The sequence below is a fragment of the Mixophyes fleayi genome, chromosome 8, assembly GCF_038048845.1.
Source record: "Mixophyes fleayi isolate aMixFle1 chromosome 8, aMixFle1.hap1, whole genome shotgun sequence".
Classification (NCBI taxonomy): domain Eukaryota; kingdom Metazoa; phylum Chordata; class Amphibia; order Anura; family Limnodynastidae; genus Mixophyes; species Mixophyes fleayi.
The window spans coordinates 35789978-35934156 of record NC_134409.1 but is presented as its reverse complement, the minus strand read 5'-3'; positions in this window follow the sequence as shown (position 1 = coordinate 35934156).

Below are 144179 nucleotides of genomic sequence, written 5' to 3'. Positions count from 1 at the left end.
AGTGGCACAAATATTTTAAAGTTCATCCAAGCTGTTCCAGTAGTTTGACATTTGGTGTAGAATTATCAATCACGAAAAACATAAAGACATTAAAAGAGTTAGCACATGGAAAGACAAGATCGGTTAAGTTTTCCACACAGTTCGTTTGGTCGATTCAGATACACCGGTAAAAAACATTGTATGTGTTGTCTGAAAACTAGAAAAAATAGAAATGGGTCTTTTAGTTATTCCCATGTGAAAAAAACAAGGACTGCACTATTATGTGTGCAGTCATCAGCAGTAATGTAGTCAAATAAAACTTAACCTGACTGCTGATTGACTGGAATTTTCCAATTTGGCTACCCTAGAGTGTGACCTAAAGAGAAACAGATCCATATAGACTGAAAGACATGGAGGGAAATCTACTAACCTGCAGTTTGGAAGCTGAAAACTCAAATTGCATCCAGTTTAGGCCAAACTGCATTGTAAAACTGGATGTCTAATATCTGGTTTTATTATCTATATTCCCTACTACCACTACCTACTGAGCATTGTGACACATCCTGAAAAAATGACCTAACACCTGCACCTCGAGAACACTGGCTCAAAGCTGACTAGCACTGGGACCGTCCTGGTATACCTGTCTGTTGGGTACCATGGGAAAACTGACAAAATATAGTACAAGCTCATGTACCTACAAGTGTCATCATGCAGTGACAGTCCATGAGTGTATTTGCAAGTTAGTACATGTTGAACTACAAGTACCAGCATCCACACTATTAATGGTGTCCCTTTAATGAAATTATAAATGTTGCCCCCATGAGAAATAAATAGTGACCCATTTTAAAGAAACAATTTAGCAGTGTCCTCGTTATTGTCACACTTACCTTCAAGGGTCTAGTGATGCTCTCCTCATTTTAAATCTAGTTTCATTTATATTTTACATGTATTGTATTCATTTCTTGTAGTGGTATAATGATTGCTGTTTAGCCTATTGAATGCCTTTTAATGAATAAAAACATTTGTTATTTAGTGTTTGATTTTTTACAGCTTTTTTTCTTCATTCTGTTACTCAACAAGTTACATAATTTTATTTGGGCAGCAACGGTGGCTTTGTAGTTAGCACTTCTGCCTCACAGCACTGGGTTCATGAGTTCGATTCCCGACCATGACCTTATCTGTGTGGAGTTTGTATGTTCTCCCCATGTTTGCGTGGGTTTCTTCCGGGTGCTCCAGTTTCCTCCCACACTCCAAAAACATACTGGTAGGTTAATTGGCTGCTATTGAAAATTGCCCTTAGTCTCTCTTGGTCTGTGTGTGTGTGTGTGTGTGTGTGTGTGTGTGTGTGTGTGTGTAAGTTAGGGAATTTAAATTGTAAGCTCCAATGGGGCAGGTACTGATGTGAATGAGTTCTCTGTACAGCGCTTCAGAATTATTAGGTGCTATATAAATAGATGATGATGAATTTTAGAATCTCCTGAACCATTCAATATAATACACCATGAACATGCTATTGATTGATTATTAGATTATATGAGATTATTCTCTCACGTGCCTTCATATGTCATCATAGTTCCTGATAAGCCACCAGAGACCCAGGCTGTGGTGTTCAAATGTTGTTCAGCTCTCTCCTACACTGCTACTACAGAGCAAGTCTTGTCATTGGTTACAGCTTAACTCTCCCTAGACTGTCCTGTCTATAAGAGTATAATATACATACACAATAAGTTCTATGACCTGTTTATACGCACATCATGAACAGCTTTGTAACCTTCAAGTTATAATAAGGTTGATTTCCATGAAGAAAATATGCATAAATCACTAATGAAAAGATTAATTATAGCACATTAATCTGTGTTCAGTAAAATAATATTGCTGTGATTATAAAACCCAAAATAAGAAAACTGTATTTTTTCCTGCCAATTTGCTGTGAGCTAGGTCCTGTGAGTTTCAAAATATAATGTAGTATTAATTTACTCTGTGTGAACCTAGCTCTACATTACAGTAATCCAGTGGTTTCCAAAACTAATGCTAAATAATTCCTTTCGCCATTCAAAGGGCTCATTGTCAGTCTCCCGGAGTGCAGAACAGATGCTGAGTTTTCTTGGCCTCTGAGATTGGAACTTTTTGGTGTGACTTCATGTTTGACCACATCTTTCATTGATAGAGTCACAAGTAGTTTTATGGAATGACTTTACCACAAGTCATACCAAATGTTTACATGTTCTGGAGAAACATACAAGTTCTGTTCCTGATTTAGACAGACTCGTGGTAAACCACATGCAGCATTCTCACCATTGGGATTACACATTGTGGTCCCTCCTTGTGGATTTTACAGATCATAAGACATGAAATAATATGTGTAAGTCAAATTCATCAGTGTGTTTCCTTGATTTTAGCGACCATGGCTGAATCACTTCTGCTCACACTGTACAAGTTGTCCAGAGTCACTGTAAGAAGCAGGTGTGTGAATCATGTTTCCTAAGAAAATGGGCTCATACTTGGAACAGGGCTTGATAGACTGAAAACTAGACCTCAGATATGGTGGCACCATAATTTTTCACATAATTGGTTTATTTTGTCACTAAGGGTGAACTGGATAAATCCCTACAGATTAGCATTTTCCTACAGTAAATCACTTTCCTGTCCTTAATATATTCCTTATGGCCTTCCTTCATCTACCCTCCCCGTAGACACTTCTTGCAGAGTCTGCTTTTCTTTATCTCTTTGTCTTTTCAGTTGGGATATTTGAAAACCCTCTAAGTGATTGGGTAAAGCATCACATTCTGGCCCAGTAGCACCTTTCCCCCCCAAACAATCTTTTTCTTTCCAGTTGCACAGATGTCAATGGGAATTATTGTTAATATTGACTTTTGCACTTTTAACTTGCAATTCTATCAATTCACGGTGGCTCAGTGCTTAGCACTTCTGCCTCACAGCGCTGGGAGGTCTATTCCTGACCATGGCCTTATCTGTGTGGAGTTTGTATGTTCTCTCTGTGTTTGTGTGGGTTTCCTTTGAGTGCTCTGGTTTCATCCCACACTCCAAAAACATACTAGTAAGTTAATTGGCTGCTATCAAAAATTGACCCAAGTCTCCCTCTCTGTCTGTGTATGTTAGGGAATTTGACTGTAAGCTCCAATGGGGCAGGGACCGATGTGAATGAGTTCTCTATACAGCGCTGCGGAATCAGTGGCCCTATATAAATAAATAGTGATGATGATATATTTAAATACTTCTAATCAGGGGTCAAAGGCTGGAACAAAGCTAAAAGAGGTACAGACTGATAGAGTGCTAAGGAAAAATGCAGTGGCTAGTATAGAGGGCTAATGGGGGGGCACAGGCTGGTCAGAGTACTGAAGCAGGGTACAAGGTCCTGAGTCCTGAGTGTTAAGGGGTCACAGGGTAGTACATGTGGTTATTGGGGGCACTGCTTGGTACACATTATACTGTTTAAGTGCATTGACACACACTCACAAAAAAGTGTGGTTTGTCAATTGTTCATTGCAAAGTTGCTTTTTAAATTTTTCCCCTGTCTCCTAGCTTTTGGCTAAATTTATTTTGGTCTGCAATATTCGGGTCTGCACACAAATTGTGCTCCAAAACTAGGTGTAAATATTCTGTTGCCCAAAAACTCACGTGTGTATGTTGAGTCGCACGTATCACCAGGTACATCCTACTCCAAATATTACATTAGTCGAATGTCAGGTGTATAAATGTATGTACTTACAGCTAACTGTAGTTTAGAGATAAATACGTAAGTCGCATTGCTTTGTTTGTACACAATATAATATAATAGCTAATGAAGTGTCATATACACAACAGAGACTAGCGTCCTGATGAATTTTACTGATGCAAGTTACATATTCCACATAAAATGTAATTAAATACAAACCTGTTATTTTAAAAATTTAATGGGAAACCATCCTGCAGTAGTCAAAATTAAAATGACAAATAAGTAATCTGAATAGACAGCTGTGACTTTATATAATAGAGCTGCAACACTAATGAGTTAAGTATAATCATCTCAAACAGCCAATCAGAAGTGGCTAGCTAGTGGCTAGATAATGCAGGTAGTGTCGTTATGATCATTATCACGTATCTTTACACCAGCCCTCCAGTACCCGCAAGAGAAATGCCCCCCGAGCAGTGTATCTGGGTATGCGCCCACATCTTACTATGATACGTCCCCAGGGAAGTCCTACACTTACATGAACATGACTGTCACGGCGTACATTTTGATGAGCCTTAACAGTAAGGAATGCATATATTTACAGCACAAAAAAATTACATACGTCCAACTTTGAATCTGGCTGATATACTGTGAAACTGACAACCAGCAGATATCAGACACCAACAACTTCTTGCTGAATAAACAGTGTTTTTATTGTTCACATCACAGATAAACAGCACACTGTCCATCAGGATGACACCAGGTTACCTAACTCTGACTAGACACAATCCTTCTGTGTAGACACCAGCCACTATCTGGCATCAGTAGCCCTGCACACATGCACAATACAAGTTTATATACACAAAACCCCTTCCTTTGATCTAGTTACCTCATTAGATCACCTGTGTGTGTGCAGTCTAAGAGTTTTATTATGCAAGGGCTTAACCCTGTCTACAGCCTTCTCCTTTAGACTCCTTGAGTCTCTAATTATCCCCAAACAGAAGAGGTGTGGCAAATATGCCTCTTTGCTAGATACTCCTCCCCTTAGCATTGCCAACCACCATCATGCATACACCATGGAGAGCGCATCTCTGCAAAGGAGTGCTTTCATTACTATTTTAAGTATTCTCTTAACCATGCCCACCAGCGTACAAATGGGATCAACCAAGGGCTTATTCTGTCTCACCTCCACTTGGGAACATCACTCTGAAATAACCTGTTCTCTCTCTCTACTCATGGCCTCCCACATTTGCAAAAGGTTGCCTACGAGCCCTTACCAACAGTGGCTGTACTGTAACAGTGGGATGAGTTTTCTGGCACACAGCACAAACCCTACAGAACCTTTTTACAGCTAAGTAGACTCCAGGGGTAAAAGTATCAAATAGCAATTTTTGCAAATCGACGATATCTGGTGATTTTGCAGGGTAAATTTAAAGCGGCAATAACTTTAAAGACAAGGTTTGCCTTTAAAGCCATTGTCACTTGAAATGTACCATACAAAGTCACCTGATATCAGCGATTTGCAAAAATCACTATTTGATACAGTTGTCCCCAGGCCAGTAAAACCTGCATAGAACTTGTTCCTTAGTTCTGCCTTCCCCTAAGTGTCCACAACTGTTATGTTTGCATTGTCGCTATCAATAAGTATTGTCCACTGCAATCAATGTAGTTGCAACGCACAAAAGAGATTTAATGGCAAGATGTAACTAATTACAATAAAATAAAATAAAGTAAAGCCGAAACATACGCAGCGCACTGGATCCAGCAATCTCAGACCTGAAGTCTGTGGTCAAAGTCGACTGAATGATTGTCACAGTGCCTGGTTTATATACAATTTGTGGTACATAAAAAACAGTGGTGATGTCATAAAGTAAACAAGACAATTCTAAAAGCATTCTCCATTGGTTCAGGATTTAGGACAGTCCAGTAAAATGCAACTGTTGTCTATATGTCTTCTCTCAGGAGCCCACTGAAATACTGATTCAAACCAGCCTATTTGCATTCCAAACACAATATCATTTTGAGCATTAATCCTTTATCATCCATAACTAGCATATGCAGGGTGCAATTGCTTAGCCGATAATAGAGGATTTCTGATGGTAAAAGGGTGGATTAGTATAACATTAAACATGATACATTTCCTATATCCTGAGCCTTAGATGTCAAGAAAGTGATTTTAACATTATTATATTAAACTATTAAATCTATTACATTTGTATATAAAAGACTATGTGCTGGAACTTTATTAAAGTGAACTATTTACAAATTTATATGTGAGTGTAAATGTATTTATAAGTGTTCGCTAGTGTAATTGCGTAATTATTCCTTCCACACCGTAGTGTACTATTCGCGTATTTTCACATAAAACCATTTAAATCAATGTTTATTCAATTGAAATGACTTAATCCAATTATTTGACTTTCACACAACCTACCTGGGTGTGTGCAGCTTTTAACCCTAAGCGTACATGAACCTGTGGAACTACCAATTGTTCTACCTTTCTCCCCTTCACTACATTATTTTTGATAACAGAGGATGGCATACAGCCTGCATAGTTCCTCTGTACGATCACCAGTGATTGTGTCTATTGAATGCTCCGGCATGGGCAACCAGCATGGGCAAGATGGCTTGACCTTTTTTTCTCATCCTTTTCGAAGGCAGAACTCTATTCTTCTGAACAACACTCTGGTCCAGGTTCTGTGGCAGAGCAGGACACATTTTCTGTCACCTATCCTCAAGCTTGTCCTTCAAGGCTAGACCTTCGGCCAGTGATTCAACTGCAGAAGTGTCCGGCTGGACTCTCTCCTAGAGGACTTGAACTTCACATTTTTGGACATTCTCATCCTTGGTGTTTACCAAGTTCCTCAGAGAGGATGCCAAGGTAAGAGTTTGGTCATGTTCATTGGTACATTGTTTAAGGCAAAGTCTTTACCGACTCTCTTAAGGTGTGTATCTCTTGCTGAAACATGACAATTTTTTGCTTCAACACAGTAATTTCTTAGTCTTTCTTTAATGCATTCTCTGGTTGAACCATAATACATTTTTGTCTCAAAACAGCAATTTCTTGGTCTTTTTCTACTACAATCTCTTTAACAGCCTCCTTAAGAGCTTCAACTTATTTTCTCTTTCTGCATATGATTTTTACAATTCATGCCACTCATCTCTCAAGGAATCAAAAATCATGATTTCCTGCTCTCTCTGCTGCAGTGTCTCTCCAGTTTCTTTAAGAGCCTCCATTTCTTGTTCACTTTTATCATATGACTCTTGCGACTCATACAACTCATCTTACAAGGATTCAGAAACCACTTCATTGATTTTTATAATTTCAAAACACTGTTGTTTTATATCCACATTTCTTCTACAAGACAGTGGTTTCTTCTCTAAACGGTTTCTCCATATGATCAAACTCTTTCCTGGCACATTATCTGCTCCAGGTAATAACAGGTTTGCACAGAGAGCAAGAGGTTTTTTAACTTTTTCTCCCTCCTGCGAACTCCAGGGCTGGTTTTCCAAAACATCCTGCTATAACTGAGCTTCAAACAGCTTTACTGTTTGTAAACTTTCTTTTTGGCGCACTTTACACTTTTTCCTGCTCATCTTGGCTGAAGCAAAGGCAGTTTGTACTGGCAACAATTACTCTTTGTTCTATTGCAGTCTTTAAACAACAATCTTGATTTTTACATATATCCAGCACTTTCCACAGTCAATTAGCAAAACTTCTATGAACAGGCATTTTTTGGTTCACACCCAACACACAAATTAGTGAATCACCAGGTGCAGCACTGCAATAACAGAATCCCACACAGGCCAATAATAAATTTAGTTGGATCACACCCAACTCACAGCGTAATGAATGAACAGGTGTGGTACTACAATAATCAGCAGTTTTTCAAACATATGTTTTGTTTGCAAAAGAAAAACAGGTGCTGAACAGTTCACAGTTATATTGCTTCTTTCTTGGTCGCTTGACAGACAGACAATAATGTGGTTTCTCTGCAACACAGCAATCTCCCCAGTGTGGCAGACAACTTTATAGCAGTTTGGTGCTTAACAGTGGTATTGAACACATATCACTCAACACCATTGGCACTGGTTGGTCGGTGGACAGCCGTGCTTGGCTGACCTTTACAATCCCACAATGACACCACTATGACACAGACACCTGGCAGATATTAGACATCAACAACTTCATGCTGAATAAACTGTGATTTTATTGTTCTCTTCACAGATAAACAGCACACTTTCCATCAGGATGACACCAGACAACCTAACTATGACTAGACACAGTCCTTCTGTGTAGACACCAGCCACTATCTGGCATTGTTCACACTGTACACATGCACAATACAAGTTTATATACACAAAACCACTTCCATTGATCTAATTACCTCATTTGACCACCTGTGTGTGTTCAGCCTAGGTGTTTTACTATGCGTGGGCTTAACCCTGTCTACAGCCTTCTCCTGCAGACATTCTGTCTGCTTTACATGACATTTACATAGATTTACAGGACATTTTATACATCCCGCTGTGGTATCAGGCTAGAACCTCTGTGTAAATGCCTTTATGACTTTCAAGCACCTTTCAAGTCAGGGTTTCCTTACAGTGGCCTACCTTCTTACTAGAATGTCCCACTAAGATAATATGACCTCCATACAACAGGTCATAAGTTTCCCTTTATTTACATACCAGACATAACTCCTGTAAGTATGATATTTGAGAAAACTCTATATTACTGATTTATATTTTACTATTACTATCAGCTGTTATATGCTTCATAATAGGAGTTTGCCTACTTTTAAATCAAAGAAAATATAATAGGTAAATTCAACTTTGTGACTTTTAATTATACATGTAATTTATATATACACTATACGTTTTTATATCAGGACTAGAGGTTCAGTAAGCATTGATCTTCCTCCTATGCAAGGCTTCTCATTAGTCAGCTTGTTTGGAGAGATTGCAGCTACGGACATACAATAGCATCAATGTCACCTTGACCCTGTATGTGTGTGAGGACCTGTCACTTGCACAAACTTTAAAGAGAAGTTCCAAGAAGTTTTAGCTTTTACAACCCATGCATTAAATTTGCATTGGGCACTCATCTGTAGCTACACCTCTGGATATCACTATACATATATACCTCATCACTAGAGCAGAATAATTTAGAGACATTCAAAGAGATGACATACAATTTAGTCTCTCCCTCTCTGATATTAACCCATGATTGGAAACGGAGTTCCTGTATGCCGCACCAATACATTTTTATATGACTCTTAAGTAGCTTGAATATGACATCCAGTATGTATTTAGTGAAAAAATGAAAGTATAGGGGAGCTGAAAGACAAAATTGATGCTCAGAAAAACCTAATGTGAATAAAAAAAATATAATTCACTCAGCGCTCAAAGGAATGCAGCTTAGAAAACCAAAACAAGTGTCACTACACTCAAAACGAATAATACATTTCTGCTTAAAAAAATACCTATTGTAATTGAAATTTACACCTTCTAAGTCACTCACTGGGCCTGATTCATTAAGGAAAGGAAAGCAAAAAACTAAGTTACTTTGAAACTTTGAAAAACCTTGTTGTATTGGAAGGAAAGATAAATTAAAAAATGTGAGGACAGATTCATAATTGGGGTAGGGCATGTCCTAGATCAACTTTTAATGTCAGTGTAAAAATAAACCTATCAAGTATTTGCATCCTACATGAAAAAACAGCCAGTAGTTTCCTTATGTGCAAAATAATAAACACATTTTCACCCCTTGCATTGTAACATGGTTTTGCCAAGGTTAAAAGTTACTCATTTTTTTTGCTTTACTTTCCTTAATGAATCAAGCCCAATGTGTACATTGTGTAAAGGTATAATCTGTAATAACAGTGTTCTAGAATGTACCTATAGAACTGTGCACACAGTTGGGACTTCTCTGCACAGAAGCTATTTGTCCTTCTCTTTTCTTTTTTCCCACTTAATCTGTCATCTGTTCCATAACAATAACATTGAACCTGCTGTTCCATGCGCTGTGTAATAGTACTTACTGTGCTCACCTGTATTTATGAGAGACGCTTACATTTATTTGCATTTGGTAATTCTTGTGAAAAGCATTGCTGTACATTTATATACAAACTGTACATACATTATGTGCTGCAGCTCACCCCGGGCAAAAAGGCTTTCCTTGAATGTAGTGTCTATACTTGATGTAAAGGCATTATTCCACATGATTCTTCTTGTATAGTAAGGGTGTGCTTTCAGCTAGAAATATGTGGAGATTAGACGTCACCAAGTAGTTCCAGATAATCATGGTGACTTATAATATTCATAATAATTGACAGTAGGAAAGTATTATCCCTTATATCACACAAGATTATACAGATGTTTACAGAAGTTTTTGCATATATGAACGGCAACTCTTTTTATTATGAATATTCATCCACTCATGTATTATATTTTGTTTTATTGCTACAAATAAAACAATATTGCATCTCCAACATTGCTATATGTAACTATACAGAAAGAATATGTTTTCTGTGTGACAAACTAATCCCAACATTTGAAAAGGTACCTTTTCCATTTAAGAAATTCTGACAGGTCCTCATTGCTATTTCTTAACAATGAGGATATGGCGATGTGAGATAATTATGAAGCAAGAACAAATAAAAGGAGTTTCAGCGCTCTATTTGTTCTTGCTTCATATTTTTATGTTTTTTAAAATCTGGTGTGATTTCTAAAGGGAGGCTCGGCTGCAGTCGGTTGAATCGCTGGAGGAATTTATACACTTGTATTTTTATTAATGTAAGATATTTGGTAAGACTTTTAGTAGGTTTTACTGATTGAAGTACAGGGGCTAGATTTACTAAACAGCGGGTTTGCTAAAGTGGAGATGTTGCCTATGGCAACTAATCAGATTCTAGCTTTCATTTATTTGGTGCATTCTACAAAATGACAGCTAGAATCTGATTGGTTGCTATAAGCAACATCTCCACTTTTTCAAACCCGCAGTTTAGTAAATATACCCCCAGGTAATAAAATATTCACAACATGAGTGTACAACTGCAGTGATCATTTTAATTTAGTAATATTGTGACTGTGACCATGTTAGGAGAATAGGTACCATCTCCCAGGGTAGATGGCAGCAAACAGCAGCAATGAAGTCATCCCTTTATTTGCGGTGTAATTGACCTCAGACAGTTTTCTTAGCACATTCAAATAAAACAAAAACAAAAATATAAAAAAATAAATAATAATAAAAACTTTGCTTGTCTGGCACCCACTACACATTTCACATAGTCCCTCTCTCAAGGGTGAAGGGCCTTATGTCCCACACACAAATCAAGCATGTATTACTGCTCACCACAGCAGAGTCTCTCAAGAGGCAACTAACCTCCTCCCCAGGTCCGAGAGAGAGATTGAGTCAGAACTGCAGCCTTTTATAGAGAAGCTGCAGGGTGGCTGGTGGCTCTACCAGTGAAATACATCGGCAGATCCATGGGTCATCAAGTCTGGACAGCAAGGTGGCTGTAACTCCTTAAGCTAGTGGGGTAAGGGACAGATGATGTGGTAAAGCTGCCTGGCATGTATTTACTGTGTGTACATAATATAGTGTTGTTTTTATTACAATAAATGTACTTTGTACTTTTCTAACTGCACTTGCCTGACTGACTAATAAGAATCCTAGAAGGTACTGGGTAGGCTTCCCCTGGCCTATGAAGGCACCCATGGGTGGCCAGCCAGAGTGAAGTGTGTAGAATTGGGCCAGACACCCCAGTATACTTCACATTTTTACATTTCACAATTATTGTTAGTAGCTGGCATCCTATTCCCATTGTCAGCCATTTATCTACTTATCTCTGGCGATAAATATAGATTAATCCTGGTTTCAAGGATTGAAGAGTTTACCTCATTATATATGAATCATATATTACACTATTATTGTACATAGGAACTACTGAGTGTTGTTTACATTATCATTCTGCTATAATCTGTTGGACCTATAAGTCTTCATTGATTGAAAACAAATATTCTACGCACATAAAAATAACTACAATTAGTAAACCCAACTTGCCATTCCCAGAGATTGAAAGTCAGTCAGTAAACATGGAGCTGACACATTGAAATTTAGGTATAAGTCATCTCAGTAACTTGTAGTCAGATGAGCTTCAAGAAATAGCATAGAGTAGAGGAATGGAACATGCCTAAGTAGAGACCCGGCTTTGGGAGCAAGGACGCTAAATAAGGTAATGCTGCTGCAAGCAAATTATACAATATCCCTTTTCTTCCTGATGGACGCTGGGCTTCTTCTAAATGGTTTCAATGGAAAATGTAGATTTTTTTTATGAGCCAAAAACCAAGAACCATCCGGGACCACAGCCCTTCTGGATGACCAATTTAAATAATATTCCCCAAGAAGGTCAAACATTAGTTTAATATCAAATTCAAGTTTGAATTTGAACACTGGGAGCTTTGGAGAGGATATCTTGGAGGAAAAATGATTAGTTATTAATGATTTGAGAAGAGACATGGACAATATTAGCAATTTGTATGCAAAAGTTAATTAATTGAAATTAGACAGACTTGATATAATTCACAATTCTATATGGTGCAATGAATCAAAGTAGGATTTTTGAGAGGCATCTTGAGTTTAATATATTTATTGGAGAGCTATATTGATCATATATGAGATGCTGACCAGAAATGCCTATCAGCATGTGTTTTGTGGTGTGTTGAGATTTCAGGTTTTTTTTCCAGATGCAGCAAAAACAATTATAAAATCCAACTCCTCACTTAGTTTGTTAATTATACAAAAATAGTTCCTCTATCTAACACTAGACAATCTTCAGCTCTTGAGACAAGGGTACTGGTTCCTTAAAACAACACTTCACTAATTGCAAACAAAAAGAAATACCAAGAATATTAAAAAACAGTGTCATTTTTTTGCAATTTATTAAAACCTATAAAATCATCTATAAACGAAATATGGTATCTCCGACAATAATCCTGTGTTTCACTAATTCCTGTAATATCATCACAGCTTTAATCAAAGATCACTATATTCGTTATCTCTAATATTACCAAAGCTCCTACACAACAGCTTTATAAAACTTTCCAAGTGCCAGTACTAGATTTTCAAACTGGCGTCTTTTGTTCTTATTTAGATGTTTCCAAACTTTTTTATATAACTATGAAACTTGAAAAAATCCAAAACATAAGCTGTTTACATAAACTGTTTAAATGGCTAATGGTGCATTTGTTATCATAAGCTTAGTAGAACAGCTGTTACAAGCTTAGATAAGTATAATTACAATTAAAATAAAATTGTCCAAACAAAGGTCATTTGATCGGGCTCAACAGTATACTTAGCTGAAGATGTTCTCCAAATATAAAGGAAGTTGGTCTTGACCACACTCCGATGTCAATTAGCAGCAATCGATTCAGATCAGCAAATGCTACATGTGGATCTGAATTGTTCAGATGCAGACTTATTAGTTATCCAAATTGTATATGCATCCGCACAGCTAGCATAGACTGCAGATCAGCATGTAAACCAATCCAGAAATATGTCAGCATGTCACATCCTGATGCGTTTCTCCAACCCACCCTATATAGCAGTTTCATCAGAGTAAATGAAATGACTTGTAATGATGGAGGGATGTATAGGATTGACACCTGAAAATATAAGAAAAATAGAGTCCTAATAGTAGATTCATAGATGCAATTATTATGTGCAAATCTGCCCAGTTGAAGATCTGAACGACCCTGTCTGTCCATATGACTGGGAATTATATGCAGAAGAGAAGTCCAGTTTGATATGTTATTGCTTGCAGAATGCTTTCCAAAACTTTAACACAAATTGCACCCTCTGACAGAAATGATACATTTTGGCAAACCTGGAACATGGAAGATTTCCTTTATAAAGAACTTTGGTCGAGGGGGTGGAGATGGTAAAGCCTTGAGACAGAAAGAATGAGACATTTTAGAAGATCCCTTAAGCCCTAGATAATGGTTTGAGTGTTGGAGGGTGGGAGAGTAGGCAATAAATTCTATAGAAATATAAACGCATGATTGTTCTGGAATAAGAAGAGGACCAACCAGAGCTTGTTAGAAGCTTTATTTTGGGCACACTTCGGACAAGTGGAAATTAAATTTGAGACCTCCTTGCTTAAATTGGGCCACCAATAAGTTCTGGTGTTTAATCCTAATGTGCTCTTTACGACTATAAAACTTGGAGTTATGAGTCTAAGAAGTAGAGATGGGTGGGCTCGGTTCCCCGAGATCCGAATCCATCCGAATTTCGCCTATCTGAGTACCGAGCCGAGCAGGCTGGGTACTCTCCCGCCCATTCGGAATCGAAATCGAGGCAAAACGTCATCGTGACGTATTCGTATTTCTGAGCTTGGTTCTCGCGAGATTTGACAAGCATAAATACCAGCCTTCATAGGAATCCATCGCCATTTGACAGAGGGAGAGAGCAGGGTTAGGTCAGAGGCTGTATTAGCGCAGGGACAGAGCAATAATTGTACACCTTATTCTTTCTATTATTCTTTCATTTCAAATCTATTCAATTCTATTATTAAATCAAATTCTATTTGCAATTGTTAGAGCAGCAAGACAGGAGGATAGAGGAGGCTTATTTTTCAATTTGTTTGCACTACAAGTGCTTTGGGGTCTCCCATATTCCCCAGTGTTTTAGACTAATTTTTCTGGCTGTCAAAAGTGTTATTTGTCAGCAGTATTTCTAAAAGTTTTTTGCACTACCAGTGCTTTGGGGTCTCCCATATTCCCCAGTGTTTTAGATTAATTTTTCTGGCTGTCAAAAGTGCAATTTGTCAGCAGTATTTCTAAAATTTGTTTGCACTACAAGTGCTTTGGGGTGTCCCATACTCCCCAGTGTGAAACAATAATTTTTCTGGCTGTCAAAAAAAAAAGTCATATTTGTCAGCAGTATCTATCTAATGCAATTTTTTACACTACTAGTGCTTTGGGGTGTTCCATATTCCCCAGTGTGAAACAATAATTTTTCTGGCTGAAATGTCAGACAGTCCATTTCCTTACTGGGAAGAAAAGCAGGCCATTTGGAAACCCATGTACAAACTTGCTTTGCAATACTTAAGCTGCCCACCCTCCAGTGTGTACTCTGAATGAGTGTTCAGCACAGCAGGGAACTTAGTCAGTGATCACCGTAGAAGGTTACTTCCCAAAAATGTGGAGAAAATTATGTTTATAAAAATGAACTACATCTTCCACGAGGAAGGCCTTCACCATCAAAGACATCCAAGCTCTGACTGTTCTCTAATGGCGGATAGTCTGTGATGATGATGTACAAAGGTGAGGATGAAGCTGAAGATGATGATGATAACATCTTTTTAAAACTTTCTATTTAAGTGTAGGGTGCAATCTACCCCCAAAGAGGAAAGGGACTTGGGGTATTTCTATGTCACATACCATCTTGAAAGGCTGCTGTTTGGGCAATTTCTCATTAAGGGTAGGGTGTCATACACAGACTGACCCCAAACTGGCTTTGTCCATTTCAATTAATATTGTACAGTCTATAACGGCTGAATTTTTGAGTATTTTCTACAAGTGGAGGGGGGCCTAGAGAGATAGAAACCAAACTGGCTTTGTCCATTTCAATTAATATTGTACAGTCCATAACGGCTGAATTTTTGAGTATTTTGTACAAGTGGAGGGGGACCTAGGGAGACAGAGACCAAACTGCCTTTGTCCATTTCTTTACATATTTAACTATAAGTGTAGGGTGTAATATACATCCAAAGACGATGGCTGCATTGCCAATATGCATAGATGGAGAGGAAGACAATCTGGTTTGTGTGTAGAATTAATGAAGGCCTACCAGGAATTAAACTGTTTTTTTGATAATTTATTAGCTTTACAATTACATTACTTATCCAAGAAACAGGTGGAGCACTAAATTTGGTTATTTTATGCCCAAGAACATTGATTTTATTACAAAATAGCAAAACAAAACCAACCAAAACCAAAACCAAAACCAAAACACGCAATGGCGGTTTGGCAAAACCAAAACCAAAACACGACGGTAATCCAGATCCAAAACCAAAACCAAAACACGGGGGTCAGTGAGCATTTCTACTAAGAAGTCAAAGATCAGTAGTGACAAAAGTGTTCCATGTAAGAATTTTTAGAAGTGTGGATTTATTTAGCTGTTTTATTCAAGAATAATAATGCTTGGTGTTAGCAGCAGAAATTATGAAGTGTGTGACTTAAAATGACAGTCTTTATTTTAGAACACATTTGATCAACAAGAAACAGTATATGCAGAGTATAAAGGGCCGGTGCAAGGTCTCTAGACGCCCTAGGCAAAGTTTCAGCCTAGTGCCCCACCCCCCACCCCCCATCCTCCTGCGAGGCTCTGACACAAAATTGCAAAATTTTTCTCCCACATAGCTTGCAAAACAAATATAGAGTATGACGTGGCAAATAGTCATTTTTATACCATAGAAAAATGACTGTTTGCCACCTCATGCTCTATATTTGATTTGCACACTATGCGTGAGCAAATGACTATTTTATTGGCAACTTATGCTCTATTATAGAGCATAAGCTGCCAATAAAATAATAATTTTCTCCACCATAGTTTGAAAATCAAATTAGAGCAAATTAGAGCAAACAGCACCTACAGGAGAAATAGATTTGCAGATAAAGCTTCTTCATGTAATCATATATTAGTTTGGTTTCTGGAACTGAAAAGGGAAATACAAGACCTCTGAGAGGAGTTGTATTAGGAATTAAGTAGATGGAATAATAAAATGGACACTGCAGTACGAAAGTTTAGGCCTTGTCTTTATAAAAAAAAACACTAGTAAATTCTGAATATTCGGTAGGGGAGAAGGTTGGATACCTGAGGGCGCCAAATGGATGGAATGAGTAGGTTTTATTTTTTTGAGTCTGTTACAGAAATATGAACAAGAAGAAAACAGAACTTAATTGGAATAGCACCCAATGACTTGGAGGTGTTGTTGGAGAGAGTAGACCTAAAAGGACCAGATTCAAATATTTTAAAATTACATCTAAATAAATTTGTCTAAATACAGGAACCCTGTTTGCAAGTTAATTGGAACAATCTAGAACTGGATAGATCATCCAAGAATGGCACTTCTGTCAATGGGTGTAATTAAAAGCCTTCTCAAGAGGAACTGGTAAAATCTCCTACATTTAAACTTGCTTAATAAAGTTACCAGCAGCCACTGAATCCAAGGAGGCCATGGCAATAAAGGACATATTCATTAAAGGATATTTCACAATTTGAAATCATAACTGAAGGAGTAATTTTACAACTAATTGGACAGCTGTCACTACTGACTTTGATGGTCTCTCCAGAGCCACCTAGGTTTTGACACTTCCCTTTATTCCACAGTACAGGCAAAGACAAATACATATGATGCCCTTAGGTAAGCATAGCAGACTTTTGGAGGAACACTTATGGAGACAAAATGGTACATAAAAACAAACAACACATTTTACAGTATCCTAGAGATTCACTGGAAACCTCAGACAGAAGATATACTTCCCTTCTGGCTTTTAAGTTTAATGGTCTGATAAGCAGAACAGATACAGTGCTTCAACAAAGGGCTTTAAATTATTTATAGCTCAGATGAGTAAGGGTGAAACATATTCTTACTTGTGAAAACTGTTTGATAGCGATGATTTACTAGCTTATGTTATCAGGAAATAGTAGATAAGGAATGTGAGCTGGAATATCTGTGGTATTATACTTCCTATATACTAGTACAAAAACTCCCATTACTGGTACTATTTTGTACACCATTGTCTCTTTCCTTTACATATTGTCCATCTTGTATTTGTAGCAGAGTCCTGTAAACCTCAAGAACCATCCTGGCGCTGGGACACAGCTAAATGGCAATTTAAGCATTTGACCAAGGGCAATTATCCCAGGAACAGATACTATTGATCACATGGGAACAGAAATAAATGGAAACAGAACACCATAATCTTTAACTGTTTTATTAAAATTAGGGGGCAGATACATTGCACAGACCATATAGTGTAGCTCAAAGAGACACAAAGACATCCACACAATCCGCATAAGACCTGCTTCCAAGCCCCACACCTTTGGGTAAATGTATCAAGCTGAGAGTTTTCCAGCAGGTTTGAAAAGTGGAGACATTGCCTATAGCAACCAATCAGATTCTAGCTGTCATTTTGCAGAATGTACTAAATAAATGATAGCTAGAACCTGATTGGTTTTTCAAACTCGCCAGAAAACTCTCAGCTTGATACATTTACCCCCTGGTATGCTTTATAGCACTCACTATAGGACTGGTTAAAACAACCCATCAAGAGATACATTAACCGGCCTCTATAGGTAGGAGTCATACTTCCCTAGAAGACTAAGTGCATTGAACATAGAGCAGGCACTGTTATCATTTAACCCCATGCCAGCATGCCTCCTTTATACTATCCTGCACTAATATCCACTGTGCCCGAAACTCTGCAAAAATAATCCTCATGCCTGCTCTATTTTCAATGCTCTGTGAATGTAATCAGCACTCTGACTGCACTTTTAGCCCCATAAATGAATGAGCCCTTAAAGAGAACTGTCTATATTTTAAGGGACGAGGATTTATCTGTGCATTTCTGGCTCCTACATTGTTTGTATATAATCATAGGTACTTTGTACAGTTTGTTTGAGTTATATTGGGTGGTGTTGCTGCTAACTGGTGTAACAAGATTTGTGTTAACTTGTTGGTAAGTTTGCTGGGGGCATGTGATATTTATATAGTAGAGATATGAAAGCAATATATTTAGGAATATTTTGTACTTTTGAACCATAGACATACTTTTGCATAACATATATTTTTTTGCAACTATAAACCATGATTATAATTGTCTATGGTTAGATATAATTATTCATTGTTATACATTTTAAATACATTTATATCAAAGGTGAAGATAGTACAAAATCATAAACATTGAAATACTAAAACAAGTAAATAACAACAACAAATTTCAAAATGATAAACAATAAGTTCAAAGGCTTCTTGTATGAAAATGATCAATCAGCAGTTAGTGGATAAGTTCCTAAATAATGTGTGTAGGGGAAGAATTCCTTATCCTGCCTTATTCTGAGGGTCTCCCCATATGGGGCCTTTATTAAGAAACGTAAGTCCATTTACATTGCATATTTTGCATCTTTTTACTCTGCTCATGTGCGAAACTGAAACATAAGTCAAAGATTGCAATTCATGTTTGCATGTAAATGATCTTTCTGACTGCCTACAATTTGAAGGGCAGAAGGGGAGGTAGTCAATGTACAATAAGGGCGTGCTAAGGTTGAATACACTCAGAAGCGTCTGATTCAAGGTCTGGGCATTTCTAAGGTATGTGTTTTTCAGTCGTATCATTTGCACCATCTACAGTGCAGGTGTAAGTGGCGACTGATAGTGATGACGGTTGAGTATGCCTGCTAGAACATGTGTTTGCAATCAAGAGCAACTGTAACAATGCATTTTATGTATAGTAGTATTAATAAATGTATTTTATGGGGGTGGGGGAATTTTTATGTTTGTTCATAAATGACTATAGCTGACAAGTGACAATAATTGAATACTTTTTATTCTGTGTGTTCTTCTGGGACTTTATATTGGAGATTTGTATTATTTGTATCCTGCAGTGTGTTGTGTCTGTCTCAATACGGCAAGTGCCGTATAAACAGAGTGTACCTACATCCGTATTCAACAAGAGTGGTTTCTTCAGATCTGCTTGTAGCTGAATACGGATGTGTGTCTGCCCAAGTTACATACGTTTTTTTTTTTTAAAAAAAAGCACTTTACGTTAAATTTGAGAGTCTTAATGATTTAGGCCCATGATGCGGAAGGTCTTCAAGGTCTAAATGTAATGCATTCCAGACGTCTTAGAGGAATCAAGCAAGCAGAGTAGAAGCCTCCTGGATATGTATGCCAACATAGGTAGGTTATGTGAGAGTCCATATGATTGGGATTATTTAGTTAATTAGATGTAAGAGAAATTGCATGGATCTTTTATGCCAATTGAGGTTCATGAGAGGATAGGCAGTTTTGCAGAGATGTAAAGTTCTGGTGATCCAATCATTTCCAATTTTCTTCACCATTCTGGTGAAATTGCATAACTGTTATTTGTATATTGTCATTTTGCAGAATTTATAGTCTATAAAAAAAGCTGAAATAACCAAGGCTGTGAGTTAGGTATGGAATGCCAATCTCTCTTTCTTCCTTAACTCCAGAAGAGGGTTGTGGAGATCATGATCTGTCACAGTCCTACAGGCAGCAGTGTTAATTGACAATCATACACCTTAGTATTACAGCTGTTTGCGTTAAACACTGCAGGACTCCGTCACATAAGTGCTGCAGTTTAGCCGCTAAAAAGGGTGGGCTTCCCACCTGGTCACCCAACCATGGAACTACAGTTGCATCCTTCTTATCACTGGAAAAACTATGATAATTTGTTTATAAGTGTTGTGCTCTTTGAAAGGCAACTATTAGATCTACCAATAAGTTACATACTATTATTTTTACAGCTGCATGAAGAAAAACAGTTTTTTTAAAAAAATGAATTAATATTCTTATTTTGTTGCCAAAACAAATTGCCTGAGACTGCTGCCTTATGTTATAAGCACTCCCCAGGTCCTGAGAGCTCTGAATGGTTTACTAGAGGTAACCAGATACTTCTGTTAGAATAAATAATTGAGACAGCTGGGAAAAGGAATTTGTATCTTAAAGTAAATGAAATTAGAAATGTAAAAAGGTTTCCTCTCAACGACTTATGTATCTGCTATAAAAACAGGAAATTAATACTTTAATAAGTGAGTTTCTAAGATAACACGTTATTAGTTTGAATAAGTGGTTCCTGAATTGCAGTGTATAAGTCACAAATAAGGCAACTTATTTAATGTACAAGAGCAACAAGGTGAAACAGCAGTGTTGGCTATGCTAATATGTGGAAAACCGCATCAGGAAAGAGCAGCAATGGTTGAAGCTCGGATATGGGTAAGTTTAACAGGGTAGTTTATAAGACACAAAAGAAATGCCCCACAAAACAAAGGTCTCACTAATTGCAACAGAGCTTAATTTACATTGCTGTGACCCAGCTTCAACAGAAAGTGCACATTATAAGATGTACAAATTTGATATTTGTAGTAATATTGTCATTCGGAAACCACTTGTTCAATGCTAATCGCCAACACTCAACAATGTGTAACCTGGTGCTAGGAGCCCAAAATCTGAACTTGTAAATAGTGGAACAAAGTACTTTATGAGTCATCTTTCACTCTGTTTTACTACTTTTGGATGGGCTTGCATTTAGAGACCACTAAAGAAAAAAAATCAGCCTATACAACCTGTTCCTATTTGATAGATGTGGTTATGTATCTGTTATAGTAAAGAACTTCCATCTTGTAGGTGTTACGAGCCGTGGCGGTGCCCAGCCGCCGCGACTCACTCACCTGCATGCCGGCCGTCGCTATGGCGACCGGGACGTCACTTCCGGCCCTGACCCGACCGTTGCCAGGGCAACGATTAGACGCTTCAGCACTGCCTCCCGGCAATGAGAGGAAGCCGGGCGCAGCGCTCACCATATCCTCTAGCCTGCGGGCTAATTAATGCAATTTATTATTTATTCTGGGGGCTGTGTCTAATTCAGAGCTAGGCTCTGATTGGTGGCCACTGGAATTTAGGGCAATGAGGTCTTCTGCCTCATTGCCGATTATAGCTTCTGCTCTCCAGTCTGCTGACCTGCTTGTTCCCGTTCCTGTCTCCTGAACCTCTACTGATTTCCCGTGTATGACCCTTGGCTTTGAATTGGATTTCGCTTGTGTATCCTGTGACCCTGATCTCTGGCCTGTTTACCGTTTCTGCTATCCGCTTGTGACCCCTGACCTCGGCTTGTTTACTGGTACTGTTGTCTGCTGCCGGCCCTTGACCTCTGCGTGGACCTCACTCCGCTTGCCTGGGTTCTCCTCAGACGGTACACACTTCACGACCCTCTGTCAGTCTGCGGCCCAGTCTGTCCCCACCATCAGGGGCTCCAGTGAACACCTGATTGGCAGAGTAGATTCCGGGTTGTGTTGTGCCGGCTGGAGGGGTTCCTAACAGTAGGAGCGGTTAATTATTATTCTTATGGTTAGCACTTCTGCCTCACAGCACTGAGGTCATGAGTTCAATTCCCGACCATGGCCTTATATGTGTGGAGTTTGTATGTTCACCCAGTGTTTGCGTGGGTTTCCTCTGGGTGCTCCGGTTTCCTCCCACACTCCAAAACCATACTAGTAGATTAATTGGCCGCTATTAAATTGACCTTAGTCTCTCTCGGTCTGTGTGTGTGTGTATGTTAGGGAATTTAGATTGTAAGCTCCAATGGGGCAGGGACTGATGTGAGTGAGTTCTCTGTACAGCGCTGTGGAAATAGTGGCGCTATATAAATAGCTGATTATGATAATGCATGTTAGCCTTACAGCCAAAGAATGCAAATACATGTTGAAGACTAAACATCAACTCCTCAATATGATACTGTCTATATCTCAAGATAGCACCCTAATTTAACAGTGCTTTATGAATACCTTAGTAAACAATTAAAAAACAATGTATACATGCTGAAACAAAAGATATATAGGAGAGTAGCATCTAAAGGATGTCATGTGGTGTGATGGGTAATGAAAACTTAGACTGAGATGTGCATATCTGAGATAGCACGAGGTGTTGGAGTGACAATGCTATGCAATTTATTAGTAGATGTCTGAACCCCAGACACATATCTTTATTAAACGTAAACTGATATTATAGGGGGACTATTTATTCCCTGTTTAATGCACCTTAGCCCAGATGTATTTAAAACACACTTTCTTTTAAATGCCTTGAACTCCAGTTGCCAGAGATCCTCATTTAACTTTCCAGGCAATGTACCATAAGTAAATCATTTTTGTTTCATATCACAAATCCATTGAATTAAGAGCACATGTTTCCACTAGCTTCAGACTTCCACCTGTTTAGTAACATTCAGTCAACGTCTATGATATTTCCTTTATCACAGAATAGGGCCAGGAAACAGAGAGCAGGAGTGTGTGTCTGACATAACAGTAGTCTGCCTGTTCTGCACATTGGTTGGTGGGTCATGACATATGACTTCATACTCTCAAGTTATATGACAGCTAATTTTTCAAAAATTCTTCCAAAATTCATTTGGCTGGAAAGCTCAGGTTTCACAACATTTTTTTCTATAGGAAGAGCAACATCAATACAAGCAAAGATCCTAACATTAATCAATACACTAAACCGTTATAATTAATTGTGTACAACATTTATTTATCATTTTGGTTGAAAATGTGAATCACTAGCATTTAGGAATGGAATGTTAGTGTCTATTTTCCACCTTTTTTGAATTGAGTGAAATCACTTCTAAAAATATAAATGTATTGTTCCAGCTCCTGATTTGTCAAACAACATTATTCTTTCAAATGCAGGCGATTTTGGTTGATTAAAACAGTATGTGATTTACCAGCTATGCTCTAAAAATCTCGGAGATTATCCCATTCATTTCAGTGACCCATACATTTAATTTGGGTTTCCAGTGTGTACGAAGCATGTGGAAACCCAACTGAAATGAATGGACCCATTAAAATGAATTGGCAAACTACTTTAAGCTCTACAGTGTTGTTAATTGTTTGTCCCCACATTAATTATAGAGATTCAAATTAGTTTTTATTGATTTGAGACTTCCCAGGACTCCCCATTACTGGTTAACCAATCACATGTGGCCAGTGTGGGAAAACACGTGACTGGTAACGAAGGGGGAGTAGAGGGGAATCACAGATTCATCATTTAAATTAGAGGACAGCACTAGCAAGTGGGTGCATTGACTTTATTTTTCCCACTTGGCCGACTTTAATGAAAGAAGAATAAAGATTTTATTTTATATTTTGTAAAGTGGTAAAAAAGGATTTAGGAAGTGTTTTATTCAATTAAAGCTGCAATTCCACAAATCCTTTTTTCTTTAAATATCACGTTAAGAACCTATTAAGCACGCATTTGTCATATTTCTTAGCTGTTCTTCTAAAAATCAAATTTCCTTTTCATAATCACTCTGGAGGACAGACATGTATGGCTGACAGTCACACAGGCTCATAGCTCTTAGTATGTCATGTGATGACAGAGGTTGGAGAAGGAGTGGTAGGATTTTACAGTGCACAGAGAAGTTTAGGCTCAGAGTTGCAATCCAAAGCCTCTGCTCACTAGAGATGTTCGCTGACTCCCGTGTTCTGGTTTTGGATCTGGATTAACTTTGTGCTTTGGTTTTGGTTTTGGTAAAAACGTCCTTGCGTGTTTTGGTTTTGGATCCCTATTCTTTTTTCTAAAATCCCTATTTTATTTTTTTTGCTAAAATCACATATTTTTGCTCTTTTGTTCCCTACATTATTATTAACTTTAAAAACACTAATTTCAAGTCATTTGCAGTCAATTTTGACCACCTCACAGGTCACAATATTATTTCCATACACAAACGAAGACTGCAGCTACCTACCTGGCTGGATGCTAAGCGACAGAGCAATGACACAAACACAAGGCAGTTCATAGCACATCTAGGAAACATTGTCACACAGTAATGGCAGAAAAGAAAAGTGGTGCAAGATGGAATTGTCCTTTGGCCCTCCCATCCACCCTTATGTAAGATATTTAAAAGGACATGCACAGTTTAACAAAGCAAGCACTCCAGCGACAAGCAGTGCCACTTCTGTGGCTGAAGTGCTTGATTTGTTTGGGCAAACAAAACAAGCTAACAATGGACTTAAGGCACCTAAGTAAACAGTACTGTTAATGAACTCTACTGTGGCAAGTCATACACCAGTGGAAGCAGTTCTTGCCAGTGATAAGAATAAGGCCATTGTCATGCCTGGACATAAGACCAAAAAATCCACCTCTTATGTGTGGAATTATTTTTACACAAATCCTGACAACAGTTGTCTAGATATTTGTAGCATTGTAAAGCCACAGTCAGTTGAGGTAGGGACCTTAACCATCTAGGAACCTCATCCATGTTACACCATTTGAAGCGAGGTCATGGAAAGCTTTTGTGAAAATCAGAAACTTATGCTAAAAAATAACAACAAGCAGTCCAGCATCAGCTACCTCCCTTCAGCTAAATCCTAACACCTGCAATCTACACCACCAACACCTTCATCATCAATATTCTTACAAGTGATCGGAGTTAGTCCTGCATTCAAGTTGCTAAGGTGAGATGACTCCTCCCCTATCCAGGACTCCTCAGAAGAATCCTAGAGCGTTAGTCCCACTGCTGCTGCTCCTGCTGCTGGAGGTGGATCTGTGTGGGCTATAACTCAGTAGAATGTTACTGGAGACTTTAGAGAACACTGCTATCCCTCCTCTTTCTTTTCTAGTTAGGACGCTGCCCAACTGCATTAGAGACTGCCAAGAACCGTGCTACCCCTTCTGTGTCTCTCTGTGAAATTGCGCTGAATTGCCATGGTACTTATAGCATCCAAAACTGGCGAGATCCGACAAAGTAACAATGACGTTTTGCCTCGTTGTCAATTCCGAGGGCATGCAAAAGTACAGAGCCGGTTAGGCTGGGTACTCGGATCTGCTAAGTTCAGGTGTGTTCGGTTCTCGGAGAACCGAGCCTGAGCATCTCTACTGCTCACTACATCATGTGCCATGTGTCTGTGGTTGCCATGGTAGTCACATGACACTGCCAACCCCTGCAGATTTGCAAATCATGAATAGCAGCCTGAGGAAGCAAGCAAAGAAAAAATGGCTACAGAGCTTCTTCCTGTAGCGTGCCACAGTGATTTTTGTTGAAATATAAACTTGTTTTTTTAATGGGATTGCTGCTTTAAGCTTGATTTGAAAATTGTGTGTGTTAATTTGTCTGGTGGTAAAGTTATCACTCCAAGGGTACTGATCTTATTCATTTCCTTGGCCCACACATCCCAGGAGGATTAGGAAGAGCCCCAGTGCTTTTCAGTGTTGGGTCAGTGATCTCTAAGAGGGGGGACACGCTGTTTTCCTCAGCCTCCCCCCAAAGGGGAACCAGCCCTGTACTTATCAGTCTGGAACTGGTTTTTACTATGACAGGGAAACACCATGCAATCCATTATTAACTCATTTATATGTTTATAGTTGAGCATATAAATGTGTTAATAGTGGATTGCACTTACACTTCATAGTTTCATATGGCAGGTTTAGTAATATATATCTCCGATCTTAGTTTCTGCATATGTGAAGAGGCAACACCAATGTGTTCACTGTCTTCAGAGGTTTCTACTATAACAGGGAGTCTGAGTCTGATAAGTATTCCTATTGGGAGGACATTGTAAAAAACAAATAAAAAAAAAAATATATATATATATATATATATATATATATATATATATATATATTAATTTTGTAGACATTTTAGAGATCAGGCAGGAATCAGGAAATACACCTTACCATTATGCTTCATATGGATTCTTTTACATAATCTTTTACATTATCAATGAAACTTTTTGGATGTTAATATAATACAGTTGCTAATATCACTTACTTGTGCTCCATCAATAACCCATACTTACCAACTTTTTTAAGTTGGTGTCCGGGAGACTCTCTGTAGCAGGTGGGCGTGCAGGGGGTGGGGCGCTGAAATCGCGGCATTTTGGCCCCGCCCCCACGACGTAATGACGCAAATTGCGTCATTTGACAGCGGGGGGCGGGGCTAAACGCCGAGATTCACCGGGAATAGCGGCGTTTGGGATCTAATTCTGCCCACTTCACTAGGAAATGGGGCACTTCCTAGTGAAGTGGGCAGAATTCAGGAGATTGCCACACTCGCCCGGGAGTCCGGGAGACTCTCGCAAAATGCGGGAGTCTCCCGGACATTCCGGGAGAGTTGGCAAGTATGCAATAACCTGATTTCCCATGTCTCAAACTGCTTTTAAGATTTCCAACTGAGCACGAGAGAGGTTCTCTTGTGCTGGACAGTTACAGTTACAGATACCAGGGTATCCATCGAATCTAGGAACTGACAGCTTGCAGGTCAAATATTTTTAGCTTTGGGTGTAATGAATATTTAATTTAATTTATCTGGAGGATCACAATTTATTTTTTAAATCTTCTCTATTTCTGTATTTTGAACAGTGAGAAACATTCTGAAAACAACATGACTCATACATTTGTTCTAACTAAACAGAGAGAAAGATATTATATATGGAAGTCACATATTGATTGATCCCTGTGGGTCTGATTTCCCACAGTGTCCAAAAACGTCCATTTACTGTTTATTACATGTTCTTTTATTTTAAGAAAATAGCAAGTCAACATCTAAGAAAATACAAGCATAAAATGCAAACATTGCAAATCCTCTACTAGAATCCTATGTATATTTGTGCATTTTCCCATGATTGGGGGGAAAAATGAAATGAATCGTCTAGTTTAACACACTGCATGGGTGGTAAGCCAGAGACTGTGGACGGCAGCAGTCATGCAAGAGCCAAAATGCCTGTCTGCGTGAATGAGTCAAGACTGAAACTGAGAACATAATGTGCAATCATACCAAAGCCACATGCAAGCTGGAGACATCTGTTTTTAATATGAATTTAAAAGTAAAAGTAGGCTTCTTATGTCTGACACAGATGGGAATTACCTGCTCTGTGAAACAGGAAGGAAATGAGTGTCTTGGTCCGAGTGTTCATAGGTATAGGATTATGGCACCTATCAATGAAACTTAGTTTTTGGGGGATTAGAGCATTTTAAAGTGAAGAGGATATTTATTTTTATAGGATCACAGCAGATATCAGAAATAGCTGCTGCAGTCTCAGCCTCTTCGAACGCAAATACAGTCCCCATAGGTATGGGGACTGCAAAAATGCCCTATTTAACAAGCTTCAATATCGGAGCTTGACCCAGACAGCTAATGGCATCAGACGATGGTGTTAACAATTCCATCTAATGTGGAGAGGATGCCTTCCTGACAAGCTTCGTGCTCCTCCCCATCGCAAATTGTCCACAGCCATAACAATCTGTTAGTAAAGTGACTGCTTTAAAGTAACATTGCATTAAAGGAAAGTCAAACTGAGCTAGAATTTCAGTGTAGGTCTCTCTCAGGATTAGTCATTCATGAAGCTGTGAAAATTACATTTTACAACACTGTAGGGTATATTTACTATACTGCAGGTTTGAAAAAGTGGAGATATTGCCTATAGCAACCAATCAGATTCTAGCTGTCATTTTGTAGAATGTACTAAATAAATGATAGCTAGAATCTGGTTGCTATAGGCAACATCTCCACTTTTACAAACCACAATTTAGTAAATCTAGCCCTATGTGTTATGTTTGTTTCAAGTTGCCCAATATTATTGGAAGTGCATTTAGTGGGGCCTCCTGGGTAATTGGGGCACTACAGAGCCTTTTTACAGCTACATCACACACACAAAAGGAGATTTTTTTTTATGCATGCATGGAGGTGGTTGAGAGTGCATTCTACGCGTTCCCGATGCACTTTATTCAATGAAGATGCATCTATAATTGCAACTTTATCAATCTAATAAGCATGCTCAAAGACCCAATTCTACTTGTAACTGTACAATTTATTGTCATGTCACACCAATGTTGCAAAAGCCACACTGAAACAACTTTGAATATCTTAAGATGTAATAAGCCAACTAAATGTTGCTTGCGTTGGCAGTATGTATGCAGTATATTTCTGCTATTTATTGTTGGGTAGGGGCTGATACTGAAGTCATGGAACTTCAGTGTAAAGTCTTTTGCTCTTGACATGGGGTTACAGCTCTGTGAACCTTGTTACTTTGTGTATCTGCAGTGAATACTGTAGCTCAGAGATTGGGACAGTGCTCCAGTGGATCCGAAACATATGGTCACTTTAGGGTAGGCGTGAGTAGTAGGCTCTTTGTGTGATGAACCCCTTGGCTTTTTGGCTTTTGTTACTGGTACCCACTGTTATTCCTGAATGTTCATGTGTGTGTATATGTAAATATATATATATATATATATATATATATATATATATATATATATATATATATATATATATATATATATATATGAATTCAGTTGACCACAGGTTTAATTTTAACACTGCGTTATGTGATTTTAACGAGGTTTTAACTCATCTTGGAGCGGGTTAACTTTACACAATATTCAATTAAACTTTTAGCGCACCTTTTTTTTTTGCTCAAACGATCCTATTGCGGACAAGTAGAAGATCTATTGGAAGTATAGGGTGGCAGCTGCGTTAAAAGCTATTGAATTGTTATTTAACACAGCGCTGTAAACTGTCAAATCTGCAGTTTATCTCACACCTCTTTGGGGTTTGTTAAAAAATTAAAAAGTGTACTAAAATAGAAAAAAAACATGTAATAAAAGTATAAAACTGAAATAAGTAGTTTCATATTATTTTTAAAATTGAAAAGGTGGAAATATAGTAAAAAAAATGCATATTAAAAAAATATTAAAGTTTACTTATTCCGTCTTTCAAAAATATAACTACTATACAAAAAAGAACTGCTAACCTAACTTATTAATTATTTAAAAGAATACTAATAAATACACTGACACACTATATTATTACCTTGGCCTGTTTGCAATAGAAAAAACAATCCTATACTACAATGCTAAAATGATTTTGCACTAGGTTAAGAAAAATACAATAAAAACAACAAATGGGTATGTATGTGGTTGTATGTAATATGGGTATGTATGTGGTTGAATGTAATATGTGTATGTACTAATGTTTTTTTTTTTTAAATGAAACAGTTTTAAAAAACAATTTACTTTTCATACAGACTCCAGCACAAAAATACACCTAAAAATGAAAAATGGAGATCGGTATAGCTATATATAGGTATGTATGTGGGGTGTTATGTATGTATGTATGTATGTATGTATGTATGTATGTATGTGGGGTGTTATGTATGTATGTATGTATGTATGTATGTATGTATGTATGCATGTACTAATGTGTATGAACTAGTGTTTTCTATTAAAATTTAGTTTTAAACAAAAACGCAGTATGTTTTTATTTAAATAGTATTGTGTAGTGTAATGCTAATGTATGCCAATTCAATGGAATGAAGAAAACTCACAAAACCAGATGCTATGCAGTCACTAAATCAGCCAACAGCTATCAGCAAATGACAGTTTGCTGGTGGCAGCGTTATTTTTTACATTCAAGATGGCTGCGTTAAACCCTCCCATAAAAAGAAACTCGCTTTGACCAATCGTTAGCGCATGGGAGGCGGCGTTACAAGATTTCAAATTGAATTGCACAATTTTTTACTCAGCGTTAGCTGAAAACGTTCGCACCAGTGGGTCAAAACCCGTGCGGGAATTTTCTTTTTCTTTTAACACGGCTCAAGAAAAAAAACCTGCGGTCAATTGAATTCCCCCCATAGACACATAATAAAATAAAGTAAAGTACACCTTTACTTTCCAAGTTGTTTGCCTAAGTGATTCTGAACTCATAGAAGTACCATGTACCCTCAGTCAGCAGAAGAGGCTGCCTTTGGACTGTCCAGCTAGCATCGAGTGGACAAAAGAGCTACATGTAAGCTTGGTATCCTCACAAAAATATACACCTTATTTATTGTTGCTAGTAGACAATAATCCACTCGCTCCCAGAGAATCTGACAGAAAGAATTATCATCAGTGCTCCATTATGTCCTGTTCCTTTTATATGCAGTCCTTTTATATGACTTTTCGTAGTGCAAGTCAATATTAACTCCATCTACACGGTGCCATAGAAAGTTAGGTGTTTACCTTCCTTCTTATAAATACACCTCTGATCGTGAGATAATATAATATATTTTAAGGACAAATGAGTACTCGTCTAAATAGAAATGAAAAGACAAAAATCTCTAGAAAGATGCATTCTAAGAAAAAAAGTTTGCAAGAAGTGCTTAATTATATTGACCCCACAGCACGCTACCTATGGCCCCATTATGGCCCCCAGCAGTAGGTTTGCAGCCATTTAATTTAGGCTGCGTTCTCCATTACACTGTTGAGGGTTATACAGTCGCGGAACTACCATTGGTCAGGAATTGCGGTGCACCGGGGGCCTATGGAGATAATGGGGCCGGCTGCACAGGGATCTAGCGAGCTGTGAGCCCTGGTTCCCTCCTCCCCGCTTCCCTGCACCGAGGCCCATAGCTCCATAGTTCTACCTCTAGAGGTATAAAATACCCTCTCCTAGGTTTTTATTTCAATAGTGCAACCCAGACTAGGGAGAGAGGGCTCCACCACCACCGGTGAGTTGAAATAGGGGTTACTACCGTTACCTCTATCTCCTTTTGCATAAAAGTGAAAACAGTAAAATATAATATGTATTGCCAAAGAATGTAGGCTGACAATGTTAAGCATCTTTAAAAAATTTTTGGTCATCTTCCAAATAAAATCAAGAATGAAGAACTGTGGTAATGTGATCCAAGGAGTAATATAATTACCAGCAAAATGGAAAAAAATTGGTGATGTTATTCTTTTATTTTGCATTTCTCTGGATCAGATGGACATATACCTTTGTAGCCTATATCAATCTATTTCTGGGTCTGAATGGGGGGTTAATATTAATGATGATAATAATGATGTTCACTTATTTCTCCAATGGCTATTTGTATGTATATAGTATTATTATTATTATTGTTTTTCTATATCTGATTATTTGCATGGTCCTCCCACTACATGTTTTCCACTACATATGTAGAAGAATTGTCAAAAGACTTATTGCTGCTTAGAGCATGGAAATACCCGACTTGCATGCTAGCTGAACCTTGAACTTGGATGCCAACACTGGGCCTGATTCATCAAGACATGTATATGCCATTTTGAGTGTATCATACGTATAATCAAACTGCGCATGCCCAGAACTGGACTATACACCAGTAATCGCAGCCCTGACCGCTTTGTCTTCACATGCAAAGACACCTGCTACAGCCTACGATTTTTGTGAGTGAACGGGGCAGGAAAGGGGCGTTTCGCTGTAGCCAGTTTACAGTAAGGAGGTGCCAAGTTCGAGTGTACACAGCCACATCCCAATCCAGCTCTGGCCATCTCAAAGTTTCTTGTTTTTTGCTGCATCTCTTGCACCAGCTATAGGGCTAGTTTAAGTCCTGATCAGTAGTGTTGTCAGTATCGTATGCATGCTCCAACATGTGTCTGCAATCACGAGCATCTTTGAAAATGTATTTTATCCTCAGCAGACATTAATATCATCCTATTAAATGCTTTTAATGAGATAAAAATAAATTAAAAAACACTTTTTCTTTTTTTTTTAAAACTGTTTTATCACTAACACCTATATTATTACCAGGTGACATTCATTTAATCATTTTTTTTTCATGTGTTTCTATGCGAATTTATAATTGACATAGGTAGTTGATGTATTGCTGCAATGTCTTGTGTAGTAGAATACAGGAGACCTAGACCCAAATTCATTAGCACATGTATCTTGAGATCCGCGTCTTGATGAATTCCGGCGTTCAAATAGCTGAAATATGTGCAACTAATACTAAACGCGGGTCGCGCTCAGAATGCGTGCCTTGATGAATCAGGCCGACTCTATGCATGTGCCCTGATGGTGACCCAATGACTGACCTTTGACGTGGGTGAACACTCTCTATGCATGTGCCCTGATGGTGACTTTATGACTCAATAAAAGTTTCACTTGTTTTCCTGTTCTGCATATTTGTGATAGCTCTTGTAGTCTAAGCATCGAAAATAGTAATTTACTAGAGAAGTAGAATGAGTTCTTTGAGTCGTTTAAATACTGAAAAATGAACCAGTTTGAAACTTTAGCTGGACTCTGAATATTGCAATTTAACATGCGTATTGCAAGATGTTTATGAGCAACTAACAATTATCTCTGAATACTGCTGCTGAAGCTTTATTACCTGCTTGGAAAAGTACCCCAGCCAACAGATTAGCCATCTTCCTAACAAAACCAATAATAGAGAACTACTATCCATCATGTTTGTTGATCCAGAAAGCAGCCTAACTGCCACTAATCAGGAAAAATTGGACTGTGGTTTGTTTTTTCTTTTGTCTTAATTTTCACCAGGTGGACATATGCCTTTTTTTTTTCACCCAAATTACTATGTAAGCTCCAATGGGGCAGGGACTGATGCGAATGAACTCTCTGTACAGCGCTGTGGAATTAGTGGCGCTATATAAATATCTGATGATGATGACTATGAAACTTCCTATTTTACTTTTGCATTTCTTTTTGTACTTTTTGGATTGGATTATCTGTTATATGGCCGCATATAACCCTGTTTTACAAGGATTTTTGTGTATTGTTCTTTTCTCCTTTTATAAAACACTATTTAATTATTAATAAAATAACTCTGCTTTCAACTAATGATAAATTTCTGGATCTGGATGGTGCGAAGCTATTGATTCTAGTGATGGGCATTCATGGTATAATAAATGGCATATATATAATACATTTGCACAATAAATGACATAAACCTATTGCTGATTGAGACTTGGAGATGTGGGAATATATAACTTGCCAGATGAACCTCAAGGATCTCTATGACTTATCTACACACACACACTGCTTATGTCTGCCCTGACTGTGACCCCCATGGCTGGGTCAAAGTTATACTAATCTTCCTGTTCAGCATATTTGTGATAGTTCCTGTAATAGTAATCTCATGGGGAAGTAAATTGCCCACACATTACTTATGTGCTAAATATACAGATAATGCTGTTATAGATATTCTAAAGTTTAACACAATATGTAAAAACCATAGTCTTAATTGTATTACAGCAGCAGTCATTTTCAGTTGAAAAAATAGTAGTAATAGGGAGATGCAGTTAAGAGGCTAGGGAAAATATTATATACCCTCCCATTTTATGGTGAGAGTCCTCCTGCTCTTCTTGAATGGCGTGTGTATAGTATTCTTTAGACTTAATATTCCTTATTATTATTATTATCATTTATTTATATAGTGCTGTACAAAGAACTCACTCACATCGGTCCCTGCCCCATTGGGAGCTTACAGTCTAAATTCCCTAACATACACACACACAGACAGAAACAGACAGACAGACACACAGACTAGGGTCAATTAATTAGCAGCCAATTAACCTACCAGTATGTTTTTGGGGTGTTGGAGGAAACCGGAGCACCCGGAGGAAACCCACGCAAACACGGGGAGAACATACAAACTCCTCAGAGATAAGGCCATGGTCGGGAATTGAACTCAAGACCCCAGTGCTGTAAGGCAGAAGCGCTAACCACTCAGCAAGTGGGCAGCACGGTGGCTTTTCATCTCTGCCTCACTTGGAGCAGTATGGCACTTGAGCAGGGTCTATCCACCCCCCAGGCAAGAGTGCGGAGGGCAGCGTGAATCTATTAATAGGGGTGAGACAGATTATAGGAAACAACCCACCAGTCAAGGGGAGATTTTAGTATTACCCTGCCCCCAAAAAAGATATATTGGGAAACAGACAGGTTATGTCATTTAATAAAATACAGAAAAATGACTAAAAGCTGATATAGATAACATAAGGTTTCAAACGATATGTAAACCCGCAGGCTACAGTACAATACAACAATAGTTATCTTCAGTTGGTGAAATGTTTGTTCGGGATAGACAGTTGTCATGCTGAGACTCCCAGACAGTTACGAGAGCTATCTGGGCCCTATTTTATTAGGTTTGTGTCTTGCTGGTTTATCCAGTATAGTTGCCTGATAGCATTGTATCAGTCTAAGGCTTTTTTTTGAATCATGTGTTTTTTATTGGAAGATTTTTATTGTACAAACAAAAATTAATAAAAACAACCCCCCTCCCCTAAACTGACATATGTTATGCTAATAAGCATTTAATAGGATAAATCACGAGTACCTCTGGTCTCTGCATGCGCGGCATGGTCTTCCAGCTTCGTACTCTATAGTATAGCTGAGAACTTTCCTCTTGTCAGCGGTTGGGTGAGCCCTACCTTTGGGATTAATTCAGGAGTCAGACAGGGGTGCCCCTTGGGCCCCCTTTTATATGTGTTTGCAGTTGATTCTTTTATCAAAAAGGTAGAAGGCGACATGGAGAGAGGGGTGCGGCTGAGCCCGGAAGCATCTCTGAAGGTGGTGACTTATGAGGATTATGTCACCATTGTTCTCTCTGATGTGGAAGAGGCTGGTTTAGTGACATCTGTAATATAACAGTATTCCGAGGCCTCAGACTCTAAAGTCAACCAAGCTAAGAGCAACTTTCTTTGGTTAGGTGAGGGTGGTCAACAGTTTGACCATCCAGACTGCTTCCCCAAGGCTAAACAAGAGGTAAACATTTTTGGCATCCAATTTAGCCCAGGCGATTATGCCACCCAAAATTGGGAGCATAGACTGGCAGAAGCATCTGCCAAAGTGGAGTCGGTAGAGATGGAAAATGTCTCTGAGAGAAAGAGGTGATCTGATCAAAACTTACCTGATCCCAAATCTTTTGTATGTTAACTGTGTGTACATTTTGCAAGGACCTTTATTGTCCTGTTAAAGTAATTTTCTTCTAGATGCTCTGGGGGGATAGGCTAAACCTCATCAAGTGCACTGTGACCTATAAACCGGGAAGAGAGGAGGCCTGGGTAGGGTAAACCCAATGCTCTTCTTTTTAACTAACTTTATAAAGCTGAACTACAGAAGTCTCTTTTTGGAGATTCATCCCCGGAGGATAGATAGATTCAGGGTCTGGGTGTCTCCCTTTCTCAGTGCATGGATGGGGGGAGGTGCAGTGAAGCATTTTCAAGTTCCCCTTGGGTATCTTTTGACCTATGTGTCTCTTGTTTTGAAGGTGTGGAGGTGATGATGAATTGGAGTGGAGGAGGTCTAGAGCTCTTCTAGAAGGGAGTTGGAGAGGATAATCTTGTGCTCCCACTTTAATAAGCCACTCTCATTTAGAGACTGCCCAGGTGGTACCTGTAGGGCAGGTATAGCTCTGGTGAACTCCCAGAGGATATCCCTGAAGAATAGACACATTTCCTGGCTCTCCTTTCATGGTAGGCTTTATGTGAAGGGAAATTTAAAGCACAGAAGTGATGAGGATCATTGTAGCTGCCCATGGGAGAAGTGTGTAGGGGAGGTGGAGATGATGGACTGTTTCTTGCTTAAATGTCCCTTCAACATAAGGGTTTTATGGGAGAGTTTCACACACCCAGGGTATCCCTTGTAGCTCAGGTCTCAGTTACTCTGAGTGGGCATATGAGGCATTCAAGAGGTTTGGGGACTTTGAGTTGAACATCTATTATTTAGTTAGTGTAGTGGTTAGGTACTTCACATCGATGGCACTGTGTCAGGTCTCCATTAGGCAAGAGATCCTCCCCTGTGAAGTGGTGGTGAACTTGCATGCGGTGAGAAAGATTCAGGTCTGTTAGAGGGCACGGGTGGATGCATCTATATGGCAGCAGAGAAAGTTCAGACATCCACCTTTAGATGGGGTACGCTGAAACCCACACCTTATCCTTCTATGGCTTTTTATGCTTTCCACTCCTGGTAGATATTGTTCAGAGTTTTTCTTTTTTAAAAAAGACTTTGTATACAGCTAAAGTGTCAGTTCATCTGTTTTAGGTCTATTCTTGTATAAATAATGAACATCGTCAAGTTGTATCTATCCTTCTAAATTTCCGAGATGGCCCTCCTATGTAATTTATTATGGTGGCTTATAACCATATTTTTTCAGATCTTTTATATAGTCATTAATGGACTTTTTTATGTTTTTTTTTTCTTAATGAGATATGGACTCCTTTTAAAATTCAAGTATTCAAAATACGCCCACAGATGGGCGTGTCCTGCTCTGCCCAAGGTATGACCCTTGGGCAGCGCAGGATACGCCCCTCTCTTTGAAATTATTTTTCAAAATTGTGACTCCATCCTTCTCAATATAATCTAAATTTTGCACAGGACCAGATCATTATTCACTAATCAACTTCAACCTTCAAAGAAAAAATTTTTTTTGTCACTCACAAAGGTAGCTCATGTAACAATTTGGTGGGGGTCCCTAACATTGTGATAAGTGGGGGAACCACATTGTATAGCCATAAAGGCTGTGGAAGAGCCAGTGTGTAACATTCAAAAGGATGGTGAAATTCCCCAACTCATTTCTATAAAACATGACTGGTCTAATTACATCATGTACACATTAATATTACATTATTTCCATATTACTGCCATATTACTTAAATAGCAAAAATCAACTAAGAAAAAGTCAAAGGCCTAAATAATAACTCAGAAACACAAATATATAAGGGGAGCCCCATTACTTATCGAATCCTCATTTACTATACACATAGTACAACATGTTGTTGATTCTCTCCTCAAGTTAAGGAGTTACTAATAATGCTGTGTATAAGACTTGGAATACTCTGCAGCAGGGGTGGATTGGTCATAGACTTTTCTGGCAGATTTCCTGGTAATGTTTTGGAGCCGCTTGGGGCAGGGTTGGCTGGCCGATGAATAGTCTGGACCTGCTGATTTACAGAGGCAGTGCATGGCCATTTAGACAGACAGCACTGCCTATTGGTAAGTGCTTGTGTGGCCCTTCCCCTGCCTCGGCTCGCCCTTGATTCTACTCCTCCCCTTCCTCCCAGTGGCTTCATCAATTGGCTGGAATGTTGCACTGCTCAGTCCCAGCACAAGCAAGAAGGCAAATTGTAGTATTCAATGTAAGTAGTTTCCCCTCTCCTCCCGTGACTCCAATTAACACCCTTGTTCTTTTCACCTCTGTGTCTGCAGCTCTCGACTTCACCCTCTGTATGTCTGTATCTGTCTCTCCTTTGTTAGTACCTCTGTCTCTAATTTTGTACCTGTCTCTCCATGTGTGCCTCTGTCCCCCTTTGTGTGTGTAACTCTGTTCCTCTGCTTTGTGTGTGCATCACTGTCCCCTCCTTTGTGTGTGAGGGCCTCTGTCGTTCTCTTTTGTCTGTGTGTGTGTACCTTTGTCGCCTCCCTTTGTGTGTGTGCATCTTTGTCGCCTCCCTTTGTGTGTCTGCATCTTTGTCTGCAATTTTGTATGTGTACTAATTTCTTGACATCTGTCTCTTTCTCCCCATCATCATCATCATTAGGTATTTATACAGCGCTACTAATTCTGCAGTTCTGTACAGAGTACTCACTCACATCAGAACTCCCAATGTGTGTTTCTCTCTTCCCGCTCCCTCTAATTGTTATCTCTGTCTCCAAAATTATGGGTCCCTGTCCCTTCCCCTTTGGGTGTATGTCTCCCCCCATCCCATCTGTTCTCCCCCCTTTTTCTCCCTTTTGCCCCCACATCACACTTGCATCACAACTTTTCCCCCTCGTTTTCGAATTCTCCTCTATTCACGCCTTTCCTTCCTCCTTTTCTGCTGGAGTCGATGTGGCAGGCAGAACAATAGCTGGTGTGACGTGGACGAACAGATGCACAACCTTGTCCAATGCCACATAATTGAAATTGAAGGATGGCAGGAAAGAAAAAAATTCTGTTTTTAAAATTTTTTGCTGAGTGTCTCAATTATAAACTCTTGGGGGTAAATGTATTAATGTCCGGATTCTTCAATGCAGCACCGCTTTAAATTTAATCGCCGAAGACGCTGAACACGCCGGAGTTGAAGAATCCGGACATTAATACATTTACCCCCTGATATGACATAGGTCTTATTTATCATGCTCAAAACCCTATTAGTGCATGCTGTAGTAGGGTTTTGTAACACTGCTGATCAGGGATTCCTTATTACAGGCACTAGGCAGGGGGCTCATTTATTAAGCGGTGAATAGCCGTTTAATAGATTATAGTTTCAGTGGGTTAATGCCATCGATAACGCTATTATTGCTGGCGGTAACCCCAGCCAGTGGAAAAATTGCCTTTGCATGGGGAAGTCTATTTAACAAGTATCTTGGTGGTACTTGTACCACATTACTACCTGTTCTGTTATTGGCATCTCAGGCGGTGGTGCTCACCACCGTTATGACTTCGGCTAAAGGTGTACTAACCCCTTCTACTTTGTGTTGGCCCCGCCTACAGTTGTTTTGGTCCTGCCTACATGAGGCCACGTTCCAAAAAATTTCCAAGGCCACTTTAACTTCACAATCCACCCCCGCTCTGCAGCTTAAGCTTCCTCAAGATTCACACACTTTCTCCTATAGTTGCAGCAGTGATTCATTTAATATCCGGCTATCCATTCTACATACACATGGGAAAGGACAATAATATTTAATGATATTAACAGATGTTTGGAAAGATTTTTATATCCTTGATATATGACAGCACAAGCCTGGGAGTAAATTAAAAGTGTGGAAAAAATAGCAAATTGTCACATATCACCAGTTTCACATATTCGTTTAACAAGGTCTGTATTTTATATATCACTTTGATTTACCAAGTAGTATATGAAGCATTGACAAGATACTTTTGAGAGATACGTAGAAAAATACAAGGAATATGTATTGCTATTTATATAGGAGGAGTGCATGTTATCAGTGTTATTAAAAATGATTGTGATCTAAAAGGAATGTTTCTAGCAGAGCAAATAGTACCAGTAACAGGAGCATCTGTGCCTTTTTTGCAAAAATGTAAATTAATCTAAGTAAACATAGAGGGCCTGATGCAGAGTCAATTGCAAATCGGGAGAATTGTACTGGAAAATTAGCCTATTCACACCTACCTGCCCGTCCTGCTCATTCTGTATCAGCCCCATATTGTTTATGTAACATTTCATATGCGTATGCTTTCTAAATGTAAGCATTTCATGTCAGTGAGAACCAGGGGCGGGCTGGGCCGGGGGGCAGGGAGACACCGGCCCCCCGGGCCGCTGACTCTGACGGCCCGGGGGGCGTCCTCAAGATGTATCCTGACCCACTGGGTAATACACAGAATATAAAAACAACAACCCCAATTTCCCTAAACTATAGTAATCTAAACATATAAAATATCTGTGAAACACCTGCTGACTCCTGCCTGCCTGTAGCACCAGGAATCATTTGTCAGACATATCAGTGGGTGGCCCCTGGTGCCCTGATACACTTGCTAGAGATTGGCTGCTGTGGAGACTACATTTCCCTGTAATCCCAGTCACTAGGACAGATAGGAGAGACGTATATTTAGACTTCTGTGGAGCAGCTATTGTTTTCTCCATGTGGGGTGCTCTACGAGGGGAGAGCACAAGAAGGGCCTGATTAAGGGTTCCAGTCGCCCTAGGCTAATACACTGGTTGCCCCCCCCCCCTAACAGCATTGGATGTGCTGTTGGCTGCCTGCATTCACCACAGTGTATATAGGGACAGTCGGGGCTGCCCCCTTGAGACCAGGGGCGGCCCCAATCAACGAGGAGGCGAGCGCCGACATTCTAAGGGGGGTGCGAATGAATTGACTATTAAAAATAAAAAAACCTTGTAAAAGACCGCCGGTGCAGAGCCCCCTAGGACCCAGCGCCCCAGGCTGCAGCCTGATCAGCCTAATGGTTGATCAGGCCCTGGGCACAAGCCCAGCAACAGCTGACAATACAACAGGACAAGCCCATCCAGTATCAGGAGTCCCTCAGCTGTGAGTCAGTGACAAGGTATATGTACCCCATTACTGATGATCCCTATGTTAGCTGCTATGTTGAGTATTAATCTACCTTGCTGTAAGGACTGTACTGGGAAAATACAACTTGGTAAAGAACAGTTTCTTGCTGCACTTCCCAAGTTTGTTAATAGTGAAATAACCATACCTGTCAACTGTCCTTAATAAATCAGGCTCTACATGTCTAGAACTGTAATTCTATAATACTAACACATACAGGTGTGAACTTACAATAATAATAATTATAATAAATAAAATACAGAAATAGTTTGATCATAGAAAAGTAACGGTCCCTGATGATTGCTGTATTCTGTCCTAAGCAACAATAGTTTACTGCAAATTCCAAATTTATATAATGAGTGTGGCTCTATATATCTTCTTAACTGGATATTAGGTGAATCTCTCCCATTCTTAATGGCTTTTGGGATCCTATGAAGCCCAGATAAACTTGCATTAGTAGTCTGTGGAAGTAATGTGTTGTGTGAGCTCAGTCATGTCTCCAGGCCTAATTATAAATGGATTATGTAAATCATTTCCACATGTTACTGTTTATCATAGGCAGAGCAGGTATGGATTAAAGTTAAGTAATGCAGCCACCAGAATTCTTTGGAAACTCTCTAGTTACTAACAATAGAGACTTTAATAAACAACAAAATAGTTGATTAAAGACTCACTTCAAGTGTTCAAGCATTTGTTTATGAATAAAAACATTTTTTTCCAGATGTGGTGTTTTGGGAGTATGTTCAATGTGTTCCCTTTATTTTAAAGGGACTGTAATCTCTAAAATTATTGCTATTATTATATAATTTTGCCACTGGGCAATGTATATGCTAGATATGCTATTCAGTTTGCCTGTTCTCTGCCACATTTTCAGTCCTTTCCATGTAGACCATAACCCTAATTACATTATACATATAACTTTTGACGAGTCCTTGCCCCCAATTTATTGTATTGAGAAAGGATTATGACAGCTGGATAAGACTGACAGGGGAGCTCTGTGGGAAGATATATGGATTATGTGGAAGTAAAGATTGTGGAAGATTATGTAGAAATAAAGATTGTTAGGGGGGTATTCAATTGTTGCTCCGGACCGCAAAAAAAACGAGCGCGTTAAAACTATTACCGTTTATACGGTAGACTTACGCGTAAAAACCATTAATACGGTAGTTCAGGGAGCTGAGAGATGAAATTCAGCGAGTAATTACTGTATAAACGGTAATAGTTTTAACGCGCTCGTTCTTCCGGCGGCCGGAGCAACAATTGAATACCCCCCTTAATGTCTCTTAAAGGAGGCTTCTTGAATGCATTTGAAAATGTCACAGAAATTACTAATAGGTAATGTAAGAAGAGTGGAAAGTTCCCTCACTTGAGCAATCAAAATAGGTTAAGACATTAACCTAGTTGGCCTGATTCATTAAGGAAAGTTAGGCAAAAAAATGAGTATGTTTTCTCCTGGACAAAACCATGTTACAATGCAAGGGGTGCATATTAGTTTATTATTTTGCACATAATTTAAAAATTGTCTGCTTTTTCATTAAGCACACAAAGACTTAAACGCTTTATATTTACACTGAAATGTAAAGTTGATCTAGGACATGCCCTACCCTAACTATAAATCTGTTCCCACATTTTAAATTTAGCTCCCCCTCCAATACAACATGGTTTTGCCAAGGTGCAAAGTTACTAATTTTTTAATTAACTTTCCTTAATGAATCAGGCCCAATATGTTTTTTAATTTATTATTAACATTTTTTTCATATAGCACCTACGTATTACACAGCTACAGAGAAAATCTAAACATTCACATCAGTTCCTGCACTAGTGGAACTTGCAATCTGTATTCCCTACCACACGGACACAGATCAGAAAACATTTAGTGTACTAGTATGTTTTGGAAACCTAATAAAATAAAAAAAATGTGATAATAATTGACATCTGAATTCTGATATTATAATATGTAAATTAATTAGGATAAATTAAAATACCAAAGATATATGCCATACTACCTCTCTTGCTCCCTTTCTTGCGCTCTATACTCTGTAAATTACATATACTATGTTTATCATATACAATAAAGATAACTATTGAGGTCTAGATAAGCCGAGATATCTCTAGGGCATACTGAGGTATGGGACAGTACAATGTTTCCAAAAAAAGATGACAGAACAATAGGTCATCCAATGAGCTCTGCAGACAGTGTGGGAACAAGAGTAGCAAATGTATATACAGATCATCTCCTAAGTGGAGGTGGCGGTGGTGACTAATTCTGGACTTCAGGGGAAATTAAAATACTTGGAAATAGTACAGTTTCTTTTTCACTGAATTAGAAGTGTAATGGTTGGCCAGACACTAGAAAAAATAAAGACGTAACTTAACAATAAATTAGATGCAGTTCTGGTGTAGACAATAGGATAGTTTCCAATAACCCAGATCCTGTTTTTTGGCCGCCAATTGGGCAGCATGAAGCTTGGGAATTAAAAATAAATTGGCTTAACTTAATTTAAAAAAGGACACAAGAATCAGTAGTACAATGTTGTAAGCAATACTTAAAGTTACTGATATTTTCTTATTTTTGGTTTTGCGTATGCACGCTGTCAGTAATATATATATATTTTTAGGCGTTTAAGTGTATGCACTAATATTTTGGAAAAAAACAGTGCTAGAGGTGAAGAGGTGGGGATGTAGTTAAGGAATGATTTAAAGGTCAGTTCCTCTAACTGTGGCAGATTTTCAGGAAGTAAAGAGTCAGATTAAGTTCAGTGTGGAGCTATTCCTGGTTTAGTGCTTTGTAAAAAATGTAGTTCTGAATAAGTCAGTATATGCACAAATAAAACAGATTGTACCGTCTGAATAACATAAAAATTTACTATCTCTAAGAATATAGGTATTGTATACAGCAGTGGTTCCCAAACTGTGTGCCTAGGGTCCCTGGGGTGCCTCGGCGATCTCACAGGGGTGCCTCGGCCAGGGCCAGTGGTAAGCAAGGCGGGAGACTACTTAGTAATTATTTTGGCTTAGGGGTGCCTTGAAAAAATTATGGAGACCCTAAGGGTGCCTTGAACTGAAAAAGTTTGGGATCCACTGGTATACAGGATTGTCATATTTTATAGTGTGTTCATACTAAAAAGAAGGCGTATACCATTGTGGTAATCGATACACAGTTGACATCCAAAGCTGTGATAGGGTCAGAGGTGTTTCCGTTCATTAAATACATAAAGACTAAACCTATCCAATGCTTAGGAGAAACATCCCACCCTGATATTGAACTGCCACAGGGGCTGCTTAACACTGCTTAACATGATAGTGAGGAGGAGGTGAAATCATTTTAAAAGGTGGTTTATCTTGTCAGCCAAAGTACTATAAACAGAAAGGATAAACAACATCAGGACCCTATCAAACTATGGCAGATGGTGGTCATTTGTTAAGATCTCAGACCAGTCTCATGTCCTTTGTCCTACCACCATTTAGACAGTAATACAATAGACTGAAAGGTTCAGTAATTTAGTAGTGAATGTAGAAATAAATGTGATTTTTTTTTTTTTTATTTTTATTTTTTGCTAGAGATTGTTTTGTTTCAATTGATTTTTTTATCATTGATTTTTTTTAAATGATGATGGGTATTTTGCATTTTAACTTCCATTTGCCAGGATTTAGATTTTCACTTACAATTAAATAATTTTAGCCCAAAATCTGAGGACTGTGGATATGAATTATTGAATAATAATAATAATAATAATAATGATAATATGCTTATACTGCAAATATTTACCAAGTATCAGGGGGTAGTAACCCTGTGGGACTGACTGGGTTAGTATTTTTTGTAATACATTTTTGTGTTGCTTGAATAACTGACTACATAATCATTTAAAAATAATTCAAATCAATATAAGAAATACATTTTAAAAATGACTCAGTGAACTGTGCTTGATACTTGTGGGCTGTTCCCCTGGGCTTATCAATGTCCCTGCAAAGCAAAATAAGATTTGTCTGTGTTTATTGTGGTATCATCTAATAAGTTTAACTTTAATTTGGACATTGTTAGTACATCAACTCCCCAGTGCAAAAAAATTGCTGCAAAATATGTAAATGTTGTCCTGCAGACATGAGTACAATGACTGCAGGATTGAAAAACCAAAATATTGTTCTTATTATAAAATTCATCTGCTTCCAGGGCCTGATTAAGGGTTCCAGCCGCCCTAGGCTAACACACCAGTTGCCCCAATATTTATGCACATATTTAACTGTAAATCTGTAATTATGTGTCTAAATTTACTACAGATTCAAATATTGATTGCTGGTACAAACTGTGTTTTTATTCACATTTTCTGTACTGCCTGCAGTAATATAGAAACATCAAAGAACGGTAACAGTAGAAATTTATAAATAATTATAGTCATGATCTCCCCCTTGGCCAGCCCATAGAGAATGCCAATGAAGCCTCCTCAACAATTTTCACTTTTTCACTTTAACTTACCTCATGGTCCTCTTCTGTCTGATTTTTCTTTCTTGCAGTGCAGGTGCAGTCTGTCTGCTTAGCGTGGTGTGTTAAAATATCACGTGATCACACTAAACAGCGCACCGCACCAGCACTGACGGCAGCTAACAGCTTCTGCTTAGCTGTTAGCTGTCATCTTCTGGATCATGATTGGGAATGCAGTGACTGAGGTGGTGAGTGATAGGCTGACTCCAGAGATCAGGGGCGGCCCTGATAAGTGAGCTAAGCTAGGTAGTGATTTGGGGGGGGGGGGGGGAATGCAAAAAAAATAAACAAAAATCTTTCTGTATGCCGACGCTGCGCACCCCTTTGACCCTGCGCCCCAGACTGCAGCCTGATTAGCCTGTTGAATGATCAGGCCATGTCTACTTCTATGTGTCTGTACTTATGAATCTTGCCCGATGTGTGCTGACTTGATCATTAAACATCTGGACCTGTAGACACCCAAGAGAGATAAAGAAAGATAGATTACTCTATGATGATAAAGTCTGCTGAATGGTATTGACTCCTTTCGCCCACCCCCACTCCCCGTAGTGATTTGTCAGCATCACATGACTAAACCTAAAACAATGGTGTTGGCTTGCATGTAGTTATGTCACAAATGTCTCATAGAGCTGCACTACCTTTTGACTAACACATTAATCCTGTTAGAATTTCTTTCAAGTGTTCTAGCTCAGACATCCACAGATGTCCTTGTATGATTTGCTGTAAGACTCAAATGCTGGCCACATGATTCAGCTGTCTCTTATTTAAAAAACTATTTTCATGAATATTTGCAAGGACCACATGGCGCCATTTGGTATAAACCAGGTCCCGATTTAGAATAAATGAGTCAAAAAATGATGCGATCATAGGGAATCACATTGAAAAGTCAGCCGCTCTTTAAATTATTGTGTCAATAAAGATGAGCACAGAAGGTAAATTGATTAATTTGATTATACCGTGAGTGCCAAAGACTTGGGACATATGTTTGAATTGCGATCATATTGCCTTTAGAAGGAAATATTCACTATCTGCCTTACATTAAAGCTATAAAGGGAAAAGGAAATAGCTTTGATAAGTAAACAATTTAATTATAGAGAAACAGTTAAATGGCCACTAGCCTTAAAACTAATGGTGTTCCAATATGACAAAGCATTTTTAACATTCACAAATATATACAGATGGAATGTTGTTAGTTACATTAATGGTGCGATTTGGCACCTCCAAAAGGAATCACTGCAATGCCAAATAAATGATGCACCATCCGTACATAAATATTCCTCTACCCCAGTGATGGCTAACCTGTGACACTCCAGGGGGTAAATGTATCAAGCTGAGAGTTTTCCGGCGGGTTTGAAAAGCCAATCAGATTCTAGATATCAATTATTTAGTTAATTCTACAAAATGACAGCTAGAATCTGATTGGTTGCTATAGGCAACATCTTCACTTTTCAAACCCGCCGGAAAACTCTCAGCTTGACACATTTACCCCCCCGGGTGTTGTGAAACTACAAGCCCCAGCATGCTTTGCCAGCTATCAGCTAGTTATCTACTGGCAAAGCATGCTGGGAATTGTAGTTTCACAACACCTGGAGTGTCACAGGTTAGCCATCACTGCTCTACCCTTACTGAATTTAAAATGTTTGATACTGCTGAGTACAAGCTATTGGTTTCCTACCACCAGCCAATTAAGTTTCAGAGGCTCACTGGAGTGTTTGTCTGTAGACTTAGGGGTATATCTACTAAACTGCAGGTTTTAAAAAGTGGATATGTTGCCTATAGCAACCAATTATATTCTAGCTTTCACTTATTTAGTGCATTCTACAAAATAACAGCTAGAAACTAATTGGTTGCTATAGGCATCATCTGCACTTTTTCAAACCTGCAGTTTAGTAAATATACCCCTTAGAAACAGATATTGGATGTGCAATGTTTTCATCATACTCAACACATACCAAATAGCTTAAGTTTTACTGAACAGTTATACGATAGTAAAGTGAAAATGCTTAGAAATATGAAATATTAATCATTAAAAGTTGTCAGAAGGCTTAACACAGTATGAATGTTTATATGTGGCAATTTTTGTGGGACTGTCCAGAATTTTGTTTTATTCAGGATGGAGGAATTGTTCTCTTGCATATGATCCTGAAGTGACTTGATATTTACTTTTTCTATCATCATCACCATCATCATCTATTTATTTATATAGCGCCACTAATTCTGCAGCACTGTACAGAGAACACACTCACATCAGTCCCTGCCCCCATTGGAGCTTACAGTCTAAATACCCTAACATACACACACACAGACAGACCGAGAGAGACTAAGAGCAATTTAATAGCAGCCAATTAACCTACCAGTATGTTTTTGGAGTGTGGAAGGAAATCGAAGGACCCAGAGGAAACCGACGGAAACACGGGGAGAACATACAAACTTCACACAGATAAGGCCATGGTCGGGACTCGAACTCATAACCCCAGTGCCACTTCTAATTTCCACTTTGACAACTATATATATATATATATATATATATATATATATATATAGATAGATAGATAAGCACGGCTGACAGACGATACTCCTACAGTTTTACTGATCCACTTTGGCTGAACTCTTATTCAGACAATCAATGACAGGATGGTACAGTCAGCAAAATGTGCAGTTACTGCAAGTAAACACGACATTTGTTTCCTATTTCCCGCGACCCGGTGTTCGGCTAATCTTTCATGACTAGTCACTGGCCAGCAAGTTCAGCATTGGTCACCCCGCCCACAACACAGAGTCACCTACTTGTGCTTCCTCCCAGCATTAATTAACAAATAAACAAGGAATTAATTACAACCAAGTCTTCGACCTGCATACCTGTGTGCTATGTGCAGAGGAGTGCAAGGAATCAATCCTGTCTGAGCATAAGGAGAGAGAGAGGGAGAGAGGGAGGGAGAGAGAGAGAGGGGGAGAAGAGAGAGAGGGAGAGAGAGTGAGAGAGAGAGAGGGAGAAAGAGGGAGAGAGAAGGAGATGGAGAGGCAGAAAGAGAAGGAGAGAAAGAGAGAGAGGGAGGAGGATGGAGAGAGAGGGAGAGAAGAGAGAAAGGTAGAGAAGCGAGAGAGGGAGAGAGAGAGGGAGAGAGGGGAGAGAGAGAGGTAGGGAGGGGGAGGGAGAGGGAGAGGGAGGGAGAGAGAGAGAGGGAGAAAGAGGGACGGAGAAGGAGAGAGACAGAGAGGGAGGGAGAGGGTGAGAGAGAGAATATGGAAGCCCCCTTCCTGTTTTTTTTGTGGTCAGTCGAGGTTGACCTCAGTACTTAGAGGTGCATGCTGTAAGGCATAGGTTTTATATTATCTGTAGTATGTGATGTTTTGTGCTATAATATACGCATGATTTATGTACTTTTGTGTATTGAGTTTAAGCTGCAATTAACACAATGTTTCACTGTATTGAAGCATTTTTTTTTATATAAATGTTTTTTACATTTAGGTGCTGCCCCTGTTTTTAAACCCCACTGTGCCATATTGCCCCCCTGTTTTTTTAACCCCACTGTGCCATGCCCCCCGCTGTTTGGAACCCCTCTGTGTCATGCTGCCCCCCCCCCCCCCGGTTTTTTAACACCCTCTGCGCCATGCCCCCACTTTTTTAACCCCCTGTGCCATGCCCTTCCCCCATTTTTTAACCCCTCTGTGTCATGCTGCCCCCCCCATTTTTTAACCCCTCTGTGCCATGCTCCCCCATTTTTTAACACCCTCTGCGCCATGCCCCCACTTTTTTAACCCCTCTGTGCCATGCTCCCCCTGTTTTTCAACCCCTCTGTGTCATGCTGTCCCCCCCAGTTTTTTAACCCCTCTGTGCCATGCCCCCCTCATGTTTTAACCCCTTTGTGCCATGCCCCCCCATTTTTTAACCCCTCTATGCCATGCACCCCCTCGTTTTTTTTAACCCACCTGTGCCATGCCCCCTCCCCCCCCGTTTTCCTCACTTTACTTACCTTTTCCTTTTCTCCTCTCTTCTTTCTTGGTCCTCTCTGCTCCATCCAGACTGAATGATGACGTCACCCCCGGCATTCAGTCTGAATGGAGCAGAGAGGCAGAAAGAGGGACGCCGGCGCAGCGATCACGTGAGTATGTTTATTTTTTTAACTACCCTGCTCCCCCCACCAACAACCGAGCCCCCTCCCCCCCGCCGCAAAAAAAAACCAACAAAAAATTTACTTTTGAAAAAAAAAAAAAGAATTAAAAAGTTACTAAAAGTTAAAAAGTTAAACAATCCTTTGCAAGAGGAAGCAAGTATGAAACTGTCACCCAGTCGCAAAGCTGATCTGTTATGCACGTTTTGTCGCTATCCAATAACGATTGTCGAATCTCGATTTGTGTTTCCAAAGCAAAAGGTAATTTATTATCCAAAAGTAGCAGAATAATTCAAGCGAAATAATAATAAGTACAGCCGTTACTTATCGCAGGCACCCTGGATCCAGTGAACAATCATTCAGGTCTAAAGCCTGTGGTCAAATAAGACTGGTCACTAAGCCCAAAGCTCCTGCTTATATGTAGTCAGAAATACAGTAAAACAAAGCAGATGGTGTGGCTTGCTTCTATTGGTCCAGGCTTCAGGAAGGTCCAGTGTACTGCAGGTCATAGGCCAGTTCAAACCAAAATATCCAAAGGTGGGGGTCATCTCTCCAGGGGATGTGCTCCGACTTTCCTGCCAAGACTTCAGTTTCAACTAGTCTATTAGCATTTTATAGTCAGTATCACTTTAAACATTTATTCCCTAACATCAATAACTAGAGTATGCAATGTGTGATCTCTTTGGCGAATGAACCGGACAGCTGCTGATGAATAGGTGCTTAAAACCGTACTAAACATGACACAGTTCCTGCAACCGGAACTTTGAATTTCACTACCATGCATATAACTTCTAATATGAAACATAAATACTGCTATATTTTGACATAAATAACTATGTGTTGCAACTACAATTAATGTGTACTAATTACAATTGTGTGTGTTCGTGTGAATGTGCATAAAAGTGTAAAAACTATTATTGCCACGTGTTGCGGCTGGATATGTTATCGTTTTCAGAGATGAGACAAGGTGCATTGTCAGAAGTAATACCGGTGACAACCTGTTTGATAAACTAAGGGATGTTATTCCAACATGGCTTCTCCTGCTTGGACTCTCTTGAGCATATATGATTTTTGATAACGCCACCAATATTGTTAGAGCATTACAGTGGGGAGAATTCTTTCACATTCCCTGTTTTGCTCACTTAATCATTTTGGTGGTACAGAACTTTTTAAAAAATCACAATGACATGCAGGAGATGTTGTCTGTGTCCCAAAATATTTAGAGTCATTTTCGGTATTCAGCAACAGCATGTAGGAAAATGCAGCAGCTGCAAGAAGAATAGAATTTAGGGGGAATATACTTTAGTCCAGCGCAGTGGAGAATACTTTTCGTGTTGTGCAAGGTGCTGAAACCACTCAAAGTAGTCACCTGTGAAGAGAGTGCAGACACTGTTAACTTGAGTCAAGTGATTCCCCTAATTAGACTTTTTGAAAAGCAGCAAGAGAAATTGAAGGAGGAAATGAAACAAAGCAATTCCGCTAATTATGTTGGACTTGTAAATTAAGTCGTTTATTAGCTTTGCCAGGATCCAAGAGTTATCAACATCTTGAACTTGGATCATTACATTTTGGCAACTTGATCCTAGGTTTAAGTGCTATGTCTTCTCTTTCTTTCCAACTGACCCAGATCTCAAGAGATGCAATGAGCTCATGGTCAGCAAGCTGACAGCTCAAGTTGTACATGACACAATGATGTCTCATCCTTCAGTTTCTCTGGAAACTGGTGCTAGGAAAAACTTTCCCAAGACACCCAGTGTTAATGCAGATGAGTCTGCACAACATTTTGACATTTGGTCTGGTCTAAAAGTATTGCCGAAAAATTTTGACAGCTCTTCCGTAAAATGAACTACATATTCCATAAAGCAGGTCATTACCGGCAAATACATCAAAGTACACAGACTTCTGTGATTGTGGATTCCAGCGGGGATGAATTAATATAGTTTGAGGATGATGTATACACTGATGACGGTGAATATGATGACAGTGTAGATTGCAGGTGCTGAGATCTAGCTGTGAGAAGGGAGCTAGCTGATGCTGGTATGTGGGTAATATTTTGGTTAGAATGGCATGTTGGCAATTTTATGTTTTTCTGCAGTAAACTTTCACTTTATTAGAGAGGTGTTTTTTTCTTTAAAAAGGTACAAGCTTTTTATTTACATTTTGGTTTCCCTGACTTAAACCACTATGCACTTCAACATAGGCTTTAGCACATGAGGTAGAGGGATTAGTATCATCATGGCTGAGACTGGAGAGTGACAAGAACAATGTGACTGCAGACTGGAGAGTGACAAGGACACTGCCACCCCTTCTGTTTCTGTATGATCTATGGCACAGTAAAATGTGTCTGGAGACTTTTAATAACACTTCCAGCCCTATTATTTGAATTTCTGTTTTAGCACTAAACGCTACTACCTCTCCTGTTTGCATGTTAGCTATATAACACAGTACAATGTGACTTCAGATTTAGAAGACCAAGTCTGCCAGCCCCATTATTTCTATTTCAGCAATGACAATTAGCAATGGATCTCTCCTGTATGTGTGTTAGCTATATAACACAGTACAATGTGACTGCAGATTTAGAAGACCAAGTCTGCCAGCTATATTATTTTCTATTTCAGCAATGACAATTAGCAACAGAACAATGAATGTCACTGGAGACTTTGAAGAACACTGTTACCCCTCCTCTTTCTTTTCTTCCTATGACACTGCCCAACTGCACTAGAGACTGCCAAGAACCGTGCTACCCCTTCTGTGTCCCTCTGTGAAATGGCGCTGGATCGCCGTGGAGGGTGGTACTTATAGAATACAAAATTTGCAAGTTCCGATGATGTAATGATAATGTTTTGCCCCATTTTCAATTCCGAGAGGGCGCAAAAGTACAGAGCCGGCTCGGCTCGGTACTCAGATCTGCTAAGTTCGGGTGTGTACGGTTTTTGGGGAACTGAGCATGAGCATCTATAGCTGCATTATTGCTTTGAAATAGAGCAGATCCATTAAGTGATATAATGTTGCTGAAGATTAGATTGGAGAGGTTGGGCCCTCCACATTTTGCTATAGGGCTCAATAAATCTCAATTAAATATCTTACTATGTTTCTGCAGTCAATGTCATAGCTTATTTTTGGTACGTCTTATAGAGCATCATTTGCTAATTCAAATGATACTTTTACACATACTTGCCAACTCTCCCGGAATGTCCGGGAGACTCCCGCATTTTGCGAGAGTCTCCGGGACTCCCGGGCGAGTGTGACAATCTCCCGAATTCTGCCCACTTCACTAGGAAGTGCCCCACTTCCTAGTGAAGTGGGCAGAATTAGATCCCAAATGCCGTGATTCCCGGTGAATCGCGGCGTTTGGCCCCAAAATGACGCGATTTTGGCCGTCCCGCCCCCCTCCACTGGCTGGCTCCCGGAAGGGAGCTGAAGAAAGTCGGCAAGTATGCTTTTACACTATAGAAATAGCAACACATATACATTTAGCTGTGTTCTGATGTCCACCAAAAAATAATCTCTCCCCCGTTCCTGTTATCATGTAAGGGACCCTACCATTTCACTTAGGAGGGGGGGCACACTTTAGGGGGAAATATATAATTATTTTACAGTATTAGCATGTTTACCTTACATGGTATTATCGTGTACAGTAAAATGCTATAGACTTTTCATATAAGAATGTCTGGCTGATTTTTTTTTCTTGAGGAACTGACAAATTAGCCCAAAGTGCCATGAATCAGTGGCACACGGGGGAACTGAATGAAAACAAATAGTACAATGTGTTCTTAGCATTTCATGTCACACAGCTAAATCTCAAAAACTAACTGAATAGTTAACATTTGGTAAGATGGAATACATTTCATAATAAGTAGATATTAAATACATTTAGTTCACTCTTTGAAAGTCTGAATATCAAAAGGTCCGAAGGCTCCCATCAGCAGGATTCCATGCAGAAAAACAAACCCACTCAGCTGCCTCTCGTTTCAGAACGAATGATACAGATCTTGTCTTCCCACGCTGATCGAGGCAATTTTATTCTGTCTCACTCTTACAATTACCAGAAGAATGCTACATGACAAATTATTTGCTAGTGGTTGTTGAGTGATTTTGGTAGACATCATATAAGCTGGTAATAGACTACAGATGAGAGCAGTATGTAATCTTAGACAATCTTAAACAACACTGAGAAAAATATCTGGAAAGTTATTTAACTTAGAGCCAGTGACTACCAGGAGTTCTAAAAATACCAATAGTGACACCTCTAAGTATTTTGTATTCTGTAGAATAAAAGTAAGATTTAAGTGCTATATATCAGTGTAAACTGAATATTTATTTGGTATTACGATGTGCATTTGTAAACACACATTTTAACTAACTTTATGTATCCCTTAAAATGCAGCTGCTTACTGTGACAGCATCCATTTATGCCATGAGAATGGAGACACTCCCAGATAAACAATGATCTGGATTTGAGTTGTCTAACTATACTACCTTTACTGAAGTCTGAGTGGTTAATGGGAAAGTGAGCAGGGTCCAATTGGAGTCTAAGTTCAAGCCCTTTGGGATGGCTTTAACTTAGTCTGGTAGTCGATTGGAGGTATGTGTGTGAAGCTAAATTAGAAAAATAAACAGCAAAGAAGCACCAATCTAAATACTTAAACAGCTTAAAAAAAGGAAAACATATATCTTACAATGAATATGGCAGAAAAAACACAACAAGGCTTTTAGATAAAACATACATATATTTTATTAATAATAATAATAATAATAATAATAATAAAAAAATAAAATAAATATATAACTGATATATAACTGATATAAAATAAAAAATAAACACCAAATCAGAAATCTAATTAATAAAACTACCTCACTTGAGGGTAATTAAAAATAGGATAAGAACTGTATAACACACCCCTATGATTTTAGGAGCTGACTTGAATACTTCTAAATATCATTATATTTTAAAGGGATTTAGTTGTAGTATACATTAAGCACCTAAGAATTTTTTTCGGTGTGATGGTGTGTGGAGAGCTGATAATTGTCGTGCAGTCGAGAGATACACTTGGTAGAGTTATGAGGGCCAAGGACAACTGCTGAGACATTTAGAGATAGGAGTAAATCCATCTGACAGGTGAAATTTTGCATTTTGGCAAACCCAAGTTGTGCTGCAGGGGAGGCAAGTTTAAAATGTGAAAACAGCTTTAGAGTTATGAGAGTCGCGTGTCTTAAATATAAATCACTGTGTTAAAATAAAGTTGCCCAGTTTTTGTGTGCTAGATGCAAAATGAGGCAGTCTTTAAGTATTCTGGATTCTAGGGACTTAGTAATCGAATTGTGGATCTAAGTGAGCGAGTGGGAGCTGTTTTAAGTATCCAGAACCCTGGTTGTGTATGGCTTTGAATGATAATAAGCCAATCTGGAAACAGATTGTCCACCTTATAGACAGCCAATGAAGGAATTGGAGGACAGGTGTTATGTGACAGGAACAGGACTGGTTATTTAACCACCTGTCTACTGCATTTTGTACCAGGTGCAAGCGATGCAGTTTATTTTGTGGGAGACCCAATTAGAGAGCATTGCAGAATTCTAAGCGTGAGGACACTAATGTATGTATGAGTGTTGAAAGATCTTCTAAGGGAAACAATGTTTATGACTCTGTTCATCAGATGAAAGGATATGATTAAGGCTGAAACCTAACATTTAAATGGCAAGCCACAATCAAGTACAACACCAAGATTCTGCGCATGATGAGAGCTTTGGAACTCTGAACCCCTGAGCTTAATCCTAGTTGGTTGGCACAGCTGCAGTCTTGTTATTTGAGTTCCTATAATAAGAACCTCTGTTTAAGCAGGATTCAATATCTGCCAACTGCATCTCATCTATACCTGGAGCTCGGCTAAACAGCAATTTAGGATTGGATTCTTAGTATTCAGAGCAAAGGAGAGGTACAGTTGAGTATCGTCCGTATGGCAGTGGTATAGCCGTGGTATTTTACTCAGAGGTAGCGTGTATACTGCAAATCGCATAGGATGTAGGATAGAGCTCTATGGAATGCTGCCCAAAAAGGGTACTAGTGCAGATGAGTATACTCCTGGAGACAGTCTCTGCAACATGTCAGTGAGAAATTATTTGGTTCAGCTAAGGACTGTGGCGTCCAGTCCACAGACATTCCTCAGGCCATCTATTATGATTCCAAGGTATGAAATGCTGCAGAGGTCCAGGATTAAAAAGATCGAAAAATTGCCTCTCGCTCTAGCCATCAGAAGTTCATTAAGCACACATACCAGGGTTTTTTAGTAATATGGTGTTTCCTTAATCCTAACTGGATAATAAATATTGTGGGTTGACAGATGGTTGGATTGCAACCACTTTCTCAATAGCCTTCCCTAGAAATAAAAGGTTTGATACCGGCATGTAGTTAGTGATAGAGTCTGGGTCTAGAGAAGGTTTTTTTTTAGAAGAGGACTGACAACTGCTTTCTTTAGTGTTCCAGGAAAAATGCATGACTGCAAAGAGCATTGTACTATTTTATTAATGGATCAATTACAATAATATATTTTACATCCAGGGGGAACAAATCTAGTCAACGGAGCTAGGTAACCCACATTTGCAAGCTTGGAATCTTGGCACTCATTTGATGGCACTGTTGGGATTCTAGCCATATGGAGGATACCTTATCAGCAAAGAATATTACAAACTTATTACACCAGCTGCTCTATTGTTTGCTATCATAATCTAACTTGCAGAAGCTTGAATGTCTTAAGTGTAAATGTGGATTGGTATTCTTCAGTGCATTTAATTAGTTTTAGCTTGTTCTCTACCATGTTACCTCTAACAAATTGTTACAGCCTCCTGCGGCCCATCAGGACTGATGCGGGCTGGATCTTATGTAGGTAGTAAGATATTCTCAATTCATTTGTGATACTGTCATGGGTGAAAACCCAGAAGTGTTGCTGCCCCTGATATACTCATACAACATCCGCCCTCTGAATTGCTCTAGCACGATAAATGGATATCTGCCTAATTGCTTTATATAACATTGTCTGTACACAATTATTCAGATAGACTTAGCAGTCGATTAGATGAATAGGGTAAGTGTTTCAATAAATAGGTCACACAGGGTCTTATGTATAGTTGGCACAGTAGTGAAATTCACTCGCAACCAACTCTTCATGAGGCCCTAAATGTACAATGCTATAGTAATGTTTATGGCCACCGGCTCATTGGTATCAAAGACATGCTTTTAGTAGGATTTATCAAAATATCATCTGCAGTATTTTCCAAATACTGCATTATAATGATCAACTTAACATTGAAAAATATATTTTGAAATCCTTAGAAGACCCTTTATAAACAAAGGTATGATGCTTTGGGGCAACGTAGACTCACAACAAAGCTATAGAGCAGGAAGGTAAAAAAACAGAAGGGGGAAGTGCACCAAAGTGTGTTAGCCAAGGTTTCCAGATCGCCTTAAACCATTTAGGAGAGTTATTAAGAATTCATGTGATATGTTTCATTTTATGAACATACCAAATTTTATTAAGGATGGAAGCAAGTACCATGGCCTCAGGCTTTTCCCAACAGGCCACTATTTAACATTTAGTGGCATTTAATATGTGACCAATTAAATTTTTAGTCTGTTTGGAAATCCTGAGGGTTCACAGAGGTAATAAGGAGTAGAAAGGTGTAACTGATATTTTAACCTTAATTATTTTGTTAATAAGTGAGTGGATCTCTTCCCACAGAGGCGCTAGTTTTGTAAATCCCAGCATATATGGAGCAGAGTGCTTTCCTATTTACAACCTCTCTTGGTAGAGCAGCAATAAGTCATATGTAGTCATGTAGGCAGCAAGTATCATCTAAAGGATATATTTAGGGCATTTTCTTTCATACGTACACATATTGAGCTCTTAGTGATATTAGATCTAATATTCCACATTTTTCTATATCAAATGGCTCCCCAATGTCCTGCGAGCATTATGTTTCTATAGGGGTTTTCTGGGAAAATGAATGTCTAATGTGAACCAAGTCATAAAAATGCTTTTACTAGCGTTCTTTAATGCTAGTAAAAGCAGAGTTATGGGTATGACCACTAACTTGCTCTTGTGACTGCGGTCAGAAGTATTAGCATTGCTGTGGCATCTTCTGGATTTGGCCTACATTATATATCTTCAATTTACTATTTACGGCAAGCGAGCACAATAGGGTCAGCGGATTGATCCCTCTTGACCTCATGTGTCGGCTACCACTGCATGTCAAATGCAATCGTGTCTAACATGTTGTGGTACTAGTGTATTCCTAACACTAGTGAGTAACCAATTAAAAGCCATGCATAACTTCTAAACAAAGTTGGCAAACATTAGTGTACATGTTCTGAGAACACTCATTGCTCATTCTTCAACAGAAAAATAGCAACATATTTTCTCTAAAGTAAGACAGGTTATGACTTTAATTTACTCAGCATTTTTTTATAATAATAACTCATATGAAATCACTCATTCATTGAATACACAGAAGGTTGTACAGTAAATAAAACACTTGTAGTATTCATCTGTTCCCACTTAATGTTTAGGAATTTATACTTAAGAGGGGATATTTCCTGTCGTCTAGTCCTTTGTTTGTTTACTTTCAGCTCGTTGCAAACTCAAAGCTAAATACAAAAAAATAGACTTGGATGGGAAAGAAAAAGGACATGACAGGGACGAAATAATAATGTTATGCATGTTTTATTTTGCCAGAATATCACAGTTGGAGTAAATATACAAGAGATATGAGGATATCAAAAGAAAGTAAATAGTGAAATGCTTAAAGCCATTTATGAATGTGGTAAAATGTGGAAGTACAGTTCAACTGCAGTTCGTTTTCTTATATGATGTAATTCTCCTATTTTTATGCCCATTTGTATATGAACATTCCAAGACTCTCTCTATTATTTTAACTGTTTTCCTGGTAAGCTCTAAATTTGCCAGTGGATACTTGTGGCATCATATGGGTTTAGTGGCTCAAGAAGTTCAATACATCTATTCAGGGGCAGGGGGGCATCTGCTCCCCGTCACGGTCCCATAGTGGGCTACCTTAGGTCACTGGGCAACCTGCACTTTTTTCCATGTTCCTAATAGGCTGCTGAATCGAGTCTTGCCCCTCGGGCAAAAAATTGCCAGCCCTCCCCTCCATCCATTTTTTAACTGGGTGGTACTATACAGAACAGTGGGACGTTTTTTTTTTTGAGTGTCTATATTTTTTTTTAAAAGGTACTTTAAAAGGAGATATACATGTACTTATATACATAAAATAGCACATCATACCAAACAATGACTCCCATTGTCCTAGACAGCAAATGACCATTATCTAACAGAGGAGCATTCGGTGGAATCCAGCATTAGAGAGAGCAACTGCATGTCTACTCCTTCTTATACTAGGATAAAACTTACTACGTCACTTTTTCAAATAACTAACTAGGATGTGGATTAAATAAAAACTCTAGAAATAACAGATGTGCTTATGTAAAACTGAGACGACCTCATTAAGTGGTGCAAAGAATTTCATGCAGCGTTTAAATATAAAAAGATGAAATAATTAAATCAATTCAATATGTGTGTGTGGGAGGGGGGTCATATTTGCACTTTTGGGCAATGTTACTAAATACCTCTCTTTATCTTAAATATGTGAGATATGGTTTCAGCTGTCTGTAATAGAAGAAGGAAGAATTGTTCGGCTCTCAAACAATGCATTTTACCTTTGATCTTCACATATGAGCGTTTGGGAGTTTAGTTGCCTTTTAAGCACATCAGATATTTTTACATGTTTTTACATATATTAGAAGTTCTTGATAGACAGATTTAAGATGATACTTAGCAAAGTTTTATCAACCTAAATAGATACAAGAAAAACTGTTGAAAACCCTTTTCAACAAGTTCATCTCATATTTACTAATTTTTCACCCTTTGCCTCTGGGCGATCCTCTAGGAAAGGTGAAGAGTGAGGACTGTAGGGGCAAATTACCTCTTTTTGCATCATTCTGCCCCGGCCCTTCGACGCAATGGCACAAAAGCGTAATTTTGTGACGGGGGGTGGAAATCGTGTCTTGGAGGCTCCCTTCACTTCAAAGTGGGCAGTGGGCAGGATGCGGGAGAAGGGCCTGCTCTCCTGGGACCCAGGATTCTGGAATCTCTCTGACTTTCCAGGAGAGTGGGCAAGTATGGTTTATTGCTATTTATCAAAGTCTGTAAAACTAAACAACACAAAACACCAGACTCACATCCCATATTATAGTAAATGCTAATCACAGTTTCCTAGCAGTGGGTGAAACTAATTGTGGTGAGTCATGACTGTACACTGTAGAGCTGTCGGAGAAAATGTTTTTGCTTTGTTTTTAGTTTGTAACAAATGCTGCTCTCTGGAGCTATATCCAACATGATTCAGCAAGTTATTTTCCATAGATGTTAAAGAAACTAAATATATTGCAAGTAGCTGAAAAATAATACGATATATTGAATTTCTATTTCTATTGAAAGCTGTATGTGCATTGTACAAATATTGTTACTGCAATAACAATAAACACCATAACTTGTCTGTTCTTTGTATGGTATATTTTATCTGTAAAAGCAATGCATTGGATTAAATATGGAATGTGAGGGAAGATGCTCATATTATTTTATGTTGATGCTGAATAGTCGGACAAGACTTACCCCGACATCTGGAGGGCGAACCTGTCATTCCCGATGCACTTATAATCACGGCTGTTGTAAAAAGTGATGTCCAACAATTGCGATGAATGAAAAACCTGGTACCAGTAAATGGCGTCACTGTCAAACGCAATGCTAATATATATATATATATATATATATATATATATACATACAAAAAACATACATAAAAAATGCTAGTAAAGAAATACTGTGGTAAAATCACACAGCAGCCAGTCCTCAGAGCAGCCAGTACTCAAAGTAAATCTGTGTAGTGATCTTTGGACACTAGGGGGTAAATTTATCAAGCTGCGGGTTTGAAAAAGTGGAGATGTAGCCTATAGCAAACAATCAGCATTCAATTTATCTGTAATAAAGTTTAGTTCTTTTCCAACAGCAAGTAAAGTCCCACCTTCTACACTGCTCTAAAAAACTTTATGTTGTGGTCCCTCTTGTTGCATCTCTGCAAAGGTGCCCTTTACCTACATGGGTTCTGTAAAATAGGCGCCATTTTGGGTATTATAATGGTATACATTTCTCGCCAAAACATTGTACAGTTTCCACATGTGACTTCAAATACCTTCTTTTAAAACATCTTTTTTTTCTTCTAATTCGGTATCTATTTTTTCAGCTTTAATAAGTGCGTGTTCAGCTTTAGCATTTCCGTCATAGTGCATTCTTCTTTCTGGAAATGACACAACATTTTTAATACACTATATACTATTGTCAGTCGTTTATCTACAAATTCATTTACAATTCCTTTAAGCAGTGAATTTTTTTTTAATGTTTCTACAAATTCGCAATTATGCGCAGTCTCAATTATTCATTATTTTTTAATTCTGACCAACACTTCTGTACTTGAAATTCATTTCTTTTCTTTTCAAGTTTCTCCTTACTTTTGTTTAGTAATTTCTGCATTATTAGTTCCTTCCTGGTATTAACTCTTTAATATTTTCTCTTTTGGCAGTCGTAGTCATACTCGTCCAGTACTTTTACCATCATCTCCACCTCTCTCGGGCTCATTGCTTTTGCTCTTTTAACGCCCGTTAATTGTATTTCTACTTCTGCTCCATCCCCCTCCACTATTTCTACAATTTCTTTCTATAATTCTCGCACCCCCACCGACACCTGCTCCTCATCTTCTCACATCCCTCGGCACCTGACAGGCTCCTCAGTAATTTTATACACTCAGACATAGGCGTTCGTTTCAGTTGTGGACCAATCAGTGTGGTGCCTGTATAGAATGAAGCATTGTGGGTGAAGGCCATTCGTGTATGATAACCTTGTGTTTGGTGAACATATCAATATATTTAACCCCTAGTGGTCCGAGAAATGCGAACAGATTCTACGATCGTTTTACACGTGACATCCATTGCCATACAAGGTAAGTTGTGATTTTGAATGTTTTCTTGCACCAGTGTGCTTATCGTAACTGCATAAATATATATTTTGTGAATGTTAATATGTGTATATGCAAAATACTTTTGTTATCCTTATTAGTATTATTTATGATACACATATTGTCTAAAATAGTAGTGAAAATATTTTATAAATATAGTACCATATATTGTACAGTTGTTTTTTATATTATAAGATGAAGATGAATGTTTCTTTTTATTTTTAAACAGAACCTGAAAATGTCATATGACCGTAATGTGGGATTTCATTGAGACTTTTAGGGCGCACCCCTGTTTGTGGAAAATAAAATCAATGGAATATTATAACAGAATGTTAAGTAATGTGGCTATGCTAGAACATGTTAAAGCATTCCTGCCACATTACCCTGGAGCAAATGTGGAATGGGCAAAGAGCTAAATACAGAACCTTCGGACTGTCTACAAAAAAATAACTAAATAAGGTTGAGGCCTCAAAAAATCAGGGGCAGGTGCAGATGATGTTTATGTGCCAAAGCTGTCGTACTTTGACATTTTGCACTTCATTTGTGAAAATGAAACTACACAACAGTCCACCTGCAGCCTGGATACGGACAGTAGTTCTCCTACTGTTGTGGTCCAAGCAGATGACATACCTCCTAGTGGAACTGTAAGTAAAGTACATTTTGCTGTTGCTGTGTAACAGGCTTATAACAAAAAAAATGTCACGGTGACAGCCAGGCTGAAGACAGAATAGCGGAGACCAGCGGCGGGCCCCAGATAAGTCTGTGCTGAGCTGTTGTACCGGGCCCCCTGGTGAGCCCGGGCCCGGTACAACAGTACCCCCCGTACCCCCCTGATGGCGGCCCTGGTCTCAGGTATTATCAAAGCCAGAGCTTGTGGTGAAATAGCTGTGCTGTATCCAGTGCCAGCGTCCTTCCTGTTGCCAGAAATCTTAGTGTAGCAACCAATCTCGACTCAGCAGATATAGGTCTCCTTAAACGGGTGTCCTCTTTCTGGATGATGGGGGTGACTAGTTGGAGCAGAATGTGGGTTCTTTCATTCTCAGTAAAATCCTTAAGTCATCGAGGTTATTGTCAGTATCTCCTGCAGCAGGGACATATGAGAGAATGAGTCTCTCCTCTTGAACCCTTCTTTGGTCCAACAAGATCTTTTCTTTCTCCTTCTTTCCCTTCGGGTCCGTACTAGCAGTCTTCTTGCCACAGTGGGCAGAAAAAGAGCAGTTGCTTGTTGTTCTTCAAAAGTATCCATATTAGTAAAAAAAAATTTTTTATGTGTGGTTCAGAACGAACGTACAATATATATGTACTAGCGAATGTATGAAGAAAACGTGTTACCCTCACTTTTTTATGAGGTTTGGGATGGTTACTATTGAACATGATCTTGACCCTTATTTAAATTTCGTAGAGATATTGTTACATTGTCGTTTAAGTGTGTGCAAATTTCTAATCTTTGCTCACGACAATCTGGTGGTGAAAAGTCGCTTCCCGGATGGTTGGTCTTTCGTTAATAGTCTAAAACGTGACTAGTGTGTACGCATTAATCGTCCAAGTGATTGGACCTTCAGTCGAAGGGAAAATCACTGTAGATAACATGTCAGTGGGAAAATTCTTCAGTGCGTACCTAGCCTAACTAGGCAACAGCTTACTATACAACGGGATGGGACTAGAATTGCATTCAAAATATAGGGCAAGGTTAGGACAGGCCAAAAAAGGTTCAGGGACAGTATAACAGATTGGGGTCAGTGTCATAAACAAATATTCAAAGTCAAGAACAAGCATCAAGGCAAACAGAATAATATTTAAGCACAGCTAATGTTAACGCAAACTGTCACTTGTAGCGTCTAAATGGGCGCACATATATAAAGTGCACTTTTTCAGGTATGTATATATAAAATACACCTATCTGGGCACATGCACTTGCTCACTTATGGAGGAAGACAAAAAAAGGATACAAGGACAGGTTTGTTATGGTACTAAATTCTGTCACAACCTCTTATGGTTGGCTACATATGCCCTCTGTTGGGATTCAAAGGATTTATGATACTTTATAACCAAAACACTTCCAATTAACTAAACAGAATAATTTAGCCATGAATATTTTACAATCTAAAATATGACTGGTTCCCCCAATTCTTGTTGTCTGTCCTCGGGCATGGCTTTTAAAGGCTTGCCGCAAAAAGTAAAGCAATTGACAATACACGGTTTTAACAAAGATATATCGAAAACGTTGGATATTCATAATGAATAAGGTAATTTGGGATGAAAAGGCACTACATTGAATTTCTCAAAGGACTCTTAAGGTAAAATAAAATAAAAATTATTAAAATAAAAATAAAATAAAATAAATTAAATAAAAATGCAGTATTCATTTGCAAATGCATGATAAGCCTCCCGCCACATCAAGGTGCTTCTGCTAGAGTTAGGACCACCCTATTAGCAGAAGTGCCATGATGTGGCAGGTGGCTTATCATGCATTTGCAAATATGTGTAACTGAGAATTCTGCATTTTTATGTACAAGTAGAAATAGCAGCTCTTTTACTGGTTAAAAGCGGTGTGCTGAGGGATTTTCCAGGAGACGTTAGCACCCAACATTTTTTAAGAGAGCTGAGAAAGTTCATATGAAGCAGACAATGGGTGAGATTCAATTGGCAGCAATGTGGTGCACAGACATCATGTTGCGCACATTGCCTGCAATTACGGTAGAACTCTCCACTCATTCTATCTCGCATCTGTATGGATTTCTGTCAAATCTCCACTGCAAAGTATCTCACGGACGTTCTGGAGATACTTTGTGGCTAATTAAATTCCCCCTATGGGTTTGAATTGGCTTGGGACTAGACCCAATCATTGTTGGAAAATTAGGTGTCTTATGTGTAATTATGCTGATCATAAAAGTAGTGAATTCTGTTCCTTTATATCGGAGGAAAGGTTTCCCATTGAGAAATGTATGGACTGTAGGTCCAGTTTTTTCATCTATTTGATCAACTGCTGTTGTGGGATTTAGTACGTTGGGCGCATATTTAGACTTCTACATGTGCGCTTCTCTGAACATCAACAAAATATTCTTAAGTACATTAAGACTCATAGTTTATCTAAACATGTAAATTTGGGTCAGAATGGTTTTTTAAATGACCTAAGGATAAAAACAATTGTACAAATATGTATTACTCAAAGAAGGAAGGGGGGGGGGGGTAGATTTAGTCTATTCTGCAAAAGGGAAACATATTGGATCTTTAGAGTTAGGACACTTATACCACAGGGTCTTAATGACACTATAGCATTGAATATATATTTAAAATGTGTCAAAGTTCTGGGCCCAATTTTCAGGTTTGAATTGAGATTTTGGATTTTTGGATCTTTATATTATGGAATGGGCACATATACTTTGACAAAAAATTATAGATGGGTAATTATGAATTATCAATAAAAAAAGAAATAAATAACTAAATAATTAGTATTGATAAAAATGTATAAGGTACAAAATTATGTTTATTTGGCTGTACATTTCTATCTATATGTGCCCCTAGATAAGATGAGATAATTAGTGCTATCCTTGGAACACATATGTAGGGTCCTTAGTGTATTGAATTATTATTAGTATATTGAATTTACTATTTAATATGTTTCATTTGTAGCATGCAATTTGCTTATGATGGAAATAACATATTTTGGGGATTGCATATTTAACAATGTTTTATATGATTATTGCTCCTTAGTTTATGGAGTAACCATGACAACATTTGTCTCCATTCGATAGGCTGGATCACACACATGTGACTAACCTTTGATCGTTTAGCACAAAGCTATGCTAATCAATAAGTGAGTCTGGATTGGCTGGGTCAGATACATGTGACCAACCAACTCTCAGTTAAATACCTTTTTATGTTTTTGTTTTATCTACTTCTGATGAAACTGCCCTTTAATGGGCAGTGAAACGTGTCAGATGAAGCCGACATACTGACTAGGAATATACTGCCCGTGCATCCCAGAGTACCGCTGCAAACTGTAACTGTATGCGCCCAGTGAAGTCCTGTTGGCAACCACAGAACAGGATCTGCATCTATGCTTTCCCGGATCAACAGAGACTTTTAATGGAAGTTAAAACTCTGGTGGCTATAGCTTGAATGATATGCATTGCATTATATCTGTAGTGCAGCTATGCTTCCCACATACAGAGGGATTCATGTCCATCTATAATCCTCATGTGATTCCACTTTTAATATGTTGCCATTCATTCTCCTGATACACTGTACAGTAGATAAGTAGCAGGTGTGGACTGAAACCGAAGTGATTGGAAGTTACACTCCCTCTGCATGAATATATCTATAGAGGGGAGCAAGGACTATTTTTGGACAGCTCTTGAGATCACTAGGGCATTTGTATGAGACACAAAAGATTTGTTAGTCCAGATATGAGATTTGTTATATTGGATGCTGGGACTAAGGGGTTTTCTGATACAGAATTCCCATAACTTAGAGCACCATGCATAAGATTTATTGACGTTTTTAAACATTTCCTTTGTTTTTCCCCATGTTTTCCACGGTATTCCCCAATTTATTAAATTCATTCCACTGTGACAGTAGGAGGAAGCACCTGATGATCATATCTGTCTGCCTGCCAAAAACACAGAACTGCAAAGGTTATTTGCTTTTTTCGTTCTGTTTTTCAGAGTTTTGTGAATAATAGGTTTCTGGATAAAGGACTATGTACCTGTATTAAATATGTACAGAGACCCCCCAGTAACATTGTCAAATGAACATAACTAGGGCAACGGACATGCCTGGCACTATAGCCACACTTTGATGAAAGGACTGTCCATCAAATGTAAAATAATTATAGGAGAGTACTGATTCATAAAGTGGGTTCATTGTTTAATTCTTCCAGGATTTAAACTACACTGATATAGGACATCCTGCTATATACACTGTATACATCAAATTAGCCAAGATTATTTACCAAGCAATATTTCAACCATTTTTTGATAAATTTGACCACTGAGAACACTGTTCTGTTTGACTCTTGGCTGATACTCCATTTTTATAATTTTCTTAGACACAAATGACAAAGCAAAATAATCCCTCCAGGGATCAAGGATCTCTAAATGTTACATACAAGCATAAACATATACAGAACGTAATTTATGTGAGTAATTGCATTTACTAACATAAGAGAGGGATAAATTCAACTTTCTCAAGTGAGATAAATTGGAAGATTGCAAGCATCCGTGGAGGCTCAAATGCTCTTCACAGGCGAAAATAATCCTGTATTTATTATACAAAACCACAACACATTGTTTCAGGACAGTTGACTTATGATCCCAATAATACGACACTTATGCTGAACTGCTCTTTAATACTGCACTTTATTTCTCTATGAGTTCCATTATATAGAATACACATCTTCATTGGTTTCTAAAATATTTGCTTGGTTGGTACTGTACATTTAGCATAAGTACTGACAAATGTGTGTTGATTATGTCATTGGTGACTTTCTATATAAATTCTGGTTTTATGTTATCTCCATTTCCAGGTACCTGATCTTTGGGAATGTACCAATAATACAGCAGCTTTAAAAGTCTACACACTCTTATAGAAACTGCTGGTGTTTGTGTCATAAAACCTTTCCCCACCTATTAACGTGACCTGCAACCAACACAGTTCAAGTGAAAAACAATTAGAATTGTTTTTCAAAAAATACAATACTCTTGTTACATAGATGTGCACATCATTTCATAATGGTGCTGTAACTTTGTTCCAAATTAACCAATCACATTCAAAATCAAGATACAGGTGTTTAGCATATCACTGCCAGCAATGATTGTGAGTAACCCCAAGTAAAGATCAATTATTCCTATACCATTTCTTTGCTGTTTTCTTGGGATAACCAGTAGGATGGAACACTTTGACTATCATCAATAAGTGGAGAACATGTGATGCCACAGGGACATTGCCGAGATCAGGACATCCCTCTAAAGTTGATGACAGGGCAAGGAGAAAACTCCAAAGGTCTATGAAAACATTAAGGAAGCTGCAGAAATTTCTGCCAGGAGCTGATCACTCCCTGCAAGTATCTATAATCTCAGCAAGACAGAAGCCAATCTAACATTTGCCAAATAAAAATACTTTTAATCACCCCAAACCATGTGGGCAAATTTCTTGCATTCTGAAGTGAATGAGGTTCAACTTTTGGCCTTATTTCTAAAAGATTCGTAAATACAGCACAGCTCATTACCCATAGAACACCATACCAACTTAGAATCATGATAGTGGTAGCATCAGGCTTTGGGGCTACTTCTCTTCAGCTTGGAAAGGCGATATTGTCAGGATAAAGGACATAATGAATTGCTCCAAATATCTGTCACTATCTTACCTTTTCGTTCCAGTGTTGTAAGTCATGACGTGACCGCATCCAGGAGGTGGGAATTCAAATCCGCTTCAGTATTTAAATCACACTCTGACACTTAAGCAGTGTCAGAGCAACAGGTTACTTTGCTTGTCTTGTCCTGGTTCCTGTGTTATCTACCTGATTCCCAGCTCCCATGTGATCTCTCCCTCTGAGCTCTGCCAATTCAGCTGGCAATATGTGTACCAGTACTGGCTCCATTTTGATGCCCCTATCTGCCTCCTGATCTTGTCTTAGGCTGACCGCATGTGTACCAGTCCCTGGCTCTGTTTGACTCTCCCACCTGCTCCTCAGTTTGCACGTCGCTGACCGCCTGTGTACTAGTTCATGGCTAGTTGACTTCGTTATTGTTTCCTGAATTGTACCGCAGTGTTACATCTAGTGGCAGGCCAGAGAACCGTGAACTCATCCCACCTTGCGGCGTTCTTGGCACCTACCGGAGAACTCGTTGCACTCCGCACCCCTGGTCGGCCAGCGCCAATCTAGTTTAACACATTTGGAGTCCCAACTTCCCTGGTTCATTACAATATCAAGATATTTTGGAACAGTACCCACAGGTCTCGGTCAGAAAGCTGAAGATGAAGTGACTTTTCACCTTCCAACAATCCAAAGCACACATCCAAGCCAACCAAGGAGTGGCTTCAGAGAAGGAAGATCAAAGTCTTGGAATGGTCCAGTCATAGCCCAGACCTCAATCCCATTGACAACTTGTAGAATGAACTCACATTTTTACAACATTCTTGTTTTATTTACATCACAGACATAAGTTTTGTTTGCTTGTTTTTAGTTAGTTTGTTAGCGCTGTTATCCTTTTTTGCTTTAATTATTTTCTTTGAAAGGTAGCAGCTTCTTGTTGACAGCTGCTTGATAGTTATTGTTATAAAGTGCTTCTATAGGGTCTTTTCTATATTTTCTATCTTGAGAAGTTGATGACTTCCAAAGATGACTTTTTTATGGGATACTTTTATCCAACATAAACATTATGCTTAACACTGCACACAAGTAATCCGAGTGGGCCAAAATACCCATGTACAACATCATTATACAATATTATAAGACTCCAGTTTTCTCTGGGACCAGTGTGGGGCCTTGAAATATATACCACAAAACAAATACTCATCATCATAATCAGTTATTTATATAGCGCCACTAATTCTGCAGCGCTGTACAGAGAACTCACATCAGTCCCTGCCCCATTGGAGCTTACAGTATAAATTCCCTAACATACACACACAGACAGAGAGAGACTAGGGTCAATTTTGTTATCAGCAAATTAATCTACTAGTATAGGAGTGTGGGAGAAACCAGAGCGCCCGGAGAAAACCCACGTAAACACGGGGAGAACATTCAAACTCCACACAGATAAAGCCATGGTCGGGACTCCAGTGCTGTGAGGCAGAAGTGCTAACCACTAAGTCACTGTGCTGCCATACTATATACTTCTCCCATGTTCAAAATAACATGAAGGATGACTTGCAAACAAGCTGCATTGCATGGGTGCAAATGAATCCACCTGTGCCCTTTAAGCATGGGGTCAGACTGTACAAAACCTAACTGTATTTTCTTATTGTAGATCTATTATAGCAAGAAGTCAAAAAGACTCAAGCTGGGTACACACTACAGAAATTTCAACCAACTTTTTATGCCAAGCAATTTTACATGCGATCGATGTTCTGATCGCTCGGTCCATGGACTGCATACACACTAGCCTTGTTTAGGACGATAAAGGGAAGAGCGGACATCCCTTTAGCGACTTTTTACAGCCATGTTGTCGTGAGCAATGACTGTAATTTCGTACTCACTGTTGTGGATCGGTCGGAAGTTAATACACACTACACAACGGAAACGAGATTGGAACGAAAATATTAAACGGTACGACCAACCAAATGAGGCGACAATCGTCCATTTGGGCAGACTTTCGACCATCGTGTCACTGCACACACTGACCCGACTTTTGAACGAGCGGTCGTATGTCGGCTGATTTAGCCGATTATTGGATGAAAACTGTGTAGTGTGTACCCAGCTTTACTGCTATAACAAAAGAAAAAGGGTGCTTTCAAAAGTTTTAGTTTAGGAGTGTCCTCACTTATGCAAACAGGGAATTGTAAGTTTTTTATTTTCACTTTTGATTTTTCATGATTTTAGGCTTTACATCTGCAATTTCAACAATGGTGTGTAGACATTTTCTATCTTACTGTACATTGTAAATTGCTATGCAACATAATAAACATTACATGTATTTTGTGTTACAGCCATATAGTTTACTCCAAGTTTGGCTTTTCTCATTTTTGCATAAAGTTAGCTATGTTCTTGGCAGGAATAAAATATTTTGGTGTATTAATGAAAAAATAAACATCCCATGTACTAACAGGAGCTCCTGATAAACTTAATAATACGTCATCAATGATGTAAGCTGTTTACCAGTCTATTCCATTGGCTCTGAATGATTATGAATGAGAATAATGTCACAAAATCTTCAATCCACGGGACAGCCCTGAGCAACAGCTACTGTATAATGTCTAAGGCATTATAGCAGGTGGTGCAAGATATAGATGAAGTGGTGCAGTGTAATCAGTCATTGTCTCAAGAATAGTATTTTAGTTAAAGTATGCCTGTCACGCATTTTGGAAAAATTGAACATTAATAGTACAGCCTGAGTAAAAGCCTAATTGCATGTACACATACCATAACATCATCATTATCTTAATGTATGTATATGGCGCCACAGAATCCGCAGCCCTGCACAATCAACAAAAAACTAAATAGAAAAAGATACAGATAACTAAGGGACAAGATAAACAATAGAATCAGGAAAGAGCAATACAAGAGACTATAGAGAAAGCAACTACATAAGAAGACACAACTAGAACAAATAAAACATTACAAAGAGGATGAGGACATAGGAGGCAGAGAGGAACAAACTTGTGAGAGTTAACATTAAGAGGATTAGGGTAGATAGCAAAAATGATAGCGGTGGAGTGAAAGGGGCAGGTGGAGTGTGAGGAGAGACCTGTCTTAGGATGGGGCCAGGTAGACCCCATAGTGTGAAAAGATGAGTTTTGAGGGAGCGTTTGAAATATTTGAGGTTGGGGGCACGTCTAATTAGACTAAGCATAGCGTTCCAAATGTGGGGAGCAGCATGTGCAAAGTCCTGAAGTCACAAGTGTGTGGTGGTGATAGGTGATGAGGAGAGGAGACGATCATTGACAGAACGTAATGGGTGAGTAGGGGAGTTTTTATGGGCAAGGTCCAGGATGTAGGTGGGGGAGGCATTAAAGTGGGTTTTATAAGTGCGGGTACGCAACTTGTAGTGAATTGTGAAGGTAATGAAGAGCCAATGGAGGGTTTTGCAGAGAGGCATAGAAGAAGAAAAACGTTGGGAGAGGAAGATTATTCATGATTTTGCATTCAGCACAGATTTCAGGGGGGAAGACATTTGTTAGGCAAGCTAGACATGAGAAGATTGCAATAATCAAGGCGGGAGATGACAAGAGCGTCGACGATGGTTTTGGTGGCATCGAGGGAGAGGAAATGGTGAATATTGGAATGTTGCAAAGGTGGAATTAATGGAAAAAATCAGCAATAAAATTATGCATCTTAATCTCTTAGAATCATAATTGCTTTAGTAAATACTTAAATTAGCTGTTGGTGTGGGTAAAAGTTCTTGTAGCACTGATCATTTTGGGCCAATGTACTAAATGGTGTCACCAAAGGTTTCTAAGAGGTACACTGAGAATTCTCTGGTTAGTATATGTGCTATTCATACTCTCCTTAATATTCATGAATACTGCCCAAATGACGGCTAAATACTTGCAGACATGTAAGAAAAGTTTTAAACCTTTTCTTCATGCTAAGTTGTCCAAATGACAGCTACTTGTTCCGCAATATTACGTAAAAAGTGTGAAACAGTTAATAATTATCTGTCTTAGGGAGAATTTTCATTTAGGGAGGTGACCTGTTTTCTAATGCAGCCTAGCAGTAAGGAAATATCAAAGGCTTAATTGCTTGGAATTTGAGGACTGGCAGAGCCAACTTGGAATCAAAACTGCATGTTCAGGCTGTTAGATTAATATGTGTTGAAAGTAAGCAGTTGAAAAGTTCCTTGCTTTGGAATCTCATTTAGTCACAATAAAGAAACAGGCTTGGCATACATTCAATCACGTCGGAAACTAAAGATAAGATTTGCAGTGGTACCAACCACAAACCTTAATATATTTGTAATTACTTCTTTTCTTTTAACACTTGTAAGACAATGTGATGAAAAATAGTCTACAGGCTTATGGCTAACTTTCATTATTTTCTTGTGAGGTAGAGATCTAGATAGCATGGAAATAAAAATTACGTTGACTTTGCAAAGGCAAAAAAAATTCCCAAATGCTGTGATTGCTTGTTTGGCCATAAATGCTCAATAAACAGGACAATCCCTTGACCCTCTGAAGACTAAAATGGTTATGTATTGCTTAATAAAAGTGCTTAGACTTTCATGTCCCTTACAGTTATCGTATTGGACCCTATAGTCAGTATTTAACTTATGTGCAAAACAGAATACTAATTTGCACCCCTTGCATTGTAACATGGTTTTGTCCAGGAGACTGAAATAAGAAGTTTCTTAAGTTAAGATCCTTAATGAATCAGACCCCTTATCCGGACTGCCCTCTGTCCTCTTCCATATTATTTGTGGAGATTCCAGCCGGGCCACAATGAAAGACAGAAACTTCTTCTGATTTCATTATCCACGACTGTGTAAATATGGACAATACCTGGGAATGCATACAGTCTTTCAGGTGATTTATGGAAGATATATATTTGAGAACACATTGTTATATTGTTGGCTTGTACAGTTTATTGAACATTGATCACGTATATATTGATTGAGATTATATTTTTAGTTATAATGAAAGAACAATTGTTGTCCTTAAAGACAATCAGGTGGGTGCATTGGCATAATAAAATGTGATTAAATTAGCAGGGGTAATGCAGGGATGGAGACAGTGTCCTAGCGATAATGTAGATAACTACACTATCAGCGCTAATACACTGAGACATCGTGGCACTGCTTAAAGCCCAGAAATAGCGGCACATACTACCTTTCTTCAATGACAATTAGTGTGAGATGGTGGGATAAAAATAAGTATGCGGAGCTATGGGACATTTTAGCCTGAATAGGAGATACAGCTTTGTCAGACTGACCCGAAAACCTTCAAATAGTTGGCTGTGTGAGCCTACATCCCAAACAATGAGACATGGGACTATTCTCTGCTAAACATATTTTCTGTTGAAAAAGTCGTCGCTACCATCTCTGGTTGCTATTAACAGCTGTACATCTGAATCTGGACAGTTGGTTTACATTGTAGCTGGGGTTTTTGGGCAGTCCTCTGGCTGTACCATTGATGTGATCCTATGCATTTATGTATGTTGCATAAACAGTGTTTGTTTTTACCATTTTTCATTTGCCCAGTTTTATTAAATGACCCACTCAAAGATACTAATCCTGGTATCTCCTATTAGTGTAAATGGCTAATCATTATTATGTCTTGGGTACTGCAAAATTTATAAGACAGACAGAATAAACACAATAATCACCGTCATCCAATCCTATTACACTTGCCCTTTCTAATAATCTATCCACCTTCAAATAATCCATTTATTCTGCTTCCTGCCATTAAGATTGATTACATAGCAATATGTAAATGTACGTGTTGCTAGAATAACCTGGGCAATGGAATTATAATTCTGGCTCAGACATGCGCTTTTGTATTCTTGAGATACACCCATTGCACTCTGGATCAAAGAAACACAATGGTAACATGTGGTTCATGTATGTGTCTCATTGCTTATTATAGAACTGTTAGAAGATATGCATTTGTTGTTACTAAATGGTTAATATTCAATCATATAATCATATTGCATTTTTTTTAATAACAAGAAATCTATAATTTTCACTACTTGCAACAAAATAATGGTGCACAATAAGGCTGCCTGTGGTATATAATTTTGCAGTCATATTTCAATGTAACTTTAATAATTCATGAGAAGGATACAGGTAACTATTGTGTCTCATGTAAACAGGTCAGCACTAAAGAGTTTGATGTTTTTACCAGAAAGGACTGTAAGCCTTTTTAGGAAGCGTTCTAGAACTACTTTTTTGTGGTTGAACCATCTCAGAAAAACATAACTAATTAACATATTTCATTATTTCCTTTATTATTCATTCGCATCTATCTTGTTTCCTAATGATAATATTTAATTATTTCTTTGCATCACTATAGTCAAATACACATTTTCCAATTCCTATATTGTGGGTAAACTATCATATGAAATATAACTATATTTCACGTATTTTATTATTTCCTTTATTATTCATTTGCATCTGAGTTCTTTCACCATTGTCATTATTCATTACTTCTTTTTCGTTATTATTCTATTGTACATGTTTTTACATTACCTACATTGTGGGAAGCATATCATATCAAAGACTTCTTTCACTTTCATTAACTATTTTTTACCACTGTGGGATAGATTTATCAGACCTTCTTGAAAGGGTATCTGTTGCCGTTAGCAACCAGACTCCTCCACTTTTTCTTTTTAGAACGTTTGATAAATACACTTAGCTATCATTTTCTAGATTGAACTAGATAAATGCTAGCTATGGGGAACTCCTCTATTTTTTCTTTTTAGAACGTTTGATAAATACACTTATAGTCATTAACAGGTTCTCAAGAATGATGTGTTACCTGGAAAAAACTCATAACTTATTTATCCCAACTAACCCATTTGCATGAATCATATTATTTTTGTTTAATTTTTACATTATTAATAATCAATGCATTATTCATCGTTCATTCGTTTGCACTGTATACTTTCTTATTTCTCCCCATTTCATCTTTTATTTAGATTATTATACCACATAATTTATTTTTATTTTTCTGCTTGATCGAATATTACATTATCATCATTTAACACAATACTACAATTCATTGCAATATTATTGCTTTGACCATCCTGCTCCTGTATTCATCCACCACTGGCTCTCAAAGTTGTTTGCTGTTATCATCCAGGTATAGGAAATCCAGAGCCACACACGGAGCCCCCTTAGAGCTCCAGTACAATAAATAGCAGTGTCTGACAATGCTGGTGATTGGCTGGCCAGTGAAGGATTGTCTCTGTTTCACCCAACTATAATTATTTAGCATCAGTTGGCCATAGTGTGCAGGTAGTTTTATATTGGGATTTTAGGCCCACACTGGAAAGTGGCTGTTAGCCTTTGATAGTAGGAAGTACTCATTTGTTTTGCATCCTCCCCCATAGAAGCAACAGCCCTGCACTGACCAGCCAGGTGTCTGGTTTTCACTATAGCAGGGGGACACCTCATTCATGGTATCCCTGTTATATTGTAAACCAGACCAGGCTGTCTAGTGCTGGGGCCAAATGAGGATTTGTGGAGGGACTTACATTGTTCTTTGCTTAAATAATCTATTTACTTATTTTTATATTAAACAATGCACTGTGCATGGGTACTGTTTAATTACAGGTGCACATTTTGCGTGTTAAGTGTATTATTACATTAGTCAAAGTACACCTGCAAATGTGCTTCTTCACCGAATAGCTCCAACTAAAAGTATAAAACAATACCCAATCTCTGACAATGTTTGAAAAGCATTTATTTGCGCACTTAGAACAGCATTATAAACAGCGTCACAAACAAAAAAGTGACACTTAATACACACAGCCCGTGTACCCACACTTTCATAAGTTATTAAGCCACAAATAAGGCTAAACTGAGCAACATTTTAGGAGAAAAACAGACATTCATTAATAGGGGTGATGCTAAAGGGGTAAGAGGTTGGACATTGGTGTAACTTCTACACTTTTCATCCACTTTATACACCATACACCTCACACACTATAACCATACCTTACAAGAGTTTATGGGTGTTCTCTCTACTACACAACAAACCTACTTCTTCTCTCTCATATCCATACACATCCACAATCCTAAACAGGATAACAACCGTTTTTACTCTCTTCTCTGTCCCACTTCTCCTACCTCATGTTTCACCACTGAGGACTTTTAAAATACTTTAAGGTGAACATAGAACATGACTTTGACATACAACTCCAATTGTCTACCTAACCTTCTTCCTTCCTGTCATCCATTTCATCCCTCCCATCTTTTATCCTCCTAACAGAACAACCCATATCCTCACTTCATTCCAAATCCCAAATTGCTACCTGTTCTCTTGATCCCATTCCTTCTGATGTCATTCCACCTTTCCTAACATTTACTCCAACAGTAATATCTCTTGACATATTTTAGTCTTCTGGCATATTGCTATCTTCCTTTAATCATACTAGTATCTAACCTATCAATAAACTCCTCTTTGTACGCTCTATCTCTCTCCAGCTATCACCCAGTCTTACTATTCCCCTTCTCATCTAAAGTATGTAAAACAAATGTTCATTTGTAATTGTTGACATATCTTACCTCTAAGGACATACTGGACCCTCTGTAACCTGGTTTCTGCTCTCATTACTCAACATAAACCACCATTAATCAATGAAATATTACATTATCAGGATTTCCATCAGTGGGGCCGCAAATTTAGGTGGGGCCCAATAGTATGTTGATTACAAGGAATACATGGTAAAACTGACTTTCCATCTTCTGGATGCATACCCAATCTAGTCTCTGATAGAAAGGTTTAAGCAGCCCTGTTACTGGTAATCATATAAGATGAGTTGTTTGACCAGGTCAAGTAATCTCTGACCAGGAAATCCAGGTCAACCAAAGGGTCGTATTCCTTTTTTTAAACCAAATAGCGCTATATGATGCCACATGATAAACATCACTCACTGAACTTCAGTCAATAGGACTGTACAAAACTGAAATCCTAACTGGTATGGAGTCTCAGCTATGCTTAAGTTGATGAGACCCCAGACCCCTAATATGAAAATAAAGTCCTGTCTGAGTAGACCTTCACATGCATCTCACAAAGGCCATGACTTTCTTCGTCTTTGCACAGATAATATATTGGAATGACTTAGTCAGTAATTAACCCATGTTAAAGGTCAGGCCTTGCATTTGACAAAACGCCTTGTAAAACATTATCCACGAGTGGAGCAATAATTCCACCATCAGCATTTTTTGAAGTGTCCACCAACCTGCAAAACTAGGCATAGATTGGTCTTTCATCGTGTGTCTCAAAGACAAAGTGAGTATTTGAAAAGTGCTTGTCAGAGAAGTAGACACACGTAAGTATTCATGGTCAACGATTTTTCCAGTTTGCAAATGATCCATACTATGGGTCTGATTCATTAAGGATCTTAACTTAAGAAACTTCTTATTTCAGTCACCTGGACAAAACCATGTTACAATGCAAGGGGTGCAAATTAGTATTCTGTTTTGCACATAAGTAAAATACTGACTGTTTTTTCACGTAGCACACAAATATCAACTTTAAATTTCAATGTACAAATAAGCTATCAAGTATTTGAGTTCTACATGAAAAAACAGGCAGTATTTAACTTATGTGCAAAACAGAATATTGATTTGCACCCCTTGCATTGTAACATGGTTTTGTCCAGGAGACTGAAATAAGAAGTTTCTTAAGTTAAGATCCTTAATGAATCAGGCCCTATGTGTTTATTAGAATGCAAATACCTAAAACTGGAATTTAAAAGATAAGTTTGCAAAAACTATAATATTTTTGCAGATTAATGATTGCCCATTGTCTACTTAAAATGTCTATGTATAGCGGTAAAATAAAATGTATTTATGATAAAAATAGGCTACATATGTTACTTTAAGCACAGCACGAAGATTTTAATTAGTGTCCTTTGTAAATTTCTTTTAAGAAACAAATCCTTTTGGGATTACAATATATTTATCAAATAAAGAATATCCTAATAAAATACGACTTAACATTTTTTTTAGAACTGTAAAACGTCATATTTTTTTTTACCTCCTTTTATATGTCCTTGTATGACATTTATTTGTTCCACAATGCCCTTAGTTTTCAGTGCTACATAATAGGTTGATTCTTTATAAATACAAGATGACAATAATAATAATAAAAATAATAATAATAATAATAATAATAGTAATAATAACTGTTAGCCAATGTTAATACTTTAAAACTCCAATATGTTTATCCACCATAAGACACTGCATAAAATAATAATTTTTTACCCTACTAATTATAAGCTGAGCTGTTGCACGTACGATCTAGTGACTAAAAAATAAAATCCCAAAGCACAGGAAGCTTACACAATGCCTAGTGTATAAGCACAAACCCGTCTAGAGTGGCTGCAATGTTCAGTCATTTATGCTGGTTAGCAGCCTAATCATTCGCATTGGAAGCGACCTATCATCATTACATATCCATGTAAACACCACATCCTGTTACTATAAATACAATGGCTGGACAGAAAACACACATGATATAACGGTTATTTCCCCAGCACCGTGAGATTTGTAATCATTTCCAATCTCCTGCAGGACTTGTAAATTGCTCTTTCACAATGTTTACAAAGTATGGTCGTTTCTTGTGGTTGCTTTTTAAAAGCACATTTTTTGTAGAAAAGCATGTAATAAAAATAACAAGTGCAGAATCTGAGCCAGGGCCACGTGCCCCTTCCGTACAACCTTAATATTATTGTGTATTATATTGAGGGCAACAGAAACTGCTTCATAAAGACCTTATTGCACAGAAATCCCATTGCCAACTAGCAACTTTGCACAGATCTACATTGCTTGGGCACCTTATTGTCAGCTGCATGCATAGGGCAGGTTGGGTACCCACAATGAAAGGAAGCATATTCCCAATTAAATAAAGACCCATGTGTCTTGAAGCTTATTCATGGAAGCATAGAATATGATCGCAAAAAAAAATGAATCTCGGTCTAATCTGCACCTTAGTTTTCTTGATATTTTTTTTAATTTATTTTTTTAAATCTTAATAATGTCAATATGTTTGTCCTATATATTTTTGAATTATTTCACTGTATAAGTCCCCACCTGGCAGAATCCTATCATTCCTACTGGAAAAAAATCTTCCTTAAGTTAACTTTGAGTCCTCTTTCCTCCAGTTTTAAAGTCTCCTTCTTCTACAAAATACTCCTATTTTAAAAATATTACCTTCCTGAACACTATTAATACCTTATATATTAATGTTTCTATAACATTGCCTTTGTGCCTTTTTGACTGTAAGCTGTACGTGTTTAGCTCTAGTTTTTGCTGATAAGCTATGTTATGCAATCCATGCACCATTAAATAACTCTTCTCCGAATATTTTCCATAACTGTATACAGTTTTATTATATTACTCGAGAGCTGTATACAGTACTCAAGGTGAGAAACCTATAATCTAATCTAGTCTTATCTTCTTCTTACTGTTATACAACCAAGTATTTGTTTTTATAGCTCTTTCCAACTACTTGCTTACCTTCATATCATCTGAAAATGTAAATACATCCCTTTCCTCTATTGCTGTTAGCAGTATATCACCATTCAATCTGTATTCTGTTTTTTAGATTTTAGAGTCCCACATGCATTATATTAAAAAATAGTTGTGACTGAACAGTGATATCTGTAAAGCATCTGAACCAGGAATGGAATGTTAGACTCTGCTCAGCATTAGCCCTGCAGCTCACTCTAAGACATCATTTGACTGTTTGCTAAAAAAGGTTAAGAACCCGGGGTCTATAAATATATCAAAAGATTTCAAGATAAAAGGATCGCAGCACTCTTCCCATTTTAGATTAGTGCAACAATTTATAGCTATACACCTCTACAAAGTATAAATAGTGCATCTGTAGCAACTGTTGGTTGGTTGTCTTATCTCTGATGTCATTTAAACGTTTATTGTAGGTTTTATCCTGAATTATCACCAATAAGTCATTTCACTGATCTAATATGTTCAAAGGACACACAATCATCGGGTTTCCATAAAGTGTGAAAGTGGAATTTTGAGATACTCTTTAAACCCCCAGTTCATTTTGTCGGTACTATCTCCTATACTCCACACTTCCCTAAATTGGCTATTGAGTTTTGGAGTACTACACCATTCATTGTATTGTTACATGTATACCAATATTTTTTATTTACATTTTCTTGTTGACACATTTATAATATATTTAACTTCCTTTGTTTATGGATAGTTTATGGATACAATATAGCTAAACCTTGATAAAGTTTTCTATGAAAACCATAGCTTTGTCCAAGCTTGAATAAACATTTACTGTATTTACCAGACAACCTTGTAATCCATATTCATATATTTGTTTTTATGAATTTCTGGCAGGTCAAATGGTCTAGCACCAATATATTAACTGTTTGATTCCTGGAATGCTTCACACTCTGCTGTGTCACAGATTGCTGTTTCCTTGTGTCAGTAATCAAGCACCATGCGTGCCAAGATGCGGAACTTCCTAAATTACTTTTTACTATTGGGAAATTCTTGGGGAAGTGGTGTGCGAATCATTTAATGCAACTTATTTTTTTTAACCCACTCAGTTTTCACGTCCAGTAGAACTTTGAAAGAGAATAAATAATACATGTGTTTCATGTAAGCTTTTGATTTTCTTCTTTAATTTTTCAAAGATGAAGACTTTGAGTTTAGGCAATTTATCCTACACAGTAAGTAATAAAACATATGGGTATAGTTTATCTTGTGCAGGGGCTATGGTAATAAACTTCAAAGTAGTGTAAAAAACATGTTTCTAATCTGGTCAGTTTTACGTGGTAAAGTAATGTTGTAAAACATAATCCCATACATGTTTTTCTACAATAAACCCCAAGCCCCAACTGGCAAAACTGAAGGATTCCCAACAGCATGCCCATAGTTTTGGAGAAGTTTACCCTGGTCAACTCCTTCAGCCCTTGATGCTCCAGAGTTCACAGCCTGGAGTCTGAAAGCAAAATCCTGGCAGGGTACTCAATTTTACACAACGTGCCACCCAGGGCCCTCTTAGCAACATTTGGGGCCCCCGGGCAAAGCAGTGCACCGGGGCCCCTATATATATATTAAAAAAATTAAATTATTATATATATGGGCCCTGCAGCCCAGGGGGCCAGTCAGAGGCAGCTAAAAAAAAAAGTTCCTGAAAAAAAGAAGAAGAAAATACTTACCTTGCTCTCAGCTGGCGATCCGTCTCCCTCCCTGGTCTCCTCCTGCGTGCTGCTCTCCGCAATGGATGTCGGGCGGGCGTGATGACGTCACGCCCGACATGCACTGCGAGCGCCGTACGGAGGAGGAGACCAGGGAGGGAGCCGGATCGCCAGCTGATAGCAAGGTAAGTATTGTCTTCTTCTTTTTTTCAGGAACTTTTTTTTTTAGCTGCCTCTGACGGGCCCCCTGGGCTGCAGGATCCCGGGCACCTGCCCATCGTGCCCTATGGAAGAGACGGCCCTGGTGCCACCGAACAACATGGCTGTGCAAATCGCAGACCTCTATGGGGTGTGAGCAGAATTCTGTGATGTTACATCACTTTGGAGTGACTTTCGCCACTGTCCCGGGGGCACTCCACGGTCAATTGAATCCCCCCCCTGTAGTTTTCAGTCGTCCAATGAGTCTACAAATGACATCTGCAGGGCTATCAGCCCTGCAACATCAATGAGCTGTAAATTCTGGCAGGGATCATTTACTACCTAACATTGGCCATCCCGGTCATGGTGCCACTAAGGATTGTCTTGTTCAGGGAAAAGAAAAACAAGCATGGGAAAGTTCTTTAATGTGAGTAAAAGTGCATAAACCGGTTAGTTTGAACTGAACAAATAGCGCTATTTATGTGGGGATTTGGGATCTGCTATGATTGTCATTATTTTTTTGTATTATATTATAAAAATGACTAGTATTTGCCAGAATCCATGTAAATACTTGTGTTATACAGTTATAGATGTAAACTACCTTATAAATTACCCCAGATTTCACTTGTTCTATAATATGAGCTCTATACAAGGTCTGTTGTTAAAAAATAAGTAACTTGCCTTTATTTGCATATATTACTTTTTAGATGGTTTTAGTTTAGTGTATAATTTTGAGTGCTCAGTTTTCAATGATTTCTTGTCTTTTGATTCCATTTTATGTTGGGAGAGCACCTTATTAATCTAATGGTTTGCTTATGAGTATTAAGAGAAATTCTAGTAAATCATTGGGGTCAAAATTTAGTTCTACTGTTTAACATTGTGATTGACAAGCCTGGAATAAAGGAGTTTGGAAAGAAGAGTCTGTAAATCAAATGAAGAGAGCAGTCCAGAAATGATAACAGGCAATGTTTTGATCTGTCTTTTTTCAGGTCAAAATATTCTTTGATTTCAAGCACATAATACATCTGTCTAGGGGTATCATTTGGGGCAGGGTTGTGCTTATAATGAGGCAACCTCAGGCAGCATGTTTCTGGGGCAGCAAAATTGTGGTTAGAATTAAGTAAAAAAAAATAGGACATTATTTAGGCAAAAATTTCAACAAGTTTTATTAGCTTGTCATTCTTAGATTGCTTAAAAACGACAATATTTGTCTTGTGAAGCATTCATACAAACCCCAGCTTTTCAATTGTTGTCTCAGGTAACTGAACTGCAAGGCACACCGCTGCATGACACCCTATGTATTATGATTACTCCGTGTGACCACTTAAGGCCATGTTCTCTAATTTATTTGTTTGTGATTTTACAGAAACCAGGAATCTGAATTAATTTAATTCTCATATAGCTCCCTGCTCTATTCCAAATGTTCATGGATTATTTAATTCACCTGAGGTAGAAATAGTCCTTTAATATTTTTTAATTAGTTGCAAGTATCTATTAGTGCTTACATAATGGTGACATTACCCAACCCTAGTGAATAACTTCTCTTTATTTTAATGTAAACATGTTATCTTTATACTGTCAAAAACAATAAAGAAGGATGGTAATAAAAAGAAAATGTGAACAGCTTCACAAATTTCTCTTTTCATTTACTAATAATCCATATAACATGCCAGATGTATTATGTAGAAAAAAACATATTTTTCACTAGACATGAGCAAATCTCCTAGTTTGCGTTGCTGAAATATTAGTAGCATTTGTACAGTAATTCGATTTTCATTGAATTGACTTTTTATTAGCTGTTTTAGGGCTTATTTAATAAAAGGACACAAATGTGTAGAAAAGCAACACATCAACAACCAATCAGAATCTAGCAGTCATTCTTCTATTGCAGTTTACAAACATGTGACAGGCTGCAGTACATATGTGAACATTGAACCACTTTAGACAGAACATAAAGGTATTTATGATGTAAAGCTGTTCAATGTGTTGTTGATTTTGAAGCTATTTAAAGAATGTTTTGTTAAAAATATAAGCCCGATTACAAAATAATATTCTATGAACGAATTTAATGCACTTTAGTCTGTGAATTTATTATGAAAGCTGAAATGGCCAGAATCTAAAGAATGTCACATGAATTGTTTCACTTGTGTCTATTAGCAACATGTCTACAGTCTCTGTAAAAACAGCACTGTCACACAGGCGATTGTATATTCAACACCGACAGGCACTTTCACAATAACCTTCCTATAATCTAATCAGAGCTAGTGCAGATGTCTAGTTTTTAATCTAGAATAATAGTCTGTGTCAATGCAATAGAGCAAGAATAAAATGCAGTTAGGTAAACAAAAGTAAACTTTTTGAAACAAATGACTAAAAAACAAATGGCTAACTTGCAAATTGAAATTTTATTGGAAAATGTTTAATTGCTGCAATATGTTTATTTTATTTCAAATTGTAGTAATTTAGGGACATTTACGAACCACAATATCTGTGTACCTGTAACCTACTTCTTCACTAAGCGCATTTCCAGCTACATCTATGGAAACACACTACGTGAAAGTGGTATATGCCTAGATGTGCAGGTTAATTCCGGGAAAATGTGCTGGGTGGAAACAGTAAAAAACATCACTTCAAAGTCTAACCTACTACTACGACTTGATGACCACATGTCTAAAAATACTCTTTCCCAAACAAGTGCAGCTGGAAAGTACAAAGTATGTCCCATTAAAGCATGGTGGCTTAGTGGTTAGCACTTCTTCCTCACAGCACTGGGGTTATGAGTTCAATTCCCGACCATGGCCTTATCTGTCAGGAGTTTGTATGTTCTCCCTGTGTTTGCGTGGGTTTCCTCTGGGTGCTCCGGTCTTCTCCCACACTCCAAAAAACATACTGGTAGGTTAATTGGCTACTAACAAATTAACCCTAGTCTTTCTCTGTCTGTGTGTGTGTGTTAGGGTATTTAGACTGTAAGCTCCAATGGGGCAGGGACTGATGTGAATGAGTTCTCTGTACAGCGCTGCGGAATTAGTGGCGCTATATAAATAAATGATGATGATGATGATGAAGTATAGGGATGAAAACTGACCTCCAGACCTTAGAAGTGGAGAAGAACTCAAATCCTTTTATAGGTAGAAAATATGTATGCCCTCCCGCAAGGCCCCTGTAAATGCCCTGTCCATCCTTTACTCTCAGTAAAATAACGCCTTCACCCAAAATGCCAATGTTAAGTTGTGCACTTCATTAGGTGTGCTTGTGTGCCTCATCTGCACTTAGCAAGGAACACTCTCTATACACCCAACTCCTCCTATCAGATGCAGGTGCCCCCATTTAGTCCACAAATGACTGCATATCCCTGTTATACTAAGCAGACTTGTATAAATCTAGGCATATTACATCACAAAAGAGCATTAGCTTTTTAAGTTTTACAGTTTTGTGATTTGTAATCATACTGACATATTTATATCGATTGAAGAAGTCTATGAGATAATAAAATTACATTATGCTGCAATAATGTGGCCTGTTTGTCTGTCTTTTCATCTGAAATGTTTGATGCATTATACTTTGAAATATCGAAACACTGTACTTTTGCAGCTTCCTTCCATTTACATCACAACGTGCATCCTCTTTTGAAAAAAAAATAAATGTCATTGTTGCATTTGTGAGTGAAACGGGTTTGTCTATGCAACGAGTAACATATATTGTAGCAATAGTGACATCTTCTGATAGAAGTGTGGAATTGAAAAACAAAACAAAACTAATAATAGAACAATCAACATGAATATATAGGAATCCTTCAAATGTTCTGACATTTGCCCACACTAGCAGATGAACCCGAGAACAATGTAAAATAAATCTGTAGTAGTTTTCTGTGAGGGCAGTGGAATGAACTAATATCTACAAGAATGCACCCAACAAACTCACACCATATTTGGTTCCAATGTCTGAGACTTCTCATTACCATCATCATCATCATCATCATCTTTTTATATAGCATCACTAATTCTGCTGTACAGAGAACTCACTCACATCAGTCCCTGCCCCATTGGAGCTTACAATCTCAATCCCCTAACATACACACATACAGACCGAGAGAGACTAAGGGCAATTTAGTAGCAGCCAATTAACCTAAAAATATTTATTTATATGCCACAACCAATTGTGCAGCACTTTACAGAGAACATTTGTCATTTGTATTAGTCCCTGCCCCATCGAAGCTTAGAGTCTAAACTCCCTAACACACACACACACACACACACTAGTGTAATTTTGTTATCAACTAATTAACCTACCGGTATGTTTTTATAGTGTGGGAAAAAAACAGAGAAAAAACAGGCAAACACAGGGAGAACATACAAACTCCACACAGTGGAACTTGTTTGAGAATTGAACTCATAACCCCACTGCTGATTGAGCGTGATAGGGAATTCCATAAGTGGGGAGCAGCACGAGAGAAGTCTTGTAGGCAGGAGTGAGAGGTGGAGAGTATTTTGATATGAGATTTGAAATGTATGTAGGGGTAGTGTTGTTGAGGGCTTTGTAGGTAAGTGCGAGTAATTTTAGAGGGCACATGCAGCCAGTGTAGTGATTTGCAAAGTGTTGCAGCAGATGTGGAGCAGTGAGAGAGAAGGATCAGTCTTGCAGCAGTATTTAGGATAGATTGAAGTGTGGATATATGGGTGTAGCAGCAGGTTGCAATAGTCAAGAAGGGAGATGATGAGAGAATGGATAACAATTTGGTAGCATGTTGAGTAAGAAAAGGACGTTTTCTGGCAATGTTTTTAAGGTGGAGTCGACAGGACTGGGAGACAGTCTGAATGTGAGGAATAAAGCAGAGGTCAGAGACACCAAGGCAGCGGGCTCCCAGACTGAGAAAACTGTGGTAGGTGGTGAATAGTAGAAGGTGGTGAAGGAGGATAAAAAGCTCTGTTTTGGACATGTTGAGGTTTAGGTAGTGTTGGGACATCCATTTGGAAATGGCAGAAAGACAGTTGGTTACATGAGATAGTACAGAAGGAGAGAGGTCAGCGGAAGAGATATAGATTTGGGTTTCATCGTTGTAGAGGTGGTATTGGGCTTTCCCACAGCCTTCAAATCTTTAGATCATGGGTCAGGGAACTTTTTTACCTTTTACCCCAAAATATATTTAGATACGCTGATGTTACCCCCTTAATTTGAACGGAAGGAAATCATATATTATTAATTATTGGAATTCCATACTTTGGTTACCGCTTCTCTTACTTCCCTTACCTTATGTGCCTCCATAGTTTTGTTTCCCGCTCTCTTACTTCCCTCACCCTATGTGCCTCCATAGTTTTGTTGATCCTTCTCTTACTTCTCTCACCTTATGTGCCTCCATAGTTTTGTTTCCCCCGCTCTTACTTCCCTCACCCTATGTGCCTCTGTTATTTTACTTACTTTTCTATTGACTTTTTCTCTTCTTTTTTCTTCTTCTCTGTTCTTCTTGTCTTGTTTTCTTCTGCCGCTGCTCCTCTCTGCTTCTCACTGAAAATGACGTCGGGCCGCCCAACATTCATTGGGAGAGAAGAGGAGAGGAGACTGCTGGGAGCTGCCGCGCGGTCATGTGATTGAAAAAAAAATCACATGACCATCGGCGGTGTGTCTCGGCAGCATTACCCCCAGGAAATTCAGTTTTACCCCATTTGGGGTAATTTACCCCAGTTCCCCGACCACTGCTTTAGATGCTCTTTGAAAACCCATCTCTTTTTAGAATTGACCTTATCCTTGATAACACTATTCACACTAATGCACACTGACAACTATCCCAGTCTCCACTCTAAAACACATTTACTCCTCTTGTTTCAGCTGTTCCCTCTTCCACTTAGAATGAAAGCTCTCTAATGAACAGGATACTTCATACCCTTTGTTTTCATGTCTGCATTTATTTTGTCAACCTTGTATGTCCCTGTTTTATGTATGTACTGTTTTTTCTACTGTACTGTGCTGCTGAGTATTGTGGTGCCTTACAAATCTACGATAATAATAATAATAATAATAATAATAATATTAGTTGGCACTTACACCTGCCCTGGAGCTGGTGCCAGTTATATGGCTAAAAAACACATACGTAAGAGAAACCAAGGACTTGAATCATCTGCACATGGATTTGGATGCCTTTGGCAGCTGTTTCCTCCCTTGTTCGGCCCTTCAAGCCATAAGCGGTAGTAAGTGTCATTTGTGTTCAGACATGAATTGCACGCAATTGCGTTTATTTCTGTTGTGACAGGATGGACCACCAATGCCACCCTGTCTGTTGTTGCTGGGAACTGGCTGGGCTTACTTTGCCACCGTTCCTTTCGTTATCCCAAATGCGTCCTCTAACCGCAGTATGAGAGGCTTACAAATGCTGCCACCACTGGACTCCTTACCGGCATCCAGTACCGAGTTCCTTCTGGGTAACTGTCACTGCTTGGGTGCCCCTTTGTTTGTACACCTGGGCTGGTACTCCTTACCGTTTGCTATGGATCAGGTTTGCTGTGGATGGATCCCTCCTGGCCTATCACACTCGCCAAAGCTGCTGGGTAGCGGGCAGAGCGGTGGTGCTGGGAAACTGGGTCCAAACCTCAGACAGCCGGAAACGGATTCGATTTTGGGTCTAATCTGTAGGTCCACGGATTTTCAGCATGGAAGACATTTTCAAGTAGGTCTTTGAAGCCAATGATGTTTATTTGCTGTCACACTGGTTGAAGGTACCAGTGATCAGGTCAGATAGAACAAGAATGATGATACATTTCAATGTACAAGGTCTCTCTTTTTATACAGTTTGGACACAGCCTCACAGGGTAAGCCAGCCCCCTGAGGTCTGAGTTATTTTTAGGATCAGGAAACAATATATGTTTTACAAACATGGATTTACATGCAATGCAATGCTACCAATATTTACACTACTCTGTTATATGCTATAACCTGATGCTTGCATTATCTGAAATGCAGCCATGTCAGAGAGCCAGGCAGCACCCCCCTGCTGGGTATACAGGCTAAACAGGTGTTTGTCACTTCACATATAGACTTACTTAGCATTTCCTACTATCAGCAAACAGACTTCCTCTAGCAAAGTTGCAAACCCAAACAATGACACTTCCATACAAAACAAATCCCAAGATAACACGATAAATGCATTTCAAATTATACATTGTTGCCTACATCTCTGAATGAAATACATTTGTACAATAAATTATTTCTACATGATCCAGCCATAAATAAGTTATTTATAAGTGATCTAGTCACAGCTGTAAAGTTCATTTCTGAGCATGCACAAAGCTATTTCACTAATGAAACAACATGCAAATGGACTTAAGTCAGAAGATGAATCAGGCCCAGAAAGTAAAGATTTTATAATGCTTTTTCAACAGTATTAGCATTTTAAAAAAAACTAAATATTACTACTATTTTTTCTCATATTTTATGTCATCCTGTGTTCTGGAAGCACAATACTTTTTTCCTTCAAACAACGTCATAACCTGCAAATCCATCTTGTGACGTCACAACATAGCATTTGCACATTTCCTTTGCACTTTTGTAAATTACCCATGTTTTAATCAGAATATATAATCTATTAATTTCTAATAAAGCAGTGCACTAAGATGAAAATACTATTGTTTTGATAATAAAGATTTTTAATAAATCGATACAATTTCAGTTTGAAAACTGGAAAATAAAGACTTCTATCTCCACCAACTGCAAAATACCTGAATGCATAGTATGTATGTTGCATATAGTAATTTATTTCTATTAATTTAAGGAAATGTTATTTATACCTTAAATTTACATATTAACATAAAATTGAAAGGTAACTATAGAAAGAAAATACAATATATGACTTCTGATTAAATAGCTTAATTACCTGTTTGTGTATTCAGAAGCCACATCTGCACTCAGAAATGTAGAAAAGAAATGGGAAAAGGTGTAATTAGCATGAACTGAAAAAAACTATGAACCAAGGTCATAAAGTCAAGACATGAATGCCTAATTTATTTGTAGAAAATCCATTAATTTTCCCTTCGTATGAATACCAATAGCTAAATTGTATTTTTGTGTAACTTATGTTCAAAAGTGTTATGAGATTATATTTATTAGGTATGTAAAGTAATGCCAAGGAATTATGCATTATAGACAATCATTATTATTTACTGCATTGTTCAGGCCATTAGATGCACCAAGCAAAAAAATCATGGACATTTTTTATTTCTTGGCATACATTAGCAAAAAGAAATCATTTCTGTGACTTGTATACAAAACAGAGTGCTTTTGGTTACAAATATACCAGAATTTACAGTCCAAGAACCCTCTTTCTCTCTCTTAATAGTTTTCAAGCAAAAAAATTTATGCCACAAAATCCAGCTTTGCATGCATATTATTCTAAAAAGCTTTAGAACTTCCTTACCCCCAGGGGAAGGCTGGAAAATTTTAGCCTGAGGGGCAATACTCGACACAGCAGCTTATTAAGAACATTTTAAAGGAAACAATGTAGGTGGCTCGGTGACTTAGCCCAAAGTAGCCCATTATGGTACCGGCCCGGAGGGCAGAGCCTCCATGCCCACCTGCCCAGCCTCCCCCTGCTTACCCGCCACGCTCAAACTGGATTTACAGATCCAAACAATATAAAAAAAAACATTTGTACATCATATATATGGAAGTAAGCAAACAGCAAAAAGGATAATTGCTAATATTCCAAACTAATATATTGAAAAGTAACTCTGAAGCACATTGATCGTCTGAAACGTAAAAGCCCATGTTATAAAAGTGATATTTCAGCATATGCATACATTACCAGCGTCAAAGGCTTTGTTTAGATAATTTGAATTTCAAATGACAAAAGCCACTGTGCCTGTGTGCTATAATTTTCAGCTTATTTATTACTAAATATGATACAATATATTCAGATGTTTACTGCTTCACAGAGCTATACCTTAGTCTTATGTACAATGGATATACAAAGTCTAAAAAATGCTTACTGAAATTGCAAGTGTTTGTGATGTACATCTTGAAATCTAGGTACATCATGTCAGACATTGATCCTCAATGCCGGACAGCGAGGAAAACAGAGCGTATAGAGTAAGAAAAGGGCGTTTTCTAGCAATACTCCGAGGATGGAGACAACTGGACTATGAGAGAAATTAGATATGAGGAGTAAAGCAGAGGGCATAGTCAAGAGTGACACCAAGGCAGTGGGTTTGGGTGGCTGAAATTGTGGTGTAATTTCCAGTAAGGGAGATTTAAGGCAAGGTGGTGACTCTGGGCCTGGTTAATTACTGATCTTATCTGCCGTTTTTTACGGATCTTACGAAAATCGTCTTTGCGCATGCCCAGAAAAGAGTGATAAGAAAGAAAATCTGTTGCGTAAGTTAAGAATTTCTTAAGATGAAAATTCTTCTTAACTTCACTTAAAAAGTTCTTCGACAACTTCTGAAAAAAGGGTTGGGAAAGGGAGGGGAATAGGCGGAGATTGGGCGGAGATTGTACTGATTTAAGAAGAGTAGGCATTTACCTCCAGATCCATTGGATAGATAAGAAATGCTTTGCGTTTTTCTTAACTTCATGCTTAAACGTAAGGACGCACGGGGTCATGTTTAAGTCCAAAAAAGCAATAACAGCAGCGCTGAATAACAACACTAAATTGTTCAAAAAGCATTGTTCGTTGAAAATACTTACAACTAAATATGCACAACATACATCTTAATACACTTCACTCAGAATTTTTTTTGTTTTTTTCTTTATTATTTTTCTTATTTTATATTAATGTCAAACATTAAACAATGTACTTTAAAAAAAAAAAAAAACAGTCATAGTGGATGCACAGTTGTAATAAATTGCAATGTGAAGTGGTTGATGCGTAATATCTAATAGTTAGCCTATACCTTGTTTGATATTTTTTTTTTAAACAGCTAATAATAAGCTAGTATAAATAAAAGGCATAACAGCTTTAATTGTTAAAACTATTTGGATAAAATGTGCAAATATAAACCATGTGTAGTCTTCCATAAGGTAAACTTAGGAAACCCACGCAAACATAGGGAGGATAGTTAAACTTTACAGAAATAAGGCCGCGACTGAGGATTCAAAATCATGACCCCACTTTTGGAAGGTGGATAGGCTAACCACTAAACCAACGTGCAGATGAAAGCAATAGGTGCATGATATAGACTAGAACGAAAAGATCAACAATACACCCTTGTATGAAGTCAAGTGCTACTGGCAGGTTAAACTGTTACTGTGAAAAATTAACAATTACACACACCAGCAGCGCCAAATAAGCCACCACACTAAACTGTTATAAAAACAATGTTTGCTTTAAAAACTCATAATAAAAAAATTACACCGGCATACACTTCTCTCATAATAAACTTTTTTCTTTTTTAATTTTTATTAATGTCAATAATTATACAATGAAATATTTTTGCCCTAAATCCATGGTAGATACACAGTTTTAATATTTTGCAATGTAATATCATTGATGTATAAAATAATAATAGTAATAACAATAATAGTTCAACTTTAAATTTTTTGTCATTTTTTGCCTTCTGCCTTTTTATTTTTGGACTTAGATGTTGTTTGCTTTTAGCTGTGGATATTTTCTATTTGTTTGTATTCACTTTATTTTGAACAGCTGCTTGTCTCTGTTGTAGCTCTACACAAATTTCAACATGCAATAAAGGCATATTCCACAAAATGCGTCAGATATCGAACTCATGACCCCACTGATGAAAAGTGGATTGTCTAATCACTAAGGAAACGTGCAGATTAAGCATTACATATATTATATAGACTTGAATGACAAGCACCATATTTGAAAGTCCTATTAGGTTAAATAAAAATAAATGTGGATGCAAATTCAACGGCTAATAATTTGCAATCATAAATATACATGCACGATACAATACTCTATAGTCAGAGCCAGCACCAAAACATATACTAGAGTAGTCTTCTGTAAGTGACACATTAGACTACACCCACAGAAACATGGGGATATACAAAGTCCACACAGATACGGGCATGACTATGGATTTGAACTCATGACCCTACAGTTGGCAGCTGGTATGTCTAACCACTTACGCATACTTCAGATAGAAACAAACATACAACACAACACAGTCACTAATGGCAACCTAAAGTGTTAATGAGCATAATTAAATGAACAATTGCACACACCTTCTTAATTACAACAATTTAAAATAAGAATGTCTATGCAAATGCATCTCAGAATAAATCTCAATCAGAAATGAACGCAAAGATATTTTAATCAGTATAAAATTAAACAACAGATATCTGTAAATAGCGTTGCATAGACCCAGCATCAGATCTCGTCACTTGATACTACAGTGGGCCATACACCTGCATATACTTGTCTTTACTTGTACAATTCACTATAAAAGACTTCATACACACTTGAAGTTGGTTAGGAGTCTATAGTGGAATTTACTGGTGTGGATTTGTATAGTGGACTTTTATTTGTATTGACAGTTATCTTACACTTTTACACTTTTATAGACACTTTAAAAGTTTGTGCTTGTAAGATATTGTATGTTCCAAAATAACAGTGCATCTTGATTTTCATATGTAATGTGCAGTTTAATGTGTGTGTTTTTTGCATTATAATTTTTAACCCAATTTTTTTCTAATTTGGGGGGGGGGGGGGGGTGGGGAGTATGACGAAATGTAGCATATCTAATGACTGATTGCTATTTTCTGTTGAATTCATGTATAACACTGTGAATACTTTATGTAACCTTTCAAAGTGTATTTTGTTAACTTACCTGAGTCTGACCTAGGCAAGTGTCAATGGTCTTATGAAAGTAGCCAGGCCCAGAGACAGATAAATCTCTGAGTAGTTTGTGTGTGCAGAGGAGTTAGACTTAGCCAAGCCGATCGAACGAGCAGAGGTGAGACTTCAAGGTCCTGTGGACATTCCGATCTCAGCTCACTTCGAGAGCCCTGTGACATTTGGGAGATCAATCTGTCTTTATTGACAGCTAAATTTCTAAGGTGGGGGATGAAGAGCCAACAAGAAATGGTTTAAAATCTTCTGCCTTAGACATCAGATTGTGCATTTTGTGAGGGGTCTATCAATACTGAAATGTCCCATACTTTTCAATTGTGTTCCCTCACACACAGCCAGTCTAGCTCATGGGCAGCACGGTGGCTAAGTGGTTAGCACTTCTGCCTTACAGCACTGGGGTCATGAGTTCAATTCCCAACCATGGCTTTATCTGTGAGGAGTTTGTATGTCCTCCCCGTGTTTGCGTGGGTTTCCTCCGGGTGCTCTAGTTTCCTCCCACACTCCAAAAACATACAGGTAGGTTAATTAGCTGCTAACAAATTGACCCTAGTCTGTGTGTGTGTAAGGGAATTTAGACTGTAAGCCCCAATGGGGCAGGGACTAATGTGAGTGAGTTCTCTGTACAGCGCTGTGGAATTAGTGACGCTATATAAATAAATGGTAATAATAATAGTACTCTGATTTTATTTGCTATTTTATTTTCTGAAACTCTTTTTTGCAACATAAATGTCTTTGTTATTAATTTTTGTAAATAAACTTTGGAAACATGTTTTAGATTAAATACATTTTATCTAGCATATTCTCAGTGATTCTTTGTGAACTTAAGAATCCCAGGGAGGCTCATGCTACATGTGTATGTGATTTAAGTGTGAAACATTAATAAGTGTTTCTGGTGAATGCAAGAACACCATAATAAATGCTTCGTGGTGGCAGAAAAGGTGTATTCATTGTTAATTAACTAAGGTATCACCAGTTGTTCAGATTGCTGTATCTGAGACAGGCTGGGGTGTTCGTGACAAACTGGTGGCAGCTTGGTGGGATAGATAATATTTTTCTTTTTATCATTAGAACTTAAATTAATTAGTGGTGTGTGATTCTAGAGACAGTCAGCATCCTAATTGACTAGAGATTACGCCCAAGCCATACAAAATGTTAAAGGACATTCTGCATATATAGTTTGTCCCCCCCCCCCTTTTTCTTGCTTTTCTTTTTCTATTTTTTATTTTGTGTAAGTGTGAGGTGCAGGATTGCCAATGACTATAAGCAGATGAAAAAGGATGAGCTTTTGGCTTTGTGTGTTGAAAGAGGAATTGGCGTCGTCCCCGTCATATATATATATGGCACCAAGAGCAATGAGGATTAGCCCTCTGGCTATTAATATGTTTAGCATCGCATTCACCTTTGCAGACAGTTTAAAGTTACCTCACACTTCACACCTCTGCTGACTCCGTCAAACAACACCCAAAGAAGTAAATTATGTATAAGAAATAACCTAAGAATGCTAATTGCGTTATTTTTCCTTGTGCTTAACAGCTTGAGGACCCAGCAGTGGGTTCCCTAATGCAGAAACTTGGCAAATACAGAAAAAAGAAAATACCAAAAACTACAAAAAAAACTATTTCATTGTATGAAAAATGTTATGGTTCTGTTTAAATTTTTTTGTTTTTTTGTATTCTGTTTTGGTTGTTGACTAATGTTGGCATTATTTACATTTGTATATAAAAAAACAAAAACAAAATTGTGTGTGTGTCTTTTGTAAAGTAATTATAAATCATATGTAACACCCCCCTAGTGGTGTTCTAGTAAAACACTGCACTTCAGTGAATACAGGAGGGGTCACCTAGAGGGTAAGCTAGAAGTTTATAAAAAGTTACATAAACTGGTTACCATGGTGATAACCCAGCCCAGCCTGTGAGACTGAGTGAAAGGAAGTAGGGGCTGTCATTAAGGGGGGATAGAGAAGAGAGACACAGGGAGAGAGGGAGAGGAGACACAGGAGAGGAGAGATGGTAGCTGGGGACCTGGGAGAGAGTGGGGTGGAAGCTCCAGGATCCCCCAGCATTGCCTGGAAGTCTGAGCGTGGTGACTGAGCCAGGGCAAGGAATGTGTGCCCTGGATGAGGGGGAGAACTCCATGTCACTATAGAGAACCCAAGAGAGAGGGGACTCTTTGCATGGAAGAGACCCTGGAGTAGGGTTGCAACAAGAGGCATGGTAGCTGTATTGTCAGACCTTGAGGCTGAGAGAAAACAGAGTGAAGTGTCAGAGCACAGGAGACATTATCCCCGCAGAGGAGGGATGAGCTGCAGTTGAGAGGTACACAGCGTGTGTCAGAGCTGCATGGAGAAGAAGCTGCCTGCCTGTTAGCATCCATGTGAGTGCCCCTGCAGAGGAGGGTGATCTTCAGTGAGTATGGAGTGTAAGAGACCTATGCTTTATGTTATTTAACATCTGGATAACATTAAGAACTGTGCAGGAGGAGTAATAAGATATTTGCAACCATATTCGTATTGCTCATTAAGAACTGTGCTGGAGAGAGTAAGGAGATGTATATATTTTTCTTTATTGCTGCAACCATTATGATTATCGTGCTGGAGGAAGAGGAGTGTAAATAAAAGTTCAGTTTATCATAGAGATGGTCTGGTGCCCAAATTATTGTGACTTTTCTTACACTGCACCACAAAGTGACATTACCTGTGTCCCACTAACTACAGAGAAACACCTGCATGTGCAGGGACCCCCTGATCATTTACACCCATGCCCATCAGCTAGCCAGGGCTTGAGGAGGAGGTGCACTGTGTACCCATTGCACCCCACATTACACACAGTGACAGGGGGTTACACATATATTCATGTCAATTTTGCAAATAATGATTACACCTTTATCACATACATTAAACTTTATCTTACATGGGTCACAACATAGTTTTGGTAAGGTTCAAATTTCCTGTTTGGTTAACCAGTGCTGTAAGGCAGAAGTGCTATCCACTAAGCCACCATGCTGCTGGATTTTGGTCTACATTATTTTTTGGTAAAGCTGAGTACATAACATAACATACAATGTTGTAAATGGGTGTGTATGTATGGCATTAAAAACTATGACTACACTTGTGTCTGTGTTTTACTTACATGTTTCTTTACATGTTTCTTTGGGACACGACAGGTCCCAACATGGGCTTGCAGCCATGGAGTATTCTTGTGCTTGTAGTACTATATGCACCAGCGTGTCCAGATACTTAATGGCAGCCTGGCCATCCTGGGACCTGTAGTGCACCTGGGACAAACTACTTTGAAGCATTTTACTATTAATATTACCCCACACACAATGCTCAGGATATGGGGGGGGGGGTTTCTGTTCTACACAGAGTTTGGGGGAGGGGGGTTTGGAGAGCCACATCTCCCTGGGGAATGCAGCCCAGTGTTGACTACTCTGGGGTTTGTTGCCATTAGGCAGGTTGACCCCTTGCAGTGGGATTCCCTGCTATAGAGCTCCCAGTGCTGGTAATTGTAGAATCAGGGTGAACCCATGCTGTATGGCTCCCTATTTTTTGCTAGTTACTGTCTAGACTGGCAGCACTACAGTTGGTTAAACTGCTTTGGGGGTCTCACTAACTTTTTTTTTATTTTGTCTGTAAAAATGTAATGATTTATGGCAATATTGTGACTGTATCCCATATGAAGATACTGGCATAATGGCTTTGAGCCCATAACAATGTGTGTGGAAAGCAAATGATTACCTCGTTCATTACAGTAATAGGGAATGATGTCATAATTGTTTTAGCCCTGCTACTCTCATCACAAATTTCCTTATGTTTAAAAATGTCTAGGAGTTAATATCCAGTAGAAACGGACAAATGTATATTAGATATTAGTTTACGCTCAAAATGTCCCTTCATTATGGTACAAATGTGTAAACACACATTTTCATTTATTAAAAAAAACCCACACACACCAATGTGAGGAACTATTTATTTAATATCTAAACAAACATAAAAAGGTAAACAAATTAAGGGCAAAAAAAAAATTAAGCTCAACATTTTTTAAACTTTTTTTAAAAAAAATCATTAAATCATCATCATCAACATTTATTTATATAGTGCCAGCAAATTCCGTAGCACTTTAAATACAGTAGGGATGGGGGATTGGTGGCTGGTTGAGGGGGGCTGCCAATACAGCTGTCTTCTTGAACTGTAAAAAAAAGGGGGAAAAATCAGATTTGCAAGTTTAGGTCATTTTGACAACATATATTACTTCTACGGGTGTACTTTGCATACACATTTGCCGGGCTCAGCAGAAGTCTAAAGTTTTATATAACTTGAATCTCTCTGCAAAGGTTCATGTCATGCTAAACACAGTAGTAGCCAGAGGACTAATACTTTTTGGAGACACATGAAGATATATATTTGTGGGGTGGCTGGGGGCAGGGGGGTGGTTAATTAACAGCAAGCATTTATTAGGCCTATCACATCAGACACCTGTGGAATGGCAAATCATGCCTAGGTCTAGGGTAAATTACATTTGTGAAATCAAGGTGACTATACTTTAATGCTGCTACCCCAACAAAAACAACAACAATATTCAACATTATTACATCAAGATACATTCTTCAACAGACTCCACCAAATCAATGGTCTCCTCTGTCTCATGCATCTCCTCAGCCTCCACCCTCGCCCCACTTCTTCGCTGCCATAGTTGCAAGCGGTGTAGCGCGGTCAGGCGGTGTGTCAAAATTTATATAACACATTAGCTGATTTCTAAAGGTTATCTCTGTCTCGCACTTACATAGAGATAGCTAGATAATGTTAGGAGCTGGTGAAACAATCATTCAGCCCTGCCATTTTGTGAGATCATCACATTTTATGAGATGCAACATTTTTTGGACTAAATCAGAAGTTTATTTTTGAAACCATTGGTGAGTAGAAAGTCAGACAGGAATTTAAGTATTGTTACTAATGATTGCTTTTTACTTCTCTTTAGACAAAAACATATCTGACCATGAACAGCTAGGCCTGAGTAATACCTCAGGCTCCTCCGATTCAGCCTTGAGGCAGAGGCAGCCCAATTTTTCCTCACAGGAGGTGGAGGTTTTGGTCCAGCTGTTGACAGAGAGGCTACACTCCCATCACCTTGTAGCTCTCCGCCCCAGCTAAATCACGTGCTTTGGAAGAGATGCTGGTCAGAATAATCTCCAAATATTCAAAACACAATCACAACTCTTAAATACACAGCAGTCTTCTCAAAATGGTACCATATTAATCTCCCTCCATGGGTCCTATATAATGGTGTGTAATGAGATAAGTGTATGCAGGTGTATGCAGAAGGATGGTACAAAGTTCCATTAGATGATGTAGGTATCAAGCTTGTTTGTTCAGAGCTGTCAGTGAGGAATTAAACTAAACCCTGAGGTGGTGCACGCTTTCAGTTTCAAGATATGTGAACTTCTGTGTGCATTAGAGTTTACATCGCACGTATGTGCAGGTAAACGCCTTCATTGGGCATTACTTACATTTGGAAATTTTCACACACCCTTCTCACCTGAAGTAACATGTAATAAGTGCCCTTTGCACTCGCATGCGCAAGGAACAGGACTACGATCATGGCCATATCTGCCGGTTCTGGGCAGAGTTATATTGCGCAGGATGCTTTCAATATCGGTAGCTACATGCCATGATGAATCAGGCCCATTGAGTTGTAAGTAGTGTTGGTAATAGTATAGAAACAGTTGGTCACATTAGGTGGAAGAGATTTGGAGAGGTCAGGGGAGGAGAGGTAGATTTATGTGTTCTCAGCATCCAGATGGTTATGGAGGCTGACAAGTAAATTATTTCAACAAGAGAGGCTTACAGTTAGCAAAGCAGAGGTATGAGAACAGAGCCTTGTGAGACAAAAATGGATTGTGGAAGTGAAGGGGAGGATGTGCCTTGGTTAAAAATAATGGAGTAGTAGTTTGATAAACAGCAATGAATCAGAAAATAACTGTGTCATAAAGGCCAATGAAACGGAGGAAATGTAAAAGAAGAGGGCGATAAATGATGTTGAAAGTATCAGAGACGATGAGTATGGACAAGTAACCCTTAGATTTTGCTGTAAGTAGATTGTTGATCACTTTTGCGAGGACAGTTTCAGTGTAAAGTTGGGGGCGGAAGCCCAATTGCAGAGAGTTGAGAAGGGAGTAATAGGAGAGAAAGCAGGAACGGTGGTTGTGCACAAGTATCTCAAATTGCTTAAGGGCAAAGTGGTGAAGTGAAGTAAGGCGGTAATTAGACAGAGATAATCGGTCAAGAGACAGCTTTGTTTGGCGAGAAGAGCACATATTTCTAAGAGTATGGGATTGTTCCAAAAGAGAAAAAGTTTGAAGAGATGAGTTATAGAGGGGCATGCAGAGGGAGAGAGGAAGTAGAGAAGTTGAGAGAGTATGGGGTTGAGGGAATAGGTTGTTGGATAAGACGATGAGTACAGAAACTTCATTCTCAGTTACATGGAAAAAGAATTGAGGAGTGGGGAGTTCAGTAAAAGGAGGGTGAGGTGTGTGACCTTACATGAGGAGATATCATGTTGACTTTGAAGTAGATGCAAATTTATGGTGTAATTTTCCTCTACTAAAGAAACTACTATATTATATGATGAATGGATGAATTTAAAGTAAAGGAAGTCAGTATTGGAGCGAGATTTATTCCAGCTTAGCCATGTGGGAGCACTTTGCAGGCCTGTTTGGCATGCCATTTTTCAGTTTTAGATCACTGTATACTGTAGACTGTATGTGGTGGCTGGAGCTGCTATGTCTAGGACTAGAGAGAGTTGCCATTGTAGAAAGAGGCAGCTATGTCAAAGCAGGACAGAGAACAGCATATTTATAGAATGAGTAGTTTTAGTGACTATGAATGAAATGAGTCAGTTTGAGAGCATTTAGGTATCAATATGTGTGTGGATTTGGGTGTGCGGGGATCATGAGGTAAGGGGAAATTAAAGAAAAGGAGGCTGTGGTCAGAGACTTGGAAGGATAGTTGGAGAAGCTAGAGATGGAGGAAAAGCAGGAGAAGATGAGATAAAACAGTGTCCATCACAGTGGTTGGTAAATAAAGTCCACAGAAGGACCAAAGGAGGAAGTAATCTAAACCCTTTTTTGCTGGCAGAGAGAGTGGAGTTGTGAATGGGAATATTGAAATCACCTAGTATAAGAGTAAGTAGGTCAAAGGATTTGAAATTTGTGAGCCAGGGAGCAAAGAACTGAGACTATACCTGGGGAGCAATGAATTGCAGCAAGACAAAGGTGGTGTGGAAGAGATGGATGGTATGAACTTCAAAGGAAGAGAAGGACAGGGACGTATAAGTTGGAATACGCAGTGTAGACAGGTACTATTCTAACATATTGTCTGTTTCTGGGACTTGGAGTTTGGCTAAGGGAAAAATCTTGTAGGAGAAATCTTCAAGGGATTTAGTGTCAGAGAAGGTTAGCCCAGGTTTCTGTAACAGCAAGGAGGTTGATGGATTTTGAAATTAATAATTAATGGGTGGATGCAAGTTTGTTACAAACAGATTTCCCTCTCTGTAAGAGATAAGGTTGTAGTCGTTGGAAGTTTTGAGATAGAAGAGGAGCGTGAGAAGATAGTTTACATTGTACAGGACATGTGAGCTGGGTGGCTCACCAGTGCACTTTCCTACATTTGATGAAGTCTGGTGCAGTCTGATGAATTATTATTATTATTATTATTATTGTTGCTCTGTAGGGCACCTCAGTCCTACGCTGTGCCACACAGCGGGGAAAATATACCATACAATAAAACCTGACATTCAAAGTAGACAAAACAAAATAAATGTAGACATTAATACAAAATGAAATAACGCAGGTGCACACTATAAGCAGTAAATCCATATTTATACATTTTTTGTCTTTAGAGATCTCAGTTATGGTACGTGTCTTTTATCAAACACTTTCACATAGACTGTTTCTGTGTTTCTGCAGCCCTAGTGGCTCAGTTTCAGATAATGAATCCATAATAAATATCAGCACAATGGTAAATTATTGTGACCACATTACCAGCCCTGACATGTACATGTCACCTGGGATAATATAACACATTTCTGGAAACCATTTGGAAGGACATAGCTAGTCCATTAGTTAATTTATTAAATTAACTGCAAAGCAGACAATCTGGTCAAGGACATATATGTACATTTGTCTGCTCGCCACTGAGCCGTGCACGGATTTTGCATAACGAAGAAAGATGCAACATGTCTTTGGCTATTTTTTTACGTAATCACCTCACGCTAAACTAGGATTTGGGGTTTTGTTTTGCATTACCATAAAGCTGTTTAGAACTGCAAGCAAGAAAGTAGAAACTTGCCCCAGGTGTTATGTGGTGAATTTATATCTTTTCTGAGAGATTTTCTTCATGTAATTGCTTTTCTGTGACTGAGCCACTAGAGGTCATAATCAGCCAGCTCATATGAGAACAATAAATGAACATGAGGTAATCTAAATGCCATCACTGAATAACATATAGATGTTTATACTTTATATATGATTGATCACCTATGTAAATATCTTCAGGTATAAAGTGAATCATGTTTATTTGTTATTTTTAGAGAACAATGCCGGAATGTAGTGATATAAGCCTACATGCTGTACTCAAGATTCATAGGGCCTGATTCATTAAGGAAAGTAAGGCAAAAAAAAGGAGTAAGTTTTCTCCTGGACAAAACCATGTTGCAATGCAAGGGGTGCATATTAGTGTAGTATATTGCACATAAGTCAAATACTGGCTGTTTTTTCATGTTGCACACAAATATTTGATAGCTTTATTCATACATGCCAACTTCTCACTCGGGAAATTCCTGGGGAGAAGTCATGTAACAGGGGGTAGGAGAGGGCACGGTGATGTCGTCGGGCATCACCATTGCCCCGCCCCCACTATAAAATGCCAAAATTCACGGCATTGAATAGCAGAAGCGGGGCCTAATGATGCGATTAAGCCCTGCCCAGGCCATTCAATGCCGTGAATTTCGGCGAATCCAGAAGGTGTGTCTACTCTTCCGAGAGTCTGAAATTCGGGAGCCTCCCAGGAATTCTGGGAGAGTAAGCAAGTATGGCTTTATTTTTACACTGAAATTTAAAGTTGTTTTAGGACATGCCCTACCCCAACTATAAATCTGTCCCTACATTTTAAATTTAGCTCCCCTCCAATGCAACATGGTTTTGCCACGGTGCAAAGTTACTCTTTTTTTGCTTTACTTTCCTTAATGAATCAGACCCATAGTTTCTATATTTTTATACAAATACAAAACCTTGTTAATCCCTATATATTCCATTAGCTTATGTGTATTCAAACATACAACTTAAAATATGTCACTGGAAGTTATTTATGAAGACCAAAATAGTCTTGGCACAGCAAAATATGATCTTTGCCCATACCCTGCACCTTGATTAGCGCAAGGGAGCCTCAGTTTCTGCTAAAGCTCATTGGTTAGTGGAGCAAGATGGTGAAGTTTGCAGAGAAACAAAAGTTTACACCGGCTGAAGGGAGAAGATGAGAGGAGTGAGAGTGTTTCTTGTAAAGTACAGATTAGGAGCTGCTGCCAGCTCTGGGCCCTTGGGTGTTTCGCCCCCACTCCCGCTGTTTCGAACATAGCAGGTAGGATGTGGGGGTGGCATCCTCTGCTCCTCAGGCTGGGAGTGTGGTGCTTGGCCGTTACATCTTACCCAAGCGCAACACTCCAAGTGTGTCACTGACAATGAGACACAGCAGCAAGCAGCTTCATAAGTAAGAAGCTGCGGCCTGCTTCTCCTTAATGGTAATGGTTTCTGCTCCATATGGGGCACTGCAGAGCTTTAAAAACACTGAATAAGTTACATTATAATATTCATTCAGTGTTTCAGGTACCCCAGTTACCATTGATGCCCTGGCTAGCGTTGGCCCTAATTGGCACTAGTTTTCCGAAGCAATGAAAAACTGCAATTTCATTTTGCAAATACAGATTATTAAAACAAGATAAAGGGGAAGGGTCTATGTATTTTTAGCGACATTTTTTTCTGTGCAAAATAATTTTAATTTTGCATTACCTCAGAGCTGGCATTCTTTGAATCTCATCCTATAATTTTAGTTTATTAGGATTTCTTTGTTTTTATTTATTCTGTATTTTCTGCTTTTGGAATTGCATATTTGTCAGTGTGTTTTGACCCTTTACTAATACACATTTTGATGTTTTTTTTTTTTATTTAAATTAGGGCAATTGTTTTTATTGATGTCTTGGTTTGACTAGTATACTTTATATTATTTATTTATTTATTATTTATCATTTGCAGCATAGTAGAATTTCCTTGTGTCGAGTGCATGTAGATAGGCTGCTCTACCATTCTGAAAATAACACAAGGAGTTCTACTATTCTGCAGGGTGACGTTGGCAGCAACTAACATTATGACAACTGCTGCCCTCGCAGAGTAAGGTTGCCCAACCATAAACTCTCCTAGGTCCAGTCCATGTTTGTAGATTTCAGTACACACTCCCAACTGATACGGGAAAGCTACTATTCCCTACACAGGAAAGCAAGAAACAATTGCTCTGGTGGCCACTGCTGCTATCTTAAGGGAGGGTAATGCTAACAGCATGAAAACCACAGCTCTGAGGCACTTTGGATACTTCTGTCATGCTGCTATCAGGGCACTAATTCAATTCATGGTCTCCTTCTGAATGCATGACAAATGAATCCAATTGCAATAAACTTTTCAAGCAGTTTTCATGCATTGGGATCTGTGCATAAGTCTAGACATTCAGACACATTGTGCATCAAGAGTGAAAACCATAAGCACTCGTACCTGAGTGTAACACATGTAAAAGGTGCTTATTCCATCATTTATGTTGCACATAATCTTTACCTATTGTTAGAGGGTTATAATTGCCCCTTCGACTTACTATTTTCTGATTAGTACCGTTTTGTTATTAGTGAGTGGAAATAAAGTCAAGATGAGAATCACAGGGTCAAACAAAACTATATTAGTACTACATTAGATAAAGCTGAATACTCTATATCTTAGTATTGATCTTTGCCCTGTATACAGAGGAGATAAGCTGCAAATTGCAAAGATGTTCACTTGGCTAGGTTAGCATGTAAATTTATTAATTGACTTCATTTATAAATGTATGTTAGTCACAGTATTGTGACCTTAATATTTAGTTCTCTATTGACTATTCCACAGGCATGCAGCTACATAGTGGGAGTTTTATATGCAATTGATTACGATATAAATATGAACTGTAGGGGGTTGAATGGTATCCACATGGTAGAATCCTTATGCTAAAGCCATATTACTATGTACTTTTCTTATAGTTCCTGAAGTTATCTTGTAGATATATTTTATTCATTTATTGCTTGCTTGCATATTTCTTTTTCCATCAATATTATAACAGTGGTGTATTGATGGCATGCTGACCACATACAGTACATGCATAGAACTTGGTGATTTTAAAATAATTAATTGCTATGGTTACTGGCCAGTCCATCCACAACTCAGTATGTATCACAGTAAACACTCAACATCGCTGCATGCAATATGCTCAGTTGGTGAGTTGATAGCACTATTTTAGATGTACAGTCCTGGCCAAAAGTTTTCAGAATGACACAAATATTATTTTCCACAAAGTCTGCTGTCTCATTTTATATGATGGCAATTTGCATATACTCCAGAATGTCATGAAGAGTGATCAGATGAATTGCAATTTATTTCAATGTCCCTCTTTGCCATGACAATGAACTTTATCCCCAAAACAACATTTCCACTTCATTTCAGCCCCGCCACAAAAAGGACCAGCTGACATCAGGTCAGTGATTCTCTTTTTAACACAGGTGAGAGTGTTGATGAGGACAAGCCTGGAGATCAATCTGTCATGCTGATTGAGTTATAATAACAGAATGGAATCTTTAATAGGAGGGTGGTGCTTGGTATAGGGTATAATGAAAATGCCTCACCAGTATCCTTGTCACTTTCAGGGACTGCTGTCTATCAATCCAAGCTTATCCCCCTCTCTCCTTTAAGGCTACCAGCAAAGGAAGCGGCCATGAGTCACTGTCACTCCGCTTTCGGCGTACACACAGCTCCCCAAGACCTGGAGAGGTAGATCAGGGTAACGGCCGTACTTTAGGGACCAATTGTCCCGTTCCTGTCAGGGGCAGAGATCTATATTTCAACACCAGTCTGACTTCAGCTATCACTTGGTAGTGAATGTCAATTTGCTGTTCACTGGAGCTGGTTTTTACAGGCAAAAATTACCTCCATAGGAGTTTAAGGACCTGCCTGATTGGTCTTTTTCTTTGTTTACCTTTTCACAAGTAAACATACAGACAAAGAGATAGCAGATGAGTCACTCCTGATTTAATTAGGGACAGGTATTGTTCTGTGGCTATACAGCAGAGTTTGTTTAAACAGGAGTGATCACAATCCAGACACATTTTCATTTAAATACACAATGCAGTCCAATGTAATTAAACATAGAGCTCTGTCTGTGGGCATTTTCTCTATGCTAGCACACACAAACCCACAGCTAAACAAAGACAAGAGACCCCCTGTTGTGATGTACATTCATACAGGACTGGTGGACAATAATCCTATTTCCTAGGCTGACACAATGGACTAGTCTGCAAGATAACAAACCATGCCGGCAGACATTTTAACAACTTTCAAAATAGAATATATACAAGCTTAAATATGACTGACATACATGGGGAACCAGAGGGCTAGAAAAATTATATGTTTTTATAGTCCGCTGTTTGTGAGAAACGGGGTGCAGACAGGTAGAGGTGATATTAATACCTCATTTCCCCACAATCACATTTAATAAATAGACCTCATTTTCCCCAAACAGCGCCACATTCAATTAATAGGTCCCAAACCAGCCCAGCAATAAATTAAAGGTCCAATCACCCCATCTTAACTTCATAGACCCCACTATTAAATTAAATTGTCCCACCATCACAACACAAATACAATCCATAATTAGCTCCCACCTATACTATACCATTAAATTAAGACCCCCCTTTCCTCACACATTATATTATTATACTGGCCCCTCATTTGCACACAATACACTGGCCTCTCACTCGCACAAAATACACACACAATACACTTGCCACAAACACACACAATATACTGGCCACACACACACACACACACAACATACTGGCCAGACACACACACACACACACACACAATATACTGGCCACAAGCACACACACACACACACACACACACACACACACACACACACACACACTATACTGGCCACAAGCACACACACACACACACACACACACACACACACAATATACTGGCCACAAGCACACACACACAATATACAGGCCACACACACAATATACTGGCTCCTCACTCACACAAAAATACACTGGTCCCTCACTCACACACAATACACTGGTCCCTCACTCACATATACAATATGCTGCAACACACACACATATACAAATACACAAGTTCACACATACATATATATATATATATATATATATATACATACTATATCAATATACCACCACCCCTCCGCACTTACCTTGTTCCATTCGCGCCACGCGCTCTGCAGTCTTCAGACACGGGATGGCACCTATTACGTGGTGCGCGTCCCATGTGACAGCAATGGCCGGCGACAATTAGTGGAAGGAAGGGAGGGCAGTCGGCTGAGGATCTGCGGCAATGGGAGAAGGTGGCTGGTCCTGAGGAGGGGCCAGCCACCAAGTAATTATTAGGGATCGCACCGGCCCTAAATAGCTTTTTTTGGTTCGGCCCGGGGGGCGTGCAGCCCGCCCCTGCATTGGAGCCTATAGTTATGCAGCTTTTGGTGCCACAGGCCCTGACATTTACTAACCACAAATATTGCACAGAACATTCTGCAGCTTCAACAGTTGCATTAAAAAGAGTAATACAGTGCCACCAAAGTCCACTTCTTCTCCCCACTTCCACATCAGTTAGCTTTTCTCATTCATTCAGTTCACTTTTCTTTGCTGGTGAATCAAAAGTTTCCGTGTGTTGTGCAGGCAACGAGCTGTCTGTTAACCTATACCTTCTTTACAAACAGGTCTACTGTGTGTGTGTCTAATAATAAACCAATCCCAGTTATTTAACCCTTTCCTCTTCGCCTGCATGGCACAGCCAGACTCCTAGCTTTACCATAATTTAATGTTAATGATAAAATTTAACTTTGCAGTTATTTGTCAAAACAGAAATGATCATCATCATCATCACCATTTATTTATATAGCGCCACTAATCCCACAGCGCTGTACAGAGAACTCAATTTGTCATCAGCCAATTAACCTAGCAGTATGTTTTTGGAGTGTGATGGGAGATGCGAGCCCTTCTCAATATCCCTCCAAAGATAAGAAGAAAAATATATCAGGTAGATCCTAGCTGTTGAAATCAATTAATTAAACTGCAATTATAAATTCCCATTTGAAAAACATATAAATGCTATCTCCTATTTCCTCTTGTGAGAGCACCACAAAGAAGAGCTTTATCGCATACTGACCAACGGTGCCACAGGTATCTCTCTTACAAAGAACCATCTGCAGCAGTATTTGTCAGTGGATGCATAGCAAACCATACATGCAGTGGCCGGGAATACAGCCAAGCTGAGGTTAATGAAGCAGGATTTAGAATAACACTAGGACCTCATTCATCTATGACATTTACTAATCAGCCAGATGGTATTAAGATCTGCCAACTAACAAGGAAATGGTTAATTCGTGTAGTAAAAGAAACACCCATTGCCATGTGTGAATTGTTATTGCTCAACAAAGAAAAATATATTGAATCTCTAAAGTGCTAGGTCTCCATAGAAACAAAGTAGAATAAAAAAAATGATGCCCACAATATACCTAGAGTAATAGTGAATGGACAGTGAATGGGTTTGCTGGATCAAGGAACAGACTGAAGGGTCAAATGAAGGACAGTTCATTAACAGATCAGTAAGTCTATAGTCATTCCATGGGCAGAAGGCTATTGAGTGGTATTTTAAGCAACATTATATTGGCAGTGTCATAGACATCCATAGAAATATACAGCATATCACTTATAGTACATTGATTGGCTGAGAATATTTTTTACAGGGTGGAAAAGCATGTGGTTTGCACGATATGTAGTAACAAACAATTGTTTTTACATGTAGTTTAAAATGTTGCTGTACAATACAGGTATGATAAAAGCCAAGTTCTTCCATTCACATAAGCTTTCTATGCATATTAAATTGGTATAGGGGAATTAATTGTAATGTATGTTTAGTATCTTTGAAGTTTGTGTTTAAGCAAGATTGAGCTACATATGAGCGTTGGTGCACATTTTGTATTAATTCAATTGAATGATGTCCTATTCAACTCATTGAATGCAAAAAGTATATATATAAACATATGATATTTTCTGACATATTTAATAGCATTACACCACTAGTACAACTGCACTGTAATCCATATTAACTGATTAGATGGAAGCAAAGTACTGTAATGTTTCACAGTCCAAGACTAACACCCAACGTTTGGAAAGCTTTGGATATTAATGGAACAGTTTTCTTATTTTGGGAATAACTTTTATACTGGACACAAGCTGTAATCACCCAGGTGAATACTATGCAATCAGTCAATCGCCAGTTTAATCTGTAAATTTGGCTTGAATTTTCAAGATTGTCCTCTACAGCAGTGTTTCCCAAATTCATTCCTCTGGTACCCCTAACAGTGCATATTTTCCATATCTCCTTGCTGGAGCACAGGTGTATTCATTACTGACTGACACATTATAATTATACCACCTGTGGATCTGTTACAATGTGTCAGTCTGTAATGAATACACCTGTGCTCCAGCAAGGAGATATGGAAAACATTATTGTAAGCTTGCGAGCAGGGTTCTCTTACCTCTCTGTCTGTATGTATTACCCAATATTGTTTTTTTTTGTTTTTTTTTGCATCAATATTTTTATTGAACATTTTCAAAGATATATGGGGTACAGAAAAAAAAAGAGGGGAAGAGAAAAATACAAACAAAGGAAAACACATAGGGGGTCCCCACGCAGGGGGAAAGGAATCACTCGATTAAAATAAGGCACACTATGTAAACAATGTACATTTAACCTTTAGTGATAAAAGAAAAGAGAAAATAATTGATACAACAAAACAAATCAACCTACATTTTGACCTACTGAAGATGTTTCTACCATGGAAGGGGTATCGAGGGGTTGGAGCTGCTCGACAGGCTGGGGGGATTCTATAAGGGCCGCTGGAGAGTGAGCTGCTGGGAAGTCGGGAGTCTCTTGAGGAGCCCCAGGGCCATCTGTGATGTATTCATGCCACCTAAACCATCTCATGATGGGAGCTGATGCAGATGAGGAATAGGGCGTATTTATTGTTTCCATCTCAAAGCTATATTGTATTTTAGAGATAATTCGGGTAGTGGTGGGGGGGCCTGAGACTTTCAGTTTTGGGCTATTGCTGCTCTAGCAGCTATCAATATATGGCACAAGAGGTAGCAATCGTGCTTCGGAATGGAAGTCGGGTAGACATGGAGAAGAGCCAGGGCTGGGTCTAGGGCAACAGGAGTCTTTAAAACAGTTGAGATCAGAGCAAATACCTCACCCCACAGCGGCTGAATCACTGGGCAAGCCCAGAAAACATGAAAAATATCAGCTATTTGGGTACATTGGCGCCAGCAAAATTTTGATTGACTTGGCCAGAACCTGTGTATCCGCTCCGGGGTAAGGTACAGCCAGTTGAGAAGTTTGACCTGCATCTCTGTATGGTTAATGCATTTGGACATACGGTAGGAAGTTACATAAATTCTTTCCCATTGTTGCTCAGTGAGTCTTAAATTCACATGCGTTTCCCACTGGGTTTGTGCAGGAGTTTTAGTTGAGGGAATCAGAGAGTACATGTAGTGATACCAAAACGTTATTCCACCTCTACCACTATCCTTTGTCAGTCTGTTTATGACAGACGATGGGAGCGAAATAAGAGAGTAGGGGGTCCTAGAGACAGTTCTGACCACCCAGTATTGTTTTATTAATGTTTGTTCCCAATTGTAAAGAGCTACGGAATTTGCTGGCGCTATATAAATAAATGATGATGATGATGATGAAACATGCACTGTTAGGGGTACCTGAGGACTGAGTTTGTCAAATACTGCTCTAGAGTCATTTGTTGATGACATCTTTTAAACTTGCATATTAAGTGTCTGCAAGTCATAGTTGCCATTTGAAATGTGAACTAATAATTGCCCCTCCTGTAAATTGTATTGTTTCTTTGCATGTAATGTTACCATATTCTTGGACCTCAAAGCACATAATATTGTAAACAGAGGAGGAGTACAGGTATACGTTTCAATAATTATGAATCCCTCTGCATTTTCAGCGTGCCATATAAGTGGTCAGAATGGTAAATCACCACTTCAGTGTCCTTGTGTGCATAAACTATCATATTAAAATTCTAATTTATTTCTATCACCTGTATAATAGTCTGTTTATTTCAAATGAGTCTTCAAAACCTTTCCTCTCCATCTGCTGCATACACCCTCTTACTGCCTACACACACACTGTGCAAATGTCTCTAGTTCTTACTCTATCAAGAAGATTATTGATAGAGTTTATTTTTCATAATAATAGTCATTAACAATAACATTATCATTTTCAGCAATTTAGTGATACAATGTGCTGAGACCATGCAGTAACTTGGCACAATGTTTTAGCTAACAGACTCTTCTTGTTTTCATCCACATGAACTGTACATAAAAGAATGCGTCAGATTGTGCCATGTTAGCCCTGTCTACACCGTAGTTTCCTTATGGCTCTCCGACCATGATTAGAAGGGAACAACACAATTTACATGCTATGTTAGAGGCACCAGTTATCTCAAAGCAATCTGTTCCATCTGTAAATGTCTGGCTGTCCAAAAGATCTGGGTCAGAGTGTATCATTTACTGATACTGTCTTACATACTATGGGCCTGATTCATTACAGAGTGCAACCGGCAATTCGTTGCATATAATGCACACAATTACTCTGCATATACCCAGAACTGGACCATATGCCACAGAATGACGAAGCAGCCTCTGATTCAACTTTGAGCGCAAAGGACACTTAATAGAGCTTATGATTTTAGGAAGGGAAAGGGGTTGGGAGCGGGCGGATGTATGTAGGTAATGTACAGTAAGGGCATGCTATGCTTGATTGCACACAGCAGAATCCGATTCAGGCTTCGCGCATCTCTAAGGCACATGACTTTCAGTGGTAGCACTTATAATACACCAGTTGCAGGTTTAGTCAAAGGGCCGATTACTAGTAGTGACGACAGAGTATGCATGCTATAACATGTGTTTGCAATCAGGAGCAACTGTAAAAATGTATTTTATGTACAGTAGAATTAGATCCTAAAACAAAAAACATGTTTTCTTTGTCATTAATGACTATATTATTAACAGGTGACATTAATTGAAAAGTTTTTTTTTTTTTCTATATGGTCTTTTGGGACTTTATATTTCACATATGTGTTAGGTGTATACTGCAGTGACCTGTCTATTTGAGCAGAGAGGACCTAGACCCGTATCAGCAGACCTATCTTCATATCCGCTCCTTGCTGAAAATGAATGTGCAATGCAATCCAGGTCACGGGCGTTCACATTACTTTCGTTTTGCATTTGGTAATGAATGAGGCCCCATGTTTTCAAGTACATAATGACCTTTCTATATTATTATTACACATTCCCACACAGAACCTTAATGAGAACATAATGCACCATTTTTAGTTGTGTTTAGCTAAAAGCAAGAATCATCTTTCCAGCTTACCTGATACTGTCATGATACTATGCCTGATACTATGTCTCATGACTCACATAGAAAGTGTTACATAATGGTATGCACAACTGTCAGTACAGTACAGTTCTGTGGCCTTTGATCAGACCTCTAGCTTGTCATACTTGAATAGCATTTTACATTTTGTTTTTATAATAATTCATGGAAATATATTGCTCGCGCTATTGGGGGAATGTAGTGAGGAATTACAGTTATAAGGATTAACCTGTAAAATAATTATGGGGAATAAAGCCTAACCATAACTGCATTGTAAATATTGTGTGTCAAATGAAGCCATTTATCAGAGCCGTAACGAGGCATGTGCGGGCGGTGCCATCGCCCAGGGCGCAAGGCCAAGGGGGTGCAACAGCCGCCCGCTACCTGCCTCTGTACCTTCAGCCCTTAGGTTCCGCAGTGGAATGCATGTACGTTTCACTGACAGGAAGTTCGGCACTTGCGTTCCAAATGCCGAACTTCCTGTCAGTGGAACACACATACGTTCCACTGTAGAACTTAAGGGATGTAGAATCAAACTCTCTCATAAGTTAAGAGATATATATATATCTCTCTCTCTCTTTCTCCCCCCTGCCCCTCCCCAGTACAGTTTATGTAAAATAAATATATACTTTGTCCTCTATAAAACAAAGCCTGTAATTCCATTAAAACATTTATGTATTAAACATGCATTGTGTGTAGGGATGGACCTTGCCTGATAGAAGTCACATTTACGTTACAGATCTGTGCCACTGCTTGTGTTTTGGCTTCAAAAACACACACACACACACACACACACACACACACACACTCGTTCTCTCTCTCATTCTCTCTCTCGTTCTCTCGTTCTCTCTCTCGTTTTTTCTCTCGTTTTCTCTCTCGTTCCTTCAAGGCTCCTTGAAAAAAAACAAAAACAATCACCTCTCTGTGGCTTCGGCACCTGCTCCGCCCACACTGAATGTCGGCCGTGACGTCAGTGAGGAGCGGCGCAGAGAGAAGTCGGCGACAAAAAGGGATGAAAAGAGAAGAAAGAAGCCGATAGAAAAGGTAAGTGAAGGAACAGAGCAAGGGGCAGCAAAGGAAGGCAGCATGGCAGAGTGTTTTGAGGAGAAAAGGAAGCTGCATCGCAGTGTTTTGAAGGACAAAGGAAGCTGCATCGCAGTATTTTTAGGGGCAAAGGAAGGCTGCATGGCAGAGTGTGATGAAGAGAGCCATTACTGTGGCATAATATGAACTAGGGGCATTACTCTGGCATAATATGAACTGGGGGCATTACTGTGCCATAATATGAATATAATATTAAATAACAGATTTTTGTCAGGTAAGACTCTTTAACATTTTAAAACTCTTTCTTATAACAATCTAGTTTTGTGTATCTCTATTATTATTATTATTATTATTATTATTATTATTACCATTTATTTATATAGAGCCACTAATTCCGCAGTGCTGTACAGAGAACTCATTTACATCAGTCCCTGCCCCATTGGGGCTTACAGTCTAAATTCCCTAACACACACACACACACACACACACACACACAGACACTTTTACTGTTCTTATTTGAGTATTAAGTGCATGAAATATTAGAATACCTCTCGCTATATATTTTTGCATGCTTTAAGTGGTCATTAGGGTAGAGAACCGGTTGTTAATTTATTTGAATCCCACCACTGTATATATATATATATATATATATATATATATCTATCTGTATCATGCATATGCAAATATGTGTAACAGAATTATTTCATTTAAGTGCTAGCCACACCCCCACATTAGTTGGCCACACCCACTTGTCAAATGCCACTCCCACTTAGATGGGGGGGCGCCGATACCCTGTCTCGCCCAGGGCACTGAAATGTCTAGTTCCGGCACTGTCATTTATAATTTGTTTATCTCTGAAAGTCAAATGCAAATGACTTCAAAGCGGAGCCCTGCTCTCTAAATGTAATGTTTTTCCGTGTGTAAAATATGAGGCAAGAAAAACGGTCCTGTGTTAGAAGATAACAGTGTCACCTGACTCAGCTTCAAAGGCCCCTGCGGTGAGCTACATTCTGACATAGGAGAGTTTTTTGACACCTAGAAAGATGCTAGGGAGCCATTCCCAGCAGGAGTCTCACCCGAAGAGACATGAGCTGTGTAACCATGGCCTGCAATATTGTATATAGACAAATATAATTCAGGTTTCAAAAATGCCACTTAAAATCAATAAAAGTAGTGATCAACCACATATTCACCAATAGTATGATGAAGTGCAGCCCATAAGTCAAATAAAGCATTCTGTCACACAGAGAAGTTGAGGAAATGAGTTTTCCTGAACTAATACACTGGACCTAGGCATGTTTGGTATCAAGAAATTGTTAAATTTATATTGGATCTATTAATAATAAAAAATTGTGTTTGTAAACAGTGTTGACAGGGAATAACACTATTTTTTTTTTAAAAAAAAAATACATTAGTAAAAGTGAAGAGAGGTGAAGAATGAGGAATGGGATTAATTTAAACTGTTTAGGTGTTTTGTGATTCCTGGATTTTGTAGATTTGTACTTAGAAAAAAGTACCGCCCCTTGTTTCAAATGGCTGATTGTAAAAGTGTTATTTGATGGACAAACAATGTGGCAATTTTGGCACTTTCCAGAAGGACCATGGGCCTTGGAGTATTAGTGGCCTGGTCTAATTTCCCAAACTTAAGCTCAGACTTTGTGAGTCTCCTAGCCCTACTTTTACTACAGTCTTATGGACCACATCCATTGTATGCTGTACATTATACTTCTTTGTGATTTCATTACTTTGGGCATGTATACAAATGTGGACTGGTGTGCTTTGTATTTTTGGTCTTAGTCTTTAGTCTTAAACCTCCCTGATGATAATACAAGCTGTTTTGTGGTTCTACTGTTTACAGTAAGTAGAAGATGCTAATAACATACTGATTTTCTGCTTCTGAATAAGTGCGACTCTAAAGAATGTACAACCATGAGTGGAGGTAGTTTACAAAATCCACCAGATTTGCACCACGAAATACCTTGGTATTGCATTAGCGCATGGATGGTCCGCCGGCACAACTCTAGGTGCATAGCTACTTCCATGATCAGGAGAAACCTTTTCAATCTAAAAGAAAGTCTCTATAGAGGCTCACTGTGCACGAGTGTAAATGTCCCATTAAAGCCCAACATCCTAAACCTTTAGTTTCAATCCTTTCAATCCAATATATATATTTTCATTTTACTGCTTGGTTTAGCATTGTGTATGGCTTACATTAGTCATGAGTGCTGGGGCATAAGAGCTGTCTTAATAACAGATTGTAATTTTGTGTGTGTGTAGCGTTTTAATACATTGCTCACATTGTGCCTGGTAATGCATTTCTGCAATATGAAGAGACAAAATGCATCCCATAAAGTATTATGTAGGTGTGGAGAGGTCAGAAGTGGGTGGAGTGAGGGAGTGAGGAGAAACAAGTGCTGGTTCATTGAGTATATCCCAGTAATTTTTGCTCCATCTGTAATTGCTCTAATTGGTGAGTTGTAACCACAACACATCAATAATAAAGCTGTTCTGAACAGAAATATTTAGGCATAATATTAAAAATGTGTACTGTTAAACTCATAATCAGACATATCCGATCTAATCTCAGTTCTTATCAAATATACTAGTATACTATGAAATGTATAGGTTTAGTAGTGTTTCAATTATATAAACACTTTGCTTACACAAACTATTTACTGCCAAAAAATGCTGTGTTTAGCATGAACATTACTGACTCTCAATGAGTACAATACTGCAAATGGATTATCATTTCCTTTTTTTTTTTATTTAATCTTTTTTTTATTAGTTTTCAAACATAAATAACAAACAAAAGAAAGACAATTGCAAATATCAGTATAATATAACAGCAATATATCATATTCAATCGGAAGCAGAACAAACCAATAAGTGTAAATATGTATATTTCTGAAAAGTGAAAAAATTTGTCACATTCTATCCAAATAATAAAGAAAAAACAAATACGATGACCTAAGTATAAACATACATGTGTTTTCAATAATTTCTTCCTATTTAACCAATTATAAATATAATGAATTTTAACCTCATGATCTTTACTATAAATTACCTATATCAATTTAAATAAGCATACATGTGAATTTAACTATTCATTACATTAAATAATTATAATATTTCAAACAACAATACATATTATACATTTCTCATATCAATCCCCATAACATGCACACCTGCGGACCTGGTCTTCTAACTATTCGCCTTGCAAAGGCTGATACATAGAGGGAGCCAAGCACCTACTCTTTATGCTTTCTTACATCTTCACAACATATCTGCTAATATATACCCATCTTCCGTAACTTATCATATGATTAACCAGTACTATAATTTTTTATTCATAGGGTTTGTAACTACTATCTACATCTTAACCATATTTACTTTTGGCTACCAATAAACCTTTATAAATATATAGTTATGCCAACCTATTCTTTTTATACTTAAGGCAAGGCATTAACAAACATATAATAAAAAAGCTGGAATATATATCTATACTATTTTTTCAGATATAAAACATTACCTTACATCAATAAGTTTATATCTAGAGGCATGTTTGGACAGATATGATCATATGATCAAAGTGTTAATACAACACTTTGCACATCATTTTACTGCAAATAACAAATTACATGTTCACTATCTTCCTGTTAGTGAGAGTAAGATAGTTCAAAGAAATTAACTTGATATTGAATTGTTGATTGATGTCTACCGTACTGCTGCTCCTGATAGAGCATTTATTATCAAAGCTTCTATACATTAATCATCTCATTGATGGGCTGGACTTCTGCATTCCACAGCTCACAATGTCATGGCTGAATACATTGACAGGAGGCGAGCCACACATTTTTATTATTAAAGTAGTAGATAAAGTAAAATGGATAGAGAAATATGGATTTTAAATTCTACCATTCATGCTTAAACGAGGTAACAAGATTTAACGTATATAGACGCACTTATCCCAAGGTAGACATCCAGCATGTCTCTGTACAGAGAAAGAGTGGTGGTGTTTTGTTTAACATATTGTAAAGCATGATTTGTGCACAGAAGCATATGGTGACCTCCGTAGATCAAGAGAGAAAAATTCCTCAGGGAATAGTAATAACATGAAGCATGAATATGACATAATGTAACACCAGCCAACATTACATGCAACAGCAGAGCTAGTAAATCACCAATGGTATATTGTGCAGATACCAGAATTACAAGTGCATACAGAACAGTTCTGACAAATTACTATTTAAGCCAGCATAGCTTCTTGTTAAACCTTCAGAGACAACCAGTCTTGCCTTGATGTTCACCATGTACTTATATGAATGCAGCTAATGTACGTTACAATATCTTTGACATCAGACATTTATAATTTATAACAACTGGTACCCAATTAACAGTAAAAATAGCTGGGACTTCATGTTATATGAGTGCCCACATTTTGTGTTACAAAAAAAATTTAGAGCTCTAATTAATATTTATCATATAGCTGTATCGGATTTTATTTAAATATATAGTACAGTGCATGTTATAAAAGTATAGCCAACCACAGAAAGCTTGTTTTACTGTCACCTTCAGATGACTCCTTAAAGACATTACTGTCTAGTGAACTTCAACAGTGCAATTTGCACTTTCAAGGCCTCGGCTACATGGAAGATAGCCATTCTAAGGCCAAACCTAGACTTATAGAGCATGATGCGGAGTTGGATGCAAGTAGAGCGTAATTTGCAGTAAAAAATAGCATATTTACACCCGTCGTAACATGCATCCAGCTCCTTTTCCCCACATTACTGCCCCCCTACTTTTTACCCACATAACGGTCCCCCTCCATTATTTACTTCCCTTTTTATCACCTTCTTTCCTTCTCTTCTCTTTTTCTGTCTTTTACTCTTCTCACTGTCTCTGTGTGCTGTTGCTCTCTGCTCCGCTCTTCACTGCCAGTGTCGGGACGTGATGATATCACACCCGACACTGTCAGTGAGAAGGGAGCAGAGGGGATGGCGCTGGCCGGGGGTCAAGCAGGGATGGCAGGTGGGGGAAGTGCCCCTCAGTCTTGGTAACCCTGCGCCTTGCTTACCCCACTTACGGCGTTCTGTAGGCCCTGCCGATGTCCATCGGTGATTGTCAAACACAACAAAGCTGACTTTTGTGTGAAGTTCGTTAAGTGTCGGGCTCACAGCGTCTCTTGAGTTGCCTCTTTCTGTTATATCATTTGTGTTTCAAAAGAAAAAGAAAACATACCCTTAGTGTACATTGTGTGATAACTATGACAAGAGTCCCTATAGATGAAAGCACTTAAACGCAGATGCGTGGGTCTCTGTAATCTTACACTTCCCTGCAAGAGTTATCAATTCTCAGTTCCAGGCCGACCAATAACAGAAGCTTGGAGTGTTCTGGATTTCTATATAGTTTCTCTCTGGCTGCTTGGTCTGCCTCATTCTTCGTCATTCTTAACCCATGTTTTTCCCCACCGCCACAGAGCAGGCACAGTTGGAAGGAAGGCACTGCAATCAGCGGATGATACACAGCACTGAGAAAACTCACATGTACTAATGGACATCGGTATAATAAGTGTCCAAAGCCTTTTGTTTCCTTTGGCCCAGTTCAGTGCAACAGCAGTCTGATGTTATATTGCCCTTAAACTGCATATTGTGGATGCCTTTCTTGGCCTTAAAGTTATTAGAGTCTAAGAGCTAGATTTACTAAGCTGCGGGTTTGAAAAAGTGGGGATGTTGCCTATAGCAACCAATCAGATTCTAGCTTTCATTTATTTAGTACCTTCTACAAAATGACAGCTTGAATCTGATTGGTTGCTATAGGCAACATCCCCACTTTTTCAAACCCGTAGCTTAGTAAATCTAGCCCTAAATATTTTCAGTTTTGCAACTATAGAATAGTCTATATATTATAAGAAGAGGAAATATTGCCATGGGGGCCTAAGGTGATATTGACCACAATGTTATTTTCTTTTTGTTTTTCGTCTTCTAACTGAGCTTCTGATGAAAGACCAAAAGAACTGCAAAATTCCTTTTACATGAAGAAGCAGACAGAGGTCTGGGAAATGCGTTGGATCTGTTGTAGTGGAGAAGTATTTCCATTTGTGTTATTCTTTTATATGTTCTTGTTATATTTGAAAATTTTGATTAATAATCTGTTGTATTTCAAACTTTTAAATGTTTTAATATTTTAGACAACAAAAATAAATCGGTGTATCATATTCGATTTTATATTATCATCGTCAGCAACAGCTATTTAAATAGTGCTACTAATTCCGCAGCGCTGTACAGAGAACTCACTCACATCAGTCCCTGCTCCATTGGAGCTTACAGTCTAAATTCCCTAACACACACATGGACCAAGAGAGACTAAGGTCAATTTGATAGCAGCCAATGAACCTACTAGTATGTTTTTGAAGTATGGGAGGAAACTGGAGCACCCGGAGGAAACCCACGCAAACACGAGTAGAACATTCAAACTCCACACAGATGAGGCCATGGTGTGTTTATATGTGTTTTTTTCTGAGATACATAAACACACACACACAAAGATCAAAGACTGATAATACACTCATATACATTATTTCTGTCTTTCAGCATACACACATACACAACCACACATAACGTACACACACACACACACACACACACACACACACACACACACACACACATAACAAACACACACACACAAAGAAGAAGCCCTGAATTTCACGGAGAGAAAGGACCAATGGATGGTTTGCTTATATAGATAATGCAGTATAGTGAAGTGAATGATAGATGGTATTTATTTAGTGATTAACACATAATGGTCAAATCAAGCAATTGCGTAAGTCATTCTTACAGATTTCTAGTTGGGATGCTTTAGCATTACAACTGGGATTCCTTGTTTAATGTTTGGCGTAGTACAAGGCAAATGTTTAAAAAGGTTGTGTAAAACTAAAGTGCATCTGAGATGTCACAGGTGCGTGTTATTCGACGTGACTAAAAAGTGAAAGTCGCAAATTTCATTATATCTCAATAATTAATGAGATCAGTTATTAATAAGATGAGAGGTATTGTATCATTATTATGGTGGAACATACAGGATCCTATAACACACGGTACAATGGAGTTGTGGAGCAGTTGCTTTGAACAAATAATGTTGATTTTAGGGGATAGACTGCCTCAGGAGTAATAGTCTAGGGGAAGGGTAGAGTCAAGAGAAATCTGGTCCAAATGATTAATTTTAAAAATGTTGTTCTTGTTTACCTAGACTTCTAGAACCTGATGCGGAATTGGACTGATGGTTGCAGGTGTGTGTCACCATTCTGTGCAGCTTCCGTCTGGCTGCTTGATTACTATGATGCTTCTGAGTGGACAGGCGGGTAGTTTAAAATGTGGTCACATGACACATTAGCAACAGATCGACTGCAGGGAGCTTGGCTCCGAGGGTGCTATTATAATGTCTGCCTGCACATTTTTAGTGCAGGTATAGTTATTCACTGCCTATAATAGTACTTAAATTCCTGCTACTGTGGGTCCATTTAAACTGCCTGGTTCTTGGTTCTGTTTCTAGCTCTGGTTCTAACTCTTGCCTGACTCTGACCATTTTCTGGTTCACCTCCTGCCCTGATCTCTCAACTACTGATGAGCATGTACATCTCTAAGGGAAAGGAGGCTGCTATAAGCTAAGATCATGACTAGCCTGTTTCTGAAGGTTTATTCTGGGAATTCTGCATCTGGCATCACAGGAATCACAAAATTTCCTCACTCTCTTGATTATTTTAAGCCATACATGAGGCTAAATCAAGCAGTACTTTAGGACAAACAAAACTTTGATGTAACATTTACACAGCATACCTTTGTGAGCCACCTATGTCCACACCTGGACGCACTTCTGAAAATGTAGATGCAATTCTAGGTGCTGGGGGTACATGCAAGTGGTGGCCCATCCAGACACACCTGTACGAAACCAAGGCATTTTGTAGTACATACAGTGGTGGAAGTTGGGGTGTATACAGTGGTATGTTACACTACAGCTTCTCCTACTGCCTTCCTTGTAAAACTATCACATTCCAATCATTTACATTCCCATTACATTTTTCATACTGTCACTGCTAAATTTCCGCTTCGACTACTGGGTGCATATCCAGGGTGCTTCATAAATGAGATCTGTGGATAACAAAGGGGCATGCTATTCATACAAACACATTTTCTTATTGAATATATGGAGAACTACTCCTACTCCTACATTTTCTAAAAATAGTGGCGAGCTATCTGGCTTTGTAGAGTCACATGTGTGGATTATACAATCTCCTAGATGCATAAGGAGGCTCAACATTGTTTCCATGGATATTGCTTATCATAAGAAGAGGTTGTTCTGGTTTTAAGTCAGGCAGAAGCACAGCATGAAGTTTCTCAGTGTAACTACAGAGCAGAGGTTCATGGCACTTGCAGCTGGTTCGCTTTTATGTATCTAGATCCATCTGGGGGATGTATTCCCGTATTTCACACATATTATTGCATATGACTTTTTGCAGAAAAAATGCCAGAAGTTTTCCTTGTTTTTTCTAATAACGTTATTTTCTTTAGCTGCAAAATAAAAATATACATAAAATAGCTATATTTAACTGCTATTGCTTGAACATAAAATTGCATTTTCATATATCCATCTGTCATTATGTGCCAATCCCCATTACAGAGATCCTATAGACACAACTGTACAATTCTTAAACAAAATTGTAGAGTAAAAATAGAATGAGAATGCTCACTAGGCAAAATTACAGTAACACTCTCAAGGTTTGAAGCCCTGGTCCCTGCTCAGGGGAGGGTTGGCAAACTTTAGCCCGGGGGACAAGACTCGACTCATCAGCTTATTTTAAATGAAAAAAATTCAGGTGGCTCAGTGAACTAGCCAAAGGAAGCCGACTATGGGACCGGACTGGGGAGGAAATGCCCCCCTGCCCCACAGCCCAGCCTGCCCCTGTCCCTGCTTACTGTGGACTTTCCCATGTGTGATATTGTACTTTAAATAGAGGGGCTGCTGTATTCTGGATTACTGTTGTTTTAGCACTAAGGCAGTTAATCAACCCTGCTACATTCCCCATCAGATAATGGACCTGTTACCTGGCCTTTAAAACTCTGGCTCTTCCTGCATTGAGAGTCAGATCATTAATGGGCCTATGCTGTCACACTTCAACAGTTCCTATGATTCGGTCCTGTTCCTACTACACTAAGTTCCTGGCACATTGTTACCGCTATGCAATCCTCTGTCTCCACAGGTGTAATAATTCCAGAGAGCTGTGAGACATAAATGCGGGCTTTACTTCATTGAAAGTTTAATTAGACATTTGAGTGGACTGTCTGTTGAACCCCTGTATGGTGATGGGTATGGAATTATTCAGCTTTTGGACCTTTACTCATACCATACACCATGCTCTAAGAAAAGACCTCTCTGATAATCTATTTCTAAGCTGCAGACTGTCCAGCCTCTGTATACCATAAAATATTATTGATATTATTGATATGATGTCATATGCCACAGTATGTAACCTGCAAGTATCAAACATTGGTGGCATTGGTGATGGAATTGATATACAGGGTCTGTAAAGGCACAGTCTGCAGGAGGCAGAAGATGTATTTCCCCTACAGGATAGCTAACCCACATAATATTGTATTACTTTGTCTGGCAAGACTTAGGGCTAGATTTACTAAGCTGCGAGTTTGAAAAAGTGGGGATGTTGCCTATAGCAACCAATCAGATTCTAGCTTTCATTTATTTAGTACCTTCTACAAAATGACAGCTAGAATCTGATTGGTTGCTATAGGCAACATCTCCACTTTTTCAAACCCGCAGTTTAGTAAATCTAGCCCTTAGTTTCTTTAAATACATTATACACACATACACACACACACACACACACACACACACACACACACACACACACACACATATATATATATATATATATATGTGTATCACAGTAAACATATATTTAGTGCCATTGAAACATCATGGGTGTGATAAACAGTGTATATCTGTATGTATTTGTATGCAATAAATAGATGCTTCATCAATATCTGAAATATTAACTTTATCATATTTGATAGCAGCTGTGGCAAGTCACAATGAGAAACATCAATGGCTCAGTAACTTCAAAAGAACTCTCCTTTCACTCTCCTGACCTTGATTAATACTTTTTTTCTTACTTTCACATAGAATCAGCATGAGGCAATAAGTTGAAAGTAATCACTATGTTTTCCAACTGGCATCTTGGATGAACTTCTAGTTCCCAAATTTCCATATCATGAGTATATCTATATATACAGAACCTAGTGACCAGTAATGAAATGTGTTTAATCAAATTCTGTAATTTCATCTTCTAACAGTTTGAGAACTATTTATTTCAAATTTATTTCACTTTGTATATTTCAACAGATTTTTCTATTTCTTTTGGTTATAGCAGTATTTTTAACCTTAATAGGGCTCATTCCACTCCTCACGTTAATATTCTCGCACCTTCTAGTTGTCAAAATTAGTAACCGCCTACTTTCACTGGCACACTCATCCACATTCTGACCATGATCTCATCTCCGGATTCAATATCCATGGACTACAGCTCCTGTACAACATCATGACAACCTACTAAATGCAGCACTCCACAGTTACATAAGTGGTAAGGTGAAAAAGTCTTACAGAGTCTTCTGAAGTAAATATTAAGTCTTTATTGCATTCACATCAGGTGTGAACACTTCTTTAACACAGAGAAGGGTGTCCTTATGTTGACAAGTACAAGCGTGTACTTGTCAGCATAAGGACACACTTCTCTGTGCTTTTATACCTTTTAACAACATATGTTACGTAGTGTAATGACCTCTTATTTAGAGATGCTCACTGACCCCCCATATTTTGGTTTTGGTTTTGGATCTGGATTACCTTTGTGTTTTGGTTTTGGTTTTGCCAAAACCGCCCTTGCGTGTTTTGGTTTTGGTTTTTGTTTTCTTTGGTTTTGTTTTTGCTATTTTTTACAAAATTGCATTTTTTGGGCTAAAATCACATCATTTAGGTATTATTTTGTACCTACATTATTGTTAACCTCACTAACACTAATTTCCAGTCATTTCCATTCAATTTTGACCATGTCACAGGTCACAAAATGCTTTTCATACACTTTCAGCCAAATAGTGCAGCGATCTGTCTGGATGGTAAGCGACAGGACTCAAATACACTGTAGTTCCTACCACATCTAGGAAACATTGCAACGAGCGCTTCATGTGTTTCTTGGATAAGTGAGGTAATTCTACAGCTAGTACATGGCAACGATCGATCACTTCACCTGTTTCTTGGATAAGTGAGGTAATTCTACAGCTAATATATGGCAACGAGTGCTCCACCTGTTTCTTGGACAAGTGAGGTAATTCTACAGCTAATAAATGTCAACGAGCTCTGACCCCATCCCCCCCCAGGATGTGTGCTTTTAGCAGACACACACCGATCCAGGGTGCCAGACAATGCACTAAAAAGAGCTCCTGAATTCCTGGGAGTGCTCCCGGACTCCCGGGAGAACAGGTCAACCTCCCAGATCCTAATAATCTAATTATTAATGTGTCCGGGCCAGGGCTTAGGATGCGAATAGTGCATCATTGTGGCCCCACCCCTGCTACGATTGGTCAGAACGGGTGATTGCTGTTTAGGGCCGGGGTCAGATGATGCGACACACCAAGTCACGCCCCCAACACGCCCACCTCTCTATGATCTCGCAGGACCCTCATTGTGATAGTTGACAAGTATGATTGTAAGTCTAACTTCACCTTATTTTGCTTGACCGTTCTTAAACATGAACACAAAGTCTGTCCTGTTGTGACTAAAAATAAACTTCCACAAGCTGACTTCTGAAATATACAGAGTTGGACGCACTTATTTAACACTCTAGAATATAAGTATAATGTATTGCTGAATCGATACAATAGTAACCATAAACATTAAAAGGTACGATCTTACAACCTAAATTAGAAGATCAGAGAAGGGAAGGTACTGGAGATAATGCAGAGATCAAGGCATGAAAAGGCAGTGTTCTGGGTTGTTTTTAATAGATTTTAAAGTAAAGTAACAACAGTATATGTTATTAAAATAAATATTAAAATATTAATATGTTCACTTTGGAATCTCAGGTATCAATCAGTCCCCCTAGGAGACAAAGCAGCTGGTCTTCAATATCAGAGAGTGCCAGGCAACAGCTTTGTGGAGATTCAAAGCATCTCTGAAAGAAAAGGTAGTCAACAACATCTTGGAGAATTCCCCTTCTTTCTTCCATTGAATAAAATAATTTATAAGCAATAACAAGTTTTTAAGCGATGGCTTGGTGGATAAAATACTGTGGTATGCGTGTTGTTTCTCATCGAGATCCAAGTGCACTTTTTTTACATCTTCAGAGAAAGGAAAGATCTGAGGTTTGTTCCATTTTGGCTCCTTTGGAGTTTTTTAAGCAGCCGATGAGTTGAGCTCGTTCCATCTTGCCTCAAAGATATTCCAGAAGTTGTGTGCATTTTACACTATAGCAGTACAGCCCACCATCATTGCTCAGCAGTCCACAATGCTTGATATTTTTTGAAAGCCTTGTCTGATCTTCAGTACCAGTTTGGGGTGGCTTCAAAGCACTAGTTTCATTATTACATGCAGAAAGTTTGATGGAATGGTAAAATCTTCTCCAAAGGGGTAGCCCTTCTGACATGTAACAGTAGCCTTTCCATTTCTGTAAGTTGCTGACAGATGTACCCATGTTTGCTGACATCTAATCTTACCCGGCTGTAGAGATGCTGCCCCATCTGCATGGCGCATCTCTCATATTTAATGATGAATAAAATTTCATCTTGGTTCATGCCACTCAAACCACCATTAATGTCAGGTGGAACAGATTGATCAAAGGCACACTAAGAGGGGACTCCATTTTTGCCAGGTTTGGGTTTGTCGCACCTTTGGGTTAGCTTACATTTATTTATATATAGCCACAGTTATTTTGTTGTAAACGCGCCTTGGCAAGCAGCACAGGGCGTGAAACCTTCAGGACCCATGTTTTTTTCTGGTTGCTTGCATGGAATCAGAACACTGCTTTGTGTCCTTATTGCCACAGAGTTGTGGGCTAAGTTGCCTCCATTCTGGGGATGCTCAAGTTGCATGCTCCTTTACTTCGACTGCTAAGGAAATTTAAGTGCCCAGGCAACTTCAATCACAATACGGTGAACATGCTCAATATGCCAGACAATGTTTGAGGTTTCTCACTTATGGGGCAGTACTGCTTTTGTTGTATGCTCTGGATCCGTCACATTTGGACAGATACAGAATCAGATTTTTGGCCTACTGTGTTTAAAACACTGCTGCCATCAGGTAGAGAATAGTTGTGTGTAGAACAAGTCTCTGTGTGCTTTCTTTTTGTTCTAGTACCCAGAAATTGTACATCTTTGCTACTATTGCTGGTGTCTGAACCACTCTCTTCTGAAGGGTCAGGGACATACACATCTGCACTGCTCTCCAGGCTATAAGCAGAGCCACCACCAACAGTCTGTGTCATACCGCACTGTTCTACCTTCCTTTTGGCAGGAGAAGGCTGTAGTACTCTCTTTCTCTCTTGCTCTCTCTGATGTCCATTATGTATAAGGAGGGAAAGCTGCAATCCCCTTTTTTTCCGGCTCACTAAGGACCATGGTGGTTCTATGATGAAGCAGAGGACATGTAATTGAATGTGTGTGTTTGAGCGTGCAGTTCCACTGATAGCTGGTGGTGGAGTGCACACACATCCTCTTCATGACATAAACACACGCACATATTGTCCGACAAAGTAACTTGTTGGGACATTCAAGATTTTATTGCTGGGTATATTAGCAAGGTCTCCTGCAAGGTCTCTAGCATAGTCAGTTACATGCGGACTTACCTTTGTGTCCCCACTATGTTAGTGTCTAAACAAGTCAATGTACCCACAAATATTAGAGTACAAGTACACACACACATACACAGTGGATCATGACTGCCATCAGATGGTTTACACTATCACCATAACCAGACCTATTAAATACGCCTCTTCCAAATGCTGATTGCATAGCTGATGGATATTGCTTTCAAAATGATTCCGGTGTTTTGTGCGCTGACTAGGCCATTGTTAACCAATTAGGTTCCCCTAATTAAAACACAGCTCCTTCTCAAGTGGGGGAGTATGTATTGTCAAATTCCCTTAGCCTGTTTCCAAAGCTGCACAAGCGGGCTTTCTATGCAGCGGCTGTACCGGGGCACAAGACCACTCTTGGTGGCCTTGAAAAAAAAAACATGTATGCAATTACTGTCACCTTATTATAAATAAACAAAGACAGCCGTTCTTATTGACTTTCTGTTATTTGCTTCACTTTTTCTGTATTGCATTAGTGGCATCTGTCAATACGCATAGTCAGTACTTTATTCACCTGTGTGACTTTTTCATATATTTGCTTTACAAATATCTATTATGATTTTATATTCAGAAAATGAAAAACAAGAAAACATTGACCTTTCTGTTAAGACAAATATGATATTGTTAAATGAAGGTTAAGTATTTCAGCAATGTTTACATTGAAAGCAGTAATGTTACAAATTCACAGTGCGCTGCAATTGGATGGCAAAATACAATGCCCTTAAATTGACCTTCCTAGTTATTATAACTTCAGTAACATGTACTCATAGCTGGCTTACATTTCATTTCCCCCATACAAATGCTCTGTGATAACATTCAATATCAATTTATTTTTTACCATCTATCCAATCCAAACAAGAACTAAAAGCGACAGATTTGCTTAAGGGAGAGTATGAATAGTCAGATTAATTGTTTTGTTTTCATTTTAATGTAACATACTGTATTGGATTTGGAGAGAGAGAAAAAAAGTTTTGTGTTGCTAGTGATGATGTGTGTCTTAAATAACAATTTAATGCAAACAGAGTGTTAATAAGTGTATTTAGATAATCCACTAGTTATCACTATAATTAATTATATTTTTATTATTATGCAGTATTTTTAACATTTTGCATAGTGCTGTGCAGTTTCTAAAATTTGTACAAATATTAGATACAAGGATAAAAGCTAAATAAAGGTTATGTAGGGCCCTACTCTTGAGAGAATGTAATCTAGCACAAGAAACAAAACTGTAAAAAAAAGTATAACTACTGTTAAGGGCATTAACAAGGACAAGAAGTTGAGAGCAGTCAAGATAACGGAGTTTACAGTGACCTCTTAAAGATTAAGAAACTGGAACCTGGAGGACAGGCTGATGGAATGAGCTTGAGAATTCCAGTTAAGAGGTGTTGCCTTAGAACATTCCTACATATATCACACATCACTTTAAAAGGACATTATAGTAACATATGCTTACAGCTGCACCACCCTTCAAGCCCAATCTTGTCAGATCTTGGAAGCTATATCAGGATTGAGCTGGGTTAGTACTTAGATGGGAGACCACCTGGGAATGCTAAGCGCTGTAGGCTAAAGTACAATTAATGAAATTCTATTTTTATTGTATAGTGTACCAATAGCGCATAGTACACCTTATTTGTTTTTTGGATATTTCTTAATATTGGTTAAATTGAATGTTAATCTAAGCTGTATATTGCTGCAATTGGGGGTAGTGCAGGGGCATCTAAAACATTTATTTCTTCCTACATATATGTACGTACGTACGTACGTACGTACGTACGTACGTGAGATGGCAAGAAAATAGACTGTGAGCTTAGACTGTGGGTGTAATGATTGAAATACTGATATTGATGGACAATACAGGTACATTAAAATCAGATGAGGGAAATAGTATCAATTTATTATCAATAGTATATTTTTAGTTGTGAATAAGTTGAATGTTGCCTTCTTGAACTTAGCTCTACTGCATGCACCAATATAGGCGCTAGCTTTATCTATGCTCCCAATTAGGCGCACCTTGTGATGTATGTGCATTGTGCTATGGCGTATGTTCATGATGTCACTCTGGCTTCTATTTAAACATGCTCTGTGACGCCATGTAGATTTAATCCTGTAAAACCATAAATGTGGCAACTGCCAGGCATTACAGTACATGACCACAACATTTAAATATGATGATTGTTATAACAACAAAAAACAAATCTCACAACATATCAATTGCTCTACCCAGAATGTGATTTATTGTCTTCAGTGTTCATGTAGCAAAAACTACGTTGGCATGACCTAAAGACAACTTTAAAAGGCAAATTTTGGAACATGCTGGCAATGTACAAAGTGCTAGAATCTACCAATATAGAATGACGTCACTGACAAGTGTATCCAGATGTTTGTTTAAATTCACAGAAATGTTAGAGCCTTTGATTCATAAAAAAATAAAATTGAGAATCAGAGGAGACATAATTCAAGAACTGTTGAGAAAAAATGCCAAGCATATATTTTTAATGAACATCATGTATCCCCATGGCCTTGATGAAAACATTAACTTTTCACCTTTTTGAACTAAACAACAAAGCAGTTTTCTTCTCTATAAATAGTTTAAAAACACAATATGGTAATGAAAATATACACTTACTGACCAACCTTCATCTTGATCCCAATGAATGATCCTAGAATAACCAAACATAACAATTAATAATTTTATAGCAACGCATTTAAATATCAATTCTAATAGTTCCTCTAGGATAAATAGTACCATCATTGCAATTTCTTGAATATAATACACTAATTCAACAGAATTATGAAGGTTCATCTATCGTTGTTTTTTTTTTAGGAGATATTTTATTAACAAACAAAACACTGACTGTTACAAGTAGAAATTGATTGTCTTCTGGTTGTGTAATATAGCAATGGGATGGATATTACCAGGTGTTGGTCATCACATTACTGAAGGATGTTAAAAGAGACAATTAGATCCATTCTACAATTTGTAAGTGGAACACCAATCCATAAAAAGACAAAGCAACAGAGGGAGAAATACTTCCACAGCTTGAGAATGTGTTCCAGGAAGCAAAAGATTTATTGGTGCAAGAAAAGTGAATCAGTGGAGAAGAATGAGTGATACATGGTGGTCACCACATGTTGGTTTTTCTTCTCATGAATTCCAGCATCATCTATTCTTAACTAAAGAAGCGGGTCTTGAAAAGTGATACTGAAAATGTTGGTAAGGTTTTAAAAAGGTAACAAGTGAAGTCCAGCACATTTCTTTTTGTTCAATCGATAAATTTACGAGAAATGCATTAGTTTAGAGAATAGATTTGGGGAAAGGGTCATGATAAGATTAGGACAAATTGCGTAAGGACCACATAGTTGACACAGGAGTCATTGTATTATTATAATTATTATTATTATTATTATTATTATTATTATTATTATTACTATACTATTGATTTTAAATCATGGTAATATTGTAAACTACCAGAGAGTGGACTGTTAAAGTCGGATTTATAATAATATTACCATTCGTAGAGTGCAACATGATTAGCGCTAATATAATATATTATTATTACTGTTATTATACATATTGTTTATTTGGGAATTGTTATAAAATAGTCTATTTAATGACATGGACTATTTAACCTTTAAAATGGCTGATGGATATTTACTAGAATGTAGATCCATGGTGGTGATTCATCAACTGCTTTGTAACTGCTCATGTGACCTCTGTGATGACATCATTTTGTAAACACACCCTTTATTGTTAAAAGTATATATATATATATATATATATATATATATATATATATATATGTATAATATATAGCCATATACAAAGGCTAGTCCTGATTTCAAAGACACTCAAATCTGGGAAATATGGAGTTAATTTTATTTGGTATATTAAAAATTGATGGTCAGGTAATGCATTAGATCTTCTCAAAATCTCATCCAAATTATTTCCTCATGAGAAAATATTGTGCATAGAATTTCTTATAAGGCATTAAACATTTAAATGTCAGCAACAGCCTATGAAATATATGAGAAGTCAAACAGAGATCACAAACTTGGTGAATAATCAATCTTAGCAAATGACACAACTGTGTTAAGTTATAATTTTCTCAGGCAAATTAAATTTTTAAGAAGCAGTTACTTTTAGTACCTATAGACAGGGGAGGGCTGGCAAATTTTAGCCCGGGGGCCAAAATTCAACTCAGCAGCCTAATAGGAACATTTTAAAGGAAAAAATGCAGGTGGCCCAGTGACCCAGCCCAAGGTAGCCCACTATGTGACCAGCCCGGGGGGCTTCAAAAGTGAAAGACTAGCTGTAAAACCTCAATTATTAAATAGAATGTGAGTTGTTGAAAGATCCTTATTTTTGTATATTAATATTTTTTTAAGATTTCCTATATGATCCTGGTATTTAAGTATACAAGTTCTGAGCCAGTAAGTGAAATTTGTAGCCATATTATTTCTCTTTTGAGATATGCAGTGGTAATGAGCTGCTGTAGTCATAGGAGCTCATGTTGAGTTGGGCGTATGCCCATTTGTTTATTCTTATAATACAAAAATTTGTACTGAGCATACCTACACATTAAAAGTGTACACCTACATCCATATGCAGATTTGGTCACAAGTGGTACTTGCTCCTCCTTATGTTTCTAGAAGCCGAATAGGGGACTAAAGAGTCGGGCAAATGTAGTGCATGTCCAGTAAGAACGTGTTTACGTGATGTGAACGAGTATCACTTGTGGGTGTCTGGAGGCTGGTGCATTCCTGATGATGGTAGTTGACAGCACTAGTCACTTCTGATTGGTTGATTGAGGATTCACCTCTGAAGCTGATAGGTCCTTCTTTTATTGATCATGCCTTTATTATATGATTTTCTGGTTGTATTTAAGAATTAGTTTTTTGCTACTTTTATTTGTAGGAAGATTATACCTGCTGCATTAGAGATTTTTTTTTTAATTTAAATAATACCTAATAGCAAATGCATTTTTCGCTATCAAAACAAATGTTAAAAATAATTTCTTGTGCTTATGACCTGGTTGGGTGTCGGTGTATCTGATGTAAAAGTAAACCTGGCACATATGCTACTGGGGCAGGGCTGGATGCATCTTGAGATATGTCCAATTCCGCTTACTGCTGTAATTACATTACTTTTAAGTGTGACATTTTTTGGATGTATATGTGTCCAATTCATCATCAGCCCCATAGTCCTTAAAGTTTGGATTCTGAATATCAGGAGAAAATGAGAGCTGCTTGATACTTTTCTACATCAGTGAGTATGTTCGGCTCAAGAGTAGGACTACAAAGAACTGTGAACAGCCATTAAGGATCATTTATTAACATAAAACAGGTGGATGTACTCTGCATTAATTTATGTGCAAATGCACTGACTTGTCCAGTTTGAAAAGTGCCCATGTGCATGTAGTCTGTGTGACCCACAGGGGAATGTGCATAGATTGTAAGCTTGCGAGCAGGGTTCTCTTACCTCTCTGTCTGTATGTATTACCCAGTATTGTTTTATTCATGTTTGTTCCCAATTATAAAGCACTACGGAATTTGCTGGCGCTATGTAAATAAATGTTGATGATGATGATGATGTGCATGCCAGAAATAGTAAAAACTTTACATCAAAGTTCTGCCCACTATAACTTTATGAGTACACATTTTATTCATTTTAACGTATAATTGAGGTGGCTGGACCCTGCCCCCCGCTTCAAATGGCTCTGCTTGAAAAGGGAGAGCCACGTGCACCTAACAGTAGTGCACGAAGCATTGCCCATGTATATTATAGGGCTAGGAGAAGTTGGAGAGCAGCCAAGCACTTTCTAAAATTATAGCCACGCCCCCTTGCATGCTGGTCACACCCACTGGTGGCATGGTGTGGAAACCCCCCTCTACAAATCCTGCATTTGCCCCTGCAGTGGCAGCAAATTCCAAAGCACTTTACAATTTGGAACAAACACAGTAATAAAACAATACAGGGTAATACAGACAGGTAAGAAGCCCTCCACACAAGCTTACAATTTATGGTCGAAGTGGAAACTTAGAAGTGATGGTATGGAAACTTTAATTGAATGGAATTCGTTAGTTTTACAATTAAGGCAGTAGGAGAAGTGGCGTTTTGCATTGCCACTGTATACACCCCCACTGCAACCACTGATGGTAACTATACTAATTTATCTACGCTGTGCACCAAGCTTTGCAGTTTCAGGCTTGACTAATGCCAGGAGCAGATTGGAAAGGAGCCAGCTGTTCCTGACCTTGTTGTTTTAAGAAATTGGGTAACCAAATTGTCAGAGGGAACAAGCAGCTGGAATGTTTGATGGAGGGTCTGCTTAGTTTTATTCTAAATCCACATGACATTTTGGAAGCTACATTTTGAACTTTCTGTTGGCAGATATCTACTTTGCAAATTAAATATCTCAAAAGCTCCAGGCACATCTATGTAAATTCATGAGAGACTGATCCTAACAAAACCCCCATATGTTTACTAGTAACTTCACCAACAGCAGATGATTTAATAAATGCTACAATATTGCTTTAAAATATTATTTTTAAAAATAAATTCTACAACACATTGAAATTAAAATTTTTAGCAAGTTTTCACTTTTATGTTGTTATCAAGATTATTTTTTACTGTTTCAAACATAAATGAAAGATTAGCAAAGTTATTCACCAAACAGAACTACTGATCCCATATCATAAACAGTTCTGTGAATAGTAGGATTTGCTAATCACTAACTGTCATCAACATCCCTTAATGCTGCAGATTCAAAGCCAATGGAGATGGCGTCTTATGTTCCTAACTTTGGACTGCGATAATTGCTTTGCCTCCGGCAATGCTGTGTAGCTGTAATGGATTTTTTGTTCCTCTGAGGACAGGAAATATAGGGAGGCAGAAAAGTCCTGAATTTTGCAGAAGCAAAAATTGATAAGGGCCAATAAAACAATTTGTGTTTCTTGCACTCCAATTAAAAAAAAATAGTTTTTTTTTATAAATTAACAAGCCCCAAAAACTGATTAAAACACTTTATCAAGCATTTTGTAGTATGTGTTTGGAAGTAAGCTTTTTTTCTATTCTTTTCCAGATGGTTATTTTAGTGCTGATGATATGTAACTTACCTGGACACAGTTCTTGGGTTCTTGCAACTTTGAGATGCAATTTTCTAACTTTTGCCCTTTTACTCATCCAAGTATTTTATTGGTCCTTCAGCAACTACCTTACTCACTGTCTACTTTCTTAATTGTTTTCCATAATTCCGCAGTTGTATTTCATTAAATATATACCACTGTGTAGTATATCACCACAGCTTTTTTAAGGAGGTCATTGTCCTGCTGTGTGGTAATAAGGTTGCAAACTTCAGTATCTTTAGCAAATATGGACATCTTACTTTATCTTACTTTATAGTCCTTTTACAAGATCATTATTAAAAGGCTAAAAAAACATAATTAAAGGGTTGAGATAATTCCACAGGGAACTGTTAAGTTCGTAAATATTGTCAACAATAAAGATTGTCCGATGCGATCGCTGTGGTTCCAAAGCACATAGGTTTTATTCGTACAGCATTACAAGGCAAAGTTTGGTATGCATACAAAACAAAAAGACAAGTTTGGCATGCATACTCATGTACCTGTTAGCACTAACACAAGTGTCATACGCCGGGGACCCGCTAGCTGGGACCCGGCTCACTTACCTCTCCAGCGCCCCGACCGAGTACCGCTGGCGGCCGCCATCTTGGAGGGATCTCCCTCCACTATTTATACCTGCCTTTTCCTTTCCTCTGAGCCTGTTCTTAGGTTCAGTTAGGATTCTCCTAGTGGATGTCTCCTCCAGTCTGAGCTTTCCTGCAATCCGCAGATCTCCAGGCTTCACAGCTGCTCCGCTATCCCAGCGGTCATCCCTATGGTCATCCTGCAATCCGCAGATCTCCAGGCTTCACAGCTGCTCCACTATCCCAGCGGTCATCCCTGCGGTCATCCTGCAATCCGCAGATCTCCAGGCTTCACAGCTGCTCCGCTATCACAGCTGTCATCCCTGCGATCATCCTGCAATCCCCAGATCTCCAGGCTTCACAGCTGCTCCGCTATTCCAGCGGTCATCCCTGCGATCATCCTGCAATCCGCAGATCTCCAGGCTTCCCAGCTGCTCCGCTATCCCAGCGGTCATCCCTGCGGTCATACTGCAATCCGCAGATCTCCAGGCTTCCCAGCTGCTCCGCTATCCCAGCGGTCATCCCTACGGTCATCCTGCAATCCGCAGATCTCCAGGCTTCACAGCTGCTCCACTATCACAGCTGTCATCCCTGCGATCATCCTGCAATCTGCAGATCTCCAGGCTTCACAGCTGCTCCGCTATCCCAGCTGTCATCCCTCCGATCTTCCTGGGATCCGCAGATCTCCAGGCTTCACAGCTGCTCCGCTATCCCAGCGGTCATCCCTACGGTCATCCTGCAATCTGCAGATCTCCAGGCTTCACAGCTGCTTCGCTTTCCCAGTGGTCATCCCTGCGATCTTCCTGCAATCCGCAGATCTCCAGGCTTCACAGCTGCTCCGCTATCCCAGCGGTCATTCCTACGGTCATCCTGCAATCCGCAGATCTTCAGGCTTCACAACTCCATGCTGCCCCGCTATTCCTGCGGTCATTACTGGAACCCACAGATATCAAACTCAGTTAACTCTGTGGATCCTGCTCCACTACCAGAGGACCGCGACCTGCGTGGCGGTTGCAGCGAAGTCCATACCACCTTGCGGGGGTTCTTGGTGAAGGCCAGCCACTGTGTTAGACTCCGTGCCTCTGGTGAGTGTTAGTATTGGCAGGCCAGGGGTCTGTATCCCAGCTAACCGTGACAACAAACTTCTATGAGAACGCTCTGGTTTTCAAAGCCAGAGGTGAATAATTTATACACAGTACAGTTGTAAAAAGCAGTGACATCACAAAGATACACAGTTACAGTATTAAGGTCTTCATTCATAGGATGAATGGTTTTGACCTCGCAGGAACTCAACGTCCCATTGGTAAATTCCTCTGGTCATTGTTCCTTGGGATTGCCAGGTGTCCTTTCTTAGGCTCCCGCCTCTAGACCTGTATAAACTGGTTTTTATGACCCTGTGAGCTGGCTATTCAGTGTATGAAAAACTGACATTATTTTTTATAACTACCATTCCCACTTTGCATAAACAATAAACGTTCTCATGCAATTGCGAACATATTCATACCAAACTCAATGTAATTTGTAAGTTGGAAACATTATTCAGCCTCTTTACTAATCTATATTTTATATAAACTAAAACAAATAGATTATACTTATTTGCATGTTATTTGCAATAATAATTATTCAATTGCGTACTGATCGCATTGCAACAGATATTAATGTACAGAAAATATTGATTACCACTGTCATCCAATTATTAAACTTCAGCAGATCGTAAAACTGCTTAATTCTCATATTTTTGGGAGAATATATAACGCAAGTTAGTTTTTTACTTATCTATTTTTTTTGGTTGTTACTAATTATTTATTAAAAACTCAGTCATGCCGTGCCAGTCATGATCATCAAATTTGGTGATGATGTCTGTCGTATCTAGTGTGCAGCCACATCAAGATATGTTAAAATGTAGCATGTAATACCCCAGGTAATTGTGCTGTATAAAGACGATTTTCTTACACTGTATTTTAAGCTGCCAACATATGTGCAATACAAAATACACAATTTTGTGGCTGTACTACAAAATTGGACTACAAAGTTGCGGCCTACTTGAAATATGGCCCAAACTGTTTTGATGTCTTCACTTGCTTTCATTAAATCTCTGTGGTTAGTCAGTTTTGCACACACATCTAATATATAAATGCTTAGTGGCGTCTGTGTGTGGAAAAAAAAAACCAAGTTGCAGCGCCACCTGCAGGGCAGAGTTATACACTGACCTACTAAATTCTTAGTGTGTGTGGGAAAAATTTTTCAAAAAGGGCTGAAATTTGGTAGGGCTCAAACTCATTTTTGTGAGGTAATTTTACCTCATGAACACACATGTGTAGAGGCGTGCGTTAGTGTGTGTGTGTGTGTGTGTGTGTGTGTGTGTGTGGAAAAAACTATTTTCTCAGAAAGGGCTCATCCAATTGACCTGAAATTTGGTATACTGACATTATTTGACAAAAAAATTAGAATAGTCAAGTCAGTTAACTTCCATCATCCCCCCTTCCCCCCGTGGGAGGGGTAGTAAAGGCTAACTTTACGAGTTGAGGGGTCAAACTCATTTTCGTGAGGTAATTTTACCTCATGAACACACATTAAAAAGGCCGCTTGCGTCGGGAAGTAACACTCTTCCCCTGAGGAGGCCTGGGCTAGGTCCAAATGCATGACAAGAACCTTTTTAAGACCTTAAGTAGCTTGATTTGACTAGAATGCATGAGTATCATGCACGGGTTAACTTGTATATAATATATATATATATATATATATATATGTATATGTGAATATATATATATATATATATATATATATATATATATATATATATATATTTATATTAGGGGTGTGCACCGACCACTTTTGGTGTTTTGGGTTTTTGGTTCTGATTAGCTTGAGGTTTTGGGTTCTGATTTGTTTTGCCAAAACACCCCACGAAAGGTTTTGTTTCTGATTTTGGGTTTTGGGTTCTGATTTTTTTTTAAAAAAGCATAAAAAGTGCTAAAATCCATATTTTTGTTTTTTTTTCACTCCTACACTATTAATAACCTCAATAACATTAATTTCCACTAATTTCCAGTCTATTCTGAACACCTCACAATATTGTTTTTAGTCCAAAAGGTTGCACCAGGGTAGCTGGATGTCTAAGCTAAGCGACACAAGTGGGCAGCACAAACACGTGGCCCATCTAGGAGTGGCACTGCAGTGGCAGACAGGATGGCAGTTTGAAAAACTAGGCCCCAAATAGCACATAACGGCAAAAAAAGAGGTGCAAGATGGAATTGTCCTTGGGCCCTCCCACCCACCCTTATGTTGTTGAAATAGGACATTCGCACTTTAACAAACCAATCAGGAACAGTGAACGTAGTTTACTCTCTGGTACTAATATTTCTGGACTGCAGGAACATTGAACATAGTTTAATCTCTGGTACTAATATTTCTGGACTGCAGGAACAGTGAACGTAGTTTAATCTCTGGTACTAATATTTCTGGACTGCAGGAACAGTGAACGTAGTAAAATATTGCAGTACTAATATTTCTGGACTGCAGGAACAGCGAACGTATTTATATATTGCAGTACTAATATTTCTGGACTGCAGGAACAGTGAACATATTTATATATTGCAGTACTAATATTTCTGGACTGCAGGAACAGTGAACGTATTTATATATATTGCAGTACTAATATTTCTGGACTGCAGGAACAGTGAACGTATTTATATATGGCAGTACTAATATTTCTGGACTGCAGGAACAGTGAACGTATTTATATATTGCAGTATAATTTTTTTTATACTTTTTTAATAATTTTTTTATATTTTTTTGAAAATTATTTTTGTATAATTTTTTTTAATTTTTTTTTATGATTTTTAAATAATTTTAAAATAACAAATGAATGGACTTAGCAGAACAAAGCATAGGACACAGCACCCCTGGACTCAGCAGGACAGAGCACTGGACAAAGCACCACTGGACTTAGCAGGACAGAGCACAGGACAAAAGCACCACTGGACTGATCAGCAGGACAGAGCACAGGACAAAGTAACCACTGGATTAAGCTGGACAGAGTGACAGGATACAGAACACAGGAGCACCACTACAAACTACAACCTCCCTCTTCCCTGATCTGAGCCCGACTGAAGATGGCGGCCGCAAGCGGGAAATTTATGCAATCCGAGTATTGCGAGATCCGACGCGAGACTTGGACGTCATAGCCTCTGTCTCATTTTTTTTGTTCGGGTGGGCTCGGATTAGCGCAATCCGAGCCCGCTCATCTCTAATATATATATGTATGTGTGTGTGTATGTGTATATATAGAGCTTCGGTACTATCTTCTTTTTTCTATCCATGACCCTCCTGATGAAGTCCACGTATTGAAAGGACGAAACGCGTTGAGGATTGTTCCAATTCATCTGGTGTATCTGGATCTTTATATTGTGGATATTGGCCGCTAATTGTTTTCCAGCTAAGTGGCTGTGGAGTTTAAGACTGAACTACATGTTGCCATTCCACTGGATTCCATGAAGCCCAGATGATTAATGGTGAAAGAAACCTTTATGTGTATACTTCAAAGTGTTTTTATGTAAGTGAGATACTCACTGTTTTAAATAAAGCTGTTATATACAGTATCACACTATTTTAGCTTTTTTATTATGCCTATGACCTGAGGTTCCAGCTGTAATCGGTGTATTCTGCTGAGGAGAAGTCAGTATTGGCCGTCTGAACAGACATAGAAATATCATCTATAATCCAGTTGTGCCTTTCAAGTCTGGTATCTGGTACGCAGAATCTTCTACTATTGGTGATCTCACCTGGGATATGAGTCACTTTATTTATATATGTGTTATTGACTTCACGGGTTATTAACGTGAAAGTCACGTGCTTTCCCTGTCTGGGAATTCATCACAGCATATTGTTTGTGTTTATTTACATCTGGTAATACACTATATGGCGCCCTGTTCTTTTTACCTTTTTTTAGATTATCCAGACTCACCATCTGATCTAGGACTGGCTGCCTCCTGTAAATTGGACCCTGTGTTTACCATTTATACATATTCCTTGTACTTTGCATGTTGATTGTCCAGTAGTGGTTTAAGCGCCCCTCATATGGTATCTGTTTTCTTGTGTATATATATATATATATATATATATATATATATATATATATATATGTTTATATATAATATATATGTGTGTATGTATTGTAACAAAAGGAGGCATTTAGCTGGCAATATGCAGAGAAAGCATGGAAGTAGAGTAAAACATTTGTGCAGTAATGCACCTAGATTGAATGTAAAGACTTATGTATGAAAAGCAATAGTTTAAGTTTGGTTAACTTACATGATGTGAAAGCTCTTTCCTCTCAGCAAACAGACAGGGTTGTCTGTTAGTGCAAACAGAGCCAGTGATGGGCGTTGCCTCTTAAAAAGAAGGTGGGTGTGTCACCTGTCCATCAAGCTAAGGCTGGGGGAGGAGTACCAGGTATAAAAGCTTGTTTGTATCATTTGCTCAGGGAGACCAACGCTTGGGAAGCTGGCTGGTCTTGAGAGAGCTGGTTTATGTCTAGCTAGCGTTTAGGGTCTCCAAGAACTGCTGTGAAATCTGTACGGTGTCAAAACATTTACCATCCTGACAATAAAACTACATAAAAAGCAAGAAGTTGTTCGCGTGTGCTTCAGCAGTAGCGGACTCGTTCCACAAGTGGTGTCTGGAGTGGGATAGTCCGGGAAGCAAGTTTCCGCTACCCAACCCGCGCAGACGTCAACATGGAGGATGTACTGAGAATCCTTGTGAATGTGGCCGCTGCGCAGCAAGAGCAGCAAGCTCAGATGCTACGAGTCACCGAGGCATAGGTGGAAAACACAAGGCTCTTAAGAGAAGAGTTAAGGTGAGGCATGACAGAAATGAACCACCTGGTCCGGTTCTGCAGAAAATGTCACCAGCTGATGACGTAGAAGCATATCTGGTGTCTTTTGAGAGACTTGCAAAAAGGGCAAAATGGCCTCCTAAAGATTGGGCTGAGAGACTGGCGCCATATCTGACTGGAGAAGCTCAGCGAGCTTATATGGATCTAGATGAGGACCGAGCATCTGATTATTTATGTCTAAAGTCTGAGATATTGGCTCGCATTGGGGTTTCCGGGCCAGGCCGAGCCCAGGGCTATCACCAATGGCACTATGATAAAGAAAAACCGGTCAGAGCGCAAGTGGCAGAGCTTTCTAAAATTTTAAAGATATGGCTGCAGCCTGAGGAGAATTCGCCTTCTCGGATAAGTGAAGTTCTGGCGAAAGATCACTACATCCGGGGGCTGAACCGTGATTTGCAAAGGGCTATGAAGAGCTTTCCACAGTGGTAGAAAGGTTTTGTGCACTACAGCAAATGACTAAAGAACCTGCATTCGTGCCAAAGCCGCTGCCACGCCAAAAGCCAGGTTTGACAATCCTTGCTACAGGGCCCAATGGCAAAACTGCCCGGGACAGAGGGCCAGGTGCAAAGCTGTCTAATCTGAAGTGTTTTGAATGTGGTGAGCAAGGCCACTTTAAGGCAGAGTGTCCTAAACTACAGGAACCCATGGACTGTTCCATGGCACATATTGAGCCTGCTTTTCCAAGCTGTTTTACCATGAGTCCCACATCAGGAAGTCCTTGTTTGTTCCAGGTGACTGTGTTAATAAACCAAAACATTGTTCTGGCCTTGGTAGACTCGGGGAGTGAACTCTCATTGGTTTCCAGCTCTGCCTTACCCAAACCCATAACTTCTCTGTTGCCCAAGGTGAAGGTTCTTTGTGTACATGACATGACAGAGGAGTATGAAAGAACAATACTACCAGTCACACTCAAAGACAAAACCGTTATGGTGGTAGCTGCCAAAGCACCTAAACTTCCATATCCACTCATTTTGGGGTGAGACTTCCCACTGTTTAATGATGTCCTCGGTGAGCGGATCCGGCCGGACATGCTGGCAACTGATGCAACGGTCGGAAGCCCAGTCTTAAAGGAACCGCCTAAGAATCAACAACATCTGGACATCGATCTTTGAGAACCGCCAAACCGGAATGCCATCCTGGGAGTCACAGCAACAGTTCCACTAAAGCATCCACCTGTGGGGAAACTTGGACAGTCCAAATTAGCATTGGTTGGTGATGTCGCAGATGAGCCCACCCCGCCTGTCAGTGAGGATACGGACTGGTCCGCAATACCAATTTTGTTTCCTCTGCAGGACTTTGCTCGGGACCAACTTAATGATGCCACTTTGGAACATGCCTTTAAAAGTGTGACTGAGGTAAATGGGGTAGCGAAAGCCGCCCAGCCTGCAGAAGGTATACCATATTTTATTGTCAAAAATAATTTCCTGTATAGAGTTGCTATTGTACAGGGGGAAAAAGTAGAACAATTAATGGTTCCTCAGGTACATGTACCCCAAGTGTTAAAAGCAGCACACAAACATGTCTGTGGGGGACACCTAAGGGAAGAAAAAACACGGGAACGAGTTCTGCTTAGGTTTTACTGGCCCGGGGTACACATGGCAGTGAAAAAGTATTGCCGGTCCTGTTCCATTTGTCAGAGAACCTGTCCCAAACCCATGTACTAGGCACCTCTCATTCCAATACCAATAGTACAAGTTCCTTTTGAACGGATAGCCATGGACCGTGTGGGGCGACTGGAAAAATCTGCACGTGGGCACCAATATATACTAGTGGTGCTTGACTATGCAACCAGGTATCCAGAGGCAATTTCCCTACGAAACATAATGTCCAGCACCATAGCTAGAGAACTTGTATTGATGTTTACACGCTTGGGAATACCCAAAGAAATTCTCACAGACCAGGGTACTCCATTCATGTCTAAACTGATGAAAGACATGTGCCAGTTGCTAGGGGTTACGGCGCTTCATACCTCCGTGTACCATCCACAAACAGATGGAAGGAATGCTTTAACCGTACATTAAAGCACATGCTCAGAAAAGCAGTGGCTCAAGAGAAAAAAGATTGGGACACTTATTCCCTATTTGATGTTTGCCATCCGTGAGGTACCTCAAGCTTCAACAGGGTTTAGTCCCTTTGAGTTATTGTTTGGGAGACAGCCCAGGGGTATCTTGGATATGTTAAAAGAAGGGTGGGAGCAGCAAGGTCCCAGGGAGCCAAATCTGGTACAATTTGTGTCCCAAATGTATGAGAGGCTAGGAAAGATAAGGCCCATTGTGCAACAACATGTAAAAGAGGCTCAGGAACGACAGAAGAAAAGTTATGACAAAAGTGCTGTTGTTCGATCTTTTAAGCTTGGGGGACAAGGTCCTAGTCCTGGTTCTTACCCAGGAAAGCAAACTTTTCGCCCATTGGCAGGGTCCATATGAAGTTCTAGAGGCTGTCGGTCCTGTCAATTACAGAGTCCGCCAGTTAGGTAGGAGAAGGGAGGAGCAAATATACCATGTTAACCTCCTTAAACCTTGGCATGATGAGGAAACCTCTCCTCAGGTAGTGAGTACTGCCATTGAAAAGTCTGAAGTGCCCATAGAGCCAGCATTGTCTGTTAAGCAGAGATAACAGACTAAAGAAATAATTCTCCGGAACAGGGATGTCTTCTCTTCCCTCCCTGGGTGCTCTTAATCGAACATGACATTGTCACTCCGCCAGGAGTCATTGTAAAGCAGAAGCTGCATCGTATTCCCGGAAGCCAGACGGGTGGACGTGAGAAAGGAGAACGAGAAGATGCTCCAGTTAGACATAATTGAAGAGTCCACTAGTGAGTGGAATAGTCCCATTGTGCTTGTTCCGAAACCCAATGGGACAATTATGTTCTGCAATGACTGTAGGCGCCTAAACAGTATGTTGCAGTTTGCTGCCTATGCGATGCCACGTGTGGATGAACGAGTGGAAAATCTTGCTGGTAGCAACTATTTGACAACCCTTGATCTAACAAAGGGCTATTGGCAAGTTCCCCTGACTTCCACGGCCAAGCCAAAGACTGTATTTTCCACCCCTGATGGTCTCTATCAATATAAAGTCCTACCCTTTGGGTTGCATGGGGCACCTGCCACCTTCCAAAGGGCCATGAATAAATTGCTACGACCTCACACAGCTTATGCAGCCGTTTACTTGGACGATATAGTGATTTATACACCAGAGTGGGGATCACATTTACCCAAAGTTGAGGCGGTCTTAGCTTCATTAAGGTCAGCAGGGTTAACAGCTAACCCAGAGAAATGTGCCATAGCCATGAGAGAAGCCAAATATTTGGGGTACATTGTTGGTCGAGGGCATGTAAAACCCCAGCTAGACAAAGTGGAGGCAGTCAAAAATTGGGCAAGACCAGAAAAAAAGTCGCAGTTAAGAACCTTTTTAGGCTTAGTAGGTTACTACAGGCGGTTTGTAAGCCACTTAGCCACTAGAGCTGCTCCACTTACGAAGCAGCTCTTAAAAAAAAGTTGTCCAGATAGATTAACCTGGTCTGACTCTGCAGAAACCGCCTGGTCTGATCTTCGGTTAGCTCTTTGTTCCTCTCCAGTTCTACAAGCACCGGATTTTACCCGGAGGTTTTTCCTCCAAACTGATGCTTCTGGTGTTGGCTTAGGTGCAGTCTTGTCACAGGAGAAGAATGGAGTAGAAAATCCTGTCCTGTACTTATGTCGTAAGTTGCTTCCAAGGGAACAAAAATATGCCACTGTGGAGAAGGAATGTCTCGCCATAAAATGGGCTACAGAAGCTCTGCGCTATTATCTCCTAGGCAGAGAGTTCACCTTAATAACAGATCATGCACCATTGAGATGAATGCAGAATAACCGGGAGGTTAATGCCAAGGTAACCCGCTGGTTCTTGGCACTGCAACCTTTCAAGTTCTTGGTAGAACATAGACCTGGGATTCTACACAAAAATGCAGATGCGTTGTCACGAAAATATGCGCTCCTCGCGAAGTCCGCGTCCCCCTACTTGGAGACGCTAGACGCTTCAGCAGTAGCGGGCTCGTGCCACAGTATATATATATATATATATATATATATTTATATATATATATATATATATATGTGTGTGTTTATATATATACGAGGACATGGTTTTACTATAGCAATTTTCCTCTAGTGTCTGGTGTTTCTCACCAGAGTTAACCATGTGACTGATGAATCAATCATGTGATTGAAGCAATGCGCGCGTCATAGACGCTACTGCGCATGTCCAAGATGGCGCTGGCATCATTTAAAAAGCGCTGGAGATTCTTGCTTCTTTATTATACTATTTTTTCCTCCTGATGAAGTCTGAACATCTAACCAGACGAAACGCGTTGAGGAGTGTCTAAGGACCTTTCCATCATCTGTTTGGATATCGTGGTACTAGTGTGGTGGGCGCGCTGCAGAGA